General features: G+C 46.2%; 2 protein-coding genes across 5 annotated transcripts; both read right to left on the minus strand.

The window, feature by feature from the left end:
- Window positions 1–1,348: 1,348 nt before the first annotated feature.
- On the minus strand, window positions 1,349–59,991 carry Ptch1 (patched 1). 4 transcript variants are annotated; one of them, XM_027409656.1, is made up of 24 exons: window positions 59,798–59,956; window positions 58,040–58,232; window positions 41,480–41,669; window positions 38,594–38,663; window positions 38,411–38,502; window positions 36,842–37,040; window positions 36,415–36,536; window positions 35,495–35,642; window positions 34,411–34,542; window positions 33,881–34,036; window positions 32,956–33,054; window positions 32,332–32,457; window positions 26,661–26,779; window positions 25,637–26,039; window positions 24,924–25,233; window positions 19,520–19,662; window positions 17,445–17,628; window positions 15,459–15,739; window positions 13,257–13,394; window positions 11,138–11,280; window positions 7,212–7,311; window positions 6,462–6,716; window positions 4,476–5,019; window positions 1,349–4,066 (listed from the first exon to the last, which is right to left on the minus strand). In XM_027409656.1, exons 1-23 carry the CDS (start codon window positions 59,954–59,956, stop codon window positions 4,477–4,479), a joined length of 4,305 nt encoding a protein of 1,434 aa, XP_027265457.1. In that variant the 3' UTR covers window positions 1,349–4,066; window position 4,476. The 4 variants fall into 4 exon arrangements, with proteins under 4 accessions (XP_027265457.1, XP_035298931.1, XP_027265458.1 ...); XM_027409657.2 differs by lacking the exons at window positions 1,349–4,066; window positions 59,798–59,956 and adding an exon at window positions 58,887–59,240 and having other exon boundaries at window positions 4,477–5,019; XM_035443040.1 differs by lacking the exon at window positions 33,881–34,036 and having other exon boundaries at window positions 1,349–5,019; window positions 59,798–59,991.
- A 42,485-nt stretch (window positions 59,992–102,476) lies between these two features.
- Window positions 102,477–102,910, minus strand: LOC100770402 (dynein light chain 1, cytoplasmic). Its single transcript, XM_027410025.2, has one exon. The coding sequence runs from the start codon at window positions 102,908–102,910 to the stop codon at window positions 102,641–102,643; it is 270 nt and encodes an 89-aa protein (XP_027265826.1). The 3' UTR covers window positions 102,477–102,640.
- Window positions 102,911–144,179: the final 41,269 nt, after the last annotated feature.

Consider the following 144,179-nt stretch of genomic DNA (forward strand, 5'->3'; position numbering starts at 1 on the left):
TGTGTTTTTTATCACAGGCCTACAGCCTCTGCTGAGACCCTACTCCCAGCTGTGTGCAGCAGAATGCTGGGAAGGGAATTCCTCTGCCTGGACTCCCAAATGTAAATGCCAAGTTCACGGGTCTTGACTCTTTCCCACAGAGGAACATGTGTTTTTGTGGAAAGACCACACAGACGAGTTCTGTTGTTTCCAGAATCTGGCCTGCGCTGGCCATTCGGCCTGAGTTGCATTAGGGAACCAAGGGCCACATCCGCCTGGAAGGAATTTAGAGATTGTTCCTGCTGGTGCTAGACTCCAGGGCTTCCCTCCCACAGGCTCTGATTTAGTGGGTCTGGAGCAGCGCTGGATTCCAGCTTTTCCAGCAAGCTTCCAAGGCATGCTGATTCATGGACCACACTTGAGTAGCATTGGCCAAACACTTTCTTGTCTTAAGAGGGACTGGCAGGCTTCTTCCTAAAGGCCACAGAGTAAATGTTTCAGGGTTTTCAGGACAATCACCATTGCAAACAGCATTAATTCGTCCATTAGAGTGTGAAAGCAGCCATGAACAGTGTGTGTAGACACAGATATGGCCATCTCCTGACAAATCCATACACAACCAGGAGGTAGTCTCTGCTGCAGCTGGCTGACTTCCCACATGCTTTGGATGGTTTGAGCCTTCCTGGCCTCTCATTTATAGTTGCAAAACACAGGTGATTAAAAAACAGGGTCATTAAGCCAGTAGTGGCACAGGGCTTCTCCCAGCACTTGGGAGGCAGAGGCAGGTGGATCTCTGTGAGTTTGAGGTCAGCCTGGTCTACAGAGTTACAGGACAGCCAGTGCTACATAGTGAGAACCTGTTTTGGACAAATAAAACAAAACAACCAAATAGGGGTGTTGTTTCTAGTCATATTTCCCTCACGAATGAGGACAATGATGAAATCATGTCAGTGACTACTCAGAAAACAACTAAAAAATAACCCTGTACTAGGTCAGTTAGTATTGGTGTCTTATATTTAAAATGCTTCAAATTTTTAAATCGTGTCTCTATGTGTGTCTGTGTGTGGGCATGTGTATGTGTGTGCAGTGCCACTAGAGGCCAGAAGAGGGCATCAGACCCCGCCCCCAGCTGGAGTTATAGTTCTGAGTGGCCCTCTACAAGAACAGATCCAGACTTGGCCTTACATATTTCCTGAGCTCAGGTACAGAAAGGTAAGAAAGGGGAGCGCTCACTTAAAAGGGTCACTGAGGAACTTTCTCAGTGTCCATAAAATAAACACAAATGGCTTCCACAAGGCTAGCAAGAGGAGACGAATGGCTAGGAACTTCTTACATGTACACTTTAAGGAACATTCTAGAAACAAGCACATAAACCAACGAGTTATATTATCTTTATTCATGTTAGAATTTCTATCAGTGTTTGAACATTAATATTTAGAGAGTTTTGTACATTTTCATCTGAGAACTGTAACCAGGTCACAATGCTCACATCAACACTTCCCAATCACATGGATAGCTGCTCTCTTGTACTCTCTACACTGTTAAACATTTCCTCTTCCTTGCTGTCATTTACAACGAAAAGTTTCCTCACACTCATGTCTCAGCAAAGTTCCAGACATTATGGATTTTATTACATATAAATTCTTTAAAAATATACTTCTGTCAAAAGACTTGATGACTACTATGTACACTACAAAAATAAATTTTCATATAAATAAATTATATGGCATACTTTCATCTTTGTAATTGAAATGACACAAACTCATTTCCACCCAATTTGGCAGACAACGAGACCCAGTTTGAATATTTATTTCCTTTAAACTCCTTACACTAAAACCTACCATGAGTCCTTAATGTAAATGTTATATACTCTGAACTATTTAACATTAGTAAGCACTCTATACAAATAAAACTTCTGTTCAAAAGTAAAACATAACTGCAATAGTGTTTCCAATAGAAATAAAATCCCTGCATTTTTTTTGTTGTTGTTGTTGTTGTTGTTATAAACTGGCATGACAGATTCTGGAGGACATTCTTATGATACAAAATTATAAATATCAGCAAAGATCTTTTCTTTTAAAAATTAAAACATCCAAATGAACAAACAATACAGACAAAATAAAACTATGAGGAGACAGACAGACAGACAATACATACACTCCGAGACTGTAGTCTCCTGTCAGCTCTGTGTCCTTCCTGCCTTGGCTGATGCAATTCCTGACGCACAGAAACCCAACGGCTGTACGAACTTCCTTACTCCGTGAATGAGGCTCAGGAGTAACTGGACACAACCAAGAATTGCAAGGAATCGGCTTCAGAATTTTACATCTCCCTTCTGAACTCAGGGTGCGAGCTATCTGAGCAGAGCTGGTTTTGGGTAGGCAGACAGTGGCTTGACAGGCATTAAGACAGTAGCAGTGGGTGGCCAGGGCCTCTGGCATATTTACACACACACACACACACACACACACACACACACCCCACATGGTAGCCACTGGTGGCTTCCAATTAGTACCTTATAGTTTGGGGATGAGTTTTACGGTCTGAGGTCACTAGACTGCTGGTATTACTAGGGGCCCATTGCCTTACAAACTTCCATGCAGAATAGGAGGGCTGAACAAATGTCAAGTGCACTCCTCAAAGTAGCTTCCATGGACACTAACTTCCTTCCTCTGACACAAATCCTCAGTGTTCACTCACAAAGGAGGATATTGCTTCCCCATCTACTAGTCTCTGGCCAGAGGCAAAGAAACCTAACCCTCAGGGAAAGAAAACAGGATCAAATTTTAATATCTAACACCTGGTTCAAAGAGCTTCTTCTATACACTTCTATGAGGTGGCACTTTACTGATCTCGCATGGACATCACACTGGGTGAATTCTAACAGTGGAGAAGCGTCTTCAGAAGCTCAGACCTCTCATAGTTGACTTGCTCTGCCATCGGCATGCGCCAACCAGGCAGTCAATTTATTGTGAGGGATTCAGATTTGTAAAGGATTGAGCATAGATCTTGAATGAATTAGATTTTTCTGCCTGCATCTGGGTTACGGGGGTGGGAGGCTGTGTGTATGTGCCGGTTATCAGAAAGGTACAATACCACACTTCCCTTGAGTGTCATCTCATGATCCGTCTGAGATTCACCACCAGTGAAGACTGCTGGGTCCATATACAGAGGCCCTAACACTCAACATTATGATCTATGAGAATGTGTTCTCTTTGAAGCACGAGGGGAAGTCCCTGGAGGGCTACCTATGATCTCAGGAGCTGCCGCAGGCATGAAGCCAAGTTTGGCTTCTCTGGACTATTTCCAGAGAATAAGACACATGACAGGTCCACCCTTCCACCAGCACCAAGACAGAAAGAGACCTTGACTTTCCCAACTTGACTAGGCCAGATGGAGCTAAGGTCACATGAAGCAAAGAGAAACAAGAAAAAGAACAAAACAACAGCAAAATCACAGTACAGTACATTGGGAAATCACACACTCACATACACACCCATGAGAACTGCATAAAACTACCCCTAGAGAAGCCACCGGGATTAATCTGTTTTCTTCATGTCTGCTCGTTAAACAATTACCACGCATAGCGTGTTCGAAAGTTAACAGTAACATTTCATCCTACCACAGGGTTGTGATATGCAAATTTAAAATATTTTAGACAGAAACCTTTACAAATAATCCTATTACATAAGCAATATTTGCATAGAATTATACAAGTAAATTATACAATATTTAAGCAGCAGCGACATATGCTGGGGGGGGATTTTAAAAACTAAGTTAAGCTTGTTTGCGGCACAGGGACCAATGTACACAGGGGGAGGGAACCCCTGTGGTCTCCCCACTCGGGGGCAGGAGTGGAGAGGCCCCAGGCCATAGACTTTACAGCATTTCCATGTATATTACATGTGTACACCTCTTAAATATTTATAGAAATATTTCACAAAATAATACAATCAATTACAGTAACAATGAACTGCTTTCCCATAATTCCAAAGCAGTTCTCTTCAAGCAGTCAGTTCTGGAAAGAGGTGGGGGGCGGGTTTTTTTTTTCCAATCTTTGGCCTCTTTGCTTCAGATTTTAATTACCCTTTAAAAGAAAACAAAAAAGGAAGTCACATCACGGTCACGACCAGAGAGCCGTGCACCTCTCATGCAACACAGCCCCTTAACTCCGAGGGGGCACTGAGAACACAGAAACTCTACAATGGGCTGACTGTGGCTCTAAATTCGTTTCATCTATTTCTGCCTTGCAAGGTCATTGGCACACTTGTTAGAACTGTGCTGCAAGTGGTGGGCAAACAGGTACAACAAGGTAGAGCTGTTAAACCAAGTAAAAGATTACTAGTGAAAGGAAAAGAAATCCAGTTTGGAACTGCACTGGTTTGGCCACATCAGCCTTGCCTGGGGAGAAAAGGTCCCCCCCCAGGGTCCAGTTTGGGATGCGCCAGTGCTCAGGGAACCCTGGAAAGCACCCCGGGGGCACATGGGGTACACACCTCAGTCAGAGCTGCTCCCCCAAGGCCTCTCCTCACACCCCACGTCCTGAAGCTCTATGACTTCCACCTTGGAGTCTCTCCTCTCGCACCTGACATGGAAAGGCACATGGGGGTCCTGGAACACCCCATGGTCAGTCTCAGGGTAGCTCTCATAGCCCGGACAGGGCCCCCCTCGGGGGTTGCGCCCAGGTCCAGGTGGGGGGTGCACAGCGACAGTCACGGAGGCGGAAGCTGTCACAGTGGTGATGGGCTGGCCGTAGCTGGGCACAGAGCTGCCCATGGCAGTGGACGTTGGGTTCCGAGGGTTGTAAGAACGGGCCCCGCGGGGGCCTGAGCGGTCCCTATTGCTAGGGCCAGAATGCCCTTCAGTAGAAATTTCAAAAGCGTCTCTTCGCGGTCTATATGGGGGTGGCCGCAAGCCTTCTCTGGGGGGATCCCTTCGAGGCTGCTGGCCTTGTCGTCCAGGAGACAGGGAGCCAGAGTCCAGGTGGGGCTGCTGCCGAGGATTCAAGGGAGGGTGATGTCTTGATTCAGGATGGACCACCTGCAGAGGTGACACAGGTTAACGCAGGGAGGTAAGGTGGTGTCCTTCCAACCACAGAAGAAAACCCACTCCCCACCAGGACATGGATCTTCCTGCTACAACACAGCCAGCTGCAGGAACACAGCTCCACAGCTGCAGCAACATCCCAACAATGGCTTCACTGCCACAAACCCGCTACCCCACCCTGACCACTCTATGCAGACCCTAGGCTCTTTTCCTCAAGTGGCTAAGTGTTTGTCCGTGGCTGGTCAAGAGGCAGCGTGTATTGGTACATATGCAATCATATACAGTAGCTTTTAGAGATCTAAGGCTCCAGTTTCTGGGTCTTATAGCCTTGTTTCACCTGCTCCAACCTCAAGCCAGGTGTGGCCAGTAGCTAATGTACTGAAGAGCAGAGCTAAAACTTCTACCATCACAGACAGTTCTGTCAGACACTTTCGTCTCTGCCTGACCATTAGGAATCTGGTTTCTGGGTCTCTGTACAAAGCTCGAGCAACACAGTGGCCACATCAATCAAAAGGACCGTGACCAACTTCAAAGTCGTTGAGCTTGTACCTATTTTTAGGCTCCCGCTGAACAAAACCAGATTCACACTGCAGCTCAGCAGGGTATCGTCATGGGGTGGGGAGGGGCTTGGGGGACCACGACACAATTCACTGGCCAGCCACTCTCTCCTTCATGGAAGGCTGCTCTAGCCCGCCCGGGACTGGAATACACATTTCCTGTAAGGACGGTGGGGGCCTCAGGCGAGCAATGGGAACTTGGGAGCCTTCCTTGGCTCTTTAAGGCTGAGCATCTTGATTGGGGGCTACTGTGGGTAAGGAAGAGAGCCTGTCGATTCCTTGCTACCTTCAGAAATTGGTAAGAACTTGGGATGCTTCTGAGCTTCAGTGAATCTCCAGCCATCTACAACAATAAGAGCTTGAAGCCACAAAGCTACGGGAAAACCTCAGACAAATAATTAAAATAATCCTGTCCCAAGGCCAATTAAAAGGTAATAGAGATGAGAAGAAAAAAAAAATTGCTTCTCATGTCAGTACAAAACACTACTCATTGTATTTCCTCACACACCATTCTGAAATGATAGGTGGGGGAAGAGGATGGAAAGGGGAAAGAAAAGGAGACTCAGGCCTGCCGCTGACTCCACTCTGAATAAGGGCAGGGCTGGATGAGCCCAGGGCTCTGAGTATTCTAGGCAAGCTATGCCTTCCTGTTTGCACTGCCAGTTCAATCCACAAGATTGAAAACGAAGCATGTCATAGTTTACAAAGAATGACATGCTGGCAGTTTCCTGTGGTTTGACCTGATGTATAATTTTTTTTTCTTGCACCCATCTGTCTATGAGATCAGAGCAGCAGATCTCCCTGGACCTCCCCTAGACCTCCTGGACCACTGCCAGAGGAGAGATGAATCTTTCCCAGTCCCCTAGGTGACTGACTCACAGTGGACCGGGCAAAGACAGGGTTTTCTGTGGCTTCCACGATCACTTGGTGGCCAGGACCTCCAGAACCCTGCTGGGCCTCATAGTGCCTGAGCTCCTCGCTGATGCCCGACACTGTGGTCTGAGAGCTGTACTCCGAGTCAGAGGAATCAGACCCATTGTTCATGTGACCAGGAGGCACTGCAAATCGGACGACACTTGGGGGTGGCTCAGGCGAAGGAGTGGGCAGCCGGTTCAGGCCATTGGCTGGAGACACCTATTTAAGGACATTCCCAATTAAAAGTATTACATTCTTTTATCTGTTGGCCCATCTGAAAGTTCAAAGCCCAAAGTTATTCATCAGCCCCCTCCACCCGACAAAAGAACCCCACATAAATACTGCATCTACTCCCCTCTCCCTGCTACCTGGCAGACACTCAAGATGCACAAAAACAGGGCCCGTGTCTTCCAACACCAGAAAGGCAGGCTAGGTGTCCTTTACACCTTTAAGCCCAAACACTTATCTGAGGTAGAAAAACCTTCCTTTACATATATCCAAGACTAAAGTTGCCCATCAGCTCATCTGAAACAAGGTTTGCTCTATAGCCTCCAGCCTGAACTATCAAAGTAAAACAGCCATTGTTGCTGGATGCATACTGAAGAGGCCACACCATCAGCAAATACAGGAGCATCTAAATATCTCAATCAGGAGTGGCACTGGGGAAAGCCAGATGGCCTGTTGGGTGAACGTCTCACCCTGGCGATCACTGACCTCAGGACACGGCCCAAAGAAGGACAGGAGAACAGGCAGCAAAACGAGTCCGTTGAGAACCCCCAAGACGGTGAGGATCGCCAGGACAGCAAAGAAGTATCTGGAAGACAAAAGGGACGTGGGACCCGTCAGAGGTGCAAAGAAAGCATTCCACCCTCCAAGCACCCAAGTTTTATTCTGCAACCAAGAGCTCAGCTCAACAACCCAACTCCTCTGAAACAAGTCAGCCATGGAACCGTAGTTCAAACTTTTAACACAAGATTAGCTCGGGGTTTTGTTCTTTTTTTTAACCTTATGACTCCAAGGACTACATTCCACACACTGGAGTGTTAGTTCATGAAAGGGGGGTGGGGGGGAATTAGTTTGTTAATTTGCTGAAATCTCATGCCTGTAATGTTATTTATGAACGTGTTACACCAACACAGAAATATGGAATGGGAAATGAACGGCTGAACAACCTGAAAGCACAGATACAATACCGAGGGGCCCGGCTCACGAAAACCCAGCAGAAGCAAACAAATGAAGTGAAGGGTGTAGAATTTAAACAATTTGGCCCAGGAGGAAAAGCTGCCTGCTTCTGCAGGCTGCTAATCCACTGTGAAATGTCCCTGCCTCTTAGGGCAGAATCTCTAATTAAGACTCCAGCGCATCAGGTAAGGGTTTCCCTGGGCTTTCATTAATCACAACTTTCTGCCTGGAATTCTCTGGGTTCCAGTTTTACCAAATAGCTCCAATTGCAACCTTTTTAGAACACAGGAACCAGCCCTGCAAAGAAAGCGCTGCCCATTCTGTGGGAGCGGGGCATTGTGCGTGGCGAGGGCGCTCCACAATGGCAGGGCTGCTCCGCAGGCCAATCTTTTGTTGAACAATTTAGCATCTTTGAATACTCTTGTTTTGCGTCAGCCAATTCAAACATAAAGGCTGAAGCACCATGGCAGAAGAGGGAGAGTGAACAGCGAGTTCTGCGTTCCCACCATTGAGGGCTAAAGGTCTGGGATCTTTCAAGAATACCAAGGTAAACCTGTCAGCCAGGGCCCGCCTCTGGTCGGCACTCTGCACAGCTGGAGGGTGCACCCTCCACGCAAGGATGCTTTTCTGGAACTAATGATTTCTAGGGCTTTGATGGAACTGGGATGGGGGTGGAGGTGGGGTTGGGATGTTCTGGAAAGAAAAGAGGGAGGGCTAGATATCTGTTAATGGTCCCCTGGATCATAAAACTGAATGGCCATCCTACAATGCCATGTCTATGTATGTTTTGACATTAGATGAAAGGAGAGAGAATCCCTATAAAAATACAAATACCTCACAGCTATTGTAAACACTAAAACCCGCTGAGCTGCATTAGTAAAAACCCAAGCCGCCAATGTCTTGGTCTAACATAAACTGTGGAACTTTTGGTGGAGGCATATATCAGCGGCAGGCATTAAGACATTTGCATCCCATCCATCTAGCTGTAACATAAACAGACCAATTAGACTTCTGACGGCTTCATGTATACAGTGTCTGCTCATTTATTTGACTCTGGTGAGGACTTTATCCATCCTATTTTAGAAAATGGGAAGCCCTCCTAAGTGCTTGAAACAGGAACCCCGATATCTCCCGGAACGAATGAGTAGCCCCAGCTAGGACGATGTGAGGGGCTGGGCTCTGCTCTGTGGAGTCCTTTGCAAAGCTCTGTGCTGGCTCCTCGGCTAACCTGTAAGATCCCAGCATACCCTGCATTTATTTCTCTTGGCTCTGAATTGCCTGGGGAGGCTTGGTATCTCCCAATCCCAGCAGACTATAAGCCACATGTCAGAGTAGGTTATGTGCTATTGCCAGTAGTCACAAAAATGACACTCATGAGGCACCTTTGCGTTGGAAGAGCCCAGAGACCATGCCAAAGCAGTCCCAATTGGTATTGAGCTTTTTGCCAGAAAGACAAAAACTAGTATCTGTTTAAGAGTGAGCAGAGGAAATAAATGCCAAATACTCAAACCAGCATCTAAGTTAAGCCATCTATCTCACCAGTTTTTAGCAAAGGAGAATCTACTGATCACTTTACTGACTTATCAAGAGGCTGTGTGAAGACTAGCATGCTTGGGCTCACCTGACAGCAACCTGGAAAGGCTTCTGTTAATCTGTACTTTAATAGCCCCAGAAGATCAGGAAGCATGTTATACAGAGTGCAGGTCTACACTGAAATGAGTCAACCTCTGCTGTTTACTCTACCCTGTCAACCATACCCACATTCCAGAAAGCCCTGGGAGTTTGGCTGCCCAATGGGCTATGCCTCAAGATGGACCCTTCCGTTTTCCTCCCTTGGTAGTGGGGAACAAACCCACTTGCCCCATGCACCTTAGGCACATACTTGCTGTGTCACTGAGCTACACCTCCACTGTAGCTAACTTTTGCGTTAATCTTCAGCTAAAACCTCTAGCTGAAACTCCTCTTTTTATCTGAAAGGGTAAGCTTCCCTACTTGGCCAGCCCTTGTGTGTACACATGTATACACATGTAAAGCTTGATTATAGCCAGATGTGGTAGCATATGCCTACAATTCTAGCACTTAGAAAGCTGAGGCAGGACAGACAGCAGTTCAAAGCCATTCTACATCACAAGTTTGAGGCAAGCCTGGGCTACACCAGACCTGTTTCAGAAACAAACAATCCCCCAAACACCCAACCCCTTAAAAAGGTTTCTCTGTGTAGCTTTGGAGCCTGTCCTGGAACTCGCTCTGTAGCCCAGGCTGGCCTCGAACTCACAGCGATCCGCCTGGCCTCCCGAGTGCTGGGATTAAAGACCTTCTCCACCAACACTCGGCTAAAAAGCATTTTCTGATCTTCTTCACACTTTCCTGCACAGTAGTGTTTTTCCTAAAGAGTGGTCCGGGGAGCAGCCAGACCATACAGGAGTTCTAGCCCAGACAGCAAAGCACAGAGCAGCCCTGGTTCAAAGAGTACCAATAAAAGAGAAACCAAACAATGCTCCCCAGAACAGCCCGACTGGGTCATCTCCCCAGACATGGAGAACCATATACTCTCTGGATCTACCTTATTCTAAAGATGTACTAATATCTTACACACTGAGGACACTGGTTTTGCCTTTTTGCAATAGATCATGGTTTTACACCCAGGAGCAGACACCTAGTGAAGACAACAGCACCACTGAAAGAGTATCCTTTCTTTCTTGTTCCAATCTCTAGATTTTTTCAAAAGAAAAACTCACCTGGCTTTTGCACTTTGGGAAGTCACCATCTTAACCACACAAGTAGCAGAACCCTGCCTTGTGATCCAAAGAGGAGTGCACAGGCCAGGCTTGGAGTCCCTGAATCTGACCCTGAAGTCTGATGTTCAGCACTGATGATGTCTCAGAAGGGACTCAAACACAAAATCTGGGTACACTGTACTCATTTCCTGTGTGAAGTGTACAGCTAGGTGCCTATACTGCAGATGAGCTAAGTTTTTTTCTTTCTATAGTTTTTTTAAGGCAGGGTCTCATGCATCCCTGGCTGTCCTCAAACTTAATGCATGGACAAGGACTGGAACTGCAGAGATGAGCCTCCCACACAGGTTTTATGGGGTGTGGGAGACACAAGCCAAGGCTTCATGCATGCCTAGCACCCCGCTGAACTACATCTCCATCCCTTCCCACAGTCCTGGAGAAGAGAGAACCAAAGCTGAACACAGTCATCTCTCTGCAAAAGTTTGAAACTGGAATCTCAACACTCCGGATGCCAGGTGACTCTCTAGCTTCAAGCCGTGGAGCTGCCTTTACCCCTCATGACTTCCAAGATAACTCCAGACCAGGAAGCTTCTAAGAGAGCTCATCTGTAGGCCTCAGGTAGGCTGAGATGCTGCCACCTTGCCAGATAGAGGAGTGAGCCAGGAAGACTACACGAGCAAGCAAAGACTTTCAGATTAAGCCTCCTATTCCACTTCCGCTTACCTGACAATGAAATCAAATTCGGACCCTGCAAGCATCAGTACGCCCAGCAGAGTGGACACAGCACCGTCCAGAACAGGAGCGAACATGTGCTCCAGGGCAAGCATAGCCCTGTGGTTCTTGTCACCAATGGCTGTCAGAAAGGCCTGAGCAAAGGAAGAATGGAGATGGTCACATTCCTGGACTGTATGTGCTCAAGTGCTCAGCTCTGTCTACACTTGAGTTTTGGTGGTTTTCTCATGGGTCTTAGGCTGGCCTCAAACTCACTATTGTTCAAGAATGACCTCGAACTTAATCCTCCTGGCTCCACTTCTTAGAGTGCTCAGGTGTGCTACCCATGCCTGGTTCCATGTGGTGCTGGGGATAGAGCCTAGCGCCTCCTACAGGCAAGGCTAGCACATTACCACCCTACAAGTCATTCTTAAGCTCATGTGGGTGGGTGGAGTCACCTCAAAGAGACCACTCTATTATTAGGAAAAAAAAAAGACATCATCTAAAATGTAGCAACAAAGCCAAAAGGATGACTTTTTAATTTTTTTTTTTTTGGTCATAATAAAGCATTGTGTATTTGGTCTTCTGAAAAAAAAATATGTGTGCGGGTATTTTGCTTGCATGTATGTATCATGTATGTCTGTGCACCATGTGCTTGCCTGGTGCCTGCAGAGGACAGAAAAGAGGACAGGAGATACACTGGAGCTGGAATTACAGGCAGTCCTGATGTTATGATAGCTAGGCAAGCCTTCTACCAACTGAGCTGAAGTCTCAGCCTCAGGTCTACATGAAATACGGGATGCTGTCTCTACCTTTCTCTCCCAAGCATAGGTTCAAGATTTTACTGGTTAGCTCCTAGAATTGTTTACTTGGTTTTACTACAATGCCCTGTTCATATTATTGGGCCATAGTTAGTAATGATACATATCTTGAACAAAACCCAAAGCATGATGGCTTATAATCCTGACAGACAGGTAGGTCCCTGGACCCTCCTGATCAGCCAGCCTAGCTCTAGGCCAGTGACAGACTCTGTATCCCAAAATGAGGTGAATGATGCCTCAGTAACAGTGTTTGTTACCCCACGCCCAGCCTCTACAAGCATGTGTGCGTACACACACACACACACTCTCATACACAATTGTAAGATACCGTTCCTAAACGATCATATTACTAAGAGCTTCAAAACTTCCTTCCCAACACCCAAGTCCACAACCTGTGAGTGCAGTGACAGCTCCAAAGGCTACAGAAGACCCACACCATGTGCTAAGCTCCAAGAACAAGGCTGGAACAGCGATGCTGACATCACTTGGTTCAGGCCAAGAGCTGAGTTTCCCAGCTTGAGCATTCCAAACACCAGCATCTTACTCAGTCAATATGTATTTACTGAAAGCCTGTTAATAGCCCCAGGTACTCAGGATGTGAGCACATCTGCAGGCAAAAAGCAAACTGCACAACTCCTCAAGGTTTTCGACTAAAATTTTCTCATCGATGTGTATGGCTGGCTCATCTTTTGGATTCTAGACTCTCTTTCAGGTTAGGTTCTCCCAGCACAAGTCAGTGTGTAAAGAAAAGGGGGCCAAGGTTCTAGTGAAAGCGTCCCTGTGTTCCCTTGTTTTCTGCTGCCATGGATGCCTGCAGAAGCTGGGAGGTCTCCAGAGCTGGGTGGGCTGAGGTGGAAGAGCAGGCTCTTCAGGGCTTTGCACCCAAGAGAGCTTTCATTCACAGGCCTGAGGGTATTTCTGTGGTTGCCAGCTCACCTCACCTTCAATTATGCTATCCCCACCAAGCCTCTGAGGGTGGTCTTGCTTTATCCCCAAATTATGACTGTACTTAAAACTGTGTGGGTATTTGCCTAAACACACAGAATGTCTTGGGACAACGATGACAACTTCAAGACAGGAGTGCTACCAGTCAAAACACAGTATTAATGTGCTGAGTCCTTAGAGTCCTGACACAATGAGGTGGTTTGCAGTCATTTTTACTCTACATGTCTCTTATCTAGGACTCCCCAAGAGATTAAGAACCCCTAAAACAAACAAACAAACAAAACAAACAAACAAACAAAGAACCCCTAAAACATTCCCTGGTCCCTTTGCCCTGTCAGTCAATTTCCCCTAAGGACCTCCCATACCAAAGCCACGTGGACGGTGAACTCCACTCCAATGCCGACAGAAGCAATCAGGATGACCACAGGCACAGCACTCAGCTTGATTCCAATGAGGCCCATCATGCCGAAGAGCTCAACTGTCATCAAAGCCAGGACCATGACCTTGAAGAAAGCACACGACAATTAGTTAAATTGGCACAAGGTAGCCAGGAGTGGCAAACGGTGCAAATCAGCAATCCCAATGTGGCTTTGTTTTGTTTGAGTTAGAGAACAACAATACACCTGTCACCTACATACCATGAGAAAGTACTGACTTCCTTTACCTCTGGACTACTGCACATTTCAGCCTCCTGCTGGAAGGGAGATGTTAGGACCACTTACTGTCAGGCTAAAACAGGTGTTTGCGAAGGCAAAGTTTAGGTGTGTGTGTGTGTGTGTGTGTGTGTGTGTGTGTGTGTGTGTGTACGTGTGGAAGCTAGAAGTAAAGTATGGTGTGTTCTCTGGAGCCTCCGCTGAGGAGACAGGTTCTCTCATTGAGACCTGAAGCTCACTGATCAGGCCTGGCTGGTCAGACCTCCTATTTCTGCCCCGATAGTCACACATCACCACACCCAACTGTGCTGGGCAGCAAGTGCTTTAATCACCTAGCTATCTTCCTATTCGTCAGTTTAGTACTCTTAGCAAATTATTTTTCTAATATTCCTACCCTAGAAAGGGAAAAAGAGGAAGGGACCACACCCTGGAGCCATCTATGAAGAGGTACACTATCAGAGTCTAGTCTTTTCCCATGTCTATTTCATCAGAAACACAGTTACTAGTGTAGGTTTTTGGGTGTGGTCAACGGTACCTCTAATCAGGGTTTCTCCCTACATACTAGAGATAATTCAGAGTGATAGAAAACAGGGGTCGGGGAGGGGGAATGCACACAGGCCGCACTCGAATTCAGTACTACTGCCTTAATATACCCAACTTGAGCCTCGGGGGACCTGGTACGCAGGGGTTCCAGAGCCAATAACTAAGACAACTTCAGGTCACAACAAGGCTTTAACCTTAAAAACACCATAAAGTGTCCTACAACTCCTTAAGTTCATATTGCAGTGTTTTTCATTGTTAGAGGCTGCAGCCTAAAGAAAGCTGACAGGGTAAAGGAACTGTGCTTTGGTTGGAGAGCCTACAGACTAAAGGAAGAGACTGGGGCTAGGCCACTGGCAGACATGTGTTAGGTTACCGGGGCCTTTGTGCTTTTAAGAGATGGGAAGCAGCTGGGATCCACATAGCGGACAGACCCTTGGGTTTAAGGAAAGGCATCAGAGCCTTTCATCTTTCTTGTAAAATTGTGTGGAGAACAGTAAGGGAGACTTCGGAGTTTCTTGGGCCAAGGAGGAGAGAACTGGTTCACAACCAAAGAGGTTCTTGTGTGAACCTCCCCCACATGAAGGAAGGAAAGAAAACCACCTTTCCTGCTTGGGGATAGAGCGGTGGGTGGTGGCAGAGGCTGGGGAGAACGGTGAAAGATGGACACCATCCATGGCTTAAGTGCTGTGAAGGCTTCTGCAGACTAAACATTTACCTTTCATGTACCTGTCACCCAGACTCACCAGAGAAACAAAACCTGTTTTTATAATTCTGGCGTTTTAAAGGCTATACCACAGTTTGTGGAACTTAAACAATGCCAGGATTTCAGGCTACACGAGACTCACTTCAAATCTGAAGGTAGTTTGGAGGAAAGATGCTCCAAACTGGCTATGAGAGGCAGCTTAGTTACAGCAAACACCATGCACAAAGAGCCCACATGTCATCCCGGCCCCTGCATCTGCCTGAACTTCTCTGTGCATGCTTCCCCATAACGCACAGAAGAACCCGCCACACATTATCAGGACTGGGTAGTACGAGGCCACAAAATAAGACTTTAGAATTGGAAAATTAGTTATGCATTGGTTATTTTTCTTTACTAAGATTTTAGTGCCTTTATGCAGTGTGCTCACAAAGCCTCCTACCTTACACATGCACATTTTAATGCTGTGTGAGAGGGACACAGATTCCGGCCATTAGAGGCTCTACCTTCCCCATGAACCTCACCACCTCCAGTAGAATAAATATCTTACAGATGATGCAATCTATACTCTCCCCCTCCAAAGGCCCAGACATAAACAAAACTTCCCGGCTGCAGAAAGAGCTATGCCGAAAGGAATCTGACTTCCATAAAGACCCTTATAGTAAACTCACAATGATCCCAGCCGTCCAGGGGTTCAGCAGGAAGACCGCACACACTAGAAACGTGCAGGCCAGCACCACACTGATGGCTAGCAGCAGCCAGTGTCGCAGGCTGATGTACTGCTCCCAGAAGAGGAAGGGGTAGCCGTTGGGATAGCTGGACAGCCCTAAGCTCGTGTAGTTGTTACAGATGACTCTCACTTTTTCAATGGCTTCCACAAAGTCCGAGGTGTCTCGCAGGCCGTTGAGGTAGAAAGGGAACTGAGCATACTCAATGGGCTCCGCTGCTGGGACTGGACAAAGCACAAGTGAAGTGAGTGAGGGCCCTCCGTGAAGAGCCTCCTTGTCCCAACTCCCACAAGTTCATCCAACGATGTCCCACAAGTTCACTCATTACCTTTCTTCCAAAAAAAAAAAAGGATAAACAAGTGATTCTGGGCCTTTACACACAGTTGGAGCTTGTTTAAGATTTCTCACTTACAATCCATTGTTTTCACTGTGTGTGGTTGTGTGCACAAGCACACACGCGAGATAATTCATTCAGGCACATGTGTGGAGGTCAGAGGACGACCTTGGAACCCAACCTTCTTCTACTGTCTTAGTGAAAAGTCTCTTGCTGTTTGCCATTGCGCATTCCAGGCTAGCTAGCCCCGGAGCTCCCAGGAATATTTCCCATCTCCCCCTCTCCACCCCGCCATCTTGCCTTACGTACTAGGATTACAGATACGCTACCACACCCAGCTTTATGTGGGTTCTGGGGATTCAAACCCAGTCCTCATGCTTGTGTGGCAAGCTCACTACCCATTGGGCTATCTCCTGAGCCCAGAATCAACCCTTGGATTTGTATTTGGTGGTAGTGAGGGAGTAAGAGTGAGGTGTGCAGTGGTAGGCCTCTGCGATCTGTGTGTGTGAGTTTAAGCCAGAAGCAACTACCATTTTCAAGAACTATAAATGCCGTTTAGCCAGAAGCAACTACCATTTTCAAGAACTATAAATGCCGTAAGACGTAAATGTTGAAATGCTTTTTGTATCCATTTTCAATTTGCTCACCTTAACCAAAATAATCCCAGAGTCTTGCCTCGAAGAAAGGGCACTTTACTCTCTTGTCCTTTAGTGACCTAACAACTCAAACCTTCCCTGCTTTTCTAATGGAATGCTAAGTCTTCAGCAAGAGGGGAAGAAATCCTCACATAACAGGCATTTACTTACTGCCCTTGTGTGTTCCACACCCTTTGGGGTCATTCAGTTGACTTGCTAAACATGATTTGCCCTATTATAATCTCAACTATAAATTTTCATTAAGACAAGCCTTGGCTGCTTGCCACCAGTCTCTGGGGGTTGGTACAGGGGAGTTCAGACTGCTGCCTGCCCTGTGAGCAAAGGGACCCGTCTTCTTTCCCATGTCTTCTCTTGGCCCAATATCCGAGGCACATGCTGCTACTAACATCTCCAACATAAATGCAAACTAAATCCGCACAGAGCCACCTTTCAAACCCTAGGCTTAGAGGTGAAGGGAAGAGGAGAACACTGATGTATACAGACTTTTCTTCTCCAGTTTAAACAGCTCTGACAGAGCACAGGTGCTTGGTGGCTTATAGAAATGACCCAACATGCCAAAAATCCCTTCAACACCAGAGTTGACAAAGTTAAGATAAACACATAATCCCTAGCGATAAAACTCAGCAATAGTAAAATAACACTCAATGTGGAGGCGTCCCCAACTTTCACATGGAACAGCTGGCATCAGGAGAAACGTCTGGAGTTAAAGCTACAAAAGGAGGGTTAGGAACGATTATTTCTCAAAGCGAGAGTGCAGGGCTGTATTCCATTACACATCCTCATCTGTCTCCCAGAGTTTTAAACTAAAAGAAATATATTGTTCTATTTACACTTTTGAACCCTGGGTAGTGTCAACGAATGAGGCCATTGCTGAGCTCCAGGCTGCAACTAAAGGGGCCTCTGAGAGCTCCCAGTCTCTCCAGATAGACTGCTACTTACTTCTCAGCCTGGTCTCTGGCATGTAGTCGGCTTTGTCGTGGACCCATTCTGGTCGGTGAGGCCGGATGTTGGCCTGGGAGGCAGCGTAAGCTACAGGGTCGTTGCTGACCCAAGCCGTCAGGTAGATGTAGAAAGCGCTGGGGTTAATGATGCCATCTGCATCCACCAGCCGCTGTTTAGTCAACTACAAAACGGGAAGAACAGAGGTCATTCAGAGCGGGCTGTGGGGTAAACACACTCCTGCTGGGAGAGCAAGGCTTTGTACCCACATTTCCAGCAAACAGTAGAATGCCGATGGCTTGACAGTGCCCCAAGTCTCACAAGAATACCTTTGATGTCTTTCAAAATGCACTTATTGGGGGCTGCAATCACCAGTGTGTTTACAGCAAACACACAGTTCTGCAGATGGCCCAGGAATCGACTGAACCAATTAAATCTGAATGCTAAAAGAGACTGTCTGCAGCCAAGGCGGGTAATGAACAATCTGGAAAAACATATTTATAGGAGGGGCAGGGGGGAAACCTGGCAAGCATCCCCATCCACGTCTGTGTGCAGTTAACCTCTGTTGTTAACACTGAAGGAAATACCACCCAGTAAATGGAGGGGAGCTATAAAATAAAACAACATCTGTATAAATTTTGCTAACACAGCCTCCGATGACCTGCCCACTGCCAGAAAGAAGACAATGATGCAAAGCCAGGGATCTTCTAAGTAATCATACTTCTGAGCCCTGATCAGATTCAGTGGCCATATCACAGTAGGTCTTGTGGGCTTTGCTTGGGTCAAAGACACTATGAGACAAGAGTGTGGGTTATAAATATGGTAGATACACCGAAAAAAAATTTCCTGTTTACTTTAGATCCAGGCCTCCTTCCAACGTTTGGTCTTTTTTAACAAAATGAAAAACACCAGTGACAGCAGTTCACAGAGAAAGAGTGGAGGAATAAAGAGTGTGGAAGAGATGGAGAGAAGTAGACGGCAGGGATCTGGATTCAATTAATCCAGGGATCTCTAGCAACTGCAGGTCCTCAGACTGTCTCTGGAATTACATAGCACAGCTCCTGGCCTCCGTGCACGCAGCACACTCTCCTTTCTCCCGGGAGAGGAAATGGCATCTTGGTGCCTAGCCCCACCACAGGCATCCCACAGACTCCCTGGTCCCTAAGTCTAATGCAGTTCTTCTCTGCTACCCTCGCAGGCAGGCTGGTCTGCCATACCCTTGTCAGACGTGACAGCCCACGGCACGTCACTCTAAAGCACCAAACGCCACACTTCACAATTGCTGGATGACGCACTTGGTGAATCTGTCACCTTTAATGCCAGCAGAAGGGAGAAGACAATACACAGAGCTGCTGAGGACATCACTGACTTGATGTTTTCTGCCTGAAGATACAGAAAGCAAACTACTAAGAGCCAAGAGGCCTAGGACTCACTCCAAATCCAGTGTGCAAAGATACCCCTGAACATGCCTGAGGAAACCAAAGGGGATATGCTAGAGTCCAAACGCTTCAAATGCATAATACTACCAAAAAAGAACAGCTCTCATTACCAAGGGCTGAACAGTGTGGGGAGGGTGGATGCTTCTGTTTGCTATAATCAGGCCACAGAAAGCTGCCTGTACTCAGCACCTACTCTTGGGACCAAGCTGGCCCCAAAGCTTTAAAAACAAATATATCCTTCCACCATCAAGTGACCTCTCTGATCTTCTAAGCCACCCACCTACCTAACCTCTGTTCAAATGACTGTTACCCAACAAATCCACTGTCCCATGTCTGGATACACCACAGTAATGAGTATTAAACTCTGAAAGCCCAGTATGAGTCACTGGGAAAAGTCTGCACTGTCAACACTGTATTTTTTGCTCACTGTGATTGTGTTAAGAGGCAACACTTGTCCTGTCACTTGACAAGAAGGGAAAGGAAAGCTTTCTGGCTAACTTGAGGTCACTACAAAGTGACCATCTCCTATCTCTTCAGATCCTCATGGGACACAAACTGGGATCACACACAGTCCAATTGACCTGGGTTAGCTGCCTAGAAGTTGTTGTACACAGAGCCCTGGCACAGTGGAAATACCTGACTGATATCGATGGGCTTGTCTCTGCTGCCAGTCTGCACCAGGAGTTTGTAGGCGAGGACCCCATCGTCCGATCCATTTTTGTAATTGTTTGGCATGATCCTCCCAGTTTCCCAGTCACTGTCAAATGCATCTTGAAGTCCTGGAAACAGGAAACATGTGCAACACATTAAAACCTGGACCAAGAGGCCTGTCCTGAGGGATTACACCGACAACAGTGGGCAGGCCGGGGGACTTAACTTTCTCTCACTTAAGAAAAGACTATACAGCACTAATCAATCTTGGCTCAGAGGGGAGAAGAAAACACACACACAATTTACCTAAACTAAGGAGCAAAAATCCAGGAGCTGGATAGCTGGCTTAGATTACTTGCTATTCTTCCAGAAAATCCGAGTTCAGATCCCAGAACCCACTTTGGAAGGCACACAACTGCCTGTAACTCAAACTCCAGAGACAATGCCTTCTTCTGGCCTCTGAGGGCGCAAGCACACACACTCACATGCACATACATAGAAAGGAACTCAGGAAGCAGAGGCAGGTGGATCTCTGTGAGTTCAAAGGCCAGCCTGGTCTATATAGTGAATCCCAGGACAGCCAGAGCTATATAGAATGATCCTGTCTAAAAAAATAAAGTAAAAAGAAAAATCAAATTGTTTTTGAGACAAGGTCTCACTATGTATCCCTGCCTGGCCTACACCTAGATCTCACTATGTAGACCAGGCTGGCCTGGAACTAACAGAAATCCACCTGTCTCTGCCTCCCCCAGCCCCAATAAAGGTGAGCTCCACCACGGCTACCTCAACTCTCCTTTTTAAAAGAACTTCCCAACTACTCTAGGGAGAAGAGAAAGACACACACTATACACCTATTAACCATTTTATGCTGCAGAGGGAGCTATGTCAGGAGTTCCTCAACAGGACCAGAAATTTCACCAAGAGAAGTAAAATCCCATTCAGGCTCCGAACTTCCAACAGCAGCTTGCCCTGGAGCCAGGGCAAGTGAACAGGACTGTCAATCTGACCCATCTGTGTGACTTGTGCAGCTAATACAAGCTATGGGATCCGCTGCCAGTTTGTGTAAAGATCGCAGCCAACACCTATTCTGTTCTCATACTCTCTGTCACCCTTCCCTCCAAGTGGAGGGGTGTGCAGAGGAAGAGCATGGGGAAATACCTCACATGGCAAATTTGGATCTGTTTGAGAACAGGAAGCCACAGGCCAATACAAGGAGGCTCTGTGAGAACAGATGACAAACCACAAGCCCTGGGGGAGGGGGGCTTTCTGGGCTTGGGGGATGGGTGAGCCCACCAGCTCACCACACACACAGCTGGGCTTGGCCCTCTGTAATCAAAACCATCATTACAGACCTGACACTTTGGCTACAGCTGTAAAGAGATAAGCATGCTGGACGAGAAAACAGGGCCCTGGTGACCCAGCCTTAGGGTCTGAGCACTGCCTGGAAGGCACTCTCCCCAACACCCCCACCAGCTCTGCTCCTCAGTTACCTCCCAAATAGATTCCCCTAAGTCCCAGGTGCTCAGCAGATCCCTATCCATGCCTGCGTTTTATTCCATCCATTTCAGGACATGACTAGGGGGACTTCAAAACAAAAACGAACTAAATAACAAAATACATGTTCTGAGAATGCTTAGCTTGGTGAGGGGTTTGGGGTTGGGGAGCAGGAGGCAGGGCTGCCCTTAAAACAAAAGCCTCCCTCCGACTGGATCACCCTTGGGCCCTGTACTTCAGGGGTTGGGGGAGGCAGGCAGAGGGACCACCAGCGTGGCAACCTCCATTCTCAGAGACTTTTTCACAGTAAGGTTTGCACCGGCAGCACTGAGCAGATGTTATTTTATGACCCAAAGCCCTGCCCCGCACCCATTCTGGAAAAAAAATAAACAGAGGAGGACAACCACTCCCCAACCCCCTACAAGGGGCCTGGTCTGTTTGCCAAGCCAGGAGAGAGGAGAGCTTTTATGACTCCAGGCCTGTGTGGCTCTAACCTTCCTCTTGGCTTAGTGCTGGGGTTGGTGAGGGGGTGGGGGAGCTACTCCAGGCAGTCCACCCTCCACAGTACTGGGTCAGTTCTAATGCTTACCTCCTAAGAAATCATTAGCATTATCATTCCCATTCTACAGATGAAAGAACTGAGACCTGGAAAGATTAAGGTCAGAGCTAAGCTTTGAACCCAGGCAGCCCAAAGCCAGACTCCACATGTATTATTCACTGTGGAAGCCCACTCTGAGAGCAGTGTGCTGTTCCGAAGAGTCGCCAAATGTGTGGATAATAACCAGTGACTTAGCCCAGCTACCAGCAGCATTTGGTGCCAAAGCAGGTAACCAAGGGCATTTGTGGAAGTGTGTTCACACAGAGAGACTTCTGCCACAGAGAAACCCTGTCTCAAAAAACCAAAAAAAAAAAAAAAAAAAGTATTTCAGGCGTTGGTGGCACACACCTTTACTCCCAGCACTCGGGAGGCAGAGGCAGGCGGATCTCTGTGAGTTTGAGACCAGCTTCCTGTACAAGAAACCTCTGCATTATCTAGGGAAGGCAAAGATCAGAGCTGCGAGGTCTGCCCTGCAGCCAATTCAGAACACATTTCCGACAACGCTGGCCCCGAATGCTGGCTACAGTTACTGACTTTATGAGTAGTTGAGTTCTTTCACAACTAGTTCAGTTATTTTTGACTAACTACTGAAAATCTCAACTACCATGGGCTGGACAGCAAGCACTTGTCCCCTGGCTGACATGTACATTCCAACAGTTTATAGGGAAACCTTACATTTCAGCTGCAGTTCCTCTTACTAGAAACATTTTACACAGAAAATTATTAGTCTACGCTACAGGAGTTACCCAAATATACAAACCCCTGGAAGTGAAATGATAATCTACTTCGTTTGTGTAACTCGGTATGAATTAAAAACAAATGCCACCTGCACGCGATGCAGTTACATGTCACCTCTAGCTTTACCTCCTTTCTGTGCATGTTCACAGATGTCCTAGGAGAGCTGGGGTATATCTCAAAGGTAGAGTGTTGTCCTGGCTTCTACCTCAGGACTGACTTTTTCAAAATGGCGTGTGTTTTAGGAATGAAAAAAACAAAGTGGAGTGGTAACCAGTGAGATGGCATAGCAGAGAAGACTTCAACACTACACACAAGTATCCGGAAGGGATGACGATGCAAGAACTGCTTCATCCAAAGAGATGTTCAGGAACCCAGCAACCACTCAGCAGGCCTGAAAAATGCCTCAGGAGCGAAGAGCACTGGTGTCTGTGAACAGTGCTCTGGGCACCCACCAATGCATCACAGCTCCACGGCTTTGGGGGATTCTGACATCTTAGCATGCACTGACCTAACAGTTTGGCTGGGTACTGCTTGCTCAGCAATCAAATAGTAGTCCAAATATACAGAAATCTACGCATCTGAATGTTTTGGGGTCTTACCTAGAGACTGTCTCTAATACTGTCTTAAGAAGACCAGCCTTCAAGCTGCCTAGAGACAGGGTCTGTTCTACCCTTCCAAACGCCAGTCTACCTCACCATAGGGAAGACACTGACTGAAGACACTGGAGAGCTCCTGCTACAACACCCGCCTCCACTCCGCACAGCAGACCTCTTTGTCATTTGTGGCAAGTTATTTGCATGTCTTTGGTCAATGTGTGTGTGTTGGGCTGGGGTGGGGGTGGGGGTGGGGGTGAAAAACAGAGACTGGCAACTGTTTGGCTCTTTGTTAATTCACTACTTAAAAAATAATGCATTGAGAACCGAGTGTAGAGAGTAAAACTTGGGGTGATCTCCTGGGCTGTAACAATAAAATTATAAATAAAATTATACTTTCTCCCCCTCCCCAAACAAAGTTGGACCTGGCACACATGTATGAGCAAATTCTAAACACTGCTCCACGCCAATTCCCATCAAATCAAGCTGTTTGCCACCTAATGCAGACTCATAGGGAAACTGGATGCCTGATCTTTACATGCAAGAGTACTGACTTAAGACAAAAAAGGCAAAAAAAAGGCAAAAAAAAAAAAAAAAAAGACAAAAAGACACTTAAATATGTGTTTAAATAAGCCTAATTAAGTGGGGAATTAAGACAGCCACTGGGATAATCTAAGCCAACAAATGCTGAAGTTGTAATTATTTGGGGTGCTCCAATAAAAGCAATTTTGTTTGAATTGTGGGGATAATGGTCTTGATTGTCTACTGTGCTTTCCGTGTGTCAACATTAACAGATGTTCTGGGAACCACTGAATACACATGTTTATATTCTCAGTCAGTCACCAGTTACGAGCAAAATTTAGCCCATTTTACATTTTTCTCCAGCTGACTAATAATACTTCCTAGAGATGTGTCTAAGGGTAAAAGGCGCTTGTACCAAACTTGAGGACCTGAGTTCCATGCCCAGGACCCACATGGTGGAAACGGGAAAGCTACCTTCTGGCCTCAGTATGCACATCGCGGTATGCACCTGGACACCCTCACACAGAAATCAATAGGTAAAATGGGAACAGGGGAGACGCAGGCTTTGCCCCTTCATGAGACAGCAGGATATGGGTAAGCATTTCTAAGATTGTCACCAAATGGAAGGACTGTTGAAACCTATGAAGCTCTTTGGAAGATAATGGTGTCAAAGGTCAATGTGAACAGTGATGCATGCGTGCACGAACACACACACACACACACACACACACACACACACACACACACACACACACACACCAATTTAGTGTCAGGATGTTGACACACGGGGAAGGAAGGCCTGGGTGAGAGTGAGCAATTTCTTCACCTTCCACTCAAATTTGCTATGAATCCAAAGTATATGAATAAGAATCTAAAAGATGTTCAAAATATGCAATGGCTGACCCCAAATCCACTGTTTACAGCAGGCTATAATTTAGTAGACAGCTCAGAAATCCCACCAAAGACTCCAATTTCACTTGGTGGCCAAACTAGCTATCATCCAAAAAGAAGAGAGCAAATAAACCCTCCAGGTTCCCAATTTTCTACTATCTTTCCCCAACGTGTGTTTACAAATGTGTTAACAGAAGGCTCTTGCTCATACAGTTGCAAGTTTTTTTAAGCCAGAGCTGGGAAACTGCCACAGAAATGGGCTTTCTACAAATCAGGCTGCAGAGACAGAAGCACCCAGAAGTTAAGATCACTTGTTGCTCTTACAGAGGACCTGGGCTTGGTTCCCAGCACCCACAACTCCTGTTCCAAGGTCTCCAATACCGTCTTCTGACCTCAGGGACCAGAGAAACACATGATACACATACACACACACAGAGAGAGAAGTTAAAGCTGCTCCATTATGATGGAACACTTTCACATGCTGGGCAGGAGGGAATCACTACGGGTGAGACGGGAGTGTGATTGGAGGGCAGCAGCCTGCCGCAGGCCCTACCTTGGAGCCAGTCTCTGAAGTAGTGCAGCCACATCTGGGGAAGTTGCTTGTTCTCTTCCAGCATGACATACTTCACATTACTGAAACTCTTATGAAGGTCATAAAGCAGGTGCTGGATATTTGGGTAGTCTGCTTTCTGGGTGACTATATACATGTTGTAGAAAGAAAAGTACTTGAACTGTGCAGCAATGAAGTCATATTCTCTGGTTTCCCGGGGAACAATGTCCGTGAGGTCTAGCCCGTCTCTGACACGTGTGGTCCCATAAAGGCTGACCCCCAGCAAGCCCAGGAAAAGGAGGATTACTACAACCTGCAACAGAGAGAAGGGCACGGGATGACAACCCTGATTCCTCCAGTAACAGCACCAACTGCTTCCTTTACCCCTTTTTGCATCAACAGCCCAGACTTAGCATGGCAAGCCAGGGGTCAGTCTCCCAGAGGGAAAAACATAAACCATGCCAAACTGCCTTTTTAAGCAATCTCACAAAGAATAAAAATGTATATAAAGTGAGGCCCTCATTTATATTCACAGTAATGTCTGTTACATGGAGCCTCCCCAGGTAGGACTATGCTCACTGAAGTGGCCCTTAGAATTTGTAGTCTGACTCTGGGGTGCCTGTCCTGAACAGCATACACCCATGATGAAGGCACCCACAGGTGCCAACGGTTCACATATTTTTCAAGGCAGGAGGCCATACACGGCAGAACGTTACCTTGGCTTTGGGTTTCAAGAGGAAGGGAGCATAGTGCTTCTCTGCAAACGAAGAGAGTGTCCACTTGGTGCAGGGGGGCTCGAGACAGTGAAGGCTGGAGTCTGAGAACTGGGAAAGCAGGTCCCTGGTGGAGCTGGTGCTCTCAGGGCTCTGACAGCTGAGGGTGTCCTGGGTGACGGTGACTGGCTGTACAGAGATCTCGGATCTTGGCTCGGCGGTGGTGTAGTACACATGCGTATGAGGGTCGTACTCTGTGCGGAGCTGAACAGTGGACTGCATGGTGATGTGTGTTTCATGGGCGAAGCTATGGCTGCTGTAGGGGGGTGGAGGGCTGTAACGGGTGTTACTGTGAGGCTCTGTGTAGGCCTGTGGTTCAACCTGAATCACCCTGCTGACACAGGGACTGAAAGACAAAAGAGAGAAGCGCATTGCAGTGTGTGGCCATGACAGAGAGAGCGGGCTTTCATTTCAGGCTTTCACTTCTACTGAGGACTGATGCTATCCACTGACATCACTGGCTTGGGAGAGGAGCGTGTACTGTTTCTATGCAACCATCACCTGACTGTTCAGGACACAGATGTGATCAAGTCGAAGCCAAAGGCATGGCTATTGATCCTGAAATGATAAGCCCCCCCCCCACCCCCAAGCACAACTCCAAAGAACTTAAAAAACCAAACAAACAAAAAATCTAGAAACAAAATCCACCACCCTGTGTTTCTAAACAGGTGGTTTTCAGCATCCCTCTGCTCCAAAAGGCTACCAAACAGTCCTGAACAAACACAGTTCATGATAACAGAAAAGACCACGTGCAGCAGAATCTCTAGGGGAGGTTTCGGGGCATATTCAGTTGGGGGAGGGTGAAGTGTGGGAGCTCACATGTGCCTAATACCCTTCCCTGCCCCCATCACACCAGCCCAAACCCTGTTAGCTACATTTCCTTCAGAAGAAGCCCAGAGACTGGAAGCGTTCTCTAAACAGTCTTTCTGTATGCCCAATAAAGGCCCCAGGACCCTGAAAAACACACCTTGTGAAACAGCAGAAAATATCCAATCTTCTGTCTTCTCGTCTATATAAATCCATACTGAGAATCGCAGGAAAAATGAGCAGCACCATCGCAAAATTGAACACCACTACTACCGCAGCCTGGAGCAGAAAAACAATGGATGCAATCAACACCACTCCTAGTCATTAGCAAATTTTATGTGTGTGTTTGCCTGAGAGTACGGGCACCATGTACATGCAGTGCCCCCAGAGGCCAGAGAGGGTGACAGATCCCCGGGACCAGAGTTACAAACAGTCCTGAGTTGAGATGTGGGTACTGGGAAGAGAACCTGGGTGCCCTGATAGAGCAGGCGGTGCTCTTAACCACTGGGCCATCTCCCCAGTAGCCCACTCAAAGATATTTCAGACACTCCTCTCTCAACAACCTTCTGCTTCCTAGAGAAGCAGAGCCAGCAGACAGCCGAGTATCTCCCTCTTCTCATTCCACCATTAAGAGGCTGTGTGTCAATGAAATGGAAGAACCCCAGAAGTTATACAGGTTGGAGAGAAACCACTGCTTACTTACTAACCTAACCAGATCCCCATCTACAAAGCCAGGCAAAGAAAAGACTTGAGATATTTTACTTCAAAACCAAAAAAAGAAACATTTTTCCCTTCTAGGACATTTCTAAGAGTTCCCACAACCCTGATTAATAATCTGTATATAAAAAGTAGATCAAGTCTATCAATGTGCCACCTTTAAAACATGAAATAAAATTTCACACATGTCCCCTGAGGTTTTTAATAGGCACAATCCAAACAGCCTCAGGAGCAGCTTGTGGGGTGTGCTAGTGAGTAACAGCCAAGGTCAAGGAGAGTTAAGCAGAAAGAAATTCCTGTGTGTGATTATAGTCTGTAGAATAAGTAAGCATGGATTCAAAAGCCACTCTATAACCTAGAATAAACACAGGGTTAGGTTTTGCAGCACCCGGGCAAATCTCCTGCTGACACAGTAAAAATTGCAAAATTGGGCTGTTATTAGGCAAAACCGACAGGACATCTAAGGGCAGCAGGCCTGTTCTGAGAAGTGGACAAGAAGCAGACAAGAAAAATGGAAGGGGAATGCTAAATAGCCAAGAAATAATCAGAAATTTGTTTAAAAAGCAAAACCTTCTGGTAGAGCTTTCAAAGGACAGTTTCTGTGACCTCAAAATGGGGAGATGGATGGGGGTATGGGGTGCGGGGGGAAGAAGAGTCCTGGCTATTGCTGGTACCAAGAACTAAAAACCAAGAGATTCTTCACAAAGGGCTTTTTGAAGGGACTATGGTTTATGCTCCAGGTGAAACAGCAAGCTTGCAGAGGTGTCCTTTAATAAAGAGTTCCCCGTTAAGTCTACTGAGCCATAAAATGGGCAATTCTCTCCTGAGATGATTTTTAAAAGGACTTCATCAATTCATCAATTCCAACAGAACAGGTTAGCTACAGCTCAAATGCACACGCAGGACTCTGAAGGCTTCCTCAAGAAGCAGCCCATGTGTGTGACAAGTTCCCTGCCACTACTATGACTGGACACACTCTCTAGGAGATACCTCCCTTGTCTTTAAAAGTCTAGTCTGTGCTGGATGCTGGAGAAGCAAAGAGACCTAAGGTAAGACTTCCCGTGGAGATCAAATAAATCACCCCCAAGGCTGTTCCTTTTTAAAAAGCAGGTCCCCAGCAGCTCAGGGGGGTGAGAGCTTCTGGATTGGGGGTGGACAGAAAGAGTGACTGATCCAGGAAGGCTTCCTGAGAAGGATTCAGAAGATGAAAATAGGGTCCAGGGGGAACACGGAAGAGACAAGATGCTTGATTCAAGCTACTCAAGTTCTAAGACAGGTGATGGGGGGTGGGGGTGGGGGCGCCAGGCTGTCAGTATGCACCAACCGCATTCCCACAGTATCTAGGATGTGGACAGTTTGCCTCAGACAGAACAGATTACCTACAAAGCCTGAGGCTTCCCAGCCAATCAGATTCAAATGGAGATTTGATGTAAAGTCCTCGTCCTAACCCGTTTGGATGCTCTTGCTGCCACCCGTGGGGATGGTGACTTCCTGAAACAGCATACTCATACTAGGTGTGGACTGCTGACCAATTAGATTCAGGGAATGCTGGGAAAAGTAAGACTCTAGGAGATTTTCCATGAAATCAGTCATGCTGGGGCTGAATCCTATTAGCCTTTTTAATTCCAGTCATGTTTACAGCTCAGGAGTGGGATGCAGAGATAAGCCCTAGGCATCGCTCAAGGGTGAGGGCAGAGACCCTGAGCCACTAAGCCCACAAGCACACAGACAGCAGGTGCTGCCCCAGCAACAAGCATCAAAAAGCCTGACGGGCAGCTGTCTTTGCTCACTCTCAGATGGCAGTAGAAGGGTTAGAGCCCACAGCAATGTACCTCCTAACCTCTTTTTTTGATGGCATGTTACATATTTAGGGGGGAACCATTTCCTGCAATGAAAATGAATGCTAACACCCCCCCCCCCCACACACACACCATGGGTATCAAAACCTTAAAAGTGACTAGCAAGGATTTCTCAAGGCAGACTGGCCTCTGCAAAGGAAGATGGAAAGCTTCAAACAACAAAAAGGAATTCTTAGTCATAGAATCTAAGTCAGGGAATGATCTTGGCTGTAGATTGAATCCAGTTACTCTGCTTAGAGAAGCGGTCCCTACCCACAAAGAATCTATAGTGCCCCACCACAGACACCTGTGGCAGGACCCTAACCTAAAACCTGTCACTGGCATGGGGGGAGATCAGTGGTAGACTACTTCTTTGCGGGGTCCTGGGTTCACAAATGAAAGGGGTGTGTGTGTGGGGGGGGAGGATAGGGAGAATGCCCAGTAGGTAAGAGCAGTCACTCTGAAAACCTGAGGGTGTGATTTCAAATTCTGCTGTGTAACAGCTTCCTCCAGAACAGAGGTACATTCTATCCTGCTGGAAGCTCTTGAAACAGGAAGGTAAACAATTCAAAACAGCTCCAGGAAGTCCCTGAAACTGATCAGATTCACTAGGCCCTTCCCTGCCAGAGTAATCAGAGCCAAGCTACAAAGAAGGCTTTCAGACAACTGTGCTGCAAAGAACACTCAAGAGACCAAACCAGCTGTCTGGAAGAGGTTTAGAGCAGGAGTCACCTGGAAAGGACACCCTCCAACCTGTTGAGCTGCCTGCAGGCTGTGCAGTGTGCTCCAGGTTCCTAGCTTTGTGAGCTGTCTGTCACCCATGCTGAGGTAGGCTTTGGTGACACAGCTGCCTTTGAGTCATTTCTGTCCTGTAAGTACTTTGGTCTGTCATAGGTTCCCTATGTGGTATGAGTAGACATGTGTGTTGCAACTCCCCACACAACCAATTCCCAGTATCTACATAAAACGATGAATACTGCTTCTGCTGCCTGTCATCCCAGAATTGGGGTAGAGCTTACTGGCCATCCAGCCCTAATGGCTGATAAGCTTTGGGTTCAGCAAGAGACTCTCTCTCAAGTCAGACAGTGAAGGAGGAAGACACCTAATGTCCTGCTCTGGCATCTGTACATACATATGTGAACATACACCCATACACTGACACAGTCTCAGTCTCTTTCTCTCTCTCAGACACGAAAGAGAGAGAGACACACACAGAGAGACAGAGAGAGAGAGAGAGGAGGGGACAAAGTAATAAACATTTAAAGCAAACCTTTATTATTAGAATGAGTAAGGGTCTTGGTCTGGGGATTTTCACTGAGGAACAGACACCACAGTGAAGGCTGATCAGGAGACAATCTATTTCTTTGAGAGAAGGAACGCTACTATTTAGTCAGGGCCAAAAAAAAAAAAAAAAAGAAAAAAGAAAAAGAAAAAGAAAATAAAAAACTCATCTAAGTTTCACAAGGAAAAAAATTCAAACGTCACACTGGTTTATTATGGCACAGAACCTCTCCGGATGCTGTTGGTGGCCACAGATGACAGACACACAAAATGCAAAGTACTCATTTTGTCCCTGTAAGGTACTTGCTTACCTTGGGAGAACTTAGCGCACTGGATTTTCTAAAAGGCTTTTCTATCCTCCAGGAGAGCCCACACCATGGGGTGTCATTAAGGGAGGAGAGTTTGCCTTGATGAACCACCAGTACTGAGAGGAGAGGAGAGCAGAGAGTGAGGGAGAGGAAAGGAGCGAGCGAGCGAGCTGACACAGAGCCGAGCAGGAGTTGCACAGCGAGGGGACAGGCAATGGAAGAGAGCATGGACAGAGGGCCCCTTATTAAAAGACTCCAGCACCATCATCTCCATTCCAGAGTTAGCTGCACACAAGGAGCAAGAGCAGACACAAGAAGAGCGTGCAGGGGATGCATGCCCGTGCAAAACAGCTTCCTGAAACGTCAGCTACCATCAAGGCCACAGGCATCTTTTCTCTTATCTTTCCTATTACAAACCCTTGGTTATCTTCATTCTCTTATGTCTCTGTTTCAGACTTGACTTCATTCAGTAACCATTTCCATAGAATGTTTATAACAACAAGCCTCTTTCTGGTATCTTTTTTTTTTTCAGGAGTAGGTGCTTGTGACTGACAAGAGATGTTCTTCTCACAGTCTCAGATCTTTCACTGTTTTAAGGAGGCCTGGCACCTCAGGCATAGAAGCACCCACCTCACCCACAGTAGGGCCTCTACTGGTAGGGGATGACGCTCTAACATCTAGGGGACTGTTTCTACTTAGGTGACAAACATGTAGTCACCTTCTCTTCCTGGTCATAGTTCTTAGCACCTGTTGACGAATGGAGAGCATGAAGGAATGCAATAACTAACAATAGTTTCACACAAATACATCAAAGTGGCTTCTTTCAGGTAGCTGGCCACCTCGTGAGTTGTACATCCTCCTCTAAGAAAAAGAGAGACGCGTGCTCCCTCCAGCTGAGGCTTTAAAAAACTTCCACCATGTCATGAAGCACCCACCTTAAAGCCCGCTGCTCTGACGGTTTCAGGTTTCCTATGAACTGCTATGACTACCAAGTATGGCTCACAGCTGTTCCTCTTACACCCAGGAATTGATAGCCTGGGTATGAGAAGACCTGGCTGAGAGGGGCTGTCAGAGTTTTGAGGCCAGCAACACAGCCTTTGCAAACAGTGAGTGGCAGCAGGCACTCTAAGATTGCTTAAGCAGCCTAAGAAGGGAGTCGGGAACCAATGAGGACAGGGATAGAATGCAGAGGCCAACAAAGAAAAAGGCAGGGGACACAAGGATTCCCCCAGAGATGCCCCTTGCAGGATATAGCCAAGTGGCCAACACACCTTCATACAGTGTGACCGTCACTGCCTGCCCCAGGGTTTCGACACCCTATCTGCCCAAACCAGTACAATCTTCTATGGCCTTGATGTGGGGCTGTTTAGGGAAGGGAAGTAGTCTTGAAACAGGAGCCAGCCAAGGAGGACTTCAAGGCACATCCCTGGGCCTGCTGACCTAAACTACACAGTATAATTCCACAAGCGAACAGCTCCTGGAGAACAAGGTCTAAGGAAGCAAAGAGTCCTGGCACCTATTTTGGAAGGAGTGCCAGCTCATGCTTTGAAGCACCTACCCTCCAACAGCACCAAGACCCAAATGCTGCTGGCATGCACTTGATTTGTAAAATAAGTGCTGGACTAAAATAAAGCAGAGAGGAGGAGCTGAATAGCCAAGCCACGGGGACCTGTGCACTGTAACTCACCTGGAGGGAGAATGCTCGAAGTGCAGGTATCGGGATTAATGCGGCCATGAAGAAGGCAGTAACATTGCTGATGGAGGTGAGGGCCACGCTGGCTCCTGTGCGCTTGAGGCACTCCCCGGTCCTGTCCTGAGGAAGACAAACCACAGTGCTGAGGGCTGAGGCCTACACTAGCCACCCCTTAAAGTACGCTGTGGCAATTTCTAGTATTGGTTGTACTGTGTCTAAGGAATGAGAAAAGGCCACAACCAACTTGACCCCAGTACCAGGACCTGGTGATTTCTCCCTCATGGTCATGTGTTCCTCATGGTTACCATCACCCAAATCACAAAGCCCAACAAAGATGATGACGACTTAAATGCCAACTCATAGGCAAAGAAAACACAGAAGCAAACTTGGACTTTGGGAAAGGATGGCACAGGAGCATGAGGTACAGTGCTAAGACACCCACATTCCCATGGGCACCCTAAACAGGGAGCGTGGCATTTTCTCACAGTGATGTGTCATTTGACCTGAGACTGACCAGATGGTGGAAAAACTATGGGGAAAAAAAAAAAAACAAAAAACCTAAGGAAGAGAGCAGGCTTTGAGTGCCCCCAAAACTTCCTTCTTTTCTCCTACTGTTACCTCAAATGGAATCCTTTTATTTTGTCCTGTTTCACTGAATGCATGTGCCAGGAGGAAGACGTCATCCACACCAACACCAAGAGCAAGAAATGGCAAAACCTACAGCAAACACAGGCAACCGCAGCATTAGGCAGGTAAATCTCACAGGGAAACATGGCTACCAGTGCCCCAGGGGTGCCAAAGGGGAGCTTATGCCAGTTGGGGGTGAGGGAGCAATGTACTTATCCAATAGTTTGCATCCCTAAAATCTTTCATTTATAACTTAGAGATGTTCTCACAAGCCTCTAAGATCCAGGCACGAGAACTTATTTTAGAATTAAAAGTGAAACGCCTGCTATATCTAAAGTTACAGTTCCCAGAGATCCCTATACCCAGCATCAGTGAGAAACGCTCAAATTATAAGATGGTGCTCCCACAAAGACTGGGCCCAGTCATCTTTGTTTTCTCAGTGTGATTCTAATGCCTACTGGAGTTCTGGGAACCAGTGAATGACATAAATGATTCTAAGTGAATGTCTCTAGCTACCAAGAGCATCTCTGGACGCCCCCCCCCCCCAAAAAAAAACCCACAAGGTTATTAACATGTGTTCGTGTATATGCACATGAAGTGTGTGTGGACATGTGTACCACAGCCTACTGTATGCAGGTCAAAGGACAATCTTGTGGCCTGTTCTCTCTTTCCACCTTTCATGTAGGCTCTACAGATTGAGCTCAGATGGCCAGGTTTGCCTGGCTTTGCTCTCTCAGCCATTCCACCAGCTCTCTAGGCTTTTAACCCACAGAACACACTGACCCACTGAGCCAGACCTCCCACAAGAGAAAGGGCATCCTCATAGAAAAGGCTTTAAAGACTCTTCAGGTGAGATAGACACACAGGGATGGGAAAAGTGTTGGCCAGAGGGCAGCAATGAGTGGCCCTGTAGTACCTGAGTTGTCGCAGCATTAAAGGAAATCCCGATCAAGGAGCAGAGGCCTAATCCTGCAGCCACTGACAGTGCAACCAACAGGACACCAGCCAGCCCCACGGCACCCTGGGACTTGGAGCAGTCCCAGCGCAGCATGGTTAAACAGGCATAGGCAAGCTGCAAGCAGAACAATTTTGGGGGGGGGGGGACAAAGGGGAATCAGAGAGAGAAGGTGGGGGAAAGACACAAAACAAGAGCCAAACATTAGAATGTATAGTTGATTCTAATGTTTCCCCCACCCATTGCCCCACATCCAAAGGTAAGAATCTATTAACTCCAAAACAACGAAATTTTACACTATCCAACATCAGACAACAGGGGAGGGGACCACTTCTGAAATCCTTACAAGGCTGAGCTGTCTCTGTCTTGGGTGTACTCGGATGTTAGGGGCAGTTAAAAAAGCAGGTGCCATCACAGGAAAAAAAAAACTAAAATTAGGAAACAAACCCAAACCAAGCTGACCACCCCAACCTGTGGGAGCCCAGAATTACCATCAGTAGGTAGCCACTTGCCACTCGGATGACACTGACATCGGAGAAGGATTTTAGGATGTCGTCCAGGGTGGTGGTGGTGAAGGAAAGCACCTTCTGGGTGGAGTTCGGGGCAACGCTTTGATGAACGACCTGTGGTCACAAGACAACACTAAATCCCCCAAAGGAACTAAAGCATCAATATGCTTCATCACCATAGGCCTGGGGAAACCCACCATGCATCCACACTGCTTGCTGGCACATCAACACAAGGTCCCATGTGACTCAAGTGGTCAGAGGATGAGGGAAGAGAAACCTCCCTCTATCAGTGAGGGTTACTGTGCTCACAGGAGAGCGAACAGGCAACCAACCAGTGGTCACCTGAGTTTACTACTTTTGTATCTCTTAAGATACTTTCCCGCCACAGCCAGACTGTTCCCTCTTAATCCAAAACAACTCATTCTTATAAATTCCACCTCCCCCACCCCCCCACTTCATTTGCTGGCCATTTTCAAAAGGTCACAGGCAACTCCACAGAGGTCACTGCTTGGGAAACAAAGGCCAGCCTCCTGTCACGTGACCTGACCAAGGGGCCTGCAGCTGTGAATAGATTCTGCCCTGCTAATGTTTTCCAGACACCTTTTCTTATTCACCCAGTGAGTGGTTTTGTGTGTGTGTGTGTGTGTGTGTGTGTGTGTGTGTGTGTGTGTGTGTGTGTGTTTCCTTTTTACACAGCTATGTCTGGGCTCTGCAGTCTACAATAGTTACTAGGCATGTTTCAAGGCATCCCCACTAAGAAGCAGTGTCTGTCTCTTCAGACACCACTCTCAAGTCTTAACAATGGCCGAATAAAGAAAATCCAAGCTTGCATCTCATGCAATGTTAAGAGTTACAAGTATTGAAATAGAATCCAAGGGGAGGCTGGGTGCAGTGGTGTCACGCCAACAGTCAGGAGACCGAGGCAGGAGGATAGCAGGCTTGAGACCGCCTGATCTGTACAGTGATACTCAACACAAAGAAAACCTAACGGGAAGCAAAGTTTTCAATGAGGAAAGGAAGACTGGACTAAGTTACAAGTCGTCTCTGATGTCAAGGCAGGGCTCACCTCCACATATGTCCTCTGCCAAGCCTCCAGGATGGCTGCTGCCCTATCCTCATTCCAGTTGATATGAGAGACGTACTCATAGCCTCTGAAGTGCTCGTACATTTGCTTGGGAGTCATTAACTGGAACATGGTCTGCAGAGCGCGAGCACTGTGTCAGGGTAAATAGATAGAAGGCAGGTCAGCACCGCCAGCAAGCAGTGTGTGCCACATGATGTCCCAAGTGAGCACCCCCAGCTCTCCCTCAGACTTCTTCCCTCCTCTGTGTGCACATGTTTCCATTCAAATGAGACCAGGATGGTTATTATATTTAATAGATTGATGTACCATATTAAAGGTGTAACCTTACAAGCCTTTTACAGATAGACCCCCAAAATTAAATTAATAGGCAATTTCCTTTCTCAGTTCCTATTCCATGAAACAGGAAGGAGAGGGGAGTAGATAGCTTGACCAGATACACAGGGCTCAGCCACACACTCTCTCTGTGCAGAAATCCCAGAGACAGTGTCCCAAGGGAAAAACCTCAGCCCAAACACCTGACACTTGACTGACTGGAGTCCCTGACTGCACAAAGGCTATAACTCTTGCATTGCCTGTAGTTCCTGGTCTTTGAATCTTAAGAGCACATGGCACTGATCAGCTCCCACCGTTCAAATCCACACTATGACTGGATTTTTTTACTCTCTTAGTCTACATAAAGGGCAGACCTTTCAAAACCCTGAAATCAACAACTACAGCTCTGATGAAAACTACAAATCCATTCTAGGAAACTTCCCCACAAGATTTCTTTGCAAGCTGCTCTGAAGTGCTAATGTTCCCCAAGATTCAATGACACTGGACAGCCAGCTAGGATTAATGTGAGTCCAAATGTCTGTGCACAAGAAAAGAGGCACAGGGTGGTATGTGGTACTGTGTTGGATTACCTGACCAGTTTTCCAGTGGCATTCTTGACTGTGCCACCCACAATCAACTCCTCCTGCCAATGCATATACTTCCTGGATAAACCTTGACATCCACCATTCAAAACAAGGGCCACATCAAGAGGCTGCAATGAAAAGACAGCCACATAATTACGGGAATTAGTAGGCAGGTCACATGCCTCGTTAAAATCCAGTGCGTTAAGGGCTTGTTTGTTTCAGAGAAAACATTAATAACAAGGCTAATGAGGGTTATGCTAAATCTTACAGCAAAACTTAGTTCTGTAAACAACCTTAGTTCCATGCACCAAATTAAAAAAAGAGACAAAACTCATGGCCAAGGAAATCTTTAAGATAAAAATAATAAAAGAGAGCTGTAAATGAAACAGACAGGGCTGCCTCCCCCCCCCCCCCGTACTCTCTGGAAACTCACTTTGGTTGAATTTTTGTTGGGGGCTGTGGCGGGGCAATCTGGGTCGGCTGGGTTGAGGCAGGGCCGGTCCATGTATCCATGGCCGACTTCAGCTTTATGCAGCATCTCCTCCCAGCTGTCCACTTGGTAGTTTATTTTCTTTAACTCTTCGAGGAATTCCAAGGGGTCAAAGTTTGTCCACCGCAAAGGAGGCTTACCTCTGCGAAAGAAATTAAGAGGTGAGGCCATGAAAACCCAGGTTCAGACAGGCAGAAGGGCACCATGGCTGCATCTGTGCAAAGTAGGGTGTTCAAAGCAAAATTCTGGGACTCGGGTATAAAGGGAAAATACAAGTGTTGTTCCCCAATAAAGCCATTTACAAACCAGACAGGAAAAGAATTCATGACTAAAGAGGACAAACAGAGAGCCTGCAAATTAACACAGACACCAGAGACTTTTAATCCCCTAATATTGTATTTAATATAAAAAAAATTAGCTGATAGAGGGTGGAGCTGGGATACTTCTAAGTGGAACACTGAGATCCAAACTTAAAACCCAAAAGAGGGAATCACAGTATTACAGTAGTAACTTCTAGCTCAAAGAATGCTTTCTAAATGTCACAAATCAAAGTATCTGACCTGTAGCCTTCAGCAATTCATTCTTATGTGCCCTCTCTGACGGGCTGGCAGTGGGGTGGGTAAGCCCCCCATGGGCTCTGCCATCACCGCCATCGCAGCCACTTCCCCCACACCCACTTTGGAAATTTGTGCTGTTGACAGACCAGAAAGGCTTTTGGCTGCCTGTTATGTGGTTCAAACCGCACTGTAGCTGCTTAACCAGGCTGAAGTCATTATTCAGACTCTCCCAACCAGAAAACACAAAACCCCTTATTTCCCATCTAAAACTGTACACTGAAGGTCAGGGGATGACCACTGCAAATTGCTTTTGCAGATATGTGCTGGCCAGGACGGAAACAATAACCCAAGCACTAACTCTTGGCATAATTAGCTGAAAAAAGTCTACAATGAGTAACCATCATTCTTTAAACAATGTGGTATATGCGATTCCCAACTTCTGGGCTATGGAGCATCCCTTGTCATGGTCTTCACAGAGGGCATATTTCCCCCTTAAATATCATCACAACAATCCAGAGAAGGGTAAAAATTATTACGCTTCAGGAAGATCTTGAACCTTAGCTTGAAGTATTTCTTTGTGACATGTACCATGTAATAAATTCTCTTCTTAAAGGTCTGCGTGCCTGTCTGCATCACTGCAAGCATTTTATAAAGAGTTTTAAAAAAATTGCACAGACTTGCAATAATTTGCATTTTATTTGCATATAAATGGGTTGGTAAAAGTGAATGAAATTTAATGATGCCTACAGAACTGTTTTTGAAAAGAGAAAAAAAAATTCTGTTGAAATCTCCTCTTCTTCCCCCCCCACCCCCAACACCATTCACTCAAAAAAAAAAACCGCTCGGAATTTCAATGTTTTTACCTCTTGTCCAAAACTGAAACAGAATAAACAATGATAAGCCACACCGGAAACTGTCACAGAGCCCAGCAATACGACACCAAGGGTACACTTACAGGAGGTACGCTGTCCCCGACTGCAACTTCGCCCCTTCCCAGAAGCAGTCCAAAGGTGTAATGATTAAGCAAGGGTAAAGGTATTCTATTATCTGTCAAAGCAAAAACAACAGGAGTGCATTAGGCTAACACTCACTGCTGGGGTGGTTCCCAGAATTGAGAATGTTCAAGAAAAGAATGTACCTGATCCATGTAACCTGTCTCTGTGATAAGTTCCCCTGATTTGTAGCACAAATGTTCCAACTTCCATTGCCTATTGGGATGAAAAGCAGAGAAAAATAAAAAAAGAACAGAACACTCTGACTGCAAGGAAATGAGCTAAAAACAGGAGCAACAGGACTTATCAAAAGGCTGTAATTTCGATCACGTTGAAGCATCTGTCAAAACCAGCAGAGCTTTTGCCAAGCAGAAAGCTGGCAAGCTTGCTTTAATGAATAGATAACACTGGATTGTAATTAACATGTGGGGTGTTTATGTAAATGAAAGCTACCCAAGTACTTGAAAAGTCTTGTTTCCCTAAGTGTTCTACCAATAATCTTGTTTACACCATTAATCTGCTTTTCTACATACATTAAACAACCTGCAGCAATCCAGTGGAATTATCACAAATTCAAAATAAGTGGAGCTTGAGTAGTGTAGCTAGTGTTGGGATATACTCAGGTGGGAAAGTGTTGCTGGCTTTTTATTTATCTTCTTTTACTAGCAGATGTTATTTGTAAGCTATTTCTGCTCTTAATCGCAAATGTTATAAACAACTCTGCCAGGTAGACTGGATTCCCAGTCTGGTAGACAAGACAATAAACACATGGACTATAAATTATTTGGTTTTAGTATCTTTAGGAGAGTGTTCTGTAAACCCATGGCTTTTTCAATGTCTTTGGGGAAAATAAGCCCTACTCAAAAATAAATGGGGGTTTGGAAAGAGTAGAGAGGGGAAATCAAAGGGTATGAAGGTTAACACACGGCAAACTGGCCCGTGTTCTCCCAAGGGCACTTTGGGCTTTGTGTCCTCTCTCCTGTGCTTTTTTCTATTATTTTCCCATCTTTTGCTCAGTGCCCTTTTGAAATTCTAGCTTCCTGCTGAAAATGAGCCTCCTATAGAGCCCTGACTCCTATACCTGCAGTGTGAAATGTGGGCACTGCTTATGCGTGGCTTTGTCTGTGCCTACCTGTGCTGACTGTATTTCTTTCCCCAGTATAAAGGCTGGCACTACCTACTCCTTCATCCACACCTCTCCTTCCCTCCACTTACTTATCAGCCTGCTGATCATGTAGGCATGTGACAGACTCACTCTCTCTTTCTCTCTCTCTCTCTCTCTCTCTCTCTCTCTCTCTCTCTCTCTCTCTCTCTCTGTAATTCTGTGTGGTGCCAGCACAGAATATCCAACATAAGCAGGTTTTTGATGCCATCTGATGAGCTGGTTCTCTGTGTGTTTGCTTGAGAAAGATACTGTTGATCTTTCACTGGGCTTGTATCCACCCAGAAGAAGGGGTTTGAAACCCACATTGGTCGTTTTAACAACCCTAGGGTCTTGGACAAACGCTCCATTTGATCTCATTTCAATTTTCTTTTTCATATAAAATGTACATACATTGACTATGCAAGGATTTGTTCCTGTGTATAACTCTCTGGGTCCATCTCGGGTTACCTGAGAAGGACATGACTTCACAGCAGAGAACTTTAAATCTTGTGCAGAAGTATTTGAACAACAAGTGCCTCAGAGCAGGCATTAATATCCTGTTTGTGGGACAACCCTGGGCATGCCAGCTTCTTCACTGGGCCTTTAACTCCAAATTTTGCCAGCTAGACCAGACAGTTACTTTCTCTACAATGTTCACTACTAATGGAAGGAGAGCAGGTGGCTGAAATATGTCTATACACTTCCCAAAGCCTTTTCCTACATACTTCTGATCTTTTCTCTGCTCAACAATGGGCCATGTGTGCACACGGCTTCCACTCTGCAGTGATTGACAGTATAGACATATTAAAAGGAAGGAAAGAAAAAGATGCTAATTTTGTTCCAAAACACCCTTAAAAGGTGTATATATGAATCTACCTCACTCAAGACATCCCAGAGAATTCCCAGGGAAGTCCAACACCCATCCATCCCTCCATCTGCTTTGTAACTAACATCACCTGTTCAGCTCACGCAAAGTCAGAAAACTGATTTCTTCCCTGCCTCTTCACTCTCATCTCTCCCTCTGCCCTTCACATTGTTGACTGAGACTGTCCAAAATATATATAACTGCTCCAAAGAAAGGGTCTACCAAGTTAACAAAATAATCGATTAGGGAAACAATATCTTAAACAACGAGATAAAAGCCCAAGTGTGCAGCTCCCCCACCCCCCATCTACACCAAGTAATGGCATCATTTGTGGACCATGCCAAGATACTTATTTGAAATACATTACAGGGCGGGAGAGATGGTTCAAAGGTTGAGAGCACTTGTCACTCTGGCAGGTAACCGGGTTTGGTGCCCAATAACCACATGGCAGCTTACACACTTTAACTCCAGTTCCAAACTGCACACATGCACAGTACAGACACATGCAGGCAAACAGTCACTCGCATACATACATGGCTGAACACATCTCTCATCTCAATGTTTGATATCTAAAAATCTCTAGAACCCGAAACTTTTTGACACCAGCATCATGTCACAAATAGAATACTCCGTACCATGAAACTCCATTTTATGCACAAAAAATAAGTACTAAGATGTTATACAGGGCATATTGGAGCATAAATCAATTCTTTCTTCAGTCTTGAATCTTGCTCCCAATAAATCTTGTATTTATGGAAATATTTCAAAATACATTTTTTAAATGTTTGAGACACTTCTGGGTCCCAAGCACTTTGGAGAGGGAAAATTCAATGTGTAGTACTTTGCTAGCAAACTCTAAAAACCAATCAAGATAGGGAAGTATTCAATGGCAGCACTGTGCGACATCTATGAAACTCTGGGTTCTAAAGGTGCCAGGAAATTTTGGAACTAATTTAATAATCCAAAGGCAACATTATTTATGGAAACTCCGCTGACCAGTGCAGGCGACACAGCTGGCCTTACCTGTTATACATGTAGACGTGCACGCGGCTGGCCTGGAGTGCTGAGTCCAGGTGTTGTAGGAGGGCCTCTGTGGTCAGGACGTTAGCGCCTTCTTCTTTTGGAGTCTGTATCATGAGTTGAGGATTAAACATAGCCTCTTCTCCTATCTTCTGCCGGGTATAATTTAATTCTCGACTCACTCGTCCACCAACTGACAAACATGGATAGGTATCAGTCAGAACAGAACTCAACTTCAAAACTGTGTTGTCTTGCTCCCTAAAAGTCAGGTTCAAGAATAAGGGACGAACTGGCAATGTTGCCTTTAGTAATTATAAGCCTAATAAATAATAATCTCTAAGCCCAATGCCTGCCAAATACCCAAATCTACCAGATGCATTCTGACTAGATACCATGGGTCTAAGAGGAAGGAGATGGGAAAATTCAATACACCTTTTTTTTTCCTGCAGATCAGACCAAAACACCTTTAGTCTCTTTTGTTTGTATAAACAATACGCCCGCACATTCATGATAAATGCTGCAATTTACATTCTTCTCCTAAGTAATCTAGCAAAGGTAACAAGGACACGTCTCTCCTTTGTAGAAAAAGCCACAATGGAGCTGGTCAGTGAGTGTTGCAAACACAACCTGTGGGCAGATGAAGACTGTATTCAAGTCAGAAAGGCAGGGGAACTCACAGCCTGGGAAACAATGTATCAGTCATGGCTGTTTGTCACAGCCTGGGAAACAATGTATCAGTCATGACGTGTGGAAGCGGCCCCTGGAACCTGGCTCCATTAGGATCACCTGGTCAGCATCCAGAAAACACAGGTCTCAGAATCTGAGTCACCAGGGGGAGTGCTACCTGTGCTGTAAGCTCCCAGGTGATACTGGACCTCCTATGGAGGCCAAGGAGGTGCCCTAGCCTGTCTCTTCCACAAGTCTGGCTGAAGCTATGAAGGCTGGCAAGCAGGTCCAGTTGAGTGTTTTTAAACTACTCTCACTCTGGATCTCCTTTCTGTGCACTAAGTTTGGGAGGAAACCAAGGTCAGAATACCACCTCTGTGCCGACAGGCTTCTTGGGAAGACAGATGTCAGAGGATCCGCCTTCCATGTGCACACACAAGGCAAACGACGAAGCTGGTCTGAATAGGTCCCAAAGTCACTCAGCTCAGAATTTCTGAAATGCAGACCTCTGGCCATAGCTTGGAAAGAACTCAGTGTGTGTCTCTTTCCCACGAGGAGGAACCCTTTTTCTTCAAGTTTAGTATTCAAGGACATAAACATTTGGTTTGGGAAAGTAAGTAAGTACTGAGAACAGTGGGGTGTTTGGTTCTCTTGGCATATTTTATAAACAAGGGGGGCAGGCTAAAAAGCAAACAATGCCCTCATTAGGAAAACTAGTGCAGAATCTTGAGCTGGCAGGACCCTATGTGGAGGTCCAAGAAGCCGCCAAGGCCACCATGGAACTCAGAGGTGAAGCTAAAGTATTGTATGGCTGTGGGAGGAGGGGCAGCGAAGGGCTCATAAAGGGTATTCGAAGTGTGCAGACAGCTTGACGGACGCCAAAGGGGAAAGGCTGAGGGTTTTACCAATGTCATGTTATGGAAAAGCAGGCCTAGGGGTGTGGCTTGGTGCCTGCCTCGCATTCACACGGTCCTGAGTTCCAGCCTCAGCACTAGGGAAACTCAGAAACATCCCCTCTCATCCTACCCCAGAGACAGTCTCTTGTTCACTGTGGCCAGACTCGGAACACAGACTTTCAGCCAACTGAACTTGACATGTGCCAGTGTAGAAGCTCTGGGAAGCTCCTGAAAAGCTACAAGGCAGCCCAGCATCTGCTCAGCCTCTTTTCATTCTTTCCCCAAACCTGGAACCCCCCCTCCAGTTCCCCTTGTGACCAGATCCTGTCATCACATTGTGCTTACTTTGCTTCTAAAACTCAAGCTGAGGAGCCTTCAAACCTAGAGGTTAATGACAACATTTTTTTAAAGATAAAATCAAACAACAGAGTCCCTCCCTCTCCTAACACACAACTGCTTTTTACATGGAGGAGCTTTCTCTGCAAATCACGGCAATCTGACCAGGCTGCCTTAGCAGAGAAGTTTGTCTCTGTTTACAGCCCCCAAGATGAGTGCTCACAAAAACAAGGAATCCACCGCACAGCCCATGTCACATCGCTAAGGATATGTCACACCACACAGCCCATGTCACACCGCTAAGGATATGTCACACCACACAGCCCATGTCACACTGCACAGCCCATGTCACACCGCTAAGGATATGTCACACCATATAGCCCATGTCACACCGCTAAGGATATGTCACACCATACAGCCCATGTCACACCACTAAGGATAGTCACACCACATAGCACATGTCACACGGCACAGCACATATCACACTGCTAAGGACATCACTGTACACTTCCAAACGAAACTCTCATCATAGGAGATTTCAGAAAGGACATTCTTACTGGGCAGTGGTGGCACACGCCTTTGATCCCAGCACTTGGGAGGCAGAGGCAGGCGGATCTCTGAGTCTACATAGTGAGTTCCAGGACAGCCAGGTGTACAACACAGAGAAACCCTGGCTCAGAAAAAAATTAAGAAACAAACAAACAGAATATTCTCAAAATAGAAAAATGTAATGCATGGGCCCTATTACCATCCTATGGAGTATGTCAAAATAAATGCATTGTAAGCAACTAAACATCCATTCTTTGTGGGTATACACTTTTGTTTTCTTTGCTCTAGTGGTAAATATGTGTATCATTTAAAAGATGTAATATTTCCAATCATGTGAATTTGTGTTTGTGTATGTGAGGGGTATGAGCTACAGACTTGAGTACTGGTACTCACACAAGAAGAGGACATCAGACTCCCCTGGAGCTGGAGTTACAGGTGGGTTTGAGCTAGCCTATGTAGGTTCGGGGTACTGAGTTCAGCTCCTCTGCAAAAGCAGTATGCTCTCTTTATCTATGTGACCCCAATTACTACCAACACCAAGTATCAAGGTTCTATAATCTAAAAATGATTTGCTTGGGGTTTAGGATGTAGTTTAGGATGTAGTTTGAATAACATGTAGGAGGCCCTAGGTTCAATTCCAAGAATGAATGAATGAATGAATTTAATTTTAAATGGCACCTCAATTTTCTTCTTCGCTACCTGAGACTGCCAAAGAAAGTTATTTCTATGAAAGCCCTGGTCTCTTTACCACCTTCAAGGTCAAAGTCCCTCTTGCCTATTTTTTTTAATAGATAATCTAGTGCTTACAAAATAATGCAGAGGAAAATACCTGTGGAACAAAGTGATCCATAAAACTCAGCATTCCTTAGTTATCTGCAGGATCAGTGAATCATAGTGACAGAGACTGATTACTGAGTAATGGTCTCTGAATATTTACCTGACTTCTTTTTTAAGAAGCTTATTCACTTTTAGTTTTTGCAATGCAAACATCCTTGTAACAAGACCAGAAAAGAAAAAGGGAAGTAGAGAGGGAAGAAGGGAGGAAGAAAGACATGTAAAAAGAAAAGACTTCCTAGACATATGGATTAAAAACAAACTTAAGGCCGGGCGTTGGTGGCGCACGAAATTCCCAGCACTTGGGAGGCAGAGGCAGGCGATCTCCATGAGTTTGAGGACAGCCAGATCTATAGATCGAGGGCCAGGAGAGACTACAAAGCTACACAGAGATGCCCTGTCTCAAAAAACAAACTTAAGGTCTGGAAGTAGGCTCAGCAGTTAAAAGCACTTACTGCTTTTAGAGGACCTGATTTCGGTTCTCAGCACCCAACATCAGGTGACTCACGACTGCCGGCAACTCCATATTCAGGGGATCTAACGCCTCATTGGGTATGGCATTTGCATACCCACAGGTAGACCACACCCACAAACACATAATTAAAAATAATAAATAACGAAAATATAATGTCAACGGCTGTGGGTGTGTGGCTAAAGGTGGCAGAGTGCTTCCGGGCAAGAAAGAAATCCCAGGTCTAATCACTAAGTATGGAATGAACCAAGCAGGGTGGTGCAGTCCTGTGATCCTAGTCCTCAAGGTTCAGAGGCAGGAGAATCAGAAGCTTAAGGTCATCCTTAGCAACACAGTGACTTCAAGGAAGGACCAGCCTAGACTGTGCGAGATCCTATCAAGTTAAGAAAGAAACAGGCTTAATGCACATACCTTACTGCACCTTTTAATCCTCCTCAGCCCTAAATGTATTATTACCTCTAGCAATAACGTAACCGGTAGCCTCTCTGAACAATACTCAGGATCCTGAAGCCCGAGGCCCGAGGCCTGAGGCCCAAGGCCCAAGGCAATCTCTTGCATTTGTGTGACCCTGCCCACCAGCAGAGCTCTGAAAAATCAGTGTTCGCTTAGAGAAACTCTGATTGTGTTTCTAACTCCATCACCCCTGGGTCAGTTGTGTCACACAGGTACTGAGCTTGAAAGCAGCGGGACTCAGTTTCCAGCAACACCACTGGAGGAGGGAGATCGGGCAAGGTCATAATGGGGCTGTAAGAGGTGGTACTGGTCTAATGCAACAACCCTGCCAGCTTCCTTACACTTTGGAGGCAGCTAGACGCATCAAATTCTACTAAACTCACAGTCTGAGCTTTGAGAATGCAGATTAAAAATAAAAAAGTTCATCTCATTTCCTGGACAGATTTGTTGGGTTAATCACTTCACTGTCACTAAGGACGCTGTTTAAGAGGACCGCATGGACCATGGTGTCATTTTTCCTTCTGATCCAGCCCTCTTCTTTTAAATTCTACATACTGTTCTCCAAATACAAAGCTGACACCAGTGTGTTGAAAGAGTTGGCACAGCGTTGCTTCCTGCAAACAATTTCTCCATCAGGCTGTGTCCTTTTTCTCCACAAACCATCTAGCACAGTTTTCTAAAGGGAAGCATGGGGCGGAGCACTAAACCAAACCAAACTCTCTGGATGGGTGATATTCCAATCTGCTGCAGACTCATCCTCAGGATGTCCCCTCATGAACAGTCACTGCCTTTCACACAGCCTAAGCAAAAGATGCCTCCCTGTCACATTCACAATAAAATTTTCCAGTCTTGTGAGAGACTGAAAGATGACCTGGAGGATCCAAATCAAGGTATTGTGGTTCCCCCCGTGAGTGAGTGACAGGGGTGAACCAGGAACATGGCATACACTCAAGACTGTGTTGCATGAATGAATGAATGAATGGCCTCAGGGCAGAGCCCTGGGAACAGGCAGTCATCTGTACAACATATTAATTCCCCCCAGAACCCCCAAAAGTCAGTCAGTCAAAACAAATGACCCTTTCAGCCTGAAAAGTACCCACTCAGAGTCCAATTAGGAAAATGGGGTCCGTGTCTACGAAGGCACGTTCACATCTGATTAATCCTTCGAATTATCGAGCAGCCTCACAGAGAGACTGTCGTCCATCAGTTGCTTCAGGCCCTTCTTTCAGTGATGTGACTAGTTAGTCAGTTACTCAGAGGGCCAAAATATGCACACTGCTAGTCAGTTACTCAGAGGGTCAAAATATACACACTGCTAAAATGAAGGAACTCCAAAACTATTGGCACTGGATCACTCCTGGGGGGGGGGGGTTGTTGTGATGTAGGTAGTGAACTGGCTGAAAACTGGGGGTGAGGTTTAGTCACTGTCCCCACCACCTACCCCGTGGGGGGGAGGGGTTCTGCTTAAAGGTGGTCAGGACCTTTTATTTCCGCCTCATCATGAGAGCATGAAGTGCCCACCATGGGAATATGATGGAATCAAAGCTCAAAGTATACTGGTCCTTCCTGAAAGGACAACCACACAAAAAACATGTTGAAAGCAAAACACATTCAGTCACTCACCCACCCACAGACCACACCACAGGGAGCCAAAGGCAGGTAGTGAGTGTGCAGGCACCCACCCGAGCACTGGGTGGGCACCGGTGCCCCACAGACCCCCATGCCATAGACCAGCAGCTCACAGTGCCATCTGTTACCAGCCAGGTTTGCTTCCTCTGAATGGCCATCCCCGAGACCAACCCACTCGCCCTGTCAGATGCAATCAGGTCAGTGCAGCACTCTGCCATCAGGCCTGCTGCCTGCATCTGTTGGTGGCCCCTTCTCCATCAGTCACTAGCTGAAATGGCAAGGGAAGGGTGTATGAGCCCTCACCCAAACTACACTACAGTGTTTTCCCGACTTCCTAATGGGCCTGGCCATTCACACCCTCCACTCCTCACTGTGTGCTTGCCAGGCTGTGAAGTGCCCCAAACTCAAAAGACCACCACCTCACCTGAATGCACAAGTTGTCTGATTCAGATAAGTAAGCACGAAGGGAAGTCTAACTCCTCCAGGAGATGGAACCAGAAACCAACACAAGTCACTGTATCTAGTTGAGGCTTGAGCTCTCAATTAAAAAAAAAAAAAAAAAAAAGCCAACTAGCATAGTGGTGCATGCATTTAAAAACAGCACTTGGGAGGCAGAGACAGGCAGATCTCTGTGAGTTCGAGGCCAGCCTGGTCTACAGAACGAGTTCCAGGACAGTCAGGGCCATATAGTAAGACCGTCTCAAAACACCAAAGTACATAACTAATAAAGTGAGCTGGGATCGCTCAATTGGTAATGAGTATGTCTGCCTAGCACATACAAAGCTGAGCCTGGTGGGTCCTGTGAGTCAGAAGTTCAAAGCCATCCTCAGCTACATAAGAATCTGTCTCAAAAAAAAAAAAGAAAGAAAGAAAGAAAGAAAGAAAGAAAGAAAAGCATCAAAATCCAAGTATTTGCTGGCCATGGCTGTGGCATGACACCAGCCCATCTTAATGAAGCTGACAGGTCTGTTCTCCATAGTCTTCTGAAAGCCTACATCCAGCCTCTTTTTGAGCAGGCATGCAGGAGAGGGTGCAGTCCCCACCTTAGCAGGCAGGCTTCCTGGCCTCTGGGAAAAGCCACACTGGCCTTCCCTGTGCATCTATGCAGAGAGACACGCAGCACTGGGGGCCACTTTCATGATTTTGTTACCATTGGGATTAGCTGGATTAGGGGCCAGTACATAAGGACCCCCTGGTGCCAGGAGGAAGTTTCATCACCGGGTCAGCATGGTGTGTGAACTATATTCTGTCAACACTACCATTTCTTTCAGTCACCAACCAAACAAGCAGGGGGGGGGGGGGGGCGGGGGCGGGAGAGACAGGGACACAGAGAAAAATGTTTTGGGAGGAAGATGTACAAATACCTCACTGCATGCCAAAAAGGCATTTCAAAGTGTGAGCCATTCAGGACTGTTGTTTCAAGCAAGGACCCTATTTGATTTTTTTTTTCCCTATTTTATCTGTAAGAATTTAGTGAGTCTGGCAGTGATTAGAAAGTGTGGCTGTATCACACACACACACAAAGGGTCGGTCTCCCCCCTGCCACACACACACACTCACACCTTTTCCCTAGCCAGACAAGTACTTGGGGCAGAAGAATCTCACCAATGAAAACTCGTATGTCCAAGGGTAGCCCTTTTCCCTAAAGATGAAAACAGTGTCCCAACCGGTAAGGAATTCTCCCCACACTTAATGTGAAGGAAAACAATGTGGGTAGGAAAGCAATGAGGTAGAGACTGACAGAAACCCCAGCTTCTAACTCCCTTTATAGCTCAGTGCCTGGAATTCCCCTTCCGCTTCCTGGAAACTCCAGGTCCATCTTCCTACCTACCCCCCACCCACACCCACTCACGAAGACCTGCGGGAAGCAAACATCACTTGTAGGGAAAAGTAATGGGACTTCTGCAAGTCTGCATGTGTATGTGTGTGCAGCGTCACAGAACAGTTCCTCTCGCACAGAACCGGGCTGTCCCGTCAAAGCGGTACCTGTTCTATTTCTGTCTTTCTCTTCTGTTTGGCGTATTCACCAAGGAGAGAAAAGGAGGCAAGCTCTGGCGGCCCCGACCTGCAGCTGGGACACAATACTTTCGCACAGCCCTGCCGACCCCTGACATAAATTTTACTCTGCAGCTGGCACTTACACACTCAGCATTACCATATGTATAGCTTCGCCGAGCTAATTATGCTAATCGCCTGTCTAACTCGCTGCTTGGAAAAATGGTTGCATTTAGCAGTCCAGTGCTTACCAATGCAGCTTACTGTGTGGCTGAAATGTACATTCAGACGGCCCTGAATGGCAAGATTTTTCCACGTTGCTGGCTACATTCAGGCCTCAGAAAAATTTATTCAAGTCAACTGGTTTCGGTCCGCAACAAAAAAGTTACGAGAAAAAAGTGAGTGTGTTCTTGCCCTAACATTCTGGATCTGCTTGCAAGCAAAATGATAAATCAATTGGTGTGGGAAACAAAAAGAGAGAGAGATTTCTTTGGGGAGCCCATGTGAAACTGTAGCCTATTTTAAGAAAAAAAAAAAGAAGACGAAAAAGAAGAAAAAAAGGGGGTCATCCTACCCCCCAAATCTCAAGTGAGAGCAGCTAACAGATATTTAGCCCTAGTCCAGAGTCTCTCAAATTGCAAGCACTGGTTGCAACCGAGCAAGGTATTAGGTATGTTTTTCTGGACCACATATAGATTAAAATGACGTGTTATACTTGACATATTTTTAACTAATTATAGCAGTGTGAGAACTTCTTTAGGAGAAATAGGTAAAAACAACCTCTCAGGCAGCCAGGAAAAAAAAAGTGCTTTGGTATTTTCTTCCTTAGACTATTTAAGCGGAGGCATTTGTGATGTTTAACTATTTTGTAATGGTTTCTAATTTCCCAGTAAAGGAGCAAAGGAAACTGAGGAGTAATGGGAGGGAAAAGGTGGGGGTTGGGAAGATGGGCGGACTGGGGGGGTGGGGGAGGAAAAGGCAGGGAGTCAAGAAGCCTCTATTTTCTGTAATCTCAAATTTCCTGTTTTTACTATTACCATTTCTTAAAGGAGTGCTCCTGAACATGCTATGGATGGCTTTCTTAAATCAGGAAAATATTAGAGCACTTACTCTAACAATTGCCAAAATCCGATTTCCTCCTAACTCACAAAATATGTTCCTTTTTTTTTTTTCCTCCTTAACTGTGAGTCTGGTCCTTCTGAGGAAGGCTGAATATACATACGCCTTGTGGCCTCTCTAGACTTTCTGATTTTAAACTATCTGCAGCATTGCAAAAAAACACACCTGAGTGGATGGATAGTACCCAGAGATGCCCAGCTACTCGTCCCCTGGGCCAGTTGCAGCATCCTGACTTCCCTCTAGAAAGTGCAGCAAACTGGAAAGCCAGGCATCTGACAAGGATCTTGAGCCACCTCCCAGTGCAGGAGCCTTGTGATAAATCTTGGGCTTTAAACCATGGTGAACCAACCCAGCAGGCTTCCTCTGACACTGTAGGAGGTCCTGAGGAGAGCTGGCCTATCTTGGCCTAGCTTCCCCTCACCTTTTAATGTAACTACAGCAGATGGCAAGAAGACTGTTCACAGTAACTTAAGGATGCTTCTTGAAGAACATAACTTTCTTCCTATTCGTTCCCAACCCCCATGCTATTCCACTTTTGTTTGTTTGTTCTGGCAGCAGTAGGGCTGGAATTCAGCGTTTTGGGGCATGTTAGCAAGTGCCATACTACTTACTGAGACACATCTCCAACGCCCTGTATGAAAGGCAAGTTGCTTCTCTATGGAGTACACGATGCTGTTTGTTGCCTTCCAAACCTTGATTGTGCAGCCCGTAACTCAAGCAGAACCACTGTGCTCAGTGGACAGACAGCCAACGGCCTGCTCTGTTACTCTGCGTCTCCTGCTCTTCTTAAATAGAAGGTGGACCACCGTGCCTTGTGGCACGGAGCAATGTTTACATTGCAATCCTTGACTATGTAATACATCTGGCATTTTTGGGCAGGATCCCTGAGCTAGTAGCCAGAAGCCCTTAAGCACACTGACTGAAGGCCCACTTCCAGCTCCTTTGCTTTCTTCTGTCAGTGTCTCATCAATAGCTGCAAACCAACTCAGCTGCTCAACTCAACACATCTGTAGCAGCTTCTTTCTGTTTATCCCAACAGGAGGGACATAAAGCATATACTGTGATATGCTTGGAAGCCTGCTTTTACTGGCCTCACCTCCACACATAAGTGCCACGGGACCCTCAGGCAGGGTGGACTATTAAAGCCAATTTACACCTGGACTTGTGGATTACAAGTAAGACCCTGTAGTAACCCTCTCCAACAACCTTGTCCTTCATTAGAAGGTACCTGACTGTCCAAACAGTTTCCCTAACACAAGGCAACTGTTTTGCCAACTATGCTCTAAAAGCCAATTAAATCCCAATACCACCACCCTCACCCCCCCCACCACTGAGGTACAAGGGATGGGATACAATGTTCTGGACAGTAGACTCCTGCACACCTTCAACATTCAAGCAGTTTCTCAGTGGTAGCATTTTACTGTCTAGGAAGGCTAATTTTTTTTTCTGCCAAATCTACTTAAATGCTGACATGCAGAGAAAAAAAATGAATAGAATGTAGTATAAATGGACTATTGGTCTAATATAAAAGGATCCACAATCTGATTTGAACAGTAAGGAACCCAAATCCAGAGACTGGCAACAAAGAAAAAGTAACGGAAGGGCCTGTATTTCCAGGGCAATCCTGATTGTGTCTGTGCGTTCAAAACATGTTCCCACCAAGAAGACTCCAAGAGCTGCTTCCTCTGTCCAGGCTGAACTGGCTCCCCAAGCAGAACCTTCTGAACTCTGGGGTGTTAACAGACCTCTCTCATGATGACGGAACATCTAAGGCTACTGAACCAACCCAAAAATTGGATAAGGACATCAGTCTTTTATTTCTATCAAAGCTCTGTATTCCCACTGCCTCTGGTGGGTGTTCCATTTAGGGAAATGGCTGATATAGGGTGCCTGGGTGGAAATGTTACATCTTGTGTCTCTCTCAGCAGCAGCTCAAAAATGCTACAGGGTTCAATTCTCCCCGAGTCATGTGACACAAGATGGATGGATGTATGTTGGGGGCGGGGGCCTCAGACTTATTTCACACATTTTGCCCATTTTATACACACAGAAAGTCCATGCCCATGGTTCCTAAAGTTACCTTGTAAGTCTGCAAAAATGTCAGGAATCCTCAACAGGAAAAGTAACTCTTCTGCTGGCCAGAAACCCAATGAGAGGTGGAACCCACCACTCCCCAGAGTGTGTGTAATGGCTCTGCAGCTAGTGTCTCACACCACTGGTTCAAAAGGACATATATCTACCAACTCTTTCCTAATGGACCAGATGAAAAGACCTCTTCAGAGCTGACCTGCTTGTGAGGAGATGAACTTGAGCAGTTTAGGAGTGAGTGGGTGGGAGCAAGGAGCAGAGGAGTGGGTAACAAGAGACAGAAGGGAGGAGAAAGGGAACAACCTGTCAGGAGTCTGCAGCCGGTGCTGGAAGTGACAGCAGTAGAACATGAGAATCCTAGGGGCAGCGTGATTTTTAGGGATAATCCCCTCACCCCCCCCCCACTGCCTTAAATTGTCAAAAAACAGTGTTGCTAAGAGATAAAAGACTTTTGTGCAAAATGGCTCCCATGAAATCTGGTCTCCTTCAAAATAACTGAAAACTCTTGTATTTCAGGGCCCTGACACATCACCTCCTGAGCTGAGCACAGTCTTTAGGGGCTCACTCTCAGGTACTCACCATGTTGGAGGCAGCCACAAGAAGGCCCTCTCTATCCAAAAACCCCTTTCTCTACAGAACATGGGCACCCCCCCCCCAGCAAGAGAAATTAAGCAAGAGCAAGTAAGTACCACCTCACCCCAAGTGGACAGGGCCCCAGGGGTCACAGGCAGGTCAGCACTGAAGGAGAAATCCAAATGAAATATAAACACGGTATTGTGGAAAGCAGACCAATCTCCCCAGCTCTCCAGCCAGCATTAATCTCGGCATCAGCTGTGGTGCATAACCTAAACACACAGACCAGGCGGCTCATACATCTGGAAGCTGTCATCTCCTGGAAGCTCCAAGCGGCGCTGGATGCATCTGAAACAGCCCATGACCCAAACTGGCTTATGAAAGAACTTCTTGGTGGGTCGAGAATGGTGGGCAGCCCAGAGATGGGGTCAGGGCTCACCAGCTACCCCCCTTTGTGAGGAATACCTGAGCCACCTGCTCATTTTTTTCAAGCAGTTATTGGCGGCTTTTACTTGTCATTCATCTTTTCTCTGAGAAGAAAAGGAATACCAACAACTTGGTTGCAACCCTTTCCTGTATGTACACTTGCTCTTTGAATAACCATACTTGTTCATCAAACTGTGCAGACACACACATACACAGTGGTGCCTTTGCAAACCCAATTAGACTGGCAAAGCACAGGTCTCCTACCCAGGCATTTATCATCCAATGGGGCATCTAACAATGAATGTGAATATGCTGACCTGAGGAGCACAGTGCGGCTGGGACCCAGTGGGTAGAACCCGAACACCCTATGGGGTGCAGGGCCTCTCACAGTGGAGGATCACACAGACCCAAATGGCAAGAGTGCAAAGGCTGAGTGAGGAACTGAAGGATGATGGCTCTAACTGTGCAAAGTACACAGAAAGCACACAGCACAGACTTGACAGTGTGATTGCCCATCAAATAAGCATTTTTTAAAAAGCAAAAATCTTCTATTCCTCTTTAATAAATTCTCATCCTCTCTCCACCCCCATACTGGCCTTACAGCCCTTAATAACCAAACACCAGAGCAATATGGAGTCATTTCAAGGTTGTTGCCCTTTTCAGAAAAGAGGGCCAGGCGCTGGCTAAGCTTTTATCTTGGGGAGATAAATGAAGATTCTGTCACAGGAGTACCTTGACAACAAACTTGTGACAGAGAGCTGGAGGGGAGGGAGGGAGTATGCAAAGGGAAGCAGATATTAAGGAGAGCAGGAGGGCAGATTGGCTAAGTCAAAAGAAATACCATTGAGAAATGGGCACAGTTTAAAAATAAATAACAAACAAACAGCCAGTTCCCTTCAGCACCCTGAGAAGCAAATGCAAACACTTCTGGTATCAGGAAGGGTACCAGGAGTTAATTAAGAATCACAGATCCAGGGCAGCATCTTGAAGAAAGAGCCTGCAGGCCCCTCCCAGACCTTCCAAGCCACCAGATGCCCAACCCCCACTTCATTCACTCTGTCACTGGAAGGTTAATACTGAAGGCCACCCACCCAACCACACACACACACATACAATTTTTGAGCCTTCATCCATCCTCTTCTTTCTGCCTAGAATGTCCCTCACCTCCACCTTCCCAAGTCCGGGACCATCCAGAAATCCCAGCTGATTTCCCTAACAACCTGGCAATTAACCATCTATTGACTCATCTATAGACTGTCACCACCCTTTTTCTCAAGAGTTTTGGACAAAGTGCCTGGTGCAAAGTAGGCACAGAGAACTCACACTGACCAAATACTCTCCTTGGAAAAAACAAAACAAACAAAAAACATTTGTGACTCTTGTGTTTATGTGACAGTAGGTCCCCAACGACACCAACGTCTTTATCAAACCTTTTTGGTCCATTCACAAGTAAGCTCTTGTTGACATCTGTGACATGCAAAAAACAATCAGGTTGGCACCTCACAAACAACGGGCAGTGTCTTGAAAGGCAATCATTAAACCAGCATCTTAACAGAATCAAACGTTATCACTTATGCGTGCATAGGCGGTGTGTGGTGTGTACCTGTGAGCAGGGCGGGAGCAAGGGAAACAACGGCTTCATCTTTGTGGTGAAGCCACATTTCTTCAGGAAGCCATGAAGTCAAGGCTGTGGAGGAGACTCCTGCATTTCCTGAAGATATGTATTTTGGCAGACAGAGTGCTCGTGCACAGACGCACATACAAGCACAAAGGCAACTCCTCACAGGCGAAATAGCAGCCTTTCTAAACTGTCTTCCTCCTCTCTTATAATCTGTCTTTCCTCCCTTCTTATGCTTAACTGGGGACATGAGAGACCTCTCCTCATCTTGTTGGGGCGCACAGCAAACTCTCGGCTCCTATAATCACACCCAGGACCTGGAGGAAGCATCAGGTAGCAGATGACTTTGCTAACAGTGATGAAGAACTTATCTAAGAGACTGAAGCAAAGATGGAACCCAAACTTGGGCCTACTGCTCACTGTAATTCACTGACCTCCAGTGCCACCCATAGCCACTGGCATTTATTCCGAAAAGCAAAGGCTCACAGAGTAACACTAAATTCCATAGGCCATAAACAAGACCTCCAGTTACTGTGGCATTGGGTTCCCCACATCCAGTTTAATCTATGAAACTTGTTTCCTGTAGAAGGAAATCAAGAAATAAGTGAATGAGGAGGCCAAGGCAACCCTAGACTAAAGACCTAAACCAATGGTAGGAAAAGTGAACAGGAATGACAATGTGGATGACCACTCCCAGTCATTATCTGAAAGGGTCTTGGTACGTCTGTTATACGGAACATCATATAGATATATACGATCATGTTACAAAAAATTAAAGTAGTAGGTACTTTACTAAGTAAAGGCTTGCAAAAAATACATACTACCTGGAGTATGGTGGTTGCTCAAAAGCATTAAGTGTTCCCAAGAGCAATGAGCTGTACTAAAATGCCAATGCAGGAAGGAGCTAAGATCTGAGCCTGGAGTTGGGGAGTTGGAGTGGCTCAGAGAAGGAGGGTTTGCCTATCATGCTGGTACCCCAGGTTATCCCCTGTATTAGCTGGGGGGAGGGGTCCTTAAGATGCCAAAAGCAGGCCAGGGTGTGTCCTAGCCTAGTAGGGCGTGTCCCCCTCACTGAACACCTTCCCACTTAACCTGGAGTCCCTCTTCATAACTCTCCTGTCATTCTTGAAACAACTGCTCCAACTACTAAAAACCAAATCGTTGCATGGTCACTGGTGTAGAAAAATCCTACTGTGGACCCTGGAACTCGGCTTCTACACTGCAGGGTCTTTCCCCGGTCTTGCAGGCAGTGGCCTGTTCTACTGCAACACCCTCTTGCCTCTTGTCTCTCCAGTACCCCAGCCTGCCTCAAGACCTCCACTAAAGTCTCTTTTCTCCTAATTTAATTTTCATGGACCAGCTCAAGTGTAAATCTAAATCCAATGAAAATGCACTGGATTCCAGTAGGCTGAGGCACAGGGCACTGGCACTGGGCAGTGTCTCCTATCACAGTATAGAAACTCAGGAAATTTGTTGCTAGGGGACTAGTGGGTGCTCAATAAAACTATTCCCTGAACTACCAATGACAAGGAAGCAAAGTGGAGTAAATTACCTAATGGAATCAATCCAAAAGACACTTTTGTATTCATTAACCAAGCTGCTCAAGGCAGGAATGCGTTCTGCTTTTAACGATTGGGATTATTATTTTAATTGTCACTTTTCAACTATTATTTTAATTGTCACCTTTCAACTAAATACTCCACCACTAGTTTGCAAAACACCAAAAGGGGAAGGTTCTGGAAGGTTAGTTTCCAAGACCATCCTGAGGAATTACTCAAAAACTCCGCTTTCCAAGTTCTGTCCTGGGTGGTAGATAAGCACCAGATATTTGGGGTTGAAACATCTGCCCAAAGCAGTGTTTGCCAGAGGCTAAAATGTTTTCAAATAAGGGATTGATACTTTTAAAAGAAATAACTGAGAAACGACCAACGAAGAAGAAAAGGAAAAGAAAGTCTATGATCACAAAGGACGTAAAAGCATTCATGGTGGTGGGGGTAGGGGGAACCGGAGAACCTATTTTCAATTTACAAGTCCTTTTCTAAAGCAGGTCCCCAACCCCCCAAATCGAAGAACGTGGATAAAAGACCGGCACACACACCCCAGGGGGAGCTCCCGTCGCCCCTCCCATCAAACCTGCATTCTTTAAAAAAACACATTTCTTTCTTGCAAGACTGCCAAACACAGCCTCCCCCCGAATAATTCCATTTAAAAAGTCCCCATCCGCGAGGAAACATTAATCTACTTTGCAAACACGCTTTCCAGTTTGTGCTTTACTATTTTTTCTTCAATCCCCCCACCGCCCCCTTTTTTTTTGTACCTTGAGACAAATGTTTTTTTCCCCCAGAGTTGAAAGCTGTCCAAAAACAGGACCACACACGCGGCCGCCTCCGCAGGCCTGCGCGGCGCCCGCCCCCCGCGCGCCCCGGGGGCGCGCACACTCCCTGCAGCTAGAGGGGTGGCCTTGCCCTCCACCCCCTCTCCTTTCTCCGCAGACGCGGTGGGTGGGTGGGGGGAGGGAAGGAAGCCTATCCCAGCATCCCAGATCCAAGAGGCCTTCCTCCGGCCGCTGGCACCCTGGCCAGAGCCAGGCGGGCGGAGCTGGCGGACCTCAGGGACCACCCCCCTTCGGCCCTGCCGAGTGGTCCGTCCCGCGCAGGGGCCTCGCGCCCCCGCCACTCTCTCCCACCACACCTAGCAAGGCGCAGCGCCCCGAGTAGATTACAGCGAGGCCTTTGTCGGGCGGGCCTGGCTGCAGGCCAGGCATGCAAACAATAAACAGTCGCCCCTGGTGCGGGCAGGGGCTTCGCTGGCCACGGCGAGGCTCTAGGTGCAGGCTGGCAAATATCTTTATCAAACACTGGGAAGGGAAGGAAGACAGAGGACGCGCCAGCGGCGCCGGGGTCTCTTACCTTCCACCCACAGCTCCTCCACGTTGGTCTCGAGATTAGCTGCCTTTAATCCCACAGCGAAGGCCCCAAATATGAGGAGACCCACAACCAAAAACTTGCCGCAGTTTTTTTGAATGTAACAACCCAGTTTAAATAAGAGTCTCTGAAACTTCGCTCTCAGCCACAGCGGTGCTTTCCGGCCGGTAGCCTTCCCCTGGGGACGAAGCAGAAGGGAGGAGTGAACGCCCGGGAGTCGCTAACGGCGGCGCACACCCGCCTGGGGATCCCCCCCCCAACAGTGGGGGGCGTGGGCGGCCGTGGCGCAGGGACTTGCCCTCGGGGCTGGAACCAGGACTAGTCAGAGGGAGCCCTGGAGGCGTGGGGGACTAGGTTGTAAATTAGAGCGAGGCTGCAGCGTGAGAACTGCACTCTAGGTACCACGGGGTATCCCCACGCATGGCCTGAGCACTTTCCTGAATGAGACTTGGGGTGCTGGGGAGAGAGGCTAGCAGAGGAACCGCCAAAGACAGGCAGGCACTAGTATCGAGGACCTGGAGAGAGAGGGCCTGAGTGATCCTAGCTGAGAAGCCCAACACTAAACCACCAGGCCACGACTGCCCCCTTGCCCTAAATCCGGCTCCAGCCTTTGGCCTCCTTGGGTACCCCGGAGGGCGGGTGAAGAGCGCAAGCACACTTAGGGACAATATAAAGCTACCGTGGCCCACCTGGCCCCCGGCCTGGCGGGTGGTTGCACGCGGGGGTCCACGTGGTGAGCCCGGCAGCCGGGTTCACTCCACACACTTTTCCACGGCCTTGGGAGACTCCGCGGGAGCTCAGTTAGGAAGTGCAGCAGCCATCTGCAACTTACACTATTTGTGCTCTGAAGAGGGCGGCCATAAGGATCTTTCCCTCCTCTCCCACTCCCTCCTGGTGAAATCTTTTAAAAAAAAAACAGCCGAGTATACGGGGAAGAGGCCCAGGCTGGCGCCGGCGGGGGTCCTGACTAGGCGCAGGCTGCTGTCGGGATGGCGGAGCCCTGGTGCTGGCCAGGGCCCCAGCGGGCCCCAGGCTAGGTGCTCGCCTTCCCTGGATTCCACACATTTCAGCCAGCCTCGTAAACACAATGAACCCGGCCGTTCCTCACACCAGCACCGAAGATTTAAGGTGGCAACTTGTTTACAACTGCCCTTCTCCCCGGCAGGCTGGGAGAAGAGGCGGCCCAAAACCTGGAAGAGAGGGGACGTCCTCTCCCGAGAATAATTTTTAAGGGAGCAGAGATTTCAAGCTCAAGGAAAGCAGAACCGGCTGCCAAAAAAGGAAACCACCTTTACTTTGGCTCCCTCCCCTCTGCCTCTCTCCGCCTCTCTCCACTCCGCCTCCACCACGAAGAGGTTAAGAAATGTGGCAACGCGGAGGTTTACGCTGCAACGGAGGCAGGGGCGCGGGTGAAGGGCGCTGAGGCCGGGGGCAGTGCTGCACTGCGGCCGCCCTGGAGGTGGTCCACTCAGGACGGTTTCCAAAGCTCCGGAAAAGGCACACCAGGGAGGGCGTGTGCGCGCGCACACACCACACACGCACACACACACGCACGCACGCACCCCTCCACCCCCTGCGGACCTCAGACAGCCCTTTCCTCCGAAGTCCGGAGGGAGGGTTTGAAATTTTCAACCTTCACTTGTCTTCTGCTTTCTCAGGAGGGTGTCTGTGTGCGTGTGTGGCAGGGATCCCAAAGAGGAAGAAGAGGGAAGAGTGGAGGAGGAGGAGGGAACAGACATGCACCTTGGAAATCTGCTCCAGAGCGAAGGCGGCGTCGCAGTAGCTGGGCCGGTGCAGATAGTCCCGGTCCGGCGCGGCGCGATGCGGTCCCCCGGTCCGTCTGCGCCTCCCGCCGCCGGCCTGCCTGCCCAGGGCCCCGGCGGCGTTACCAGCCGAGGCCATGTTGCCGCCGCCGCCGCGGGCTCCGGGCGCGCCTGGGCGCTCGGCTCGCGAGGACGCTGCTGGCCGCCGGGGACTCCGGCTCCGGGTGACAGACCCGCTGCTGCCGCTCACACGGCGGGCGCTGCGGGTGCTGCGGCCGTGGCCGATGCCGGGGACTCAGACCCTGCGCCTTCCATTGCCACATTGCGCGTGAGTCCCGAGGTCTCTGCGGCCGCTGCTGCCCACATCCAGCTCGCGGGAAGGCGAGAGCCGGCGCTTCCAGGGCGCGCCTCGCGGTCCCCAAGTCCCCCCAGACGTCCCCGCCCCGCGCCGCGACCCCTTCACGGCAGAAGGCGCGCGCAGACCCCCGCCACTCGCTCTGGGTCCCTAGGCGCCCGCTGCCGGCGACGCGACGGTGTCCGGCGGATCTCAGCGATGCCGGGCCGGGGCAGCCGCTGCCCCCGCTGCTGCTGCTGCGGCTGAGGTTGGCGGTGGCGGCTTCTGAAGCGGCTGCTCGTTCTCGGACTGCTGGGTTCGCGGTGGCTGCTCGGTCCCGGACTCTGCTTTCTTGTTCTCCTCACCGACCCGCTGGACCATTCTGCCCCCGCGCTGCGCGCCTCTCTCGCTCCCGGGACCTGGGGACTCCGCTCTGTGTGTGTGCAGCGGGCAGCGGCCGCAGCAGCTCCTTGACTCAATAGATGAGATGGAAGAAGAAAAAAAAGAACTCTCTCCATTTGGAGAAAGAGGAGGAGGAGGGGAGGGGGTGGAGGGGGAGAGAGCGAGCGAAAGAGAAAAAGGCTGGAACTCCCGCCCCCGGGGCTGTCAGATGGCTTGGGTTTCTGCGACGCGATTGGCTCGCGGAGGGCAGAAATTACTCAGCAAACATGACTATTATTAGCTGCTTAGCAACAGCTCACCAAAGTAGAGAGACCACCCAGGTAGGCAACCCCCGTGTGTGCATCCCCGGCTTGGGGGGGGGGGAGGACGGACTCGCTCTGCGCCAACCTTCTCTCATGCAATACTTCCATTAAGGAATGCTCCCCTCCTTTCTTTCTTATTTCTTTTCTTTTCAACAGTGTCTTCTTTTTGTGAGACGTCTTTTGCGAGCGCGCGCGCAAACACACACGCACACGTTCACACATACAGGAGCATTTGCCTCGCGATAGACACGGGGGATATGTAATTTTTTTTTAAGCGCTTAAACAATTTCTGAGATTCCTCAAAGAAAACCCTTTTAGAGACATTTTGGCCTCAAGCAGCAGCAAATACTGGGAGGTCCGCCTTGAATTCCCAGGCCTCCACCAATAATGACAGGGCGGTGGATAGTGCGCCCGTGTGTGCCAATTTTTTTTTTCCTCCTCTTTTCTTTTATAACCAAAGGCAAGACTTAGACTCTCGCAGGGAACAACGCCTCGTATTAAGATAAACAAAATGGAAAGTTAAAGAGGAGAGCAAGAATGTTGGGAAAAGCCACCCTTTTTTAAATCCCCTAGCACCCCCCCCGCAAAAAAACCAAACATACACAAAAGCACAGTCCAATTTGAAAGAGTTTGTAAAGAGAACTCATAGACTCGTAGAAGTAGAGGCTTTTAAAATTTGAATCTGTAACATATATTTAAATTGGTATGTATATATATATATACCAGTCTCAGCAGCCCAGAGAAATGGAATTGAGAGATTTCCAGATTATTTGGGTTTCATCTGGACCCCCACTTTTAATTAATCACATTCTTAAATAAAGTCAGTTTTAGGCTTTTAAAAAATAAAACTCGGTATGCATCCTGTAATGTTTAATAGTGTGACGTAGGAGAGAATAAAGGCTTTGATGTCGGATTCATTTGAAACAAATTGTGCACAGATCGCGAGGGTTTGTCCCGATATTGCTTCCAGTGTCGCCAAGACATCCCTGGGATTGGCTTTACGTTGAACAAAAATCATGCGACCTTCACAGGAGGGGGGGGTCGGCTGGGTGTCGTGGAGCCAGAGACAAATTAAACTGTCTGCACAACTATACTCTTTAAGGAGGGGGGGACCACTGAAGAAAGCACATTCCATTTTCAATAAGTTTTCAAGTTCCTCCCTACAGCAGACACCAGACCCAGAAGCACTGGGTTCTGCGGCATCCTCTTACATTTCTTCTCCCACTTGAACTGCAGAGGGAACTGGAGTGGTGAGAAGCCAACTGGAGCCGTGAAATGGGGCGGTGTGGCTTTAAGATGCACACGGTGTGTGTTCATTGAAAAAAAAAATAAGAAGAAAAGGAAAGAAAGAAACCCAGATGGAGGGAAAGGGGGAGGAGCGGGGGAGAAGGCGGAGCCTGCTCCGCCACGTGACCCAGACCCAGAGGCCTGTCCGCGCGCACGCGTTATCGCTCACGCGCACGCGCGCTCCGGTCTGGGGCCTGCGCGGGGCGCGGGCGCAGCAAGTAACCGGGTCGGCCCGCTGGGGTTGCGCGCCCCGAGCCCTTCACGCCGTTCGCACCGCCTTCCCGGGCCCTAAGCGGTGTGCGCGCTTGGCCGGCGCGGACAGACGTGCCGGACACGCCGTAGTACATTCTTGAAGGCGGCCCGGCCCCCTCGTGCTGCCCAATGCGCGCACGGCCTCCCTGCTGACGACCAATGGCTGCGCTTCGGCCCTTCCATTCAGTGGCGCAGGCGGCGGCTAGGCAGGGGCGATGCAGGGGTGCGCGGCCACCGGCGGTGCACGCGGCTCGGAGGTGGGGAGGGGGGACTTCCCCTCCCACCGCGTTGCAGTCTTTGGTCGCTGCCTAGGCTGCCTCTCCTTTAGCCTTATCTCTTTCCGGGCTTTCCTAGAACTCTTAGCCATCTCGAATCCCAAACGCATAAAACCTGTGCGGTTCCTGAAGCCGAGTGGTGAATCTGAGAGAACAGTGACAGAGTAGAAGCGTTTGGGGGTGCTCACAGGATAAGGAACAGGACCTGGGGGCCAGCGCGGAAATTCAAAATTCCTAACACCAGGGAGCACGTGATTTTCCAACGACTGAGTTTCGGAAGTGCAGCTGAAAAATCTTGTAGGGAAGGCACGCAGGGTGAGGGGAAGGACACTCTTAAAAGAGAGCAAAGCGCTGGAGGCAGAGCTGTTAAGCCTGGGAGTAAAATCCTTCTCTCTTGACAGTTTGGTTATCAGCAGAAAGCAGAAAAGGCTGGACCGCTACTTTAGCTTTCACATTTCGTACTCTTGGAAATTGGACTGTTTTCCGGATCTTGAGGGTGACACCCCGAGTTCAAAGGTCAGACTGATTTTAAATTTGAAGCTGGCCCTAAATATGGCAGGCAGGTAACCACATAGCCCTATGAAAGCTGTCTTTCAAATTCCTTACAATGTTTTACTCCTAAGCATTTGCTGCTCCTCCCGCCACCCCCCAGGTTTTTTTGTTATTGTTGTTTTGTTTTTTGTTTTTTTACTTCTTTGGTTGCAGTATAGCCGTTTGGATTCTGGGATTCTAGGATGAAACTATAGTCTAGCTATGCAAAGCCTCTTCCACTCGGGCGCTTTTCTCTCGGTTTGACTTAATTCTTAAACGTTTTGAACATGGAACCCTGAGGTTTGCAGCGCTCTGCAACCCCTCGCCCGCTGTTTGATAGGTTAACTTTTCAGCATCCAGACAATGGTTCTGACCTGTAAACTCTACCCGCAGGTTTCAGGACGCAATCCCCAGGCTCTCTCTAACAGGCGCTATCTTAATCTCCCCAGCCCCCACCCGCCGCTTCCCCTGTGGTCTGCTTTTTTCATAGAGATGAATTACTTTGGGGATCTAATTGGCCTTGTTTCTGTAACGTTTTAAGAAAGGGAAGAGGAGCCAGTCTAAAAAGGCTGCTCGACTTGGGTGGTCAGGGCCGAGGCTGCCCCCAATTTGCCTCATTGCTGATGCATGTGAGTGTGACATTCCCAGCGATAATGTTGTTCCTAATCAATCTACCCTTATTTACATTTGTAAGCATTGTCGGCTTTAATATGCATGCCCTGTGCAGGGGGCCGCTGAGCCACACCGGGTTTGTTAACTTCCAGCTAACCGCAAGGATTCCACGGACCTGAGAGGCAGAGTGGGGGAGCCAGGCCTACTAAGGTGTCTGTTGGCAGTTCAGTCCCTTTAAGGGTTTTTCTGCCTGGTGACTCCCCCAAATAACTGAGAATTTAGGGCTTTGACCAGCAGGAATTGCCTGCCTCTGTGAAGCCAGAGTTGAGTGACCATCATCCCCTCTTCCAACTCAAGTTCAACTGAAGACATAAATTGTCATTTTTTTTTTCTCTAATCACAACCCAGGACTGTAGATTCCCTTCATAGATTCCTTCAAAGCTCTGGATTCCCTTACTGTCTCCTCCCCTGCTGGTCCCAGTGCTTTAGCTATCCATAGCCATGCCACACACATCTCAAAAATGACACCAGATTGTCCAAGTGCTAAGATGACACTTGAGATAAAACATCTGCCCTCTGTGTTGGAACGTTCCAATGGTGCAAAGTTGTGGGTGCCAGGCTTGTTGAAGTTTAAGTTTTCACTGGCTTCTCAGATGCAACTAAGTGAATCTTTAAGATCCACATAAAGGGGCAAAGGTGTTCCAGCCATTTGACCGTAGACTTAGTCATAACTTTCCCCATCAAGTTTAATAGTCTTCCTGAAATTCATAGAATTGCAAATATGATACTAAAATCCTACAATAGCCTTGTTGCAAGGATGAGATGCAGTGAGGAAGGGAGTGTGATATTCTGTGGATGTTTCAAGGGGAGCATCCTTGTAGGGAGGAGGATGTGGTGTTTATGTGTGATGGCTAGTATAGGAGACAGACGTGAGTGTCAGGCAATAGCCAGGGAAGTTCAAAGGCATTTTGAATAAGAATTAAGTCTTCAGCCAATATGCCACCATTTTACCCCATTTTCTTAACTCTCAGGAATGTCTTATTTCCTCAATGGCAGTCTGTGTATTTATAGCAGCTGTACAGGGAGATGGCAGAAAATGAACCTAAACGGTTTCAGGGAGGAGGGAAGGAAAGATTCAGAAGCCACAAAAGTGTAAAACCACTGGGCTTGACTCCCCTCACTTCTCTCCACCTCCAGCTTCCTGTCCTTACCAACTCCCCCCACCCCCAGGATGGAGGAAGGGGAACTGCTCTAGCCAACTTGTCAAAATAATGCTGCTAATTACCTCTGATCTCCTTTAATGGGAAGCTGTTCCCAACCTCACAAAGGAGTAAATGAAAGGTCCATAGTAGAGACCCAGGAGCTTACAGTGAGCTGGGGGGTGGGTAGAGTAACCAAGAGGAGATATCCTCAGAAGGTCCCAGAAATGTTGGAGTCAATCATTGCAGGTTTAAATACTTGAAGAATTAGCTTTATGCAGTACCAAAAGCTACTGATTTCTTTTGATAAGAATGTCACCTACTGCAGAGTCTTCAGTGACAATATAGGGACTTGACAGGTCCCTATATTGATTCCTCCACTTCTTCTTTAAATATCTCCTTTGCTACATTTTCCCCCTCTAACAGGTAGAGATGTATTCTTGAAATACTCAAACCCCAAGCATTGCCCCCTCCATGCCTCCCCTATCATCTCTCTTCCTCCCTGTCTAATATATCTGTACCCTGCTCTGACTCTGGCAGAAGGTACACAGTTCATTTCAATGCTCCCTGCCTTTGGGTCCTGCGTGAAAAAGAAGCTGAGCAACATGACCCCTTTGACCCACTGCTGGAGCAAATTTATTAGAGATATAGGCATGAGAAATGAAAGGGAAGTAAAACAATTCCAGCTTATTGTGTGTCTTTCTTTCATACTCCTAATCCGGTTTACACATCACGCCTACATGTCTCAATGGGGCATTATACACTGTGGCAGAGGCTGCAGAAAATAAAAGGTGTTGGGGGGGGACTGAACAGGGAAGGTGGGCATTTCAATCCATATTTATCTTACAAATTTCGTATCTCTAGACAATTGAAAGCAATCTGTTAAAAGCCTCTTCACAAAACTGTTCTAAATGGTGCTAAAACTCCTGTTCAAACAGCTTGTCAGATTATGATAAAAATATATAACCAGAAATTAGATACACTTCTCACAATGAGTTTGAAATAAAGTTAATTGCTGTTTTTAGATGGTAGGGCCTATTGGTGTCACCTTGGTTCAACATTTTAATTTAAAAAGATCATGGATTCAAAGGCATTTTATTGCCTGGTGGAAGGACGCTGGGTGACAACTGGAACACACACATTCACAATTGAAAGGCCCTTGTTTTACAACACAGGGCACAATGCACCTGAGGCAACAATGTATCCTGAAGAACCACCCAGAAATAATAAGTTACAGTAACAAAGGATGACACCAAAAGGCATTGTCTTGCTTTGTGGAGGCAACTAATTGCTTGTTGAAGTATTGGAGCCAAGAAGAAGAAGAAGAAGAAGAAAAAAAAAACAACAATCCGAACACACACAGAACGATGAAAATGACTATTGTGGTTCAAGAACTCAGCGATCCAATTATTAACTATTTAGAGGCACCCAGTAAGGGTGTTCATTATTTCTACCTAATTTCGAGGGAGGAAGGAAGGATAAAAAGGGAAGATGATCGTCTCACCCGGGTCCAACACAACACGGGTCTCTGGTGTGGTTCATGAAAAAGACTCCTTGTGGCTCTTATGAGACAGACACTGACATCACAAACACACTAGCGATTTAAAACATGGACTTAAGTACACGAAGACATACCACGTGTCACCGAGATCAGTCTTTGGGAACGGGAGGGTCCCTGTGCTGGGACCGACTCATTTCTGTGAAGGTCTGCATCAGTAAGACCTAGTTTGAGGCTCCCCTGAGGCCCCACACAGCGTTCTGGGCACCGCGCCACCCGCCCACCTCTTTAATGGGTGACAGGCACCAGAGTGCCCGATTCCGTAGGCACACACCCCTCTCCTCTACCCATGCCCAGCGGTGAACTCAAGGCCCCCTTGGCCTCTTTCTCCCCATGAACCGCAGCAGGGAGGAGCCCGCGGCTTTGACAGGGCGCTTCTCTGCGCTCTAGGTGTCGCGTTCGGCCAGGTGTCTGCGCGCGCCGCCGCCAGCCCTACGTGTGGGTGCACGGGTCCCCTCCAGTTGGCGTCCCCTGCTCCCAGAAAAGCGTCTGTGGTGCGCGTGCTCCCTTGAGCAGCCCCTGCCCTCCCCCCAGCGCTGTCACTCTCTCCACCAACCCTTCCATCAGCCGCTCTGCCTGAGCTGGCCGGGCAGTAGTCACCACCCGGCTGGAGGAACGGAAGCCAAGGTGGCGACCCTTTCAAGCGTGCAAATAGGATCCCAGGCGACCCCCTCCGTGGGAACCACCCCCGAGTCATTCCCCCCCGCGCATCACAGCCAGCTCTCCTCCCTGCCGGGTCGGCCTGGGGGCAGGGGTCCAGGCGTGCGAGTTGCAGAGGAGCGTGGGGACGCGGACCCCGATCCTGCACCCTGGAGCTACAGCCTCCCGGCCGCCCGCCGTCCTCGCCGGCCCAGGAGTCGGGGATAGGCGCGGGGAGTCCCCGGGGGCACGGCGCACTCACCATAGCCGGCCTCAGCCCCTGGCCGGAGCGCAGCTGCCGATGGCGCGGACGCTGACCGTGAGGTTCACATCAACTCCTTTTATTAATTTCCCGGGGCCCCCCTTGGCTGGAGCTGCGTGGTTCAGTCTTCTCCCTGTCCCCCTTCGTCTCCCCGGGGCCCTGTCGCCGCGGGTCTCTTTGTCTGCCCTGTCGCCGTCTCTTTCCCCGGTCTTCGTCTTCGTCTTCTCCTCCTCCTCCTCCGTCTTTACAAAAGGAACGGAAAGTGTAAAAACCCCGGCGCGCGGGGCCGCCGCAGGCTTTCGGCGGAGTGCGGCGCGGACTCACAATTACAAGCCTGTTTCTATTAAGCAGGTCCATGGCCCTCGGCGTGGGTGGTCTGCCGCGCCATAGGCAGGACCTGTCAGGGTCACGTGACGGATCCGAAAACTTTACCCCTTTACAATAAACCCAAGGAAGGCAAAGTAAACTGGAGAAACGTGCTATCAGTGCAGTCCTCCTAGGTAAACAGGCTGCCCTCCCCGCCGTCCTGGGAGGCGCCCGGCCCGGCGAGCCCTGGCGAGCCCTGGCCGCCCCCCCATGCACGCCCCCCGCGGCCTCAGTGCGGGGGGTCCTCGGCCCTCTTCGCCGCCAGCCGGCGGGCCTCCCCCCACCGTTCAGTGGCTGCGTTCCTTTTGGCCGCGGTTCCAGAACCCTGGGCTGGGGAGGATGTTGGGGCGGAGGGGGGGTGGCGAGCGAGGAAGTGCGTTTTAGCATCCCCACAGTCTGCAAAGTGTGCGTGGTGGGGGGTGGCTTCCAAAAGACAGCACCTTACTCCCGCCTGCTTGCGTTCCCACAAAGCGCTGAGAAGCTGTCTGTCAGCGTTCCAGTTGACAATCCCCAGGCACATAGCAGGGACGTGGGCATATCACAGAGTTTTCCTGGGAAAGGCGACTTCTGTGGGTGCTGGGTTGGTGGCAGTGAGCTTGGTTTTTTTGTTTTTTTGTTTTTTTTTGGCTGACCAGTGAACCCACTACATCTGAAGACACCAAGGTGGGGCTCTTTGGATTCCAAGCCGGGAAAACTGGCAGAGGGATCCTAATTGATATTTGCTTCCTTTCCCCTCCAATTACAGTGGTTTTGGGGGGATGCCACCCAAATGATCCCACCCACGCTGCCTTCCCGTACCAGTTAACCCCCGGGGATTGGTTTGGGGTGGAGGCGCTGGTGGGTCCTGAGGGGCCTCTCCCCTTAAATCTCAAAGGCACACACCCTGCTTCACATGTAGCTGGGAGAAGTCGTTTTAAATGGACTACATTATAAAGGTGAATTACAGGTGAGAAGACAAGGGAGTCAAGGTGAATGCTGTCAAGAATTCACTAGCTGGTCTTCCAGCAGAGCCGCCTGACCAACACTGGGCATGCTAGGCAGGCAAACCTCTGCCACCAAGCCACATCTCAGCCCCCCAAGTCGGCCTGTGGGCCTTCATTCTAGCTGACTGTGATTAGGTGTGTGTGTGGGGACATGCCCAAGCCCACGAGTTATTAAATAATAATAATAATAATAATAATAATAATAATAATAATAATCCCAGGAGTTACCATTTATCCCTCCCCACAAGATGATCTTCTTTAATAGGGTCATTTGAGTTCCCAGGATGTTTGCACTTGAAGAGCTTTAAGTAATTAAGCATCAGAATGCTGGACAAACCTGTGAATTAGGCTGGTCTAGGAATAGGTTTCATGCCAATTGACTTCAGTCAAAAATGAACTAAAAATGAGTGTTTGCCAAACGCTGGATTCTGAGTCATAGCTGAAGAAAAGAAAGCATGGAGGGAAGAAGGGAGGGAAACAGGGAGACAGAAGAAGAAAAAGAAGAAGAGAGAGGAAAGGGGGAGGGGAGGAAAAAAGGAAGGAAAAAGAAGGGAGAGGAAAGGGGAGGGGAGGAAAAAAAGGAAGGAAAAGAAGGGGGAAGTAGGAGAGGAAGGGGATGGAGGGAGGGAAGGGTGGGAAGAGAGAATAGAGTGGGAAGGGACGAGGAGAGAAGCAAGAAAAGGTGAGGGGGGAAAGGAGGAGAGGGAAAGAAAAAAGAGAGGGGGGGAGGAAGGAACCCTTTCCCCACAAGACAGCAGAAATACCACAGCAGCATCTCCATTGACAGCCATATCGAAAGACCCTCTCTTAATCTACAAGTATGGGTGGACTTCTGAAAAAATAGCTACATCTCCAAATAGAGTGATCTAGAATATGAAAGAGAAAGGAGGTAAGAAAAGAAAACTATGCAAAGGACATTTGGATCCCCTCTAGTAAAAACTGTTAGGTGGGAGAATTCCCAGAGGCCTTACGAAATTGACATTTTCTAATTAAAAGGAAGACCTCCTTTGTAGCACATGTGGCAGCTTGTTCCTTTTGAATTTGATCAAGGCTGATAAGAATGAACATTCCTTTGGAGGGCCTTGGATGTCAGCAGTTTGTGTAAATGTTGGACCTTTCTTTGGCACTCAATTTGCAAATACAGAATTCAGCACAGGGCTTGGCAGAGGCCTAGGCAATGAGGGGCACCCACTGACCTTCCATTAAAGCATCTCCATTGCAAGCCTGGAAGGAGACACAGCCACACAGCACTTGGCCTTACTGAAAACAAGTCCCTCACCCATAGAACTGAAATATCTGTGTTCTTATTTTAGTTCCTGACCTTAAGCTCTGGAAAGACTGTTTTCAGGACAAATACTTGAAATTGGGCAAGAACAGCATAGTGAGCAAGCTTTCTGTGCTGGAAGTGAAAACGTGGGGAAGGAATAACCTCTCCTAAAGCAACCTGCCCTCTTCTTTGCAAAATTTCTTCAGGCTGTGCCTCTCCTCTACCCACTGGATGTTCAAAGTCCTTAGCCTTGTTGAAGAGCATCCCCAGGGAGGGTCATGTTGACTGCAGTTACCTCATGTGTTGCTTTTTTGGCATTTCTGGGACTCCAGCAAAGGGGCTTTTCTCATCTAATGGCCACTTCAGTTTTCTAACATTGCTCATGCCCATCCCTTCCAGAAAACCAGTTTCAGAGCCATACAGTCTGACAACCCATTTGGCATGGAGGTGTTAATGACTGACAAGGCTACCAGACAACACAGCTTAACTCTGGCTTGTCTGGACTGATAAGCAATTAGCATGGAGGTGTTAATGGCTGAGGAGCTACTAGGTAGTACAGGTTAACTTGGGTTTTTAGGACATACCCAGAGGAATAATTCCCAAAGTTAGGATTTCAGAGGGAAGCCAGATGGATATTGAAGGCATCAGAGAAGAAAGGTTTTTTTAAGCAGGTCTGGAAAAAGACCACACAGAGGCACGATCAAGCCCATGGATCAGCAAGATTGTACCACCTCTGCCTTCTTGAATATTTAGTCTCGTAAGATGTCGTTGCCCTGTACGCATACATGTCCACATGCACACACTTTCTGCCTAAGCATGCCCACTCCTTTGTCCCCATAAGGAGCTCTAATACCTGGAAAGCTTTCAAATGAATAACAGGTTCCTAAAGAGATGTTTACCCACACTTGAGAGGCTCTTCACATCAGGGTGGATGCCACTGCTGCCCAGGGTTGGCAGCTGTACCATACTGACCACACTTTGGGTATGGCCATCCATTGAATCTGGCATTAGGCAGGTCCTCAAGCTTTCCTGAAAGTACTCTTGCTCAATACAGGGCTTCCAACTCTATAGTGACTGCCCCAGACCCCTCAGGTCCCCCTCTTCCCTGTGAAAAAAGATAACCATAAGCAGCTAAGCCAACTGGTGGAATGAAGGCTTTGAGGACCAGAGGGGTAGATAAGAAAAGAAATGTTTAAGAGTGAATGTGTTTGTTAAAACACTGATTCACAGGAAATGAACCACTGATTTACCAGAAGATGCGTTGAAAGAGCGAAGGAAATTGTTTAAACAACAAGAACAAAAAGAAGGAAAACAAGATTGCCAACTGACAAAGCAATGGTGTGGTGTGAATAGAAAAACTATGACAAAAAGCTTGGAAAGGAGGAGTGGAGCAAATCCTGGGGTCTCATAAACCCAAGGCTCCCGGCTGAAGAGGAGGAAGGCGTTTGCAGTATGCAAAAGAACCCCAAGGTAATTTCAAAGCAAGAAAAAGTCAGTGGGGCTAGAAATTTGACTCAGTGGAGGATGGGTGCTTGCCTAGCGTGAACAAAGCCTGGCTCTGATCAGTACAGCACAACTGAGCCTAATGGTTCATGCCTGTAACCCCAGCAGAAGGCTGAGGCTTAAAACCTGTCCTACCATCTTCCACAAAACCATGCACACTTTACAAAAGCTAACACATTCACTAGGAATGCTGGTTATAAAAAACAAAAAACAAAAAACAAAAAAACAAAAGGATGAACACTGCTAGTCTCATAATGAATCTATCTTCTTTATTGATTTCAGTAAATTCTTTAACCAAGTACCAATTGGCTTCCAAAGCTGGTGGCTCATCAAAGAGAAGTTAACAAAAAGATATATATATATATATATCCAAAAATCAATGATTCACCATCACTCTCCCCATCCCAGGTCTATAGAATCATAATTTCATTTTTAAAATAATTTTTCTAAAGCCATTATATAGGAACATGTTCATGGTAGGATCTAGGTGTGGGCATAGGTGGTGTTATTTTATGAACTAACAAATAAAGCTTGCCTGAAGATCAGAGTGCAAAGCTAGCCACACTAGTTAGCCATAGAGACCAGGTGGTGGTGGCACACAGCTTTCATCCCAGTACTTGGGAGACAGAGGCAGACAGATCTCTATGAGTTCAAGGCCACCCTGGTTACACGAGATTGAATCTGTCTAAAAGAGAAACAAAGCTCACACAAAGGTGATCTCAGCACTTGGGATCCCACACTTTTAAATCCAGCACTAAGGAGGTGGAGACAGGAAGTGATTTGGCTGGATGGAGAGAGGAATATAAGGCAGGAGGAGACAAGAGCTCATGGCAGTCTGGGCAGTCTGAGGAGCAGTGCAGTCTATGGATACAGTCTGAGGACAGGATCCCCCTTTTGGTCTAAGCACTGGTAGAGGTGAGAACTCTCTGGTGGGTGGCCGCTTTGCTTCTCTGATCTTCAGCTTTAACCCCAATATCTGATTCTGAGTTTTTATTATTAAGAACAGTTCGAATTTGTGCTACAGGCATACATGGTTCCTCACGGTAAAACTATTAACACCTTCAGTGTATGTTTAAGGTTTTTCATTATAAAACAACAGTATGAAGGTAAAATGCTCCTACAGACTGTTAGGTTTCAAACTTGGAACAAGTGACTGAGGTGCCTATTTAACACGTCAAAGTGGACACTGGCCACCAGGTTCTCTCTTCATCCCTCAGTCCCTACCTGTTACAGGGACATCCTGGCTGGCATACAGAGCAGCATACAGGCCTTTGGCTGTCAGACCCAGGTCTGATTTTCCTATGGAGAAGCAACTTGTGAAAACTGACCTTACTTTGACCAGGCATCGTAGAGCAGTCAACCCAACAGTGTCCACAATTTGATCAGAGCCCTGGGAGCAGGTGAGGCATGGGGCAGTTTTCCCCATGTGGAACTGTAGAATTCCATCTCTCCTCTTTGGGGACCTTAAGGATTCCATCTAGGAGAGGGCTTTTCTCTATACAATGGGAAACTTTTTATTAAACACTTTGAATGCCATATTCAGCAGATCTCTGAAGTGTCTGAGGACCATCTGAGATGAATGAAAAGAAATAAAAAGGAAAGAAAAGGACATGGCTGCTCTTAGGTATGGGAGAGTCCAGAGTGGACATGACCCTGAGTCATGGGGGAAAAAGGGAAGAGGGGAAGAGAGAGGGGAACTGGGTGCAGCAACCAGGAGGCCCAAAACAGAGTAGATGAAAAGGGACCAGGTAATCAAAATGGTTGGATTACATAGGGAAGGGTAGCTTGGGGAAGGATGGCCCAGACCCTGGGCTGGAGAGCTTAAAGTTGGAGTGGCTTATGCTAGCCAGGATAACCCTGATTTACTAATGTTAAATAGGCACCTCAGCCATTTGTTCCAGGTTTGAAACCTAACACAGAAGATTCAGCCATGCAATGGGATTTGAAGACAAAGGACATCTGGTTATTTATGGATATGGTAAGCTTCTGCTGTGCCCACAGTCCTCTGTTAGGGGCTGAGAATTTGGGGGAATGGAAAAATTATCTTCCTTAAAAACTATATATATATATATATATATATATATATATATAATATATATATATTATATATTTGCTCATCAGATTATCAAAATTGAGAATCCTGGCCTCCACAATAGGAGCAAGACTGCAAAAACAACTGTAACTGGACAAACATGAAACTATGGGGACACATGATGAAATTCTACAAAGAGCTGGAAAGAGGCAAGCTACAGAGAAAGAAGCAAACTCCTGATGGGGGATGTCCTTATATATATGTGTTTCTCTTATTGGTTGATGAATCAAACACTAATTGGCCAGCAGCCAGGCAGGAAGTATAGGCAGGGTTAAGAGATGAGGAAATTCTGGGTAGAGGACTCAGAGAGAGGTAATGAGAGAGATGCCATGTAGCTATGGGAAGACAGAATGCATCAAGCATTCTCCGGTAAAATAAGACGATGTAGAAATAATAATACATAGATTAATAGTAGTGGGTTAATAATTAAGAGAGCTAGCCAATAAGTAGCCTAAGCCATCAGCCAAACAGTTTATGATCAATATAAGCCTCAGTATATTTATTTGGGACCAAATGGCTCTGAGCCCCAGTGGGCCAGAAACTTCTGCCCACAAGCTCCCTTCAAGAGCAGAGGACAAACCTTGGGAGCATGATCACAAGTGAAAAGTTTGGGTCAGGAGCAAGTGTCCTGTATTAGTCAGAGCTTCCTGAAGGTAGTTGTTCAGTCCACAAGGCTGGATGTCTCAGCAGTCCCAATCTGACACTGAAGTTCTGGAGGATTCCTGGAGAGTTGCTGGTCTTCAGTCTACCTTGGAATTCTGAAGATGCTACACTTAATATTGCTCACAGTAACATGATAGATGAACTTGCCAATAAGAGCGAGGGTAAACAGGAAAAAAAAAAGAACCAAGATTCTTTCTTCCATGTCTTTATGGGCTGCCACCAAAAGGTGTGATCCAGATTTGGGGTGGGTCTTTCTGCATCAAATAATCTAATTAAGAAAAGCCCTGGTAGGAGTGCCCGGCAGTTTGGATTTTAGCTGATTCCAGATGTAGTCAACCAAGATTTGCCATCATGTCTTCCTTGAAGGCATGTATAAATTCCATTGCATAAGAGTTATAAAGCAGAGGAAAGAAAGTGTTTAGTTTCGAGAGTCATAGTTCATCACTGACCAGTTCCCTGGGCAGGAATCTCAGCAAGAACCTTGCACAGAAGCCATGGAGCAGTGCTGCTTCCTGGCCTCTCACTAGCCAATGGTCAGCCTGATTTCTTACACTACCCAGGCCCATCTACCTATTGATATCACCACCCACAGTGGGCTGGGCCCTCCTACATCAATTATCCATCAAAACAATGCCCCACAGACATGCCCAGAAGCCAGTCCGATGGAGGCAGTTCTTCAGTTGATCTCTATATTTCTGGGGGGGGGTTGTTTTTGTTTTTGTTTTTTGGTTTTTCGAGACAGGGTTTCTCTGTGTAGCTTTGGAGCCTATCCTGGCACTTGCTCTGGAGACCAGGTTGGCCTTGAACTCACAGAGATCCGCCTGCCTCTGCCTCCGGAGTCCTGGGATTAAAGGCGTGCACCACCAACGCCCGGCTGATCTCTATATTTTTATGTGTTCTTTTTCCAGGGCTAACATGACAAAGTGCCTCATAGTAAATGTCTTAAAACAACAGAAATGTGTTTGTTCTCTATTCTTTCTGCCTCAGAGCTTCAGCAATCCACATCTAGCTGTCTACCACATGCAAGAATGTATACAGTTCCATGCATTCATCAGTGCCTAGTTTATTGCAAATTGAGGAGCATCTGTTGTTATACTTTTGAACCTCTTCCTTTGTTGACACGACCTGCAAGAGGTAAGATTTTGGACACAATGACAGAATATCACATCAGTGGCCAAGGTAAAAAGATTTCTATTTATTATGTCCTAAACCTGTTGATGCAGGAAGCAAACAGCTACTCCAGGAGATTTCTGATTACATCTCACACACTAGAATGGTTTTTGCATCCACACCCAGTTCTCAGCCTGAGAGAGTGAGCTATTGAGTTAGACACACAGCCTGAGGGTAGCTTTAATTGACAGTTTGACACAACCTACAAGAAAGCTTCCATGAGGGAGAGTTTATATTGGATTAGACCGTAAATATGTATGTAGGGGATAGTCTTAGTTTAAATTAATCGATGTGAGAAGCCCCAGCCCACAGTGGGCTGCACCCTTCTCTAGACAGGGTCCTGAACTGTTGAAGAGTGGAGACCTTGAGCTGAACAAAGCCAATAAGCAACTGAGCATGCATGCACCCAATGCTTCCTGCTCTCCACTGCAGACATGATGTGACTAGCTGTTTGAAGTGTCTGCCTTGGTTTCCTTCTGATTATGGACTGCCACCTGGAAGGAAACCACTAACTCTCCCTAGTTTTCCTTTAACCTTCACACCTCACCCCATAAGAAACTGAAACCAACCAACCAACCAAACAAACAAACAAACAAACAAACAAACAAAAAAGCTAAAGAGATTTGTGTATAAATATAGCAGATTACCCAGGGTTAGGGTCTTTGGTTTCAGGATGGCCACTTGGTTGGTCTGAATTCCACCAGTATACTCAGTGGTTCCATAAAACTAAGCCCTTGCTGGACAGTGGTGGCTCACACATTTAATCTCCGAATTTGGGAGGTAGAAGCAGGAGGATCTCTGTGAGTTCAAGGCCAGCCTGGTCTACAAGAGCTAGTTCCACGACAGGCTCCAAAGGTATACAGAGAAACCCTGTCTCAAAAACCAACCCCCCCCCAAAAATTGCCCAAACAAGCAACAACAACAAAAACAAAGCCCTTTATCACAGGTCTAGTCCAGGAAGTTATTTAAGGTAGGTGGTTTTTCTGTGAAAATAATCTTAAGGTCTAACACGATGCCCTCACTGGTCCACAGGAACTGTGCAGGAGGGACTAGCAAACTCTTGGGCTGAACCTCATTGTGCAATACTCAACTATTTCAGGAAATCCCTTCCCGATTTCAGATAGCAGATACTTTGTGGCTCAAAGCACCGAGACAACCCTCTTCTCATTGTATTCAAGCTCTGGTGGTTCAGGACTGCCTTAGTCAGACTTGTGGAGATTCATTAAACCTCCTTTCTCACTGAGCCCTGGCCTCATGCACTGTTCATTTGGAAGTTCAGTCAAAGACACTCAGAGCTCCGCTACGAAGCACAAAGTTGTCCTGTATTTGGCCAACTGACTGTTGAATAATTAGCACAGCTTTCAATGCCAACCCAAAAGAAACAGCGAGGGCAAAGAGTTCGGTACTCAGGAGCCAGAAAGGACAGACGTGCTGATCTTCCGTGAGTGCCACCGTCCTTGGGATGGGTGGTCTGTGTATTTACTGAGGGGCAGAGAGAGCTCTTCTGATACGGGGTCAAGGCCCAGAAGGGATGCTTGGGATACAGATGGATCTTGTTCTGCACTATGAATACATGACCTGGCAGAAGTTACCACCCTCACATATTTGTTGTACAATCTTAAAAATAATAGCTTTCTCAGAGGTTTGTTATAACCTGGTAAAGGGAATAATAAACAGAGGAGTGCTGTGCACACAGCCAGAACTCAGTAAATGGGGACCGTTTTTTAATATCTCACATCGGGCAGGGGTATCAGATGTGAGTGTGGGTGGCAGGGCCTTTTTTCCTATCCACTTCCAGCACACAGGCCCAGCTTCCGGCGGCGGCTAGCATCTACATTTCTTTTACCTAGGGTTTTTCTTCCTCTTTTCTGGCCCCCACACAACAGGCTGTAAGAGTGGTTCTCAACCTGTAGGTCATGACCTCCTTGGGGTTTCGTATCAGATAGCCTACATATCAGATATTTACATTACGATTCATAACACTAGCAAAATTACAGCTATGACGTAATGAGATAATTTAGTGGCTGGGGGTCACCACAACATGAACTGTATTAAAGGGTGGCAGCATTAGGAAGGTTGAGGACCACCACTGTGCTGGAGGACCTAGGAAAGACTCTGAAAGCCCCCTTCAGGAAGGACTGACTGGTGCAGACACCCTTCAACCCTCCTGCTTTTCACTTGCAGTCACTCTGTCTCTTGTTTGTGTTTGGTTCCTGAGTTTAGAGCAGCCCAGCTATGCATAAAGATGACTTCTGTATCAACTGCTCGTCCACCCCAACAGCTTTCATTCAAATCCTTCTTCAGGGCAGCCTGTGTAAGGCAATCCCCTTGACAGCAAGGGAAGGAATTGCATAATGGATGCTGGACTGGAATGTGCAGGCTTAGATGATGCCAGCCCTGAAGCCCCAGAAGAATTTTACTGTAAGGCAGAATTGCCTTTAAGCAACCAAATCAAAAGTTGACTTTTCTCTTAATCGGGACAGTGGAGCCAAAGGTTAACTATTCAGGAGTGGCTATAGCTCTGGCAGACAATCAAGGTTCAATTCCCAGCACACACATGGCAGCTCAAAAGGGGACATGATACCCTCTTCTGATTTCCATGGGCACTGGACACATACATAATGCAGGCAAAGCACTCATACACATACAGTGATAAGATAAATAAATCTAAGAAGCAAAGTAAATAAATAAATAAGCTGTGTGGATTCTGGGGGAACAACTCAGTATGTAAGAGATCTTGCTGTACCGGCTTAGGGACCTAAGTTCAGAGCCCTGGCATCTACATAAAAATCCAGGGACCCTGGGACCCTGGCACTGTGTGAAACAGGAAGATCACTGTGTTTTCTGGCCACCAGCCTAACTCCAGGTTGGGTGAAAGATACTGTGGTAGTTTGAATGCAATTGCACCCATAAGCTCCTAGGGAGTGGCCTATTTAGGAGGTGTGGCTTTGTTGGTATAGAGATGGCCTTGTGGAAGGAAGTGTGCCACTGTGGAGATGGGCTTTGAGGTCTCCTTGACTCAAACTCAGTGTCTCAGTTCACTTCCTGTTGACTTCAGACCAAGATACAGAACTTCCAGCTCCTTCTCCAGCACCATGTCTGCCTGCATGCCACCATATCCTACCATGATGATAATGTATTAAACCTCTGAACTGTAACCCAGCCTCAATGAATATTTTCTTTTATAAGGATTGCCATGGTCACAGTGTCTCTACACAGCAATAAAAACTCTAAGATAGATACTGTCTCAAGGGAATAAGAAGTATGATAGAGTAGGACAGCCAATGTCTTTCTGTGGCCTCTGTATGTGCATGAAGGAGAGTATCCTTCACCATTTGTGCATGTGTATTCTCTTCTAGGGGTTGAATATATCAATGAATGAGAGACATAAAAACAAACCTAACTCCATGTATATATGATGTATAATACATGACTCACCCATTTGTGTTTAGATCAGAGCTCTCTTCAGAAATTTAGACTTATTTGCCCTTAACTGTCCCTTAAAACTCAAGATATTTAAAATTCAACTTCTTGTCCTTCCATTATGGCCCTACTCTTCTAAAGTCAGTCTGTACAACTATCTGTGAATCCACCCATCCATCCATCCATCCATCCACACACCCACCCATCCACCCATCCATCCATCCACCCACCCATCCATCCATCCATCCATCCATCCATCCACTCACCCAATCTAGAGATCCCACACCATACTTAATTTCTTCCCTCCCCACAGTTTCCAAGTCCTATTAGGAACTCAGTTTTTCTATGGCTTCTAAATATTCCTCAAACTTGTCTCCTCAACTAGTTCCTAAATGTTCCTGCTTAATGAGGTTGGTGTCAACATCTCTTGTCTAGGGTCCCCCTTGTCTCTCAGTTCTACACCATCTCCTTTTTACATTCTTCTGCACCAAAGCCACCAGAACAGCTGGTTTAGCATGCAAATCTACAACTCTTCAATGCATCTAGGCACCTGAATACAGACCCCAAAGGCCTATGTATTAAATGCTTGATTCCCAGCCAGGTGCTTGCAATAGGCAGCAGGAGCTTCAATTTGTGAGACATAGAGGGAAGTGTGAAGGTCACTGGGCATTATGTCCTAAGGAAATCAGAGGTCTCAAGCCACTTCTCTTTTCCTGACTGCCCACCACCCCCCCTCCCGCCCCCATCTTTGTCTCTTGGCCTCAGTAAGGTGTGTTGTATGTTCCTGTATTCCCTGCTGTCAGGTGCTGACTTACTGTACTGAAAAGCATGTGAGGCTGTCAAGCATCAACCCAAACTACTAAAACCGTGATCCAAAATATCCTTTTTCTCGGTTATCTCAGGTATTTGTTGCATCGAAGGGTAGGTCCATGTGGCTCCCATGGCTGTCTTTTGCCACCTCTCCAATCCCTCTTCTCCTGCTTGATCCCTTCTTTCACGTACAACAATGTGGTCTGCAGTTGCCATGTGCCAAGGTAGGAGGGCTCTCCCACAGCTATTCACTCATCTAACAGACATTTGCCCAGTCAAGATGATGAGGCTCACGACCCCTAAGGTCCTCAAGGCCGTTTTCCTCTGGCTTCCTTCACGGGAGCAGTCAGGTATGAACATTCCTTTTGTGAATCACCGGGAGCAGTCTGTCTTGCACATACTTTGCAAGTGGAATGGTGTCTGAGTCATGTTCATTTCCACAGCACCTACCATGGGCCCTGAAGCATTCATTGAACTAAAGTACTGAATACGTATTGCTTTTCTGCCACAGAAAACTTTCAGAACATGTCTCTGGGATTCCCCTCCCACTCCCACTCCAAGCACAAGGACAATTCAGGAGTCCTTTAATATAAATTGTGCTTGAAATGAGGGGAACAGACATTTTTGCAGAGAAGCTATGGCCTACTGGGGGAAAGATTACAATCTGTGAGAGTCACTGCACAAATGCTCTGTGATGTGTAAGTTTATTCAAGGTGCTGCTGTGTTGTTCCCAGTGTAGTTGCAGCAAAACCTGTGCCAAGTGAGGTGGCCACAAGAAATTCTACTTTCTTTGTATATGTCTGTCTAAATTCTGTATTTTGTGTGTGTCTGTGTGTTGTATTTGTTTGTATGAGTGTATACATGTGTGGAGGTCCGAGGTCAACATCAGGTGTTTTTTCCTCAGTTACTCCCCTTTATTTTATTTTTGAGACAGGCTCTGACTATGTAGCCTTGGCTGGCCTGAAACTTGATACATAGAGTCAGAGAGATCTACCTGCCTCTGCCTCTGGAGTTCTGGGATTACAGGTGTGCATCACCACTCCCAGTTCTACCTGCATTTTTTTGAGACAAAGTGTCTCATTGAACCTGAAGCTCACTGATTTAGAGAGGCTGACTGGCCAGTGAGCTTTAGGGATCTGTCTATGTGGTGATGTCTTGTTTGTACAAATAAAGTATGTCTGAAGATCAGTGGGTGAAGCTTGCCACTAACAGACAGACAAAAAGTGAGATGACTGGGCAGAGAAAGGATTATAGCCGGGAGGAAACAGAAATTCGCCCTCTCTTTTCAGCTGGGAAGCTGGCGAGGTAAGGTGTGGCTGTGGCTATCCCCTTTCTTTCTCTGATCTCTCAGTGTTTCCCCCTATATCTGACTCGCAACTTCTATTATTAACACCTATTAGAACTGGAGCTACATGCCTGTCTCTGCCCTTCCCCACATCCACCTCTCCAGGGCTGGTGTTGAAGATTGAGTTACTGTCTACCAGCCTGTGCTGGGGACTATTTCTTTTACTGTGTAAATGTGTGTTACATTTGTTTATGTGCATTTGTCTAACAATGTAAGGATGTGTTACATTTGTTTCACCTTGCCTGCCAAACCACCTGATTCCTCTAATAAAGAGCTGAATGGTCACTATCTAGGTAGGGAGAGGATAGTCGAGGCTGGCAGGCAGACAGGATAAATAGGAGAAATCTAGGCTGCAAAAGAGAGAAGAGAATGAGGAGAAAGAGTGGAATGTGCTTGGAGCAAGAAGCCAGATAGCTGCCAGACAGACAGCAGTGAAAGTAAGATACACCAAAGGAAAGAAAGTAAAAAACCCTGGGCAGAAGGTAGATTTTAGTGAAACAGTTTCATTTAAATTAAAAGAGCTAACCAGAAACGAGCCTAAGCTAGGCAGAGCATTCATAACTAAGAAGTCTCCATGTCTTGGTTTGGGAGCTGATTGGTGCCATGGAAAGGTGGGAAGAGAGGTGGTGATGGGTGTGAGAAAAGCCTGGGGTGGATGGGGGGACATGTTGTTGCTGAATAGGGCTGGCAGGGTGGAATACAGCATCCTGGAACTAGAAGACCCAGCCTCCAAACTTGATGCCTACCCACAGGATCACTCTGGTTCTGAGCAGTGACAGGATGTCTGAGATGAAGAATGGCTCATTTTCTGGACTGGACCTCCTTGAAAGACCTCTACAGTCTGGGTTGCCACTGGAGGCCATGCTGATGTGAGTGGCCTGTATTGCTAATGAGGGCCATGATCCTTGTTACCACAGAGGGCCATAGGGATGTCTGTGGTCTGTGCTGCCACCTGAAGCCATGTTGATGTCCACGGGCTGGACTACCAGCAGGGACATATTGATATCCATGGCCCATGTTGCCTCAGAGGCCATCTTGGTATCCTTGGTCTGTGCTGCTACTAAGGGCTGTGATGGTGTCTGTGGCCCACACTGTGGCAGAGGGCCACGTTGATGTCTGGGATCTATACTGGCACTGGAGACCAAGCTGATGTCTGTGGTCAGTACTGTTGCCAGAAACCATGTGTAAACCCGTGATCTGTGTTCCCACTGACTGTAAAGGGCAAGGAAGCTAATTTTGAGGTGGTGTTGTAACTGCAGACTCATAGTTTAGAAAGAGGAATATAGAAGGCTTCAGTGACAGCTCTTACCCCCATCCACCCCCCTAAAAAATTAACAGTCTAGACAGGAAGTCATCGAAGAGAACTCTTAAAAATCGTGATAAGGATGCTGAAGTGTAGTTCTCTACAACTGAGGGCTCTTGCAACTGTGTGGGTAGGGAAAGACTCAGTTTTTTTAGGGCGTAGGCTTCTGGGAGTTTGACCATGCTCCTACAGGTGGATTTTTTCTGTCCCACCAACAGGTTCCCAAATAACCACATGGAGACTTCTTATTAATTATGACTGCTAGGCTGATAGCTTAGGCTTATTTCTAAGTAGCTCTTACAACTTAAATGAACGCATTTCTATTAATTTACTTTCTGTCTCGTGACTTTGTTATCTCATCTCCATAGTGCCCATCATGCTTGCTGTCCATCTGGCCTGCAACTCCCCCTTTCTTCTTCCCACCATCCTGTGTGCCTGAATCCTGCCTAGCCATTGGCCATTCAGCTTTTTATTAAACCAATCAGAATGACATATCTTCACAGTGTACAAAAAGATTATTTCACCACATGCTCCATTGAGTATATGGGCAACACAATTAGACCTCCTCCTCCTCCTCCTCCTCCTCCTCCTCCTCCTCCTCCTCCCTCTCCTTCTCCTCCTCCTCCTTCTTCTTTTTTGGTGAGAGGTCAAAAGGGTGGGGAATGAACCTGGGGGGACTGGGAAGTGAGTGTAATTGGGTGCATGATGTGAAATTCTCAAATAATCAATAAAAATATTATGTTAAAAACCATAGTAAAACTGAAGCATAACCCTAAACATACACATGGACAGTATAAAACTCCTAAATGAGAACAATGTCCGCAACCTTGGATTAGACTGTAAAAGTGGTCTTTGACTTCTAATGGAGTTATGTTCTGATTAACCCATTACAAGTCAAAATGCACATACCATCCTGATAAATTTGTCACAAAGCTGAAAAGTCCTAAGACCAACCGTGTAAATCCAGAAGCTGCTCAATCAAACTGAGGCTTGCCTGATGAACCCACCGTCAAGCCAAAAATCTGTAAGTAGAGCTAGGTTGGAAACTGTCTTCATTTTCTGGGAAAAGTGACACCAAAAGTACAAAAATAGAAGAAAAAAAAAAGAAATCAGGCATCACTAAAATTAAAATTATTATGAATCTAAGGACACTATCAATAATTAATTATAGAATAGAATAGAGAAATAGAGTGCTCAAGAATAGAGGAGGATGTTTGGGAAGAGACTTAAATCACTAGTACACAAAATAGACAACAACAAACTGATGAAGAATTTTAGTAGAACAATTTATTTCTCTCCCCCACCAGTACCAGAGACTGAACCTAAGGAACATTTCTCCTCCCACCTTGTAGACACAAACTCCCTCCTTACTTCCTCCAGACCTCTGTTCAAATGTCACAGTGCAGGTGTGGATACCACCATCACCTGCGCCCCCACCCCCATCTTTCCAGCACTGTAACCTGACTTTCTAGCCACAGTCAGAAAAAGCAAGTAACTGCACAGCAGGTCTTTCTGGGAGATGGTAGAAAATTATCCAGATGCCTTCTCCCACCAGGTACACTGAGGATGCTGTTTGCTCTGTTCCTAGTAGGAAAAGCCATGTTTTTTGGAAATTGCATAGCAGGAAGCTGCGTGTCTCTGGAAGCTGTGTTCTATATATGAGGGAAGTTTCCATTCCAAGGTGCTAACTGAATATCTCTCTACCTGGCTTCCTTCTCTTTGGCTCTCAGGAAGCTTGAGGCTAGATTTGAAGTTGAACCGTACCAACTCCATAGAACATCTTTCTGGCTGTGATTTTTCCAGGCCCTTTGCACTTCCCCGTCCATTCTCTGTTTGCTTGAGATGCTGTGGAATGCTCTTCATGCCATGTTGTGCCATGCTGTGCTGTGGGGACCCACTGAGGAGAGGAGTGAACAGGAAGAAGGAATATGGCTTCCTGACTAACTGCATTGCCAGGAAGGGCAGGTAGCCTTCCTGACCCACAGGACTCATGGGAAATTTAATAATGCCTCTAGCAAACAGAGAAAAAGTGAACAGAGGTGAGAGCCACCATCGCATCCCAGAGTCCAGGTCTTGCTGGAAGGTCATACAAATGATGAAACACAGCCACAGGCATATAGAAATTTTTGAACTGGAAAGAATTGCAGATAAATCTAAATCCTTCTTTATAGACACTAGAAAAGCTGAACAGCAAGCAACTTGCTTAAGGCTGGGACAAGGGGATGAAGGCCTCTCTCCTCTAGCCCAAAGCTTTTTCCATGATCCCACCCACAAAGTTGCAGTGCCTCATACTTTGCCCACGAAAAAGGTTTTCATTGCAGATCCTTGGAAAATGGGCAAAGAGGTTATGCCTGCACATGTGTGATTCTTTTCACCCCAACAGACATTCCAAATTGAATAAACATGGGAGTTAAGCCCTTGAAGATCGTTTTCCTCAAAACCCTCCCCGGTTTTAATGCTCTGGCTTCCCCTGTACTTTAGAGGTTGCTGGGTTGAGGTTGGGGGTGTCCACACAAGTCTGTTGGAAACAACAGGGCCTGGGAAGCGAGGGGCTTGTGTCTGGAAGGGGCGAATAAATAGCAGGTGGCAGGTGGGATTGCTAAGCAGGGGGCTCCAGGGAAAGCTGGCTGTCTGGTCTAAGAAGAGACAGATAGGGGTTGCAGATGTTTCCAAACACATCTGGTTTCAGTCAACACTGGAGGGATCACTGGAGACATCATCAGCGTAGCTTCTTAAAAATTCCTGAAATCCAAGGGGGTGGGGTGACTAAAAAAAGGGGACTGGAGGGCCTTGCTTGCATAGGGTGCTAATACCTTTTCTCGTTGCTGTAACCAAACATAGAACAAGAAGCAACGAGAGGAAGGAAGGGCTTATTTTGGTTCACAGTTCAAGCGGATCATAGTGGGAAGGCACGGCCACAGGACTAAGAGGCAGCTGCTGACTTTGCAAGCACAGTCAGGTCATTGGACAGGCAGGGAACCGGGCTGGGCTAAGAAACCCCAGGGCTGGCCTTGAGCATTTGAATACAATAGCCATCGGGAGACATTTCAATTCAATCCATGATGTCAGGCCAGTAGCAGCTTGATCTCTCGGTGCTTGTGATGAAAGTGTTGGGTATCTTCAGCAATGAGGCCTTACCATCACATTTTACTACGAGCCATCTTAATACTTTATATTATTTTGGAGGTATCCCCTGACCACTTGAAGATGGGTATACCACAGCTGACATTGGGATTTTTGTTGGACAACCTATCACCTTCTGGAAGGAGCATTGTCCCTCAATTAAACTTCAATTAAACTCTTATTTCAGGAAACTTTTAAAACAGTCAGTTTCCATGTGGCTTTTTCAAACATCCCTCATGCTGTTCTTCCTTTACACCCTCCTGTGTCCTCTCCTCCATTCCTCTCATTTAAACTTTCCACCCCATTATTCCCCCCTCTCCTCCACACCCCAATGTGTTCTGCTGACCCCTCTCCCAAGATTTCTCTCCACCAGCAGTGGTCCCTTCCAACTTCCTGGCCTCTGCTGTTGCTCCAGGTTAAAAACACAAATACAAGAATTTGAAGCTGGGATTCACACATGAGAAAGAACACACAGTGTTTCTCTTTATAGGTCTTACTTACCTTGTTCAGTATATTTTTTTCTCCAAGTTCCATCCATTTACCTGCAAATTTCATTTTCCTCTACATCTCAATAAAATTATGCTGCATGTATGTACCTCATTTTCATTTTCATTCATCAGTTGACAGACAGCTAGGTTCAAGTAGCAGGGGGAAGGCAGTTGTGGTGTACATGATCTAAGTAGATTATATTCATGTATAAAATTATCAAATAATGCAGAATTTAAAAGAAACAAGAAACAAGAAGAGAAATAAACCACAAGTACAATTATCACGCATGCTCGCACGTGTGTGAGTGTGTGTGTGTGTGTGTGTGTGTGTGCGCGCGCGCATAGTTTTAGGAATAAGGACCTCACCATAGGACACAAGTCATTCTAATGGTTGTGTGTATTTGTCAAGTTCTGATTGAGTGGTTTTCAAAGGAGGCTTCAGTCAGAGTCCCAGGAAGCTCAGCATCAGCCCCTGGTGCTCCCTTTACTGTGTTTTCAGTCAGCCAGACACAGAGGTCTATGGGAGAAAGGCTCTTGTGCGAAACGCAAGGAAACCCTAGGTCTGTGCATCTGGCTCTCCTTACCTTGCAGATGTCTTACTTCCCACAGCGTCAGGACCTTTTAGCAGGGGTTCTGTTCTTTTCTATATGTGAGCACTCATGGATGTCATGCCCACATCAGGGTTGGGGGGGGGCTAGTTTTCTATCTTGTAAAGAAATGGCACCTGGCACAGGTCAGCTCACCAGCAAGGATCCCAGGAATGGCCATGTGACTGCTCTTATGAAAGCTGAGTGGTCAGATTTTGCAACAATGTGTTTCCCCAAGGGATGAGCAGCTCTGGTGAATGCAATTCTGTGTTTCACCTTCACTTTGGTTCAGAGCAGACTGAAACCCTTGCCCAGCTGGGAGATATTGTAAATATCTAGGCATGATTTATTCCTTTGTTTCTTTGTTGGGGTCAAATGATGGGAACAGGTAAAGGAAATGGAAGCTGAAGAACTTGTGCTGGTGATGCCGAGGCTGGGAATTGCTGCAAACTTTCTAGTTGTCTCTGCAAAGTCTGTCCTGCTTTGGGCCATTATTTCCCCAAGCCTGACCACTCTCTGAGGTTTATCATTATGGCTATAACCATGGGGCTGGAGAGATGGTTTGGCTGATAAAGTGCTAAGAACCCTAGTTAAGGGCCCCATCTGGGTGTGGTGGTCTGAACCCATAATCCAATCTCAGGGCTGAGACAGTAGGGCTCTCAGCTTTAGGGCTCTAAAGACAGCTAACTTGTCAGAATTGGTGAGGTCCGGGCTCAGTGAGCAACTTGGCCTCAAAAATTAAGGTAGATGATGGGCAGTGGTGGCACTTGCTTTTGATCCCAGCACTCGGGAGGCAGAGGCAGGCAGATCTCTGTAAGTTTGAGGTCAGCCTGGTTTACAGAGTGAATTCTAGGAGAGCCAGGGACTTGTCAAAAAACAAAAACAAAACCCAAAACCTAGAGATAGATAGATAGATAAATAGACAGACAGGTAGAGGGCCTATGGAGATAGCTCAGCAGTTAAGTGCACTGGCTGCTCTTGCAAAGGACCCTGGTTTGGTCCATAGAACACACATATTGGCTACACCCACCTATAACTCTGGTCCCAGGGGATCTGATATCATCCCTTTTCTGACCTCTGTGGGCACTGACTGCATGCTTGTGATACACAGACACATACAGGCAAAATATTTACACACATAAAATAAAAACAAGTAAATTTTAGAAAAATAAGTAGAGATTGTACTGGCTAGCTTTATGTCAACTTAACACAAGCTAGAGTCATCAGAGAGGAAGGAGCCTCAATTGAGAAAATGTCTTCATAAGGTTCCGTTGTAAGGCATTTTCTTAATTAGTGATCAATGGGGGAGGGACCAGCCCATTGTGGGTGATGCCATCCCTGGGCTGGTGGTCCTGGATTCTATCAGAAAGCAGGCTGAGCAAGATATGATGAGCAGCACTCCTCCATGGCCTGTGTCAGCTCCTGCCTCCAGGTTCCTGCCCTGTTTAAGTTCCTGTCCTGACTTCCTTCAGTGATCAACAGTGCTGTGGAAGTGTAAGGCCAAATGAATCCTTTCCTCTCCCAAGTTGCTTTGCTCATAGTGTTTCATCGTAGCAACAGAAACCCTAAGTCAGAGGTTACAGTATACAAGAGGAGGGTGTTGGCTTTATGCAAACACTAGACCTTTTGTACAAGGGATTCATATTCCACATTTTGATGTGGTAGATCCTAAAACCCCATGAATTAATTTTACTCTAGTCTGAGGAGTAGAAACTTAGAGAGAAGAGGACAGTGACCATGTGGTGGTAAGAGCCAGAGACACTTGGGTACGGTCTCAAACACACATTGTTAACTCCTCTGCTGGCTGTGGCACCCCACTGCCATCAAGCCCCAGAGTTCCTTGGCTCTACAGCACACTGGGGCACAAAAGAGGCTGAACACACAGCCCTTTGCTTTCCATGAGTGATCTTCAGGAGATCAGTTGCCTAAAAACAAAACCAAACTCTTAAAGCAGAATGGCCTGCCAATGGAGACATACATTTAAAGCTTACAACTTTTAGTTAAGGGTATACATTTGACTTATGGTTCCCTTTCGTTTTCCTTGTTGTCAACACTGTTTCTTAAAGTCACACAATTAATATCAAAATGCATTTTCATCCTCAAAGATTCCATATAATTAGAACGGCAGAGTCAAATATGCAAGGGTCTGACTGTTTCCTTGCTGGACAATCTGCCGTCTTCCTCAGAGATAACATTGTTGATTACTTGCTGTGGCTCCTTCCGGCTTGCCTTCCTCCTTCCTTCCTTCCTTCCTTCCTTCCTTCCTTCCTTCCTTCTTTCCTTCCTTCCTTCCTTCCTTTCTCTCTCTCTCTCTCTCTCTCTCTCTCTCTCTCTCTTTCTTTCTTATACATTTGTATTTAAATTAGAAACAATCTTATTTTACATGTCAGCCCCAGTTTCCTCTCCCATCTTCCCCTGCCCCCCACCGACCCCACCATCCCATCCCTCATCCACTCCCCAGGGAGGGTGAGGCCTTCCATGGGATCATCAGAGTCTGTCACATCATTCTGGGCAGGACCTAGGCCCTCCCCTGGGCCGAGAAAGTAGCCCTCTATGGGGAATGGGTTCCCGAAGTCCATCTGTGCACTAGGGGTAATTACTGATTCTACTCAGGCTCTTTTTCTATATACCAGGGATGTATGTATGCTTGTGGAATGATCCTCTTTCTTTTCCTCCTGTGGAACCCAGTTTTTAGCCCCTGCCTTGCTGATGGAAGCTTGGGTTGGTCTCACAAAAAAAATTGCAAACTGTGGTTTACTTCTGTTTACAAAACACGTTATTATTACCAATTGACCTAAAAATTCCCTAGACAATAAGAGTGCTCATTTGGTGTTGAGATTTACTGTTTCTTTTCATATCCCTAAAGTCAGAGGCATAGGCACTTTCTAGAATGCAGATGGTAGTCCACTTTATTTTTACAAAATCAGTGTCTCACAATGTACCGCCTCCCAGCTGAGAGAGGCCTGGCCTATTGTGCTCTAAGAAGCAGCCTGGGATGTCGTTACACTTGGCTACCCAGTGGCACAAAGGTCTCTCAGCACTACTTATGCCCTTGTCCTCTTTGGCTCTTAGAGGCTTGGCACAGATTCTCACAATGGGCTCTCTACCTGTGCAAGCAAAGCTACCAGCGTGTTTGTGTGTGGGGTGTGCATAATGCAATGTAATGTTTTTGCATGGTATAGTATTGTTGGGGTATGTAAGGTGTGAGGAGTGTGTGGGGTACTGTGGTATGGTGTGTGTGTGTGTGTGTAGTAGGATGAAATAGTGTGCAGAGGGTTACTGTTGCAGTGTGCAGTGTGGTGTATATAATGTGGTAGGTGTGCCATATGTTATTATTTGTGGTGGTAAGTACACGTGTTGGTGTATCTTTGTGTGTGGTTTGATGTGTGATGTGGTATGTTTGGTGTGTACAATGTGCCACGTAGGGTATATAGAGATTTCAGCCTGCTCTTTAGTACCTACTGGCCTACTCCTTTGAAAGCAGGATATCTAAGGGAAGGTAGTTTACCCAGAGATGAGGTGGTGAGGGAGGATTGCTCCCAAACTCATCTTTTTTCATGGCTCCTGTAATGGTGGGAACCATACAAAGAACCTTGGAAGCAAACATTTCCCTCTCCTTTGTAGACAGTGCAGGATGGTGGGCACCCAGTGAAGTTGCAAGAAGACACTCCCCTTGCCGGAGAGTTTGGGCAGCTTTTTGTTACTACTCAACACATAGTTTGAAGAGTGTACTAATCTGATGAATTTTGTGGAATCTACCATTTGACCTAGTGTTGTTTTCTGAAATCGAAGAGATTGGCTTAGTTGATGTAACCAACCTAATGTTCACTTCTTCCTTCCTTCCTTCCTTCCTTCCTTCCTTCCTTCCTTCCTTCCTTTCTTTCTTTTTTTCTTTCTTTCTCTCTTTCTTCTGAGACAGGGTCTCACTATTTAGCTCTGGCTGACCTGGAACTCATTATGTAGACTGAGCTGGGTTGAACTCACAGAGATCCACCTGCCTCTGCCTCCTGAGCACTGGGATTAAAGGCATGCACCGACCATTTTTTATTTGTTATTTATTTATTTATTTTGTTTTTTCGAGACAGGATTTTTTTTTTCTTTCTTAGAGATGAGTTTAATTCCTCATTTTTTTCCAGGTTAGCAAATACTGCACATAACAAGAAAAATGCTTTCATTTCCGTTGGGGAGGTATGTTCTGATGACCCAGGGAAGGCTGAGTTAGTGTTCTGGAGTTGGAACTTTATGCAATCTTTTTCTTTTCGAATAAGGTTTTTCCTGTTTACAAAGTAACTCTTCGGCTACAGTGTTAAAGAAATGTTTATAAGAAATTAACATACCCCCTCCAAATTTCAGTGTCTTTATTTTTGATAATCTATACATAATTTGATTAACATATAAACTGCCACTGGAAGCTAAAGTAACTAGTTTAATGAGAGATAGTAACTCAAGACTCTCTGGAGCTCTTGAGAATTTCCCATCTTTTGAACCAGGACCCAGCAAACCATTTCTGAAGATCACAGTAGACACTTAAGGCTTTGAAGGTCATACAGTATTTGTCATGGTGTCTTAATGTTTCTATTGCTGTGAAGAGACACTTGGACTATGGCAACTCTTATAAAGGAAAACATTTAATTGGGGCTGGTTTACAGTTCAGAGGTTTAGTCCATTATCATAATGGCGGGAAGCAAGGCAGACATGTGCTGGAGAAGGAGCTGAGAGTTCCACATCTTGACCCCAGGTAGCAGATGCAAGTGTGTCACTGAGCTTAGCATGAGCCTAGGAGACCTCAAAGCCCACCCACACTTTCTCCAACAAGGCCACACCTCCTAATAGTGCCACTCCCTATAGGGGCCATTCGAGACAGGATTTCTCTGTGTAGTTTTTGGAGCCTATCCTGGCACTTGCTCTGGAGACCAGGCTGGCCTCAAACTTACAGAGATCTGCCTGCCTCTGCCTCCCCGAGTGCTGGGATTAAAGGCGTGCGCCACCAACGCCCAGCTCCAACCATTTTTTTTTTTTTAAATTTGATTTAGAGTTACGGTCTTCTTCCTCCATGGGCATATAGAGTCTTCCATTGCAGAAGTTCTTTTTTTTTTTTTTTTTCCTTTAGTATCCAGAGAGTCAGAGGCTAGACCCTAAGTTGTAGAGAACTGATTTAAAGATGGACACCTTCTCAGACCCTTAGTGAGACTGATGCAAGAAAAGAACCAATGTCTTCCTCCACTTGTGTGTACACCTGCAAACACATGCACACGCATGTATATACTACATCAAACACATGCATACACACACACATATGCATGCACATACAAGCATGCACAGACACAAATTAAATAAATAACAGATGATTTTCTTGTTCTTGGGTTTTTATATATCATGTTTTATTTCTCTTGGATAGTGACATTTAAGACACGCTATCACTGGATGTCAATTATTTCTATGTGACACTCCTCCCCAACAAGGGCTCAGAGCAACCAATGGCCAACTGAGGTTTTCAGGAAAAAAAAAAAAAAAAAAAAAAAAAAAAAAAAAAAAGCAGAAAGTTCTACTTATCATGTAGGGAAGGAATCCAGACTTTGTGCTCTGCTGCTGTTTGGGTTGGTGAGAGGCGAAGAATAGACTCAAGCAATCAGACGATGATAAAAAAAAATAATACAGGGGCTTTGGAGGGCCCGTTTCCTCTCTGAATCGATGCTTTTGAGGGGCCAGCTGGGTCTGCAGGGCAGGTACTGGGAAGCATCCTGGATAGGGGCTCTCAAATGCTGCCTCTCACTCCCAGACATGGGGCACCTTAAAGCCGGAAGCTGTCCCTGCTGGGAACCGACTGCTAACTCCCATTTGTGGCTCCTGCCCTTGGCCAGGAGGCCGAGCAGGTGGCACTTTTCTCCAGAGCCCCTGCATTTTTTGAGGATGGAGTGAATGTTTATATTTTCATGAGGCCATGTGAAAAGAATGTGGATATTAGAAAAGACCCCTATTTGTTTAAACGACGCTGGCTAGATGCTCTGCAGCAGGCTGCCCTGTTTTCTCTTCCACCATCTCAGGAAAGAGAGTGAGACGGGACAGTGTCTGGTTCTCAGGACCTGTGCTCAGATCTCTCTTAGATGACGGTTTTCTGCCACTTTCCTTATAATTCTCACCAGTGACTTAGCTTCTTTGGTTACCGAGTATTTCAAAGCAGTGGTTTCATGGTGTCTGAGAGTGGATGAGCCTAGCTAGCGTCTTACACAATGAACTGTGTGGAAGGAAAATGTGAATAAAATAAGAAAGGAGTGCAAAAGATGCATAACTCATTTGAATCAATACCCATGCCTGGTCACACCATGGGCCTTTTCAGATGTCGTCAAGCCAGGCCTGGCTGGCCCCTGCAGACGCCCCCTGCAGTAATTTCCTCAGGAAGTGAGCTCACCTCCCTTCATGGAAGAGTGTTTCTAAAATGCTGGCGTTTCCTTCAGGCTAGCTCTGAAGGGTGGGGATGCACTCAAGGCTTTCAGTTGCTCCTCAGAACCGTGGCAAGAGTCCTGAGGAGTACACCTGCCTCTTTGTGGATTTAAATTTGAGGATGGAGTGTGGTAGCTGCAATTTCCAGTGACTTCAGGGAGAAGAGAGGGTCAAGGAAGGGAGAAAAATTGGCCTGGGGGCTTGGTTCTCTTCCATGGTTTCTCTGGGTCAATGTGGCTGAGGGGAGACATTTGGTAGGTGGGAACACCTGTGTGTCTTGGCTTTGATAACTTGAAAGTGTCAGGATCTATTACTCCATACTGATGGTCCAGTGTGAAGTCTCCCTTGTCAGGCTAATGACTGACTAGAGCTCTGCTTCTGAACTTTACCAGCTGTGAGGCCTTGGGCTATTTATTTAACCTCTCTGCAATCAAAGCCTGCAAACCAAGGATGGCAGTTGGACGATCTCCTGTGTGCTCAGAAGAGGGCCTGGTTCATGGACAGACACATGGGAAATGACCAGACTGCAAGGTCCTGAATGAATCTGTACGTGTGTGTGCGTGCGCGTGGGCGTGGGCGTGTGTGTGTGTGTGTGTGTGTGTGTGTGTGTGTGTGTGTGTGTGTGTGTGTATCAGAGGATAACTTGCAGGAGTCTGTTCTGCCCTTTCACAATTTGGGTCCTGGGGATAGGAGTTAGATCTCCTGAGCCATCTTATCAACTCTTCCACCTTGGTTTTTTGAGACAGGCCTCACATGAGCTTGGAGCTTTCTGATGCAGCTAGACTAGCTGGCCAGGGACCCTCTGGCTTCCCAGAGCTGGGGTTAGAGATGTGCACCTCCACACCTGACTTCTTCTTTTTTTTAAAAAAATTATGTTTTTTTTTTTTTAAAGATTTACTTATTTATCATGTATACAACATTCTGCTTCCATGTATATCTGCACACCAGAAGAGGGCACCAGATCTCATAAGGGATGGTTGTGAGCCACAATGTGGTTGCTGGGAATCAAACTCAGGACCTCTGGAAGAACAGTCGGTGCTCTTAACCTCTGAGCCATCTCTCCAGCCCCACACCTGACTTCTTATGTGAGTGTCCTCATGTGCACGGCAAGCTCTTACTGAGCGGTCACCTACCCCAGTGTGTCCCTTTTGTGCAAACTACGCAGAGCAGAAGAAAAGAGTCTGGGCTTCCCAGGTGACTGCTTCACAAGTGTGACAACGGTGGTCCTTTCTCCTCTGCCCTGGCTCTGCCTCATCTCTGACACGACTACCCTTTGCTGTGAAGATCTGATGCTCCTGTTTATGGAGTGGAGTATCTTTGCATGCCACCCTCACACATCCTCTGTAAGGTGAAGTCACCTTTATGTGACTTGAAATTCCTTTTTTTTTTTTTTTTAGCTGAATCAAAAAAGTTTTATTCATTTCTTTTTCACATCTCATTTACATTCTGTTTGGATAGATCATTACATCCACTTTGTTACTTTTGAAGCAGTTTTATGGTTTTACAATACTATACAATAAAACAAAATTGGAATCATAGGTGGTACAGAGAATCCAGTGCCTCCTGATGAACTGGGAACAGACAGAGAGCTTTATAGACTGCTTGCAACTACAAGGAGCAGATGCAAATACAATAGAAAAGGTAAATTTCTAAATCAAAGTATTCCTATGATACTGTTGAGAAGCTGCTTATCTCACACACTGAATCACTGTTTCAGATTGTTGAAAATTCTTAATCAATGCCAATGTCATCTAGATGGCTGTTTAATGTATTATCAGGGGAATAACGGGAGAGAAAAGTCTGGACACATTCAGGGCAGGCACATTTTTTTTTCTGAATATTTTCTATTGGTGTTTGACAGACTGAATCCACCATGGATAGAGAACCCCATAAGCTAGGCATGGCGGTGAATGTCTTTAATGCTAACACTTGGGAGGTAGAGGCAACAGGAACTCTGCCGGTTCAAGGCCAGCTGGCTCTGCATAAATTCCAGGTCAACCAGGGCTGGATAGAGCCTGTCTCAAAATACAAACTAACAACAAAGCCCGCCCCCTACCACCATGCCAAGCAAGCAACCAACCAACCAACCAAACCCAAAACTGGTAACTATGGAGAGCTGTTGCTTTTCTCCATATTTCTCCAAAGGTGGTACAGATAAGTTCTCCCTCGGTGGGTCACAAACTCTGGCCTAGGATGGAAATCTGATCTGCAGATTGAAACATCCATCGCAAACTCTGGCACGCTTCCTTCCACTGCCCAAGTTTCTCTATTGTCTCAACCGGCTTCTCTCTCCTACCTTTAGGCCTCCGACTCCCAGCACCAGTGGATATGCATGTAGAATCTATTTTCTTTAATTCTGAGGGCTTCTCAGCATTGTTGAGGGTTTGGCCTGGTTAATCCTTTGTTGTGTGTGAAGGGGCTGTGCTGTGCATTGTAGGATGTCTGGCAGCATGCCTGGCCTCTGCCTACTAGGAGTGACTAGCAGGCTTGCTTCCAGCTGTGGCAAGCAGAATTGTCCCTAGACACAGTAAGTACACAGAGAAATCATTCCTGGTTGGGACCCTCCATCCTAATGGGATGCACACTGCTTTTATAATTTCATTTATTTATAATTATTTTTTTTTTGCTGCGTGTGGTGATATGCACCTTTAATCCCAGCACCCAGGAGGCAGATGCAGGAGGATCTCTGTGAGTTCAAGCTAATCCTGTCCCAGTTTATGGGACAGCTGGGGCTCCATAATGAGACCATATCTCACCCCCCAAAAAGGGAGAAACAGTTATTTTTATTTACATATCTGTATGTGTGTGTCCATGCCACATGTATGAGGGCACCCGTGGAAGCCAGAAGAAGGTGACGGTTGGAGCTGGAGTTATAGATTGTTGTGAGCTGCCTGACATGCATGCTAGGAACCAAAGTCAGGTCTTCTGCAAGGGCAGTAAACACGTTTAACCTTGAAGCCGTCTCTCTGCCCACCCACTGCTCTTTTCAAATATATATTTTTAAGAATTACATTTATGTACGTGAGACGGTGCATGGTACAGCATGTATGTGGAGGTCAGAGGATAACTTGGGTTCTCTTCTCTCACCATGTAAGTCCTGAGGATCAGACTCAGGCTGTCAGGATTGGCAACAAGTGCCCTTACCTGCTGAGCCATCTCAACAGTCCCCAGTTGTGTTTCATGATAGCTAAACACCAAGGTTGAGGAATATATAGGGGTGTGTGTGTGTGTGTGTGTGTGTGTGTGTGTGTGTGTTTTCACGGGTGTCACAGAGTGCCTGTGCAGGTCAGAGGACAACCTTTGTGAGCCAGCTGCCACCTTTCTCCTGGTTGAAGTCAGGTTCCTCCTGTTTCCTGCTGAGCTGGTCCAAGTGCTTTCCCCCTCTCTTTTCTCCTCCCATCTGACTCCACACTTGGGTGGAAATGAGACGGGCTGGGTGAAATGCAGGCAACTGTGAGCCCCCTGGGAGCAGGAGGGGGAAACTGGAGGAGATGTTGAGGTGGTGGAGGGTCTCTGCCCTGAAGCCTGTCAGTGGTCTTTGTGTTAGTTTCTCCTGTCCTGGGGATGTTAGAGCAGAAACCCACGGAATATACTCCTACGGTGGGGGGGGGGGGCGGGAGTGGAGTTCTGACTTGCAACTTTTCAGGGTTATTTTAGTTGTTCTTACTATCTTTCTTCTTGTTTTTATTTCTTCATTGTGGCTGATGAGTTAAGATAGGACAGCCATGGCACAGGCTCAGCTAGGCTAGAGCTTGTAATAGTGGCTTGGGCAGTACAGGCAGTCTCTGCACCCAGCCTTGACTGAGGTCATTTCTATACCTTCCTTCCTTCCTTCCTTCCTTCCTTCCTTCCTTCCTTCCTTCCTTCCTTCCACCCTCCCGCCCTCTCTCTGTCTCTCTCCCCCTCTTCCTTCTTCCTCTCTCTCTCCCTCCCTCTCTCTTTTCTCATTTCTCATGAGGCAACAAATAAGGCTTTATTTTACAGCCCATTAAGAATGCATTAGCACATAACACACCCATTTAATCCTGACTGATACTTCTCACTCATGCCAGTCCCCTTCATACTCTATAAATCTCTTCCTGTAGACTGGAAGTGATTCAGCTGGAGGCTCAAGATCAAAGTGCTGGAGACACTGTTCCACCTGGAAGAAGTATCCTGTGGTAGAGAGACAGACTCCCCATTAGAGCGATCAAGCACAAGAGAAAGCAGTTAGCAGACTTGGGAGGGCTGGAGTCTGAAATGTTCTCTCAAGGCTCCTGAGTTGGAATTATGGTACCCAGCTGGTGGCAGCTCAGGGAGATGGGGCCTTGCTGGAATAAGGGGGCTCTGGAGGTGGACCTTTAAGACCGTGCTCGTGTCTTAGCTGCTGCTCTTCACCATCCTTCTCTGCCTCCTAGTTGCCACAAGGTAAGCAGCCTTCTTCAAACACCTTCCGAGTTCCGTGACACCCATCTCTCCTTAGGCCACAGGCTGAGACCTCTGAACTCATAACTTCAGATCAATCTTCCAGGCTTTGCAAGGTGTTTTGCTGTATTGTCAGACCACTGACTGATACAGGTGCACTACAGCCACAAATGATCACCCTGGAAGAGGACTGAAAAACCACTGGATAGCTGAAGCCGAGAGGAGGCACAAGAAAATAGAAGCCAGAACTTGAGAGCCTATGAGTGAAGTACAGCACCCACTATCCTACTTGTGTTGTTAAAGTTAGCTTCAGCCAGCCACAGTCTGAAAATGCTAAGTGGAAAATCCCCAGAAGTGAATAACTGAGGTTTTAAATTAAATGCCATTCTAACTAGCATGGTAAGATACTCTGTGCTCTCTCCCCACGTTTGCTACCTTTCACAAGTTACTTGGGAGTGGTCTCAGCATCAGACAGCATTACTGTGTTTATATAGGCATCCTTACTGTCTGTGGCTTCAGGAATCTACTGGGGGTGTGGGGAAGTGTCCCCTGAGGATGGGAGGAATATTGCCACTTCAAAAAGTCCTCCTCACCTTTGGAGCTGTTGTGAGAGGTGACTGGCAAGAAATAGGATAGCAAGAATGATTAGTATAGATTAGTCTGGATCATTTAAAATTATACTGTCCAGTACTGATGACAGCTGACTACTGAAATATAATTATTAAACACTGTGGCGTATGTGAAGTGTGAAATACACCTTGCATTTGGAAGATTTAGTAACAAAATAAGAATATAATCAGCTCATTTCTAAGTTTTTAGATTCCTTACCTGTTGCAATAATACTTTAGATATACTGGCTTAAGTAAAAATCAATGACTAAAATTACTTTTACCTGCCCCCTTTGACTTTTTATTGTGTCCACTGGGAGACAAATCCAGTTTTATTGAGATATAATTAACAAATAAACATTAACTAGAGTTAAGGTGGGAAGGCAGAAAGTGTAACATCACAGGGCACATACGGTGTTGCTTTCTTATATCTCCTTTTCCCTTCTTATTGTTTTACCTTTTTGTGGTGTTGAAGGCTGAACTTAGAGCCTGTGCACACTAAGCTGAACTTAGAGCCCGTGCACACTAAGCTGAACTTAGAGCCCGTGCACACTAAGCTGAACTTAGAGCCCGTGCCTACTAAGCAAGAGTCCAGCTGCTAAGCTGTATATGGGGAGCCCTGATATAGACCATATATTCTCAAAGGGGCCCATACTGCTCTCTTCCGGGCAAAAACATGCGTCTCGAGGGTGGTGGTGAAACAACTATAATTTATGCATATTTATGTTTATATGAACAGATTTATGAAGTATCTGTGGCCTTAAAATTCATAGAGCAGAAGTTTAGGGAAAGAAATGTCTAAGAAAGCCCCTTATATGGATAATAACGAAAGTCGAGAGACGCTGCCGAGAAGTGCATCATGTGATCCCGGAAGTTCTGCTAGTGGCTGCCTGCCTCCACATTTGTGTTTAGCATCGTATAAACAGCTTGTGAGAACCGGGAATGGATAGAGTCGTGATGAGCTTGTAACAAACAAATGGAACCGTCTCTGAGGGGGCCTGTAAAGGTTCCACATCAGTGTGAGGGAGAAAAAGAGTGCCAGGGGCTTGCTGAAGGCTGTGTCCCCACTGACTTTAATGATCTCACTTTAAGTTGACAGCAAAACCATCTGTAGTCCACAGGCTAAGGAAAGGGCCCTGGGATTGTGGGCCACCAGGGGCTGCATGGGTGAAATCAACGGATGAAGTGAAATGTGAAAAGGAGGGGGGCATGGGTACAACCCCAACAAGATGTGGTTTGGCAATCATGGTTTTTTTCTTTGTGGAATATAATAAACAGAAGTAAGGTAACTGTGATGGGCTCTTAAAGACTGTCCTCGTACAACATGTAGAGTGTAGGCTGTTGGCATTGAGGACTATGAGACTTTAAACCATTTATTTTGAGCCTATGGGGGAAACTTTTGCTTACTTATGGCAGGTGGGTCTGAGTTGATGGATGCCCTGTGGCTATGCCCTGCCAGTCTGGCCTTATTCAAACACATTTTTAGTGAGTCTTAATCAAAGATTTATTCACTGTTTTAATGGGAGAACTAATGGCTGGAGAAGCAGGTGAAAGACCAGCTTATACAGTTAGCCAAGGAAAATTCTAAAAGCTATCAGGCTAGTTACAACATTGGTTGGTAGGGTCATAAAGCCATAACGTCTAATCATTTTTTCTCCCGGATAAGAGGAACTTGATTTCCTAATGATCCAAATTTCAACCTTTACGATTTAAAACCCCACTTTACACAATCTAGGTGTTGATAAAAATCACAGAGTGATGAAGTCAGGTAACCTTAGTGAAGAGCTGTTTGTTTGTTTGTTTGTTTGTTTGTTTTGAGACAGGGTTTCTCTGTGTAGCTTTGGTGCCTATCCTGGCACTCGCTCTGGACACCAGGCTGGCCTCAAACTCACAGAGAGCCACCTGCCTCTGCCTCCCGAGTGCTGGGATTAAAGGCATGTACCACCAACGCCTGGAGTGAAGGGCTCTTAACGAATGTTCTCACAGTGCATTTAAAGAATTGTGAGCTGTATCTCTAAGTCTGCCTCATGTATAATTGTGTAAGTCAGGTTTGTCACTAGGGCAAAATACCTGAGATAATCAACTTGAAAGGCAGAAAGGTTTATTCTGAGCCATGGTTTTATAGTTTCTGTCCATGATCTCTTGGCCCTGTTGTTGGTCCTGTGACGACCACGTACACCTGTGGGTTAGGGGAGGGGATGATGGAATACAAAGTAGAGGAGGCCTGTCCCTCATGGTGGGCAAGAAACAAAGAGGCAGCTGGGCAGGGACTGGCATTGCAATATTCCCTTCAAGGACATGCCCTCAGTGACTTAAGTCTCCGATAAGATGGTGTACATAAAGTGAACAACCTGAATATTTCGTAGACGTCCCCCTTGTCCCCACCCTTCTGAATTTAGCAGGAACCCTCCACCCTATGTCCATCATCTTCCAAGAGCAACAAGCTGACCTTTACAAAGCAACACAGGATGTAAGTTTTTATAGCAAAAATAGGTGGTAGAGATTGACATAAAGTCTTTTGTTGTAAACCCTAGTTGCACTTAGTGAGAAATTCTTAAAAATACAATTGTCATGTAAGCTAAATTTCCCTATCACATCCAAAGAGCTTAGCCTAATTTATGTTTTCTTCTACTAATTATTTTCTGCCATTCCACACAAGTGACTAACAGAAGATTCAAGATCAGCCCACATTTGACACAAAGGACAAGTCTTCACTGTGACACTCTCTGGTCTTGAACCACATTTGAACCTTTGGGTACATGAACCCTGCTGTCGGCTGGCAAAACATAACTTCCTGGTTTTTAGACTCAAGAGAGGCGCCTTGGACTTCAAATGGCTATTACAAAACAACATTTTGATGAGTTAAGTGTAAATGAATCAGAAGCATGTGGACTTAATTAGCCTCAAACACAGCCATTTCAAAATGTAGGAGTGAAAAAAAAAAAGCACGCTTGTGTCAAGTCTCATGGTGGAGGGTTCCTGCTAAATTCAGAAGGGTGAGGACAAGGGGGACGTCTGCCAAATATTCAGGTTGTTCACTTTATGTACACCATCTTATCGGGGACCAGGGAACTGTGGGAAACTTTTCCCACAGCCATCGACATTGCTTCAGCTTTGTGGTTGCCAGCCCATTCGTGGCCTACATTTAATTAAACCAGGCCTACGCATGGCTGGAGAGAACGCAACTTCATGTTTTTGAAGATGGGCCAGGGTGCAGTCCACATGGGACCATGTGTGTGGTCTTCTTTTACAGTTAAAATAACCCCATGTTATTATTCTCATGCCCTATGAGTTTTTCCATGTTACCCTTCATTCTGGTTACAGAGACAGATGAGGGCTGAATACAGCTTGCTCCTGTTGCCTCTTCTGGGTGGAACTGAGTGGTGTCCGGCAAAGTCAAAGGAATACATATGATTCTCCACTTAATGGTTGAACTGCCCTTTCTCTTCAATGAGAAAGGTGTTAAAAGCTCAAGGGTCAAAATCAGCCTTCCAGCTGAATGAAAGGAAGGCCTGTAACAGGAAGGTTTTTCAAGAGGAAATAAACAGGGCTTACTCCTTGGAGGCCACAATGGAAACATGAAACAATTGTTTTCATAGCTTTCAAAAAGTCATGGGTCATGTCTGAGCTTTTTTTTTTATGCATTGAGCTTGCCCACATTTGCTGCGGAATGGGCAGATACCTGCACACAGTTGCTGAGTGAGGCCCTCCTTGTCGATCGATCTTCTCAACATCTTTACAAACAGAATTTTTCACAAACTACCCTGCTAGAGGCTGAGATCTGCTCACATTCTGTAGGTCAGGAAGGGGACAGCTGGGCATGAATTCAGATTGCTAAGTTCCATGGTTAGGAAGGTTTCCAGTATTCCCTGTCTACTGAGAAGGAATAAAACAATTAAAAGTGAATCGGGTTAGAATCGTAGACTTTGCTTACTGGTCCAACATGACTTTCAACAGGTGAGGCAGGGGTCTCTGGGTCTACAGAACTCTGGTTGTTGTTTGGTTATACCGGTTTATGACTCTTGTCTGAGTTTAATTATTAATATCCCATTTCCCTCTCCAAGGCGCCCTGGATTTACATTTTAAATTGCCTGAATACTCAACTCTAAACCCAGCCTAAATGGATCAGATCTTAATGGTTTTATTTGGCTAAATCATTGAACCTTTCGATTACTGGGGTTTCTTATGGTTTTCCAATCAGAGTTTTCACGAGTGGATGATGAATAGTTGTGCGTGTGTTCTTTCTGTTTGTTTTCAGAGCTTGATATACATACCTAATGTAGATTCAGGCATTGCCTAGGCACCTGTGTGGTTTTTTTCCCCCACATCTCCAACAGATTTATTTTAAAGGAATGGCCTAAGGGAGAAAAAACGGGGTACAGAAGTATGGACTAGAAAATAAATACAAATACAAGATGTTTTACTATTTTATAACCACAAACTCGTACAGAGGATGATGCCCTGTACAAAACACAACAGATTCAAAGGAGGTGTTCCCTTAGCAAGGCTGAAGAGTCAGTCTCTGGTATTTGGAATTTAGGATGCAGTCCTTGTTTTTGGATAGATCACTGGGTGTTTGACACAATCCATTCTTTTAACCAGATTTGAACAGAAGAATGGCCACCTGACCCAGGTAGAAGTAGTTGAAGTGTTTGGTCTCATGTGTCACAGAACTACCAAAGTTCCGCCCCACAATGCAGTGCCAGGTGGGCTTGTACTTGTTGTCAAACTCCTTCTTGATATGGGCCGCATTCTCCTTTTCTATGCTGTACTTCTCCAACGCCTGAGAAGCGCACTCCACCCAGTCCTGCTGCATCTCTTCTGACATGTTTGCATTTTTGATCACCGCCTTCCGGTCGCACATGGTTGCCGTGGAACAGGAGCCAGCCTGCTGCTGCGAGCTTCCGAGGAAGGTGCTGGCGCCGCTCAGGCAGCAGAGGAGAGCTGGTCGCTACTGAAGCCGTGGCGCATCTACCTGTGTGATTATTTATCATCGAGTTCTTCCCAGAAATCGTATAAATTGTATCTTTACGGGATTGTCTCTGAAGTATAACATTGTCAGTCTCCCCACAGAGGAAAGAGTGGAAAGGCCTGTTGCAACTGCTCCTGGATGTCTCTTCTTCTTCTTCTTCTTCTTCTTCTTCTTCTTCTTCTTCTTCTTCTTCTTCTTCTTCTTCTTCTTCTTCTTCTTCCTCCTCCTCCTCCTCCTCCTCCTCCTCCTCCTCTTCCTCCTTCTCCTCTTCCTCCTTCTCCTTCTCCTCTTCCTTTTCCTCTTCCTCCTCTTCCTCCTCCTTCACCAGGAATTGTCACCTCTCTGTCTTCATGATGACAATGCCCCTAGATTGTGCCCTGGGTTCCCATAATCCCTTGCGTCAATTCTCGTTATACTTCATCACTATTCTCTCACGACACTCCATCTAGATTCACGTCCTCTTAGTTTTATTGTCCCCATGGAGCTTTATAAAAGCAGCCAAATGCCCTAGCTTCCACCAGCCCTTAAATCCTTGTTTCAAGGGGATAAGGACATCCTAGATCCTTGTCACTGGGCTCACAGTAGGGCTAATCCCTCCCTGTGAGTGAGGGAATGAGAGAAACAGTCAAGAATGAGAAGGTGCTGTGGGCACCTCATCAGCTGGAGGAGTCACTTGGATAGGTGTCTCATAGAGAGCTTGCTTGCTGTAGACTGCCTGTTTTTGTGAAGGGGCTCAGTTACATTCATATAGGAAAGAGAAGTTTTCGTGGAATTATGAAGATAAGAAGCCCTAGGGAATTCCAAGTAAATCTTGCAGCAGATATGCAGCTTGGGCACTTCCCCTGTAGTCCCACTGTCCACCCTTCTACCATACTGGCTAATTCTTAATGTCATGGCCCTTCAGCTATCTCTTTGACTCTTTCTGCTTTATCTCTTTATCTTTGGTTGTAAGAAATGGAAGCCAACTCTGGATGACTTACCCAAGAAAAAATATTTGTGGAGAATGGAGGGATGCAGTAGCTGTTTCAGAAGCAGACTTTGAGAAAAGATTTGAGCACAAGCTATTGTTTTGAGAAGGGCTTTTAGGAACAACAGGTAAAAGAGTGGAAGAGAGAGTCAGGGAAGTCAAGGCAGCCTCCCAGGAAAGGAGTGGAGTCGTTCTGGGGACTCTGCCTCTGAGCTGACCCAAAAGAGTAGGAGGAAGGCTAGCATTTGTTTTTCAATTCCTGTCTTAGTCACTGTTCTATTGCTGTGACAGTAGGCACCATGATTAAGCCAACTCGTATAAGAGAAAGGATTTAATTGGGGGCTTGCTTACAGTTTCAGAGGCTTAGTTCATCATCATCGTGGCAGCAGGAATGGCAGGCATGTGCTGGAAAAGTAGCTGAGAGCTACATCTTGATCCACAGGCAGAGAGAGAGAGAGACAGACAGAGAGAGAGAGAGAGAGAGAGAGAGAGAGAGAGAGAGAGAGAGGTGAGCACCTGGGCTTGGTATGGGTTTTTGAAACCTCAAAGCCCAGTTCATGGGTGTGTGGGAGGTGATGTGCAGACTCAGAGGAGACCCCTCCATTAAAAGGATCTAGAGAGGAGGAAGGGGACCCTTGGTTTAGTGGCCCTAGTCTCCACGGTTGTCTGTCCGTGGGGGAAGGAATCCAGTTATCCTAGCACAGGTAAGTGGAGTTTTGAATAGAGATGAGAAGCTGTTTTTGATATGTTGATTGATGGTAATGGCAATGACAACTGGGAATGTCATTGTTAACAAATAAAACAGAGAGAGAAATGAAGCCAGAAGAAAGGCAATGGAGACGATAAAACCAGGAAACGCTCATTGCTTATAATAGCCCTCCCCTTGACACTCCCCTCATTTCACCTTGCTGATTGCCTTGATCTCCAGCCATTAACTCAGCATCTTAGGATAAGCACCTGATTAACCCAGGTCATCTTTTTCAAGTCAGGCCACACAGGGCCCTGAGTTGGTAACAGTCAGCTCTCTACCCCTTGGCTCAAAAGGCCATGGAAGATCGTAGTCTTGAATTTCCTGGCAATTTGATCAGGTTAGAGTAAACATGATTCCAGGAGACACAAAGCATCTTCAGACAAAAAGGTGCAGTGTTTGCAAAGTTTGAGGGGAGGAGGAGGACTGATGAGACTCATCACACAGTCACTGCTCTGCCTCTGCATGGAGGCATCTGGTGCTCCCCATTGAAAGTTAAGTACTTGCCTCCTCGATGCCCTCAACCAAGGGCTAGGAGTGCTGGTGTCGGTGTCCTAGCCCCCTGGCCCTGTGGGTGGGGATGAATCAGAGTCTGTGTTCCATAGTACCTTTCTCAGGCCCTAGAGGTATCAGGCTCAAGTGGCCACAGTGGTAACTTGTTGGCTCCTTAGTTGCTCACCCATCTGTCTTTATCTTATCTTCCCACTCTCCCACGTTAGGATCTCCTTCTCAACAAATTATTTCACTTCTAGTCTCAGGGTCAGTCTCTGGAGGAACCTAAACTGTGAGCAAAAGGGAGACTCCCCCTGCTCCAAGTATTGACCCGGCCCTGGCTCCTGAACCTCACAGGGGGGGCTTTCTTATAACATCTGGACTCTGATACTGTAACCTGGGGTCCTCAGGGCTGCTCTTCTCATAGAGATCTCTGTAGCCAATCATTAACTGGGTTCTTCTGAGTTTGTCAAAGAGGTTTGGCTGTAACTTTTCCATCTTGGCTTGAAGAAGGAGCTACACCAGCAAGAGGCCGTTTCGTTGTTCTCTCCTGTCTGAAAATTCATGTGATTTTTGCACGTAATATAAAAGAAATGTTATCTTTAAGAAAGGAAGGGCTGCTGGGTGGTGGTGGCACACACCTTTAATCCCAGCACTTGGGATGCAGAGACAAGTGGATCTCTCCCTGAGTTCGAGGCCAGCCTGGTCTACAGATTGAGTTCCAGGACAGCTACACAGAGAAAGCCTGTCTGGAAAAAGCAAGCAAGCAAACAAACAAACAAACAAAACAGCAACAACAACAAAACAATAAAAGCTGATCTGTATTTTTCCTTGAAAGGAGGATTTCATAGTCATTCTCCAGACATCTTTCCTTGGCCTATTAAGAGAAATAAGATCACCAGATATGGGGTGTGTGAGATGGCTTAGATGATAAAGGGGCCTGCTGCCAAGTCTGGAGCTGAGGTCCATCCTAGACCCCCACATGGTAGGAAGAAGAGGAGGGGCATGTGTAAGTTGTCCTCTGGCCTCACACTGGTGCTGTAACATGCATCAATACTCACAAAGCAGAAGCACACACGCACAAACATGCAGACACAGATTTAAACACCGAGTGTTTGGAACATCACCAGGTGTGATGCTTAGTTTAATGTGTCATTTACAGGATAAGACGTTTCTGCGTGTGTCCATGAGGGTGTTTGGGGAAGGGAGTCAAATCAGTAGACTGGACAGGGGAGATCTGTGCTCATCATTGTGGGCACACAGCATCCAGTTCAAAGTAGGCGTGGGTAGAACAAAAAGGTGTAGGAGGGACTAGGGAGACAATTCAGTTGTTAAAGTTCATGATGCCCAAGCATGGGGACCTGGGTTCAGCTCCCCAGTCTCATGTAAAAGCCCCGTATGGTGGAGAGCATCTGTAACTTTGAAGCTAGGGAGAGTCAGTGTTATAGAGTATTTTCCCCACCAGCTGACCGCCCTTTGGCCCCAAATGAACACACAGAGACTTATATTAATTATAATACTATTGGCCAGTGGCTTGGGCTTCTTATTAGCTAACTCTGTCTTAATTATTAACCCATAACTACTAACCTGTGCATTTCTACATGGTCTTACCTTACCGGAGAACACCTGACTCTCATGTCCCCTCTTCCTGGGCTCACATGTCGACTCCTCTCTGCCTACACCTCCCAGAATTCTCCTTGTCTCCTAGCCCTGCCTATCCTCCTGCCTGGCCAATCAGTGTTTATTCATCAACCAATAAGAGAAACACACACAGAATAACATCCCCCATCAAGTAAGTGGGGGATGTGCAGACACACATCCCTTGAGCTAAGCTGGGTAGCCAGTCTATCCAAGTTGTTGAGTATGAGGTGGCAAGTGACTCAGAAAGACACCCATAGCCAATCTCTGCCCCCATACACGTACCCACACATGCGTGTGCACACACATGAACACTTACATGCACATACACATACACAAGTTAGGGGAAGGTCACACTTTCTGTTTTTGTGCTAAGACATCTTTCTTCTCTTCTCCTGCCTTCGGACAGTAGAGCTCCTGGTTTGAGGCCTTCAGACTCCAGGGCTTCTCTAGCTTCGGGTATGGGCTGAGTCACACCATTGTCTTTCATGAGTCTCCAGCTTGCAGGCTGCACATGGTGAAGCACGTAGGTCTTTACAAAATGTCTCCCTTGTAAACCGTCTCTATTAACATCCTGCTGGCTCTGCTGCTCCAGGGTATCCTGACTAAGACACGGGGTAACTTGGAGTCTTGGTCTTTCCCAGGCTACTTACTGCTCAAGGTGACACTAAACAGGACCCATTATGAGATCTCTCAAGTTCCAGAAACTGAGTTTCTCAACTATACCTTGGCTCTGTTGAGCATTGCCAGAGCATTTATTTGGTTCTCAGATGCTGGCATTGCTTTTCAGATCTCAATCTCGGCTCGTTGTCCCACACAGAGTTTTTGACATGTAAGAAGTAGCTAGTCTTCATATTTTCTCTTCCTGGTCTTTTGGGACTGCTGTCCTTTTTGGAAGACATTTGGGAGAAGAGACAGATAAAGAGAATGAACTTAGTTTTCTTAGTGGTCCAAGGATATGGTCCACATATCAGCCTTCCTGGAGGACTGTATCCGTATTCCTAAAACATGCTAAGAAAGAGTTAGCCCATCTGATGCCTTGCTATTGGAGCTGGAGAGATGACTCAGTGGTGAAGAACTCTTACTGCTCCTTCAGAGGACCTGGGTTCAATTCCCAGCACCCACATGGCAGCTCACAACTGTCTGTAACTCAGTTACAGGGTAACTGACACCCTCACACAGACAAAGTATATGCAGGCAACACACCAATGCATATATATATATATATATACATATATATATGTATATATATATATATTCTTACTTTCTGAAAGCAGGATATTCAGTATGTGCTGAAAATGGAATTCAGGAATTCGTGGTTGGGAGACACGATGGGAATTTGCCATTGGAAGAGTCAGGTGTTAAACCAGCACTGTGGTCCTTGTTACTTTAAAACAAATGCATTAAGGGGCTAGAGTTACATTTCCATCAGTGGCTGTTGAGGTGCAGGAATCACTGGGTTCCATTCCCAACACCATATGGAATAAGCCTGATGGTATACACCTATATTCCCATCCCTTAGAAGATGGATGCAGGAGGATCAGAAGTTCAAAGTTACTTGTGTGGCTATCTAGAGAGTTCCAGGCCAGCCTGGGCTATGTGAGACCCTGTCTCAAACAAAACACAATCAAAAGTTTTGTAGACAATATGTTTAACTGAAGCTACACAGTCCTTATATTGGTTCAAGAAGCTAATGAGATTTACTTTTATATCATCCTGGAAAAGTTAGTGTTGTGTCTCCGTATCTAATTCCTCCTCATATTTCACTTAAACTCAATGCACCAATGAGACAAAGGATAAAGGGGCTAGAGAGGGTAGGGCAGGCAGCAAATTCATTCACCTTTATTTCTTTAGCAAGCAGGCTAGTTTGCAATCCAAACTCCTCAGCAGACACTCTGTAGCAACATCTGTGTTTTGCAATGCACTTTGTGACAGCACCCCGTCCATACTCTGCCTGTCTTTTTTGGTATGTGCAGTACTAAGCGCCCAAGGCATGCTTGGGAAGGATTTTTTTTCCGTAATGGTGATTAGATTTATGGCCGTTGCCTCCATGCTAGGAGAGATTAGTAAAACCAACGCTGTTTAGTTTGGCAAAGACCAGAGAGAACAGGGAATGTGATAGGTACATTATAGAAAATGGCAAATGAAGAAAAGGCAGGCTGCAGGGGCCCCCATATGTGCTGTGCAAAGACACTCAGTAAACTCTGGTCACTATCCAGTGAGGCTGTTGACTACCTTGGAGCTGCTGGGGGAAGCCAGGTCTCAGGGGAAAGAAGCTGTGCTGATGGGGAATGTCTGGGTGGATGTATTTATATGAAATAGCACCTATGGTTACATTAGCAGGATCGTTTTACCGAGACCATCCATCCTACTTTAGCCCATGGTGACAAGTCTAGCTGTGCTTCCTGTTTCCTCGGGCAGGGTGGGGGGAGGAGGGACCCCAGACGGCTTGGCACCAGTCCCCTCCCTCCCTGGGTGTCTGGGTCTCCAGAAGCCTCCTTTCCCTAAGAGAGGGACATCTAACATCAGATGGGTGGATGCAGATTCTGGGGCTGGTGGGGAGGATGTGGCCAGCAGGCCAGCACACTGCCTGTCCTCAGGAATTTAGTAAAGGCCGGTAGTAAAGGGCATTCCCAGAATACCTACTTTAGAAGGGAGCTGGGAACTGAGTTTGGTTCCTCACTAGGCACTTTGTGTTTCTCTGACCCCAGAGAGAATTATGTAATATTGTAGCAGGCAGGTCAGTCAGCCAATGGCAGATTTCTTTTGATGGCTAAGGGTAACAGCAGAGTCTTAGGGTCACTCCTAGTCTCTTGTCTGGTTTTTCTCCAAATCCTCTTTTTGTTCCTCTGTTTCCCCTTTGGAACTTAAGTTCTAGCCTCACTGTGGTAGAGGGGTATGGTGTGGGGTCAGGCTGCTACTTTGAAGTCATCAGCAGGTCAGCTCAAATCCCTCAGGCAACTCTGCTGGAAACCATTCCAAACTGACCATTCCGGTGGCCTGAGAACTCCTCAGGTTCCACCCTCCACCGCCCAACAGAACCCCTTTTGTAAAACAGACTTTCCACAGGTTCTTCTGAGGGTCCCTCTTCTGGGTTATTAATTTATTAATTTAAAAAGCTGATACACAATGATTGTACATAGATGTAACAACAACTTAGAATTCTTTTTCTCCTTTCTCTAAATTTCTCCCTTCCTTCTTCTTCCCATTCTTTCCTATCTCCCTTCCTTCCTTCCTTCCTTCCTTCCTTCCTTCCTTCCTTCTTTCCTTCCTTCCTTCTTTCCTTTCATCCTTCCTTCCTATCTGCCTCTAATTTCCGTTTAGGGTTTTACTAAGTTTTATTTGAAACCCTTAGCATCTGGGTCTAGAAGACTTCATAGATGGCAGCTAATTTGGCCAGCAGATCTCTCTTACTGTTTTACACAGCATCCAAGTGGTACTCTCTCTCCTCCCATGCTCAGAGCCCCAAATTGCTGAAAATATTGAAAGAGACCAGCAGAAAGAACTGAAGAAAAAACTTACTTGGGTTTTGTTTTCGCCTTGTTTGGTAGGTGGGCAAAAGCCCCCGATGCCCTGCTTCATTCTAGTTAGAAGACAAAATACCCGTTCCCTGAATTCCAGAGGTTCCTTATGTCAAGTGGGATTGGAACTGGGGAGGTGAGGAGGACAGAGGGTAGGAGGGGAGAAAGAAAGGTAAGAGAAGGAAGAAGACGCAGGGAAAGGGAAGGACTGGAAAAGAGGGAAAGGAAGGGGAGGGAAAAAGGGCCACTCAGAACCCATCGCACTATTGATGGAGTCATTGAAAAGAAATTAGGTCCCTGGGGCGTTAGGAGGATCAATGGAGGGAACAAGACAGCAAGTGGGCAGCAGGCCACACGTGGCTACTAATAATGCAGGAACAGGAATACTGTGTGCTTGGATTAACTACAGCTGAGCACTTCTGAGTGGTAGAATTGATAACAGGTGGGTCAAAGACTCTTCCTCGGTATCTGTATCCATGGGCCACACACAGAACACTGAGCACTTTATGGCCTTGTCGCTGGGAGGGACTGTAACCTCTCCTCTCTCTGCTTGTGTCTTAATGCTTTTAAAGGTGGTGCTTTAGCTCTTGGCCCATAGGGGGAAAGGAGAGGTGGCTCTGTTTAAAGGCCTTGCAGAGAGAATGGAGTGAAGGTGTCAGTGAGAGGGCAGTTGGTCAGTCCATCTAAACAGTAACTCCAGAGTGTGTCCCTGGGGACACTGGTTACTTGATTTTAAATACTCTGGTAAGTTCCAGAGTCTGTAAAGCCTGGTCATCAGTGCCCATGCTAAAGTGCTGTAAAAAGACCATGCTTAAGACCCAATTAAATCAGGATCTTGGGAGTCCCTGTGGGCACCGTTCTGTTCCCCGTCAGAGCAGAAGGGGTTTTAAGAGACCAAGACTCCCCTTGAGGGTCTTGGTCTTCACGCTCAGCTCTGGGGCAGAACAGGAACCAGGGAGGCATCTAGCTGAGTGGGGTGATTGAAGGTTGGACAGGGGACTGTCTGAACAGCTGCCTTCGTTCTATTCACAGGGGCATGGGGTGCCCAGGCCACCCTGGTTTTATTTACCTCAAAGCCACTGTGAAGTCTGGTAGCCACTCCCAGGCGAGGGTCTCCAGCCATCTGAGGTGGGTGAGAACAGCCCTCTCCCCTGGGCATGTCCTTTCAGAGATGGGGCTGTCTGTCTCAGTTCTTCAGGGTGGTCAGCCTGTAATTTCAAGATTTACTGGTCTCAGGGAGATAGCCAACCACAAATGGGCAACAAGGGTAATTACAAGAGGCCGCTGGGCTAATCCTCGGTTACAAATGTTAGCTAGAAGGTAAATAAGCCTCATGCAAGCATTTCCTGAGCTGCAGGGGCCCCGGGTCCTCTTTGCTTTACTTTCTTCTTAAAGGAGGCTGAGAGAAAGAGGAGAGGAGAGAGGGGGAAAGAGAGTTAGGGAGTGAGACTGATTTTTTATTTAATTTCATGTGGCCACTAGGAATTAAAGTCTTTGAAGTCCAAATTATTTTAATACGTCTTTGTTTCATATTTGGAATTGTTCATGAGAAACAGCATCACATCCCTGCCTGTCTGTGGCCAAAGATGGTCTGTTCTGAAGGAGTGTGTGTGGGGGGGAATGTCTTCAAATTGAGCAAAAGAAACTTCCGGAGCTGCTGTCTTCCTCAGAGGGAACTAAGAGCTGCCCTCCAAACCAAACCCAGTGTTATGTGTGAATGACAGGAGGTTCGGGGCCTTCCAGGGTACCCAGGGCCTTTGTGGTACCACTTGCCCTCCTGCACCAGCTCCCTGGAGCCAGTCAGAGGTCCTTTGTCGGGGATGAGGACAGCATTAGGCTGTTTTTCTCCAGTGTTTATCTGGGTTCTAAAGGCTGGAACCTTCTGATGGACTCCTGAGGGCGACACCGCATCACATCTCCCCAGACCAATTCACACCACAATGGGTCAGTGGGAACCGGCCCTTATATATCAGGCAGTCCTCACTGATGTCCTCCAAAACACCCAACACTTTGCAATGTCTATGGCTTCAAGGCTAGCCCCAAAATCCACTGTGTGACCCTCTGCACCGAGCTAAGATACGGTTTCACTTCCTTACAGGTGGGAAACTGCATGGAGCCAAGGCACCGGTTCACTTCCCTGGATGCAGGAGACTCAGGAGAACTGCCTCTGTCTCCAGCCTCCGTAATCCTTGCAGGTTATTGGTTTAGAGGCCAGGATGCTAGTCCTCCCACAAAGCTACTTTAGTAATAACCAGTCTGGCAACTGTTGCTACACAAAGCCCCTCCTACACATCTGACTTCACCTGGCGCAGAGCAAACACAGGAGGGGGGAAGAATATTCCTGGGAATTACATCTCCCTGAGAACCTGCCGGAGGAAGGGATGTGCAAAAACCCTGTCAATGGCCGAATGCATGCTTGTCTTTTTCTGTTGTTCACGTGAGTGGGCTTAAAGTAGAGGGGACTCTTCTGGGCTGGCTAGCTTTATGTCAACTCAACACAAGCTAAAGTCATCTGAGAGAAGGGAAATTCCGTTGAGAAAGTGCCTTCATAAGATGGGGCTGTAGGCAAGCCTAGGGGGAATTTTCTGAATTAGTGATAGAGGCGGGAGGGTCTAGCCCATTGTGGGTGAAGCCATCCTTGGGCTGGTGGTCCTGGGTTCTATAAGAAATCAGGCTGAGCAAACATGTATAACAAGCCAGTGAGTAGCATTCTTCCATAGCTTCTGTGTCAGCTCCTGCCTCCAGGTTCCTTCCTGTTTGAGTTCCTGTCCTGACTTCCTTTGATGATGAACAATGATATGGAAGTGTAAACCAAATAAACCCTTTCCTCCCCAAGTTGCTTTGGTCATAGTGTTTCTTCACAGCAAGAGTAGCCATAACTAAGATAGAAGTTGGTACCAGGAGTGAGATGTTGCTATGAGGGACCCGACCATGTGATCTTGGGAGGATTGTGGAAGGACTAAGGAACTTTGGGCTAGAAAAGCCATTGAGTGTTGAGAGCTCAGTGGGCTGTTCTTTAGGAGCTTGGAAGACAAGAATGTTAAGGTCGGTGTAGGTGATGAAGACCTGATTTGTGAAGTTTCAGAAGGAAGTTTAAAGACTATCAGGGACATTTGCTATTTTGAATTAAGACTCTGTGGTTCTGGTCAGCTGGGTGTTGAAGAATAAGCTGTGATTAACAAGACACCAGAATTACAAAAGTGAAATCTTTGCTTTGCTCAGATACTCAATGCGGGTCAGCTGGAGCTGAGACATTAGCAGTTAAAAGGAGACCAGCATTATTAAGGTGAAACCTCCTGGGAAGTGTTTCCTCAGAGTTAGTACACAGAAGTTGCATTCCAGATGTGGCCAAGGTTGTATCTCAATCTGGTAGACGAACTTGGTAGTGTGTAAGAGTTGTCTGAGTAGGGCTAGTTTTGAAGGTGTGAAGGGGTCATGGAAAGCAGGTGAGGCTTGGCACTGGTAGCAGGGTTGGAGTCCCTGAAGAGAGCCCAGTTGCATCAGAAGACCCCAGCACTTTGGAGATACCAGTACCATGTGATGACCACCAAGAACAGCAGCAGTGGAGGAGTAGAGCCATCCAGAACCTGGGAAACAAGCTGTACAGCAGAGGGCAGAGCTAGAGAAGTGGCCTAGGCCCTTTGGAGGGGTACAGAAAGTCATGAGTGAATCCCAAATATTGGACATAAAATGATTTGCTTTGGAGTTTGGCTTTGCTTTGTTCAGATTGTGACTGTGCCCTGTTTCTTCCCTCTGGAATTAAGAAAGTATTTAATTTATCATGGATTTTATAGGAGCTCAGAGTTGAGAGACTTTGAACTTTTAAAGATATTGGGGGTTTTAGAAGAGACTTTGGATTTTTAAAGAGACTGGATTTCTAAATGCTTGAATTTGTAATGACTGTGGGACTTTTTAAGTCTGTAAAATGTTTTATATTGTGATGTTAATATTAGTATGTGGCCTTGGGAGTGGATGAGAAAGAAAAGGTTATAGATGAACAGTGCTGTATTTGTGTGTCAAGTTGGCAAGGAGTCAACTGTGCTATGTAGTTTTGTGTCAACTTGACACAAGCTGGAGTCATCAGAGAGAAGGGAACCTCAGTTGAGAAAATGCCTCCAGAATATGGGGATATAGACAAGTCTAAAGAGCATTTTCTTAATTAATGGTTGATGGGGGAGGGCCCAGCCCATGGTGGGTAGTGTCGCCCTGGGGCAGCTGGCCCTGGGTTGTATAAGAAGGTAGGTTGAGTGAGGCACGAGGAACAAGCCAGTAAGCAGCATTTCTCCATGGTTTCTGCTTGAGTTCCGACTTTGAGTTCCTGTTCTGACTTCTCCTCATGATAGAGTATTATAAAGTATAATAAACCCTTTCTTCACCAAGATGCTTTTGTCATAGTGTTTTTAGCACAGCCAACTAGGACATATGGTATCCTACTTTCATGTTTATTGCTGTGACAGAATGTCTTGACAAGGGACAATTTACAGGAGAAAGGTTTACAATTCCATGCTACACTCATCATTGCAAGGAAGTTTACCAGGAACTCGAAGCAGCCACTCATATCCACAGTCAGGAGAAGAGAGAGAATGCATGCAAACTTACTGTGTCAAGTTGACAGTAAAAACTTACTCTCACACATGGACTGTCCCTGAGGCCAAGACACCTCAGATATTCTGGGGCAGAGAGTGAGGCCACTTATTCAGGGGTAAGTGGATCTGAGTCCAAATGTTGACTCAGGTATTTATCAGCTGAGAGACCTCAGTAAAACAATGTGAAAGCACCAGGCAGTGGTGGTGTACACCTTTAATCCCAGCACTTGGCACAGAGGCAGGGTGATCTCTGTGAGTTCAAGGCCAGCCTGGTCTACAAAGCTAGATTCAAGACAGCCAGGGCTACACAGAGAAATCCTGTCTTGAAAAACCAACCAACCAACCAACCAACCAACCAATGTGAGCTCTATGAGCCCTGGTGTTACTGTGTACTTACTACATGAGACCAGGGTCAGATTTCCCTGGGACACTGAGAGGATTATAGGAGATGGAAAGAAACAAGCTTCTGATGTTGGCTGGTGATACCACGCCTTGAATAAGGGCCAGTGGAAGTGGTTTCAACAAGTCAGAAATTCCATTGTCTCTACTGCTAAACACTGGAAGTTTCCTATTTCCATGAATGTATCCAGTTGTGGAGGGCTTCATAAGCAGTGTTGCTGACCACACAAGATCAACACACAAGTGTTGCTTGGAGCCCCGACAAACCCTGAACCCTAAACCCGCTTGCTAGCAAGTGAAGTCTGATCACTTGATTTTTACCCCCCTCCTCTATTCCCTCTTTGGCTACCATTTATTGATCACTATTTGTCAGGATCCTTGCTTTTTAAAAGTTGACTTCTCTACATAATATCTAATTTGTTCTGGAATAATCCTTGTGAAGTTAAGACCGACTGTCGTGGGAGTTAAGTACGTTCTAGATTCAAGTCTCCTGTGCACATTTTCACCTCTCAGTGCCTCAGTTTCCAGTAATAACACCTACCTTTGAGGTTTCTGTGATATTAAGTAACACAAGCTAAGGATTGTGCTTAGTTCGCAGAGAGGCTTCTGAGTTGGTTACAAGCGAGAAGTTCAGAGAGGTCGTGTTGATTGCTAGAAGCTGCACAGCTTCTGAGACAGCTGTGTTGGTGACTCAAGACAATTCCCAGGTTTTGGAACAGCTTCATTTGCAAGGGTTTCTCTCACCATACAGTGGCCAGGCCTCCCTGAGTGGCCTGGCTGGGAGAGGGTCACATTGGATCCTAAATGAACATGGCTGTGTGGATGGCCTGAGATGGAGCTATTAGTACTTTTAGCATCTATATAAGATCTAAGGTAGCCAATAGCCTCTGTGCATCTGCTGTTTTGCTTTGCCCCTGCTTAGTTCCTGCCTGTAGCTTCCCACCCATTTTGATGGCCACCATTTGGCCAGGCAACTGCAGTTATCTCCCAGCTGTCCTCAGCAGGGTGGGACTTCTGAGATACTGTGCCCAGGGCTCGAAGAGGAAAGATGAGGGACAAAGCACAACACTATATCTAAGAGGGGCAAATACAACCAGTTCTTTAGGTGTCAATCAGTTGGAGACACAGTGTGTACCTAAGGAAGACCTGAGCTAGAATTTGGGTCAGTGATAGCTAGAGTTTTATTTGGGGCCCTGAAATTGGACATGGCCAATCCAGAAAGGACATCAGGAGGAGGAGTCCTAAAGGCTATCCTGGAGAATGGATATGTAATTCCTGGGCCTAGTCGTACAGGCCTGTGATCCCAGCTGCAGAGCAGGCTGAGGCAGGAGGATCCCAAGTTCAAAGCTTGCTTGGGTTACAGAGGATTGGAAACAGTACTCAGTAAATATGAATGAAAACATGAGCAATCCTCCAGTGATTACAGTTCATGCCACAAGATAACCAGTATTCATTCTCTCTGCCATCTCCTCATACTGGGGCCCAGAGATGACACGTGAGGCTTTCTTGTTTGTTTCATTACATTCTACCAAGGTCCTATCTTTAGGATAATATCTTATTTCATAAAGTTATGGTGATAATGGAGATCTTGACTGAGCACTCAACAAAGGACTCAGTGCCCTCACCTACAGCATCATGGGCGAGGAAGCAGCAGGGTGGGGACTAAGGCTGATATTTTATAAGACAGGCACCAGGGCTCAGAGAAGTTGGTTGATCACCCCAGATCTGATTGGCGGTAAGCAGCAGAATGGTTTTCACAGGACGTGATGCCGGTACAACTGGCTCCTCCACTGCTGAGGAATCATCACTGAAAACAGTAAGCAGGAGACCCATGGAGCTGAGCCCTGGAGGAGGCTTAGTTTTAATTCTCTAGAGTTTTCAGTTCAGTTGTGGTGCTCACCACTAGCAGCGAGTTCCGTGTGAAACAAAAGTAACAGATGGGGTGGGTCTAGAGACCTGATTTTCAGATGACCATTTTCTGGGTTTGTCTGTATCGAGACTGGAAGTGGAGAGATGGCTCAGAGGTCAAGGGTACCTGCTGCTCTGGGAGCTTTGTTTCTTGTCAGTCCTGGAGGGCTCTGTGTTTCAGGCTTCTTTCCTCTGTGGACAACTCCACATTGGTGATGGCATCCATTGCACAGCTTTCATCCTCATCTGGCCCTCCCTCCCTCCCTCCCTCCCTCCCTCCCTCCTCCCTCCCTCCCTCCCTTTTACTCCAGCTACCTCTTTTCTTATTCTCTCTCTTCTTTCTGAGTGGAGAACAGGCTGGTTGAAAATTCATGACCCCCCTCCTCCCCCGACCGTCTCCCAAGTGCTAGGACTACAGCCATGCGCCACCAAACAAGACTCTCCATTTCTACTGATGGGTTGGCTTCTCTCGGAACTCTTCACTGTGTTGCTAACACACTACTTGCTGTCAGCACTTGACCTGTGAACATGTCCATCCATCCATCACATCCAAGCGTGGACTCAAATACTTCCCGAAGAAGCTCCCCAGAAGCCTCAACTGATGGCACATGTGTTTCTGTTGCTTGGACTGATCACAGATTCATCTTGACCCCTCACCTTTGCACTCTTCATCTCATCTGTCAACAGATCCTGTCAACCCCACCATGCTGGCTCTAGAGTCCAGTCTATCTTAACCTCTCTATGTCCAGGTGGGAAACTGTCACCGTCCACCTGGATTACTGCCGAAGCTCCTGTCTAGCCTGTCTTCCTGGTTTACATCCTGTGTCTGTTCTTTGTAGAGCACCCACAGTGATCTTTTCAAAAGCCTAAGTCAGGTGACCCAAAGTCTGTGCTGCAGACTCCCCAATCCCGTGTGGATGCCCTTGTCTCCTCCACTCCAGTCCACAGTAGTCCTCGGAGGGCCTGCTGGCTACATTCACCACAGCCCTTAGCTGGTGCCATATCCTGCACACCCCACTGTCTTTCTTCTAATATTACCTATCTGTTAAGGAGCAACTGAAAGTTACGATGCCAGATGCCATGGCAGAAATCAAGGAGCCTGTTCCAAAGTGAATATGGAAATCCTGGGACTCAGAATAGGCAGAGCAATCTTTACAAAGGACAGCGTTGGGGAATGCAGATTTACAGATTTAAAACTTGGAAAACCTCACAACCAGAGAGTGTTGCTAGTGTAATGACAGACAAACCAGAGGAATGATGTTAATCTCAATGGTCAGTTTGAAGGGATTAGAGTCACTATGAAACACTCTTCTGGGCATGTCTGGGAGTGTTTCCAGAAAGATTTAACTAAAGAAGGAGGGCCCAGCCTCTCCCCCTCTTCTTTCTGATTGTGGGTGCACTGCAACTCGATGCTCCTGCTTCTGCCACGATGATTCCTCACTATGATGGACTATAACCCTACACTTTCCTTCTAACCACACCACAGCCCCGGAGGACAAGTGTCAAGTCTTCACCATAGAAATGAGGGAGCAGAGGCTGAGAGGAAAAGAGAGAATGTCGGAGGTGGCATGGGTCCTGGGTAACAATTTCAGAATCTGAGCTCAGGTTTCTTGGAAGTACACACTCCTAATTATTAGGATTATTTTGATGAGAGACCTTGAGATGGAATGTACTATTTCCTTTCAAATGATTGATGGACATGTTTCCTGAGAGAATTTTCATGGGGACAGAGGTATGTCCCTGCATTCAGGAAGCCACCAACTGCTTTTCTGGTCTGGCTGTGTCCAGAACTTACACTCTTACATAGGTCTTGCCTTTGGGTCTTTTGTGAAGAAACTCTGCCTAGCTTGCCCTGACTGCATGAAGGTTTTTGAGATGTGGAAATATGCCAACTAATGTTTTTTCTCCCCCTTCCTTTTGCTAGTTGGGTCTCTGCCAAAAATATCCAAGACATACATAAAAGTTAAGTCTTTAGTTTCCCCATATTTCTGTTGTCCTTTCCCAGGAGCAGACTTTCATTCATTCCATTTGCTGTTATGTTTGATTAAATTATGGAGGTGGAAGGCTTTACAGTGCAGTCCATTTGACTTGGTAATTCTGTGGTTAGAGGGTCAAGTCAGCTTGGGTGTGAAGTGTCCAGAGCCAATTTTACAATAGTGTCTATTTGTAGAACCAGAGTGAGAAGAGCTATGTTTGTAATAAGAAAAGTGTACCTCGGGTGCTGGCCAGCTTGCTCTGAGTCACACGACAGGAATCCAGATCTCCCCAGGGGAAGTCACTGCCTCCTGGACCCTGGTGGCTCATGGGGAACCATGAATGTATTCAATTCCACATATGTTCTCTTTGCTTTGTCAGGTCAGATTCAAGGCAGAATTCTACCTCAAAAAAAAAAATGAAAAAAACAAACAAACAAACCCAAAACAGAATTTGGAGCTGGAGAGATGGTTTAGTCCATAAAAAAAACTTGTCATGCAAACATAAGGACCTGAGTTTTGATTTCCAGAACCCATGCAAAAGGTTGGAGTGGCAGATGTCTCTAATCCTGAAGGCAAGAGGATCCTGGAACTTGCTGAGGTCCAGTCTAACTGAACTTGCAAGTTCCAGGGTCAGTGAGAAACCCTTTCTCAAAAAACAGTGGTGATTGTTGGATGGTGATAGAGGAAGACACCAACATCAACCTTTGGCTTCTACATGTCTACACATATATGCACTGTCATGTACCTGTGCTCATGCTCACACAAGCGCTCTCTCTCTCTCTCTCTCTCTCTCTATATATATATATATATATATATATATATATCATACACACACACACAGAGAGAGAGAGAGAGAGAGAGAGAGAGAGAGAGAAAAAGAGAGAGAGAGACATTTATGCACACATACTATCAGGATTCCTACTGACATGGAAACAAAACATGGTTTTGTGGGTGTATTTGATAAAGAAATGCCTTCTGTTATGGGGTATAGTTATCAAAGGTTGTCGCAAGCTAGCCATGGCTTCACACCCTTGTAATCCTGATATGTGAGGAGCTGAGGCAGGGGGATCATGAGTTTGAGGCCAGTCCCTGTCTCAAAGAAACAGGTAGAGAAGGAGGGGGGAATTGAGGAAAAAGGAGGAGGGAGGGAGAGAGAGGGGAAGGGAAGGAAGGCGGGAGGAAGGGAGGGGGAAAGGGAGGGAGGGAGGGAGGGGAGGGGGAGGGAGGGAGGGGGAAAGGGAGGGAGGGAGGGAAGGAGAAGGAGGGAGGAGCGAAGGATTCCACTTGGTGTATTCAACAGTAGTTCTGAGTTTTCTTTACCTCTCCCTGTACTTCCATCCTTTCTCTTCACACACGAGGTGGAGACCATTTTCCTGCCTTGATGACACTGGCTTTAGCCATGTGACTTACTTTGACAGGAGGAATGTTCTCAGTGTGCAGGAAGCAAAGCTTTGAAACACGGCTGTCTAAGTCTTCCTTTTTGTTTTTTGTTACCGTGAGAACATGTTCTGGATAGTCAGTCTGTTCATGCCAGAAAGAGAGCGAATGTTTGACAGATCTGAACAAAATTTACAGCCTGGAGTCAAGGTCAAATAGGCATAGTGTGTTCTGTGGTAGAAGCTGATTTTGGGGGTTTATTACAGCAGTACTGTGGGGAAGATAGAGACTGCAGTCTGTTGAAGACTAGTTGGTTATGTTCCTACTTTTTGCTCTGACAGCATAAGAAAACAGCAGTGCTTCAGAGCCTCTGGGTATGGCTACTCTTGGCTGTCAACTCGTTTGGACCTGGGATGAACCAAGAGATGGACTTCTGGATGGGTCTGAGAGGAGGTTTCCTGCAGGGATCAGCTGGGAAGACCTTCTTCAGACTGGGCAACACCTTCCAATAGCAGAGAGATATAAACAAGTCTGAGGAGGGGGAGAGGCTATTTCCTGCCCATCCTAGCTCCTTGCTGGTGAGTGGTTCCACTCTGTTCTTGCCTCCATTCTTTGCTGACATTGGGCCCTGGCTTCATCAGCCTTCCTCAGGAATCCTCCCAGCCTTCCGTACTAGACTGAGACTGCTGAGATATTCACCTTAATGGACAGAGCAACTTCGGGTTCTCAGCCTCTCAGGCATGCAAACAGCCATTATTAGACTCTCCAGACTGTATTGTGTAAGCCAGTTGTATTAGTCAGGTTTGCTAATGATATGGTGTGGGTAAGTCTACACTGTCTCACACTGGAGAGGCTGAGAATCTAGGGTGTTCCTCTGTCCCCAAGTCTGGGTGTCTCAGCAGTCACAACCTGGCACAGAAAACCTGGAGGGTTCCTGGAGAACTGCTGACCTTCAGTCTATGATGGAATCACAAAGAAGCTGGTTTGGATCACAGGAAGGAGTGTTGCCGTGGTAGCAACAAAGTAGACAGACTTGCCAAGGTGAGTGAAGGCAGACAGGAACAAAGTAAATTTTCTTTCTTCCATGTCCTATTGTCTGGGCTGCCACCACACTAGGGTGCATCTTCCTCTTCAAACAATCTGATCAAGAAACTCATACCTTCCTAAGAGTGCCCAGAGAATTGGGTTTTAACTGGTTCCAGATCCAGGCAAGTTGACATCCAAGAATTGCTATGACACAAACTCAATGACTCCCTTGGCACTGTCTGCTCACTTTATTGGTACTGGTGATGCTAAGGGTCTGGGGCCACCCCGAGTTCATTCACAAGACAGCCTTCCTTACATTATTTCGGTGATGTGAAATGGCAACTTGGGGACTAAATGCTGTCACAAATGTGTTTTGCTTGGCTAATGAGGAGCTTTTAGAGAAATCTGAGGCAACATTGAAAAATATGGAGATTATCGCACAAATATCCTAATTTTTGGTATGACAAAAAAAATCCAGAAGGTCTAATCAATGCCATCTCCCTTTGGATAAAGAGGTTGTCCCCAAACTTCCTTGGTCCCCATCAGATTGACTTCCTATATGGGCACTAACTGCCTCATCCCAGGCTAATTTGAATCTGACACTCCTGAAAGTAAGCATGGGAATTTGAAATTTTTAGTTTCTTCTCAGCAAAAAATAAATTGTGTAGCCAGTGAAGACCTATAAGCCTGAGGAGAGGGGAAGGGGCCTTGATAGCATCTATACAAGAGTTAAAACGGAAAAAAAAACAATCCCTGTTCCAGTATGGGTCTTCTAGGAGAAGAGCCCAAATCCAAGACTCTCCAGCTCACTGTCTGTGGAGTTTGTGATCTCAAGAGAAGAGGGAGGGAGGTTCGGTCTGAACCTTACTCCAAGGGACTCTGGAGCTGAGAACACCCCAGTGTGTGTCTGAGAACACCCCAGTGTTGAGCACCTTCTCTGCTCCCAGGCCAGTTAGTCACCACGGGAGGAGCAAGGCTAGGTAATGTTCAGGGCAAGAGTTCTCATTCAGTCCTGGAGGAAGTAGGCTATAAGCTGTCAGCATGTTAGTGTGAGGATTAGGTCATGGCGGACAAATGGATTTAACAGGTGGGTGAGATGGGCGTCTCCAGCAGTTATGCCTGCCTCCACTTACCAGAGCACCTAATGACTATTATCAAGGAACTCATACACTTAGGGGCAGGAAAAGCTATTATTCACTCCACAACTCAGAGATAACAACGTTTTATTTATGTACCATAGGATTGCCTCTTCTTTAACTATGATTAAACTAAGTTGAACCCTTTCCCTTCAAATTTCAGGAAATCCAGTACTCTCCCTAATATACTTCTGATTATTTACTGTATCGAGCATAATAGTCCTTCTCTGCTGAACCCTGGAATCAACTATCAATGGCCCAATGCCAGTATCCATGTAGAGGCCACATTTCTAGCCAGGCACTCAGCATGGCTACTTAGCCCTCAGAGGTTAGGCTGCCCTGAGATACTCTGGGTTTAGGGTTTTCCAAGGACATCACTAGCCCCGCTCCAGCTCCATGGCACTCTAGACCCCCTCTCCACCTCCCCAGGCTAGCCCTTATCATTTCTGCTCACTCTCTCTGCTCCCTCCACCACGCCCTTCACCATGCTCTCTTTTCTTTCCAGGCATGTCCTTGAATAAAACCATTCCATTGTTACTGCTGTCTTGGTATTTACTTCTGAAATCTGGACTAGCATTCTCCTGGGGTCCCTGTTTCTCCCTGTCATCTCTGGGTGCCTTGGACCCTGCCCACCTGGAACATTGTGGGTGCAAGGGCTAGGACTTCCAAAGGAAGAAGGGATACAGAGGCTCCAGAGACATAACTGGGTGCTTGATCATTTCCCCCTAGCTACAGATTATGGGGCTTCCCTCACGAGTGCAGAATTTGCTTAATTGGAAGTCCAATCTAGGGCATGGCTGGAATGCTGCAGCGGGGCTCTGGCCATGAGTAAAGCTTGAGGGTCCTCATGTATTTTGGCTTTTTGTGCCATGCCCAGGCTAGGCTGCTTTTTCTTTCATCTTGTCCTAAGATTCAGGGCCATGATACCCCCATGGTAAGCTTCCTGGTTTTGACTCTGGTGTTTCCGTTACCACACCCCCTTGATATCCACTTCTGTTCATGAAAGGTCTCTTTCTACAGACATTGTGAGCTCTTCCCAGGGCCAGTTCAGAGTGGCAGGCAGTTGTCCCAGCTATCTTCTACCAGAGATAGTTGAGTGGATGCCCAGCTCTGGCCTCTTGACTGGGATGACTCTGAGGGTGTACGGCACAGACTGTCTCAGAGCTCTTTTGCACTATTGCTGCCTTGGGAGAAGTGCTCAACACATCTAACCCGGCAGCACCCCCCACCCCCGTGTACTTGTCTCCCCCTGTTCTGTTTCACTGGAACTTCTTACAATTCTCTCCCAGAAAACCTAGCAGCACTGGTGTGCTTATTGCAGGCCTGTGTCAGTGACCAAACAGACCACCCGTCTGGCTCCCAGATGCTCTGGGCCAAATCTCTTGATGGCTGAGAACTCTCAGGCAGAGATGGAGAGGAGCACACAGGCCCTGAAAGGTCCTGTAGGGTTTCATTGCATTACTGGGAGCCTTGCTGCTCTAATTTTTACCCTATACTCTGCAGGCTTCTGATGGGGGAAGTACTTTCTGTAAACTTCAGAGATTGCTGTTAGGAAAATGTATTGTTCCCTGTGGAAATCTTAAACATTATTAATAATTTAGAACTCTGTTGACATGAGACACAATTGCTCCAGGCAGCATGGAGCTATTCCTGATTGTATGTTGGGCACTGGAGACGCTCCATTTAGACAAGCAGTATACAAGCAAAAGAGACTGCTGAACCTTGTCAAGATAGGGTAGGACAGCCTTTCTAATCTTCCTGTTTCTGAAAATGGTCTGTCAGATATTGTAGGCCTTGGCCAAATTTGGTTGCCCCAACGTTTCTGTGAGACTTTGGGTGACTATGCAGGCAGCCAGCTATTTCTGCACCTTTGAGAAGTTGCCTGCTTGCACTTCCTGCTTACTTGGGTAATGTTAATTTCCCTTCTCAGGCCTTTGATGGGGTTGAAGACTAGAGATAGTTTCAGTTACTATCCTCCCCTGTCTTAGCTAAGACATTCAGGTGTTAGGACTTAGACTCCTCAGGATAGGATAGCTGTCAAAAGGATTAATCTCTATTATTTGCCTATTACCATTAGCCTGGACACATAGAGTGCATTTCCTGCTTGATGATGTTCTTGTTGGTTATAGTTCTAATTTTGCATATTTTTAAACCCTTTTCCTGGACATTACTTGATATTTGTTCTTATCATATATAGTTTTGTATTAGGTTTAGAATACTCTTAATTAGACAAAAAGGGGAATTGTGGGAACTCATTCAGCCAATAGTCTTTGAGGTACCCACCCCTTCAGGGTGGTGTCTCAGGTGCTATGTGAGGACAGGGAGCAAGCTGGTGCTCTCTTGGGTGGTGGTGGAGAGCTGAGAGCAGCATCCTGTACCTCTAGGACAGAAGACTGGCTTTTTACTTTCATCGTGTGAGTGTTAACCAAATAAATATTTGATATCCTTTTATCTAGGCTTTTATGAACTTCCTTACCCTGCCTACAAATATCTGTGCAGTGGAAGTCATAGTACTCCCTTAGGGACCCTGCTGTAAGTACTTCTTGGATCACCAACAAGAGTGCTGGGCCAGCAAGATGGCTCAACAGGTATAGGTGCTTTCCACCAAGCCTGACAGCTTGAGTTTGATCCTAAAGATCCACATGACAGAAGGAGAGATCTGACTATTACAGTTGTCCTCTGACTGGCACAAACATCTACACATAAATATCCACATATCAGATAATAATAATAATAATAATAATAATAATAATAATAATAAACAACCATGCTATTCTTGTGAGAACCATGACATCAGCTGTTCCCTTCACAGAAATCAATGACCCTGGTAGGGGATTTGGGGTGCTCTTCTGGGCAGAGGTCTAGAGGTCTCCATAGGCTGAAGGTATTAGGTCCAGACTAGTGAGAATCATATAGAATCGAACAGAACTTTAAAGATGTCCTCATCATGAGCCTCCACTTCCTGTGTTTGGTAGGAAGAGATATTTACAAGACTTCTAGGAATGACTCAAGAGTTTATCAGCCCATGGTCTGCTACAGTCTGCCAGGGACATGGGCTCCGTTCCAGTGACTCCTTCTTGGGTTGCTTTTCCCAGTGACCATTGATGGTGGATGATGCTGGTGGAAGCCCACTTGAAGAACCGGGAGGCTGAGTGGGGGCACACACCTATAGTCCCGGCACTTGGGAGGCAGAAGCAGGCAGATCTCTGTGAGTTCAGCCTGGTCTACACAATGAGCTTCAAGAGAGCCAGAGCTACATAGTGAGACCTTATTGGAGGAAAATAAAATCACTGAGGACATGTCACTGTTTCTAAGCCTGGGTCCTGGAGTTCCTGATGTTAATTTTCTCAGTTGGAATGACTCAACTAAAAACTGCTTTCTTTGCTACAGGAAAACCAGGGGCAGTTGCCTGTTGAAAGCAAGAGATGGCCTACCTTAATCAAAGTCTCACCCATAGCAATTTACTAGGCTGAAATCTCGGCACTCACAGTTTCTTATTATCTATTTTAACCTGAAAAGCCACTCTTTTGCTTGCTTGTTTTTTTTTTTTTTTTTTTTTTTTTTTTTTTTTTTTTTTTTTTAAATCCAGACCCAGTATTTAGCAGGGTAATGGGATTTATGATTGTGTTTACATCCGTCTCCGTGGCGATCCACCATAAAAGATCAGTTGCCGGGCAACTCGGCATTGTGGCACGGCAGTGGAGGGTGGAATTTTTTTGTCTCTCCGAAGCAAGGGCTTAAGGAATAATGAAAACTTTTGCTCATATGTCTCATGAATGCTTCTATTTTCAAGGTCAACTAAACCATTTTTTTGCTTTCAGGAAAGACAAATGCACTTTTCTTCAAGCGATACACCGTAAAATGTTTCCACGAGATTATCCCATCTGTGAGCGGCAGCCGGCTGGCACTGGGCAATTTCATCTTCTCCCGGCTGTTGGGAAATTAGATTTGTGCAACTCTAGGACAGTCGGCGGAGTAGGTCTCTCTCATTTTCTGTCGTTCTCTGTACTCATTAGCAAATGCCCTTTTCTTTTTCTTAATGAGCTGCTACACACTATGAATCACTTCTCATCTTAGTAACCAGTTTCGTTTTGGTTTGTAGTTGACTTACCACGATCCCTTTGATGACGGGGTTGGTTCAAGCAGAGAGGCCTGGAAGGCATAAAGCAGGACCCCAATTTTCCTCTGAGGTTCCCTATTGATTATAGGCATTTCCACAAATGATCAAAGGGACTGTTTTAAAACATGAAAATGCCCTTACCTGACCTCTTTCTCAATATGGACACAGGGGTGGGAAGCTGTGTCACACAGATATGAATGAACACTGCCAGAGTTAGAGGTGTCCAGGCGGCACAGAGATAGTGATGATGATGATGAACAGGGCTTATGAACACTTGCTACCTGCTTTCTACATATTATGTTCCTTAATTTTTGTAATAATACTTAGCCCATTTCATCAGCTTCTAGCTTGAGGAAAGCTTCTAGCTTGGTGTACACAGAGGAAAGATGGCAAAGTGTGTGTGTGTGTGTGTGTGTGTGTGTGTGTGTGTGTGTGTGTGCTCACATGTGGATTAAAAAGTAAATAAATAAAAAATATTTTTGATAGAAATTTGGTTGAATCCATGGATGCTAAGGACTCAATTATATTTGTTTTTTGTTTCTCAATAAGGCTGTGTGCAAAGTGTATGGTTTCTAGTATGGCTGGATCTCTGAGATATCTTTGAAAAACAAACAATGAAAAAGACAAGGTATCAGTGGGTATCTCACATTTATGTGAGGCCATCGATATAGAAAAATGACATTCCTATGGGTACCTGTGTGAACACACTTTCATATGAGTGTACACAGGTCTAGAAGGGCTTATTGCTAACCTGGAGTACCTCAGAAAGTGCGATTGGAGTTGAGATCTAAGACTGAAGCCTTATCCAATTATTATTTTTTATTTGGGGATGCTGAGGAACAAAGGACCTCAGGCATGCTAGGCACTGAGTTACATATCTATCTATTATCTATCTATCTATCTTTGAATCTATCTATTTATCAACTGTGAATCTGCCTATCTATCATCTATCTATGAATCTATCATCTATCTATGAATCTATCTTTGAATCTATCTATATCATGTATCTTTGAATCTATCTATCATCTATCTATGAATTGTCTATCATTTATCTGTCTATGAGTCTATCTACCTATCATCTATCTATGAATCTGTCTATCTATCATCTATGAATCTCTTTGAGTCTATCATCTGTCTATGAATCTATCTATCTATCTATCTATCTATCTATCTATGAATCTGTCTATATCTATGAATCTCTTTGAGTCTATCATCTATCTATGAATCTATTTATCTTTGAATCTATCATCTATCTCTATGAACCTATCTACTTATCATCTATCATCTATCATCTATCTATCTACCCACCTACCTACCTAGCATCTATCTCGCCCTGCCTGAGTCTCATGCAGCCCATGATTTACTCAGACTCCTATGTAGCTAAGGATGAGTGACATTAAGTTTCCAATCTTTCTGTCTCTGCTTCCTAATGAACTGTTAACCTAGTTTTATGTGGTATGGGCATTGAACCCAGGGCTTTGTGCATGATAAACAAACACTCTAAGCTATAACTTAGCTACAACTGAGCTACACATCCTCAGCCCTGGCAAACTTCTTCCTTCTTTTATTCCCTCATTGGTTTATCACTTAAAACAACACAAACCAGAATACACTATGTAGCCTAGGCTAGTCCCAGCCTCAAACTTGCAATCTTCCTGCCTTAGCTTCCAGGCACCAAGGCTACAGGAATAGGCTCTTCCACTCTCCTGGCTCCCATCTAGCATTTCCTTTTTTTTTTCTTTAAATCTTGGGGTTGAGTCTAGGGCCTAGCACTCTGCCACTGAGCTCTATACCAAGCCCAGCCAGATAAATCTTTATTTTTGAGATTATAATATAATTACATCACTTCCTCCTTCATTTCCTTCTTCCAAGCCCTTGAATATACCCCTCCTTGCTTTCTTTCAAATTTATGCCCTCTTTTTCTCATTAATTGTTGATATAGGTGTGTATGTGTATATATATATGCATATATATTCCTAAAATATAACCTATTCAGACTGTATAATATTACTTGAATGGATGCTCATGACTGATCAATTGGTATTGGCTAACCAATCGGTGTGCTCTTCCCTGGGGAAGACTATTTTCCCCACTCTCAGCTTTCCTTAGTTGCCTGTAGTTCTTTGTGTGGGGTTGAGGCCTGTGGACTTTCCCACCACCCACTTTGGCATGTCTGTTGTCCTTGTTCAGCTCATGTGTAGGCAGTCACATTGGTGAGATTTCATGAGTATAGCTTACAACATTACTAGGAGACACCATCTTGGAGCAACCCTCCTATGGATGCATCAGCCAGTGTGAACAGCAAAAGCTTGGCTGGGGCACTCTTCAGACATCTCACTTAGACCTGGAAGGGAGGGAGGATTCTGGGAAGAGAGCCACACATGTGGTCTGAGCTTCTGGCACCAAGTTTTCCAGTTGCTTCTGAGGCTTCAGGTGAGCCCAGTGCTGTCTTAGCCCCAGGGCAACAGCAGGCTTATCAGAAAGTTACTCTCAATCCTGTGAAGCAGGCAGACCTTTCTAACAAGGAATTCTTTCTCAGTTCATTAGACATGGGATTAAAGATACTGTGTTTCTTCTTTACCTTAATCTCCTATAATACCAGATAATCTCCTTGCTGAAGATGGTAGCGTCTTCTGTGGAGTTGACTCACATCCCGGAGGTTTGGGCAGCCAAGTGCCTGCTAAGCACAGTCTCCTAAGCTTCCCAGTCTAGTGTCTCAAAGGCATCTGAGGTTACTGACGTGACCTAACTGATGTGAGGAAAAGTCCCATCTTGCTCTTGACTGTAAAGCAAAGCCTCAGTCTTCATAATAAAAGGAACAAACCACACAGCTGGGACTTCCTTGTTTAGGTATCAAAGACACACGATGCAGTGAAGGGTTTTGCACCAGATGCTGTGTTTAAGGAGGATTTGTTTGATCAGAGAAATCAAATCAAATTTTTTTTTGCTGAAATAATTATATTTTGATATAATTGGTAGAGAGCCAGTCATGTCTGGAAGAAAATTTCCTTATTTGTTGGTGACCTTCCTTTATGAGGCAGCTTGGATAGGGGTGAGCACGTGCCTTCTGGGGAAGGATGATGTGGGTTCAAATGCCAGTTGTGTCTCTTGCTAATAGTGTGACCTCGGACAAGCCTGTCATTGGCCTGAGAACCCTTTCCTCACCAGGAAAGCCAATCTGCAATGACATCATCCAGGGTCAAGAATCACAAAATTAATACATATGTAATTCACCTGGTACATATAGGTACTCAATAAATGAAAGCTGCTGTTTAACTGTCATCAGTGGTAATTCATCAGGGCTCACAGCTGCGAGTGATGTAAATCTACTCATAAGATGACATTTTCACATGGGAATTGACGATTTTTGTTTTGTTTTTAATTTTCATTTATGTGTATGTGTGTATTTGTGTGTACATATATACCACTTGTGTGGGTTCCCACAGAAGCCAGAAGAGGGTGTTGGATAGCCTTAGCCTGGAGTTACAGGTGGATATGGGAATCAAACTCAGATCTGAAAGAGCAGCAAGCCCTTTTGTCTGATGAACCACATTTCAGGCCCTGGTTCTGTTCACTTTCATCATGGCCCATTAACTTGTGTCCCGGAAACTCCTTTGTAAGGTTTTTAAGCACTGAAGCCTTTCCCTTGACTCTTGCTCTGTGTTGACTCGATTGAAGGCAGTTGGTAGGAAGCACATGTTCCAGGCCTGAGCCTAGCATCAAGGCTCTGGGCTTGCACTTCTGCTGTGGGCTGCCACCCTCCATCTCTGAAAAGGAGACCCTGTTTTGGAAACAAACCCCTCCGCAGGGAGGGAAGCACTCCACACTGCAGGTGTGTGGGACTCTCAAGGATTCATTTCAGAAGAAAAAGGAACTCCTCAGGCTAGCAGGTGGTCCCAGGCCCTCTGGAGTCTCTGGTTCACAACCTGACATTAGCCTTTGACAAAACAAAAACAGAAACTTTTAATTGACACATAAAAGTGGTGTGTATTCATGCATACAGCCTGGTATTTTGAGATGTGTTCACATGGAAGCCAGGTTAAATTGAGCTAATCTATATGTGTGCTGCTTTACATGTTTATCTCTTTCCTTCCTTCCTCCCTTCCTTCCTTCCTTTCTTGTAGTGGGAATATTTAAAAATCTACCTCTTGGTGACTTGTAAGTGTGCAAGCGTGCAGTCACCTCTTTGTATCTGGGAGTTCTACAACACAGGTTCAGCCTACGGCAGACTGAAAACATTCTTAAAATTTAAATTTCTTTTAAACGACAGGTTTCCTTGTGGCATTTTCATACATACTTAGTTTTGATGACTTCTACCCCTCCCCCACCTCAGCTCTGAGCCAGGATTGACCTCTCTGCCCCCGATACTCCCCTTTCCACTTTTTGTGTCACCTTTGTTCTGTTTCCCTCCTGTCGCCTCTTCGAGCTACTACCCCTGCCCCTCATGGGCCCATTCCTACTTTCCTGACTGTGCTGTGCACAATCACTCCCACATAGATGCACATACGTAAAAATTAGAAGTTAGGATTTTCAAATGAGAGAATGCATGCTGCCTTAGTGCTACTGAGCCTGGTTAACTCACTTAGGGCCATACTTCCCAGTTCTGTCTTCTTGCAATTTTATGTCAGCTTTCCTACCACTGAATAAAATTCTATTGTGCAATATACCACATTTTCATCATCCATTCATTTGAGTTTTGTTTGTCTGTTTTTTTTTTGTTTTTGTTTTTGTTTTTGTTTTTTTTAATGGGGTCTTGACTTTATATCCCTGGCTAGCAAAGGCCAGGTAAGGCTGGCCTGCAACTCACAGAGATCCATCTGCCTCTTACCCTGAGTGCTGGGATCAGAGGTATGTTAGCACCATGCCCAGACCCACCCATCCCAGGTATAGCTGGGTCCTATCGTAGGTCTATTTTTTTTTTTTTTGAGGAAACTCTAGACCATTGGTTTTCAACCTTCCTAATACTGCAACCCTTTAATACAGTTTCTCATGCTGTGATAACCCCCAATCATAAAGTTATCTTCATTGCTACTTCCTAACTGTAATTTTGCTACCACAATGAATTGTAACGTAAATATCTGTGTTTTCTGATGATCTTAGGTGACCCCTGTAAAAGGGTCACTTGACCCCCCCCCAAAGAATTGAGAACCACTGCTCTAGCCTGATTTCCACAGGGCTACACTAGTTTATAGCAAATAAAGATCCCCCTTTCCTTGAGCATCCTAGTCATTTGTTGTCATGTTTTCTTGATGAACCATTATGACTTGAGTGAGACAGAATCTTGAAATAGTTTTGATTTTCATTTATCTGGTGGCTAAGGATGTTGGACATTTTAAAAATGTATATATTGGCCATTTGTATTTCATGTCTGAACTGACTGTTCACTCACTCCATTGGCCCATTTCCTGATAGCTTTTAACTTCTTAATTTTTTAAAGTTAAGTTTAAAATATTATTATATGTGTATGATGTATATGGGGTGTGAATCTCTGGAGTTGTGTGTGTGTGTGTGTGTGTGTGAGAGAGAGAGAGAGAGAGAGAGAGAGAGAGAGAGAGAGAGAGAGAGAGAGAGAGAGAGAGACAGAGACAGAGAGAGACAGACAGAGAGAGAAAGACAGAGAGAGAGAGAGAGAGAGAGAGAGAGAGAGAGAGAGAGAGAGTGCCAGGGTGCATGCAGGTCAGAAGACAACTTGTGGGATTGCTTTTATCCTTCCATAGAGGTAGAGTCTAGGGATTAAACTCAGTGGTTAGGGTTATGTGTACAAGTTGGTTTCTTCTGCTGAGCCATTTGGTTGACCAGAGACATTTCTTCTTGCCATTCTCTAAATACAACTTGTTTCCCCAGCTCTTAGGCTGTGTGACTTCTTGTAAGTGATCACGAGATGATTCTGAGTATTGCAGATGGGAGGAGTGTTTGAAGGCTATATGCAAATGCACCACTTTATGTGAAATAGTTGAGTATTCTTGGAGGAGAAAACCAGAGGTGATCTCCAGAAGCCACAGTTCTCCCAATCCCTGTGAGGGTGGTAGCAAGACCAGAAAATACAAGTGTCTGGGCCCCAGCCAGAGCAATAGGCAGAGAGGAAGCAAATGCATGGAGGGCAGGCTTCTGGAGTCAGCACACCTGCCGGGCCTCCTCTGAAGTTTTGCTGGCAGTTTTGTGAGGAGTGATGGCAACCTTTGTGGGGCAGGATGTTCAGGCTCCCAGAAAGAGAACTGGCTGGTTGGATTCCTCTTCAGATGTTAGAGAAACTATTCTGAGTTTCCTCTGTCTTATTCATGAGCCACACATTGTGACAGAGGGGTGAAGGCCTCTTATTGAAGTCAGTAGTGAGCTCCTGGGTTTATACCGGAAGTACCTGGAGGAGAGAGACCCCAGGCTGAGTGTGGTGAGTAGAGTTTGTTCATCTTCAGAGTACCAGCCCAAGGCATGTTTTATGTGTTTTTTATTTGTTTGTTTGTTTGTTTGTTTGGTGTGTGTGTGTGTGTGTGTGTGTGTGTGTGTGTGTGTGTAAAAAGAGAGAGGGGGGGGAATTTTGTTTTGCTTACTTATTTTGGAACAGTATCTTGTATAGCCCCAGGCTGACTAGGAATAGCTAAAGCTAGGCTTGAACTCCTAAACTGCCTGCCTCTACCTTCCTAGTTCTGGGGTTACAGATGTGTGACTGCTCTAGTTTCTTTTCCGTGGCTGTGATAAAACTTTGTAACTAAAAGCAGCTTTCGGGAGGAAAGGGTTTACTTGGCTTACACTTCTAGGTCACAGTCCACCACTGAGGGAAGTCAGGGCAGGATTTATGAAGGAATGCTACTTTTTGATTCACAGGCTTATGTTCAGGTAATTTTCTTATATAGACCAGGACTACCAGCTCAGGGAATTGTGCCACCCACAGTGGGCTGGACCCTTTTGATTCAGTTAACAATCAAGACAATCTCCCACAGACATGCCCACAGGCCAATCTGATTAGGGCAAATCTCTTAATTGAGACTCCCTTCTCCGGTGACTCTAGGCTTTATGAAGTTGACAGTTAAAGATAATGAGGACAGCCACTATGCCTAGCTTATAATTAAAAATTTTTAATAGATGGGGAGAATGTGATGTAAAGTGCTTGGGTCTCCAGCCAATTTTCTGACTTCCCTTTGGCAGCATCCAATTCTCATGTCCTCAGTGGCTCATGAACTCATGTAGTAACCCTACCCAGGAACTGAGCCTCTCTGAAAGAGAGTGGTGAACTTGAGAATCAGCTGTGATGCCCGTCAACCCATTCCAGCAGCCAGGAATCGGCTTGAGCAGTTCCTAGAGAAAGGCAAACACAACAAACTCAGAACTTCAACTAGAGTTATGCTGGCTTTGTGGATGAACCCCAAACCTTGGGTGGTGTGGCTTTCTCTCTGGACTGAGGGCAATCTTCTCATCTCCTCTGAAATTATATTACACTGAACCCTAGTGTTATGAGGCACTGGAGAGATGGCAATGCTATAACAGATCCAATCTCCCATCCTCAAAAGATGCAGGATGTGGCAGTTAAACAGAAACACGGTGATGTTACCATGGAGAGACATGGTGAGAAGGAACAAGGAAGAACGTAAGTTGTAGTTTGAACATGTTATCAGAAAAGGGTGACCCCAAGGGGATACTATGTAGGAAAGGTATGAAGACAGTGACAGGGAAGCAAGGCAGGTCCCTGGGAGAGGGCATTTCTGGATCCTGGATCAGGGGACAGCAGATGTAGGTACCCTGGGGAACTTAAGGAGCAGAAGTAGGATGCATTTTGAGATCAGGGTTGAGGCCCCAAGAGTCACAGTGGGACAGTGATGTTCATTGTCTCAGTGGCTGACTGTGAGGGTCCTGCCTTCTTCTCTGTGTCAGATGAGAAGCCAAGAGGATTTGAAAACTGAAGTTTTGTATTTTGACTTAAGGTTCAGCATAGACACCGACTGGCTGAAGGTGGGGTTTAAATGAGTCCACAAAACCCAAGATAAATGATTAACAGGTATTTGTTAGGAAAACACTTACACAATTAATAGTAAATAACTGTCAAGGTCTTCCTGCTCCCGATGAAGCAGTCTCTTGAGTTCTGACTATGGCCCAAGAGAGCGAGCCAACCCTTCCTCCTCCTTATAAGGGGTCACATCTGCACACATGAAGCCACACCCCTAGGATGCAGCCACCACTGCAAGTTTGCTGGCGAAACAAGATGCCACTTCAATCTCCCGCTTTTATCTAAATAAGAGGGTTTTAAGTCTGATACAAAACTAGGTACAAAGATAACAAATATCATGTATAGTCCAGGAGAAAGAAAGGAAAAAAACATTAGACCTACAACCAGCAAGAGCAACATTAAGCAAGAAACATATACAAAATGTCCAGTCCCAGGGTAATGGCATGTAACAGAGATTACTCCAATAGCTGTCCTATTGTGGCAAGTCTACGTCTTGCACCTAAAATGCTCTAGCTATGATGAGAGAGAATATAGCTGTGACTATCTAGTCTTCAACCTCATCAAAGACCTGAGAAGGAAAATAACATTACTAGGATAAGCAGGAAATGCAAGTGGGCAACTTCCTAAAGGTTCAAGAAATGACAGAAACAGCAGGCTACCTGCACAGTCACCCAAGGTCTCACAGTAACATCAGGGCAACCAACCTTGGCTAAGGCCTAGAATATCTGACAGACTATATCAGGAACAGGAAAATTTGAAAGACCGTCCTACACTCACTTAGAAAGGTTCAGCAGTCTCTTTTTGTTTATCTCCTGCTTTTCCAGTTAGGACAGTATATCCAAAGTCAGTGGTCAAGGAAAGGGCAGTTATTTGTCCAGAAAGCCAGTATTGCCAAGAAGAAAATGAACTCCAAATGGAGTGTCACTGATGTCCACTATACTCTCGGGAAATGCTTGGTGCTGCCAGGATCAATTGTGTCTCATGTCAACGGAGTTCTAAATTATTGAAACATTTAATTGTCATATTCTGTAGGTCTTTGAAGTGTTTGAAGATCAAATATCTATGCTGAGTATCTCTGAGTATATAGAGAACCTGACTAACATAACTAGGTTTAAGAAGCATGGGTGACTGTAACCTGTAATTTTCAAAAACATATATTGCTTACTGACTGAAGCTTCCCATATATCATTTAAACAATCTTTAAGCAGACATGCAGCAAAAGGACAATGACCTCAATTTTATAACTATATATATATCCAACTGGGTGTTAAGAACAGGAAGTCAGGAAGCAAGGACAGAATCAGGGAGACAGGAAGCCATGGCTGTGACCGAGAGCAGTGATCAGGTTTCAATGGATTGTACACAGGATGGGAGAGAGAATGAGGAGCCAAGGATGGGTGCTCTTTTGGTTTAATTTCTGTTATCATGATAAAATACTATGACAGAAAGCAATTTGGGGAAGAAAGGGGTTCATTTCAACTTATAGTCCATCATAGGACTGGGAAAGTCAAGATAGTAACTTCAAATAGTCACATCACATCCACAGTCAAGAGCAGAGACAAGTTAATGCACACATACTCACGTGCTTGTTAGTGCTTGGCTGTATTTCTCCATCCTTGCAGTCTCAGATTCCCTGCCCAGGGAGTGTTGCCACTGACAGTTGGCTGGATTTTCCCACATCTCAACCTGATCTAGGCAATGCTTCTTTGGGACTCTCCTTCAGGTGAGTCTCAATCATTTCAAGCTGACAATTAGAACTATTACTTTATTCAAGCAATGAGGAAGACAGAATGAGTGTTAATTAATGTGGGGGAGACTGGGGTGATGAGACTTGGAGGGTTGCGCTGAGGACCCACTTTCTAGACATGTGAAGTATGAGGGGGTGTCTTAGTCAGTATTCTATTGCAGTGCAGAGACGCCACGACTACGACAACTCTTATAAAAAGAAAACATTTATTGAGACTTGCTTACAGTTTCAGAGTAATTTAGTCCATTGTCATCATAGCAGGGAACAAGTTGGCACTCAGGCAGACATGGAACTAGGAGAAGTAGCTGAGAGTTCTAAATCCAGATCCGAAGGCAGCAGGAAGACCGCTGGCTCTGGCTTGAGCTTTTGAAACCTCAAAGCCCACCCCCAGTGACACACCTCCTTCAACAAGGACACATCTACTCCAATAAGGCCCAAACTTCTAATCCCTTTTGAATATTGCCACTCCCTAACGACCAAGCATTCAAATATATGAGCTTATGGTAGGCTAATCCTAGTCATACTACCACAAGGGGTCTTTTAAACAGTCATGGGTACATGTGATGGGGATTAAAGGAGCGTTAGGATCTTGAATGTTCCCCCAAAGGCCTAGGTCCCCAGTATAATGCTATTGGGTGGTAATAGAACCTTTAGAAAATGGGGTCTACAGGGAAGAAGTTAGGGCATGAGGGGTGCCCTTGGGAGAATATTGAGAACTCATCTCCTTTCTTATTCTTTTGCTTCCTGATGAAAAGTCATCCTTTGCCACAGGTTACTACCACCATGCACTGTGCTACCACAAAGCCCAAAGTCACAGCCCAGTGCTACGGCTGAAACCTCTCAATTGGAGTAAAAGCCTTCTTTCCTTTAAAGTTGGCTACCTCAGGTATCCTGTCATAGTGACTATGACAAAGCTAATTAGCACAAGCCCTTGTTGTATGGATGACATAGAAAGAAGGATTGGGGGAAGAAGTGAGCCCCGGGTGCCAAGAATTAAGAGGTAGAATAAGGGAAACACACGAAGGATGTTTTCTACTCTTCTGGAAATGAGTTTATGATGAGAGAGCTACAGCTTACAGAGAAATCATTTATAGCGATCAGTCCATAGACAGGGTTCCCTCTAGCTGGGCCCATTGCAGGGGACTCCGGCTTATTTCTCTGGGCAGCATGGACCTGTGGCTTTGAGCTCCAGACTCTGCTTTCTGAGATGGTGATACTTTTGGGACAGGGGCCTCATGAGGTGGCACACAGCTAAGTCTGGGCTCTACATTGCACTGTTTACTGGCAGAAGCCATCTCTTGACATTTCTGGGTGTATGCTCCCTATCTGCTGGGTTAAGTCAGTCATCATCTCCGACTCAGGATTATTTGAAGAAGTAAGTAATACTGTTAATTAGAAGTTACTTGCAGGGTGTGTAAACAGAGTAAGTGCTGTGCAAACATCATCTCATTGTTGTTATTTTACATTGTCTTATTTACTTTGAGATTTGAGGGGAAAACTGGAAGATTTTTTTTAAAAAGAAGTAGGATCAGCTTCCAGAAGTTTGAGACTGATAGGTTTTAGATGTAAACTCAGTAATATTCTAGTATCTCAAAACCAAAGTTCAGGATGTTTAAGTAAATATGCCATAAAAACCTATACTTTAAAATATCCAAAGAATAGGAGGATCTCTAAATGCCCCAGAACTTTTTTTTTTAATATACTGTAGCTAAATAATATTATTTGATTTTCAGATGACATTTGCTCTGGTCCAGAGGAAACTGAGATCTACAAGAGCTAAAGGGATAAAAGAGATGCCTAAGTGTTCACTGTAGATGGGTGTATATCTGTCTGGGGACTCTCTAACTTCTAACCTCTTTAATTCTTTCCTCTTTTTTTTCTGTGAAAACTGTGAGCTATGCTACCATCACAGAACCTTAGTGTGCACTCAGGTGCATATTTTACAAAAATACTTACTGGTCAAAAGTCAGCTGAGTACATGAACAAGTGAATAAGTGAATGAAGTCCTGTCCTTCCCCTTAGAGCCTCTATGGTATGAACAATCAAGAGTACATGTGGGCAATTTAAAGCATCAATATGGAAAATGGCAGGTAACACTGCTGTGGGAGATACCCTTACCTCTTCAGCACTCACCACTGGGTCTCAATCTGGAGGGTGAAAGTGCTTGGGAAAATATGGTTATGTTTTGTCTTATTGGTGTTGGCAAACCTTCTATATATGAATGGTGTTCTGTGAAGTCTGGAGAATAGTGTCTGACAGCCATATTCTTGGTTTTTGAGCCAGTATGTTTAATACAGTATATAATAAGCAAAAGTAAAAGAATAAATAGCAGAAGATAGATGGGAACAGTAGAGACACAGCAGGGTGTCATCAAATTGGGCTCTCGTGACATCTAGGAGAGGTAACTAGAGTAGCCTCAGTGAGGGACAAACAAGAGACCCCATCAGTTCAGGGTTGTTATGAACATCTGGCAGTAGTTGATTGGGAGGTGTCAAAAAGGCTCAGTGAGTAAAGGTATTTAACCTGAGTTTGATATGCAGTACCCACATGGTAGAAAGGAGAACTCGCTCACATAGGCTGTTCTTTGACCAGAACATGAGTCTCCCATAAACAAACAATTTTTTTTAAAAGAAAGAAATCACTTCCTTTGGATGAAAGAAAGAAAAAAGATGTGATAAATGAATGAAAGAAAGAATGAAGGGAAGGAGGGAGGGAGGAAGGAAGGAAGGAAGGAAGGAAAGGAAATAAAGAAAAGAAAGAAAGAAAGAAAAAAAGAAAGAAAGAAATGAAGGGGACATGTTCACTTGTTGAGTTCAGTTACTTTGTTGGGAGAAGTCACAGGAGCGATGGGAATTCCGTTCATTAGCCTCCCCACTTCCACCCCCAAACCATTCAAAGAAGAATGTTTACCTCTTAGTGGAAGGGTGAGGAGTGGGGTCAATCAGTAATGCACTTGCCTTGCAAGTTGGCATGAGCATCTCAGTTTGGAGTCCTAGAACCAATGGAAAAAATCAGGAGCCTGAGCTTGAGAGCTAGCTAGCCTGGCCCGCAAGGTGACCTTCCAGGCCAGTGTGAAACTCTGTCTCAAACAAATATATTGACACCTATGAGACTCTTTTTTGGGGGTAAGAAAACATGGTTTCTTGGAGTTTCTCTATCAAAATATAAAATAAGAATTTATTTTGAGTTTCATTCTAACAACAAACAATTTTCATCTATTGGCAAGTCACAGACCAGCTAGTCCGGAGTGTGCAGTACAATACCAGAAACAAGAGAGACCTTGACTCAAAACCAGTTGAAAGGAGAGAACTGACTCCTGAAAACAGGTGTGTCACAGCATGAGCCACACACATGTGCTCTCTTTTCTCTTTCTCTCATCCACACACTATAAACTATTAAAAATTTAAAGAGGAAAATGGACAAGAATAAGTTCACAAAGGTCAGACTCAGCCTAACATGGTGCTTAAAACCCATAATGCCAGCACTCAAGAAGCTGAAGCAAGAAGACAAACAGTTAGAGCCTAACCTGGGCTGAATAGTGAGTTCAAGGCCAGCTTGGGTATATATGGAGACCTTGGGCTGGGGATATCTCAGTTGGCGGAGTGCTCACCCACCAAACATAAAGTCTGGCTTCTGCAGCTAACATGGGAATAAAGGAATGTGGTAGTCCATGCCTGTGATCTCAGCGCCTGGGAGGTAGAGGCAGGAGGATTCAACTTCCAAGGCATTCTTGACTACACAGTGAGTTTGAGACCAGCTTGCAATACATGAAATCCTGTCTCAAAAATAAATGCATAAAAAAATTGTGGGGTGGGCAATGTTTGTATTTGGCTGCTACGGGGAGAAGGGAACCTTAATAAAGTTAGGAAAGAGTGCCAAGGCTTGGCTAGAAGGGTTTCCAGTAAAAGTGGAGAAAAGTGAGGCCAGAGTTCAGAAGTTTGTGCATGCCTTTGGAAGAAGAAAACTTGGGTTGTAGACCTCAAAATTGTGTTTGCAAGGCATGAGGAGCCACAGGCAGGTACGACACTCTGAGGAGTTCTACTTGTTGAAAATTCTTCAACTGAAGCCTGTGTGGAGTGGGCAAGGTCTACCCACAGAACTTCAGAGGGGCCTCCCCTGGTTCTGCCGGGACTCTGCCTGTGTGCATATTTATCTTGAAATGTGTATACAGATGTGTGGAGTTTCTGGAAGGGGTCCGGGTTGAATGTTTGGAGGCACAGTGGTTTAGCTCGGGTGGAAATGGTTACTTTTTCCAGCTTGTACAGATGGACCATGCATGTGGGCTGTTAGCTCCCGCATCGGTGCCACGCTCTGTAAACACTGCTGTGGTCCTCGCCCGCAGGATGCTGTGTTGATGGTCATGCCTTACTGCCCAATTGGCTCTCGAAGAAGGCCAAGGCTGTTCCTGGTCTCTGTTACTCGGGGGTGGGGGGTGGGGTGGGGAGGCCCATAGACAGCAATGGGAGACAAGTGATTGACTTTCACCTTTTCAAGTCCGTTTATCCGTTTGCCAGTGGAGTGGACATAAGCTCGGTGGGACCCTCCTCTCTTCTAACAGACCCCCTTTCAGTATTTGTGGGTTTTGGGGTCCAGTAACAGAAGGGCAGAGAGCCTCTCAAGCTCTGCCCCCCTTCCTCACAATTGTTTTCTTTTTAATTAAAAAATTAAATTAAATTATAAATTTGTGTGTGTGTGTGTGTGTGTGTGTGTGTGTGTGTGTGTGTGTGTGTGTGCCACAATACTTGTGAGCCACAACACTTGTGCAGAGGTTAGAGAACAACTTTTGGCAGTTGGTTCTCTCTCCTTCCACTAATTAGGTCCCGGGGATCAAACTCAGGTTGTGAGGTTTGGCAGCAGGTGCCTTTACCTGTTGCACCATCTCACTGCCCACAATGGCATCCTCATTCCTTTCAGAGTTGTGTCTGTTTTCCCTTCACGATGAGCACATTTGCCTTTTACTCTTTTCATTTTCACTGCCCAGATAGGCCGGTGCACTCTGGGTCCTGGCAGCACACATGCTCTAGGCTAAGTCAGCATGGACTGCTGCCAAGCACCAGGTTCCACCACCGACAAATCACAGTCATTCTGCAGCCCACTACAGCCCTGCTGAGACTCTGGTCTATAAATTGCACCATGACAAGTCACCTGGGAACTTCCTCTGCTGCTGGCTGCTCCACACCCGAGCATTTCCTTTTTCCTGTAAAAAATCCATTCCCAGCCCCAGTTCAAGATATCAACACCTACTGCACCCAGACATATTTTCAGGAAAATATTTTCACCTCTGAAATACCCTTCCTGGTGTTCTTTTCTCTCCTCCAATACTTCTTGGACCCTGCTCTATCAGGAAGAGTTAGTCTAAAGACTCTTCCTGCCATCCCACACTCCAAACTTGGAGGCAGTGCACTTTAAGAAATAACCCCAGTGGTAGCAAGCCACAGCCTTCTCCCCTTGCCCCAGTACCCCAGGAGGATGTTGGAGAGATGCCCCCGGGCAGGAGACTGAATTTGAGACAGAGTTCCTTTGTGCAGGTTGGGTGAATTTCTTTTCTGCCTCTCTTTGCTTGTTTCTGAGACAGCAGGATGAGGGAAGCATAAGATCCAGGGCTGGGCATCTTAAGGAATGGTGATTCTTCTCCCTATGGTCTGAAAGGGTAGCAGTCCTTTGAATGAAGGCATCTGTCTCCAGAAGTCTTGGGTTAAAATCACATAAATGGGCTTGGGGAGGAGCTGGAGTGAACACTTGTTGACTTTGCAGTTCCCCATTCATGCTAATAGCACCCCATTTCCTTTCCAGGAAATTACCTCATTGCTGTTCCGTGCATTCCAGGGAATTAGCTCACCCTTGTGCTAGACTGTCAATCAAGGTGCCCCACTCTTCCTGGCCAAGCCATTGGCACATTACCAAAAGTGGGGCTAACTGGATTCTCCCTTCTAGGCATTGAAGAGGACCAGAGGCAGGACATGGCACAGCTTCCTATCCCAAGCCAGGATGACTCTACAGAGACCCTGGTCCTGTTCATTCTAGACAGAGGGCCAGGCAGTAGCCACTGGACAAAGACTGAAATTAATGCTTCCTCCCAACCTGGTGCCAAAAGAACAGAAAATAAAGTTCTGACCCGAGTTGGTGAACCGAGAGGTCAAACCACAAGGTGTCCATCATCAAACTAAGGATAAGAAGTTCACTCACAAGGCCTGACTGAATGAGGAGGGAACTCAGAATTGCCCAAAGAGCTTTTCCAAACACTCCGTGGAATACCAGGATCCAGGGCAGGCCAATACCGTTTGGATCCTTCTGCTTTTGCATTAAGTAAGGAAAGCCTGCGTCTCTTCTACCTCCTTCTCTCCTTCTCCTCCTCCCTCCCCCTTTTCTTCTTCTTCAGACAGGATCTCACTGTGTAACTCTGGCTGGCCAGGAATTTACTATGTAGACCAGAAAAGCACTGAACTCATGGAGATCCTCCTGCCCCTGCCTCCTGAATTCTGGGACTAAAGATGTGCCAGTGTCTCTTCTTTTTGGTGCTGGGATTGAACCATGAACTTTGGGCATGATAACCACACATTTACAACTAAACTGTACCTCAGGCTTCTTTTCCTTTTGTTTTTTCTGTTAGTGGACAAAGAAGGACCTTTTAGAATGGAAGCATATTCTGTTTCTGTCACTGTAACCGATGGAGGGGTCTTTCATCATATCTGGATGGTCAAGGTTTTGAGATCCGTAGCTGAAGTCTGAAGCCAAGCTTGTCTTCTGGGGTTACTTCAGTGAGACTGAAGCTGTAGCTTAAACTCTGTTCGATCAAGTCAACCAAACCAAACCCAAGAGTCAAAGGTAGCACAGAGCACTTTTTTCTTCACATGTGGCAACCCCAGGAGTTCTTTCTAATCCCATGTGAACCTTGCTGGTGAGATGGCTTCAACTGTAAAGGTGCTTGCCACCATGCCTGATAGCCTGCATTTGGTCCCTAGAACCCACATAACAGAAGACTAATATGAACTGTCTTTTGTTGTCTGGCCTTTGGAATGGCATGCTGTATTGTAAGACAACTTTTCACTGCCTAAGCTCATAGGCATCCTTGAGGTGAGCACTACTGCCCTCAACAAGGCTTACCCATTTAAACATCACAGCAAAAGGAAACTCTGGAATTTATGTAAATTCTTCAGAAGAGGAAGCACAGTTCAGTTGGGTCCATGAGAACTGGAACTTTTGGTTCCCATAGTCCTAGAGAATAGGTGGACATTGTCTCAGGACATAGGAGTGGCAGTGGCTTTGGTTTCTTCTTCTGGGGTGCCCTTACATTCACTTCTTGTGGCTTGCTCCATGGCTGACAAAGAGTCCATGGATTCAGGCCTGCTAGTTGCTCTAAATTTTCTTCCGTGTTAGTTGTGACCATCAATAGTCACAGCTGTAAGAGCATCTTCCAAATGTCAGTGACTCAATTCAAGCTTATTTCTCATTTGTTCAAATCTGCTGAGAATTTGGGTGCTCCAGGTAGGACTGGGGGATCGTTCTGTGCCTTCACCTTCAGAGTCACATGGACTAAGAGAGAAGATGAAAGAAGCACCCAATAGCCAACTTCCACTAAAA

The sequence above is a fragment of the Cricetulus griseus genome, chromosome 3, assembly GCF_003668045.3.
Source record: "Cricetulus griseus strain 17A/GY chromosome 3, alternate assembly CriGri-PICRH-1.0, whole genome shotgun sequence".
NCBI lineage: Eukaryota > Metazoa > Chordata > Mammalia > Rodentia > Cricetidae > Cricetulus > Cricetulus griseus.

Bases quoted from the DNA above. Each gene is read 5' to 3' on its own strand.
- Ptch1 (XM_027409656.1), bottom strand. From the start codon at position 59,956: ATGGCCTCGGCTGGTAACGCCGCCGGGGCCCTGGGCAGGCAGGCCGGC. The intron at 41,670-58,039 runs GTAAGAGACCCC...CATGTTTGTCAG, and splicing joins GGAGGAGCTGTGGGTGGAAG to TTGGTGGACGAGTGAGTCGA. The intron at 13,395-15,458 runs GTGAGTTTACTA...GCTTTCTTCAAG, and splicing joins CCTGGACGGCTGGGATCATT to GTCATGGTCCTGGCTTTGAT.
- LOC100770402 (XM_027410025.2), bottom strand. From the start codon at position 102,910: ATGTGCGACCGGAAGGCGGTGATCAAAAATGCAAACATGTCAGAAGAG.